This window comes from Onychomys torridus, chromosome 22 (assembly GCF_903995425.1).
Source record: "Onychomys torridus chromosome 22, mOncTor1.1, whole genome shotgun sequence".
NCBI classification, from domain to species: Eukaryota; Metazoa; Chordata; class Mammalia; order Rodentia; family Cricetidae; genus Onychomys; species Onychomys torridus.
The window spans coordinates 34,470,334-34,592,229 of record NC_050464.1 but is presented as its reverse complement, the minus strand read 5'-3'; the positions used below and the strand labels follow the sequence as shown (position 1 = coordinate 34,592,229).

The 121,896-nt window shown below is 50.2% G+C and overlaps 2 protein-coding genes across 3 annotated transcripts; one reads left to right on the top strand and one right to left on the bottom strand.

Annotated features, from left to right (window-relative positions):
• Positions 1–869: 869 nt before the first annotated feature.
• On the bottom strand, positions 870–58,669 carry Rnft2 (ring finger protein, transmembrane 2). 2 transcript variants are annotated; one of them, XM_036171708.1, is made up of 11 exons: positions 58,568–58,669; positions 56,235–56,406; positions 55,705–55,763; positions 50,612–51,081; positions 47,354–47,430; positions 44,011–44,111; positions 38,923–39,076; positions 11,374–11,523; positions 10,018–10,083; positions 9,789–9,890; positions 870–3,021 (listed from the first exon to the last, which is right to left on the bottom strand). In XM_036171708.1, the coding sequence occupies exons 2-11, from the start codon at positions 56,256–56,258 to the stop codon at positions 2,887–2,889; spliced, it is 1,338 nt and encodes a 445-aa protein (XP_036027601.1). In that variant the 5' UTR covers positions 56,259–56,406; positions 58,568–58,669; the 3' UTR covers positions 870–2,886. The 2 variants fall into 2 exon arrangements, with proteins under 2 accessions (XP_036027601.1, XP_036027602.1); XM_036171709.1 differs by lacking the exon at positions 58,568–58,669 and adding an exon at positions 58,436–58,561.
• Positions 58,670–58,857: 188 nt separating this feature from the next.
• Spring1 (SREBF pathway regulator in golgi 1) lies at positions 58,858–78,544 on the top strand. Its single transcript, XM_036171710.1, has 5 exons — positions 58,858–59,051; positions 70,557–70,713; positions 74,330–74,481; positions 74,709–74,822; positions 77,005–78,544. Exons 1-5 carry the CDS (start codon positions 58,941–58,943, stop codon positions 77,086–77,088), a joined length of 618 nt encoding a protein of 205 aa, XP_036027603.1. The 5' UTR covers positions 58,858–58,940; the 3' UTR covers positions 77,089–78,544.
• The last annotated feature ends 43,352 nt before the right edge of the window (positions 78,545–121,896 follow it).

Below are 121,896 nucleotides of genomic sequence, written 5' to 3'. Positions count from 1 at the left end.
TGGCAGAACGGTCTCAAAGACACCAAAGATAGCCACAGACCTCAGGACTGCTGCCCATTTTGTCCTTAGCATCAGGAAGTTCCCAAGGCTCCATACCTGTGTGTCATTCCCTTTGGAAATGCTGGCCCTGTTAACCTCTGTCCAAAGCAGGTTTTTCTTCTTCCCACACACTTGAAGATTTATTTTGTTTTAAATTACATGTGTGCATGTGCCTCCCCTCCCCAACATACACACACTTGTACACACCTTATGTGTGTCAGTGCCTGTGGAGGCCAGAAGAGAGCTTCCAATTCCCTGGAGCTGGAGTTAACAGTAGTGAGCCCCTTGATGTGAGTGCTGGGAGCTGTACTTGGGCCTGGGAAGAGCAGCAAGCACTCTTACCCACTTTGCCCTCTCTTGGGCCCTCCCTACTCCATTATTCTCAGGTTCTTCTGCACAAACAAGACGCTGGGGACTCAGGGCGATCTGAGCCTGTGACCCACAAAATACTGGGAGCCAGATACAGAACCCTCAATACAAAGGACTCACGTGCTAATGCAGAAGAATGCAGGGGACACTTGCCCATAGCTCGGTGTGTGGGAAACTCTGCCTTTGCTAGGGCAGGAGAGGCGTCAACTAACCTGGAAGAAAACCCCTGACGGGATATATGAGCAAATAAGATCCTAGACTATATCATCTCACTGTCTCTAGGGAATGCCCCGACCTGTGGCATTCTTTACATGGCAGGTGTATAGTTTATATTTACAGTGTTAGAAAAGTAATGCGGGTGGGTGGTAAAACGGCTGCAGCATTCACCAGTAACCCACACTGTTAGTTCACATTTTCTCTCCCTTTCAAAGTCTCATGTAGCCCAGCAAATCCTGGAACTTGCTTTGTAGCTAATGACCCTGAACTTCTGATCCTCCTGCCTCTACTTCCCATGGCTGGCATGACAGGTGTGCACAGCCATGCCTAGTTTATGTGGTGCCGGGCATGGAACTCGGGGCTTCCTGCATGCTAGGCAAGTGCTCTACTCACTGAACTACACCTGAAGACCTGTTAGTTTTCTCGGTCCCAGCATGTAACGTGCTAGGTTTTGTAGTCCCATTGATGGCTACAGGGTATAGGGACATGGCAGAGTCATGCGGAGCTGGGAGTCGCCTTTCCCAAGCCCGAATTCCAATGGCTGCCTCTGCTCTAGCCGACACTACATTTCAGTGAGTCTCCCCCAGCTCCAACCCCTCCACAATGCAGACAAAGCGATCTCTCTGATAAAAACAACCTGCAGGCAGCTCCACTGCTCTCCCTAGGTACCCCCTTGCCCTAGGTACCCCCTCGGGCCAGAGAGAACAGAGGAACCCTCCTCCCTTTCCTCTTAGAACATCCAGACAGCGGGATTGTTTAACAGCACGGCTATTGCCATAGTTACAGAGCTTAAAGAATGCCGTGGTCTCCTGGAAAGGGTGTCTTGCTGGTACCAGGAAAGAGCCAAGAAGACCAAGCAAAGGAAGAAGTCCAGAAGAGGGGGTGCCCAGGGCGGGCATGAGTCCTGAATCTACTGTGGGGGGAGTGAGATGGCAGTGAGGCCCCCATCTCCCCCAGGGCATGTATGCTAATCTGCCCACTAGCTGTGCACAGTTTTCTCAAATGTGGCTGGAGCCAGCCTGTCGTGAGGATGTCGACAATGAGAGAACAGAGTTGGGAGAGGGTGAAGGCAGGCAGGCTGGCTTCCAGAGGCTTCTGTGTGGTCACCTGTGCTATCTTAACCCATGTTTCCAAGCAGAGAGTTTCCCGACCGACCGGAGAGGCAGCTGCATCCTAGATACTTGAGTGAAGTGCACCTGGGTGCCTGCTCCCAGCGTTCCCTGGGGTCCCTCTCCGGCATTCGTTCGGTTAAAGATATAAAGCAGTCTTTTAGAGACTCTGGAAGGACTGTTGTTTCTCAGAGCTAATTAACTCACTAGAGAGAGGGAAGGGAAAATGGACTGAGCACTCCTGAGCCGTGTGCCATCTATGACATGGATTGAACTGTTAGCTCCCAAGGCTCCCAGGAGAGGTAGCCATGTCCACCAGAGCTTTGCACAAGGCCTGAGCTGTCGTCAGTGAGGGACAGTACAGAAGAGAATGAGCAGAGGAGAGATGACAGAGGCCCGGCAGCATGCAAGTCTGGACCCTTCTGAGATGGGCCCTCCCTGGCAGAGCCCAGGAAACAAGGACTCAGGAAGGTCAAGTCTTTCCACGGCTCCCACCATTTGATCTCAGGAGCCAGCATTCAGTGCCTGCGCGCTCAGCACAGTCTGCCTCTGCTGTGCTGTATGCCCAGGCCACTGATTCTCAACCAGTGAGGGGACAGGAGGACAGCCTCTGTGCTTTTGACAAGCTAGCTCTGCTGTTCCCTGTACTTGCAGCAACAGCACCAGGCAGAGCCGGAGACCCATCGGCCTGTGCTAGCTGGGTGACCACACCTCGCTTCTTATCTTGGTGACCTCCTGGAGGTGGGGGAAGCCTGGTGTTCACATGTTGAACTTTCTCCCCAGTGGCTCTCATGTGCAGACCTGGGTCACATGCCGAGAGGCTGCAATCTTTCAGCTCATACCAGTTTGTAGCAGCAGCTGGGAGCAGTTAAATAAGGGGAGATTGTGTAAGGGCAATTCCTTCATTTTGAGGGCATGGACCACCTACCTGCAGGGAAGCCAAGCCTGAGGGAGGAGGGCTTCCCTTTCTGGCGGAGCAGGATGCACACACTGTACCGGGGTGATGAGAAATTTGTAGGTGGGGAGACCCTGGTGCCATCAGGTAGAGGTGGTGGAAGGCAGGAGAAAGCGCTGGAGGTTGTTTCCCAGGAATCCTCAGGGCTGGGCTCAGCAGTGCCGGGCCCTCTGGCATCTCCAGACACTTGTGTTCAGCTTAGTACACCTGCAAGTGTGCAGACGTGGCCCCATCCTTCCAGCAGCGCAGGGTATCCACGGCAACGGAGCGGCAGAGCGGGCAGGTACGCTCCCGGTCCAGCCACAGGCAGAGGCACTCCTCACAGAACACGTGCTGTGGCGGGGACAGCGGTAGGAATGATCAGGAGCTTGGGGGCAGCAGCACACTAACCAGGCCATCCATGCCCGCCAGGAGGGGAGCCAATGGGCCCACCATGTCTAAAATAGAAATGTCAGTAGCTGGTGTTCTGGCTGGAAGGCAGAGGTGGAGCCTGGGGAAACATCCCTGAGAAAGTAACACCTTTGGTGGGAGGGTGGAGTTAGCTGGGGGTGGGGCACACCTTATCAGCGTGTGCAAAGGTCCTGAGGCCAGGATGTGTAGCTGAGTGGAGAGGCAGGGGGATGCTGAGGCAGACAGACACACGGAAAAAAACCGAGTATGAGGTCAGTGGGCTGATGAGGGGCACAGACTGTGTAGGCCCCTGTGAGCCATGTGAGGACTTGGTCAGTTCTCTTTTTGGTGGACATCATCTTTCTTAGAGACAGGGCCTCACTCTGTAGTCTAGACCTGGAACTCACTATAAAGCCAAAGTTGACTTTGAACTCTTGAGCTTCCTGCCTCAGCATCCAGATGTTTGTAGGCATGAGGCACAAGGCCAGGTTTGGCTTTTATTCTGGGAGATGCAAGGAGCCACAGCGGTAAGGCTCTGAGCAGGGGAGTGACCTGATAGGATTTCCTTTTTAAAAAAATGGGGGTTGGGGATTTAGCTCAGTAGCAGAGTGCTTGCTTAGCAAACGCAAGGCCCTGGGTTCGATCCTCAGCTTAAAAAAAAAAAAAAAAAAAAAAAGGCTAGGACCTCATCCAGGCTACCATCAAACTTGCCATGTAGCCGAGGATGACCTTGAACTGCTGACTCCCTACCTGTACCTCCCCAGTGCGTGTGTCTCTACTGGGGACTGACCTCAGCGCTTCATACATGTCAGGAGAGAACTCTGCCAAATGAGCTTACATTTCCAGCATATAGTTCATAATTTGATAAAAGACCCATTTGCTTGTTAGGTTGAGAACACGCTGGTCCACACATGTCCCCTGCACAGGCCACATTACTTAACTTCCTTGTGACTCACTTTCTTCATCTATAAAATGGGGGTAGTAACCCTGTCTTAGTACGCTTAGCAGACATGTGAAAATGGCTTACACAGCACAGCTAAACACACGTCCCGCCCCTCCCCCCCCCCCCCCCCCCACTGGCTTCTGAATGTCAGACATCTATGTCCATGATGGCATGGCCTCGATGAGCTCTGTCACTGGGTATGAGAAACGAAGGTGGATCAGGACAGAGACTCGTGGGTACTAGAGTGAGTTAGACTCTGTGTCTGCCTCCTCAGCAGAAAATTGACAGAGACTGGGGCCAAGTGAAGGCATTCAAGGAGCCAGGTCTGCCCAGAGCCCTAGCTGAGGAGTTCATGAGCATCAGCCTGCGTCTGTCTGTCCATCTCTGCAGGGGAGGAGGCATCGGGAGGACCAGATGGAGTGTTTTTCCCAGCTGGGGTCATCTGGGCAGGAGGACAGCCAGTGCTGGAGTGTTCTCTTCTCCAGGCTGTGACTCACTGATTGTGGAGTTGGGCAAGGAGCCCTAGAGACTATGTTCATACACTAGATACCTGGATCGCATCTACAATCTCTACACTGTGCTCCGCGACTCAGAGGAGACAGCACATGGCTGGATAAACCACAGACGCCAGCCCTGTGTGAGGAAAGAGGCAGGGAAGGCAGAAAGGCATCTCTTGTCCTAGGACTTATGCATGAGCTGAGGATGGAGGGGGAAATGAGCCTGGACAAAGTGGACAGACGCAGGTGGGTCCAGCAGGTGAGTCAGGGGCATTCCCACTGTCCCTTCGCTGCTAATGTGACCATTAGGAGATGGGTCAAGACTCAAGAGAGGGGAAGACACAGGCCCATGGACATACAGCAGCCAGACAGAGGACTGGAATTCATAGGCAGCTGTCTATCGTGATCTTTGCCTCCTAGAATTCACCTACCCGGGGTGCATTGCTTCTAACAAGGACAATACAGTAACGGGAGTCAGTCACTGCTGGGTTGGATTATAAAAACTACGACTTTCAGCCTGCTCATATTCTCTGAGATTCTCATAGGCTTGCTCCAACAATACCAGCTAGACAAGGAAGCCAGGGCAGTTTCTGGCCGCAACAGCCATGAATGAACTTCAGTCATCTAGGCCACAAGGAACTGAAGCTAGTTGACAACTGTACCCTAAAGCTTGGAAGCGGCTGCTCCCTCAGGTGAGCCCTAAGACCCTCAATGTTAACCTTATGAGTCACCTCCAAGCAGAGGGCACAGCTAATCTGTGCTAATTCGTGGTCCATGGGAACTATGAGGTCACAGAGGTTTGTTGCTAAGTTCTGGAACGATTTGTTATGTAGCAGTGGTAGCCAATACAGAGTGCCTGTATTATAAAACAAGAAACACACACACATATCAATCAATCAACCACTATCAATCAATCAATCAATTTCAGAACAGCCAGGGCCTCACAGAGAAACCCTATCTCGAAAAACAAAACAAAACAGCAACAAAACCAAAAAGGAAGTACTCAGCATGTAAGAGAAAGGATGCACCAGTCACAGGCAGGTGTGCAGAGCCTGGATCCCAGCTCAGCTCGTCCCTCCCCCCCCACCCAGGAGGCCATTACCACAGGCTTTGCTGCACAGATTGCAGTATGTTGGCATGAATTCCAGGAAAGGTCCCCTAATCCCCCAGCAAAGCCTTCAGGATGCCTCTAGGCAAGAAGCTGAGACTTAGTGAAAAGGGCAGAGTCAACAGCAATAGAGGCCCTGGGTTTGAATCCTGGTTCTGGACCCTGGGTGAGAACATGTCTGCCTTTCTAAGCCCGAGTCTGTTCTGTCAATAAACAGGGCTCCTCTCTCCCCATGGGAAGTCAAAGAATGGAAATGGATACAGATCTTTTTGTTTATTTGTTTGTTTGTTTTCCTGAGACAGGGTTTCTCTTGTGTAGTCCTGGCTGTCCCGAAATTCACTCTGTAGACACAGACCAGGCTGGCCTCGAACTCAGAGTTCTTCTTGGCTCTGCATCCCCAGTGCTGGGATTGAAGGCGTGTACCTCCAGCTGGATACATCAAGTCTTAAGTATCAAGTATGAACAATTTTTAAGCCCCAAATCAATGGGTGTCATGGTTCCCCTGACATTTTGTCAGCTGTTTACACACTCAGCCAGGCTCACAGCAGTCAAGAATGTTCACACTCAGCCGGGCTCACACTGGTCAAGAATGCTCACACTCAGCCAGGCTCACAGCAGTCAAGAATGTTCACACTCAGCCGGGCTCACACTGGTCAAGAATGCTCACACTCAGCCAGGCTCACAGTGATCAAGGTCGTTCACACTCAGCCAGGCTCACAGTGGTCAAGAATGCTCACACTCAGCCAGGCTCACAGTGATCAAGAATGCTCACACTCAGCCAGGCTCACAGCAGTCAAGAATGTTCACACTCAGCTGGGCTCACACTGGTCAAGAATGCTCACACTCAGCCAGGCTCACAGTGGTCAACAAACACAAATGGGGAACCTTTCTTAAGTGACATCTGAGCTCATTCATTCATTCATTCATTCATTCATTCATCCATCCATCCATTCAGTGACAGTAGACCCTTTTACCTGCACGGGTCTCCTCTGCCCTTGCAGGCCAGCACAGGGCAGCAGAGCAAGGCGGAGATATGAGCTCAGTCAGCCACCGTATATGGCTGTCACTCCTAGATCTAAGACAAGGGTATTCTTTTCACCCCCTCCCCAGAATTCCTCATCCACCTTTGGGAAGATGAGGTACCAGGAGACAGGAAGAGACAGACAGACTGAGGCATGGAGAGACTGCCAGGAAGATGACTTTCACCTCGCCATCATGTTCAGATAATCCCCGTCACGGAGAAGGAAATACAGATGGTTCCAAAGCACGAGCAGAGATGCCCGGCCACGCTCATAATTAGGGAAATGCAAATGACAGAGGAGCTGAGACTCACTGTCACCTGTCAGTCTGGCAGAGGAAGGGGGTTGGTAGCGCTGCTGCGTGCAGGCGAGGGTAGGAGCAAGGGGCTGGCCACACTCGGTATGAGGGACAGGCACGGGGTCTCTCCAAAGAGGGCAATTTAGCAAGAGCTGCCAACGTGGAGGACCCTCTGACCCGGTAATTCTACCATTAGGCACCAAGACCACGTCCACGTCAGAGACAGAATGCCTGCGGGGAACAGCTACCTTGCGCTGAATCCCGGTCACAGGCCATGGGGGCCTTCCGAGGCTCTACGTGAGTGAACTCATTTAATCAACACCACGGGCTCAGGCAGGCACGATCAATCTATTTCAGTCACCTTTGGGACAGCCATCTTCGCAGCGACAAAAGATGCTCGGAGGCTGTGCCTCAGTGAGGAAACAGCTAAACTAACGGTGGTTGATCCCCAGAATGTCAGGTCTGTGGCTCTAAGACAGAATGAGGGCTGATCTCTAAGCCCTGGCCACAGGTCCCAGGGGTGCAGGGCAACACACAGCTCAGGGAGACGAGGCTGCATGGTCAGCTTGTTTTAAAAGATGTTTATAGGTGTGTATGTTTGCACACATGTATACAGACAACACGTGCACGTGCTATGTTTGACATGACCGTGAATTCTGTAAAATATCTGTGGCAAGAAATAAAGGAAGCAGTCCACTGAGTTGCTTGTGAGGACTGGTACAGGAAGACACCTGAGGATGGGGGCAAACGGCTTCTCACTAGTCTTTGTATTTATTTGTTTGGTGTGTGCGCGGGCACCATGGTACATGTGTGGAGGTCAGAGGAGAATGTGTTGGATTCCAGGGACTGAATTCAGGTGAAGCGAGCACATTTACTGCCAAGACACCTTGCTGCCTTGCTGGCTCTATCTTGGAATGACTTGCAATTTTTTTTTTTTTCCTTAAAAAACCAAAAAACAAAAATAACCCTTCTGCTCTGGAAGAAATTTAAAGTTCAATGATGGAAACATAGTCCTCACCCAGGCTCAGTTTCCCTCGAATTCTTGCATGACCAGGAAGGGGATTTGTCAAAGCGCAAAGAACTGGGTTGCCATGTGGCTCCTGATGGTTTCAGGCTCAATTTAAATTTCATCAAAACACGGCAGTTTTATCATCCTCTGTCCCAGGATCCAATCCCGGTTACAAATTGTATTTAGTTGTTATGTTCCCTTTCTGAAGATGACTCAAGTCAACTAAATGTCTTTTTTTTTTTTTTTTTGTGGGGGAGGCAGATAGGGGCTTGCCATGGAGCCCAGGCTGTCCTTCAACTGGTGGAGGGAGATTCTTCTGTCTCTGCCTCTCAAGTGCTGGGATTAAAGATGTACTCTGCCACACCTGGCTACACTGTCCATTTAAACACAAATAACGTTAAGGCAATGGGCTGTAGCTCAGTTAGTAGACTGTCCAGCACACGTGAGGCTCTGGGCATGGCAGTGCACACTTACAATCTCAGGACTTGAGAGGCAGGGGCAGAAGGATCAGGTTCAGTCATCCTTGGCTACATAGTGAGTTTGAGACTAGTCCGGGCTACATGAGACCTGGTCTCACCAAGGGGAAAAAAAAAAAAAAAACCAGAACATTAAAATTTCAATTAAAAACAAACTCCTTTAAAAGTCTCTCTCAGACAGCAATAACAAATTTCTTCTTGCTAATGCTAAAAGAGGACCCTACCTCCTATCCCATCTTCCGAGGGTGTTAGAGAGGCCATCTGCCTTCCTTCTCATTCCTTCTGGAACCCAGGCTTATGCAAAAAGCCTCCTCAGCCTGGAGCACGTCACTCTCTGCCCTGGTCCCTGGGGACTCTGCATGAATCTCTCTTACACCGCTCTTATCACTGCCTGCCTTGTTTCATAGTTATTTATGAATATGTGTCTGCATCCCTAAGGAGACCGAGAGCTTCCAGAGGAGGGACAGGTTCTGGGCATCCTCCCACCTCGAGGGCCTCTGAACCCTGACCGGTTGCTCTGACCCAGCTCACATTGACTGGATTGACACCTGGCCCTGATGTCAGGGAGAGGGAGGGGGCACGTGAGGGAGTCAAAGCACTCACTACCGTGGCTTGGAGACCCGCCCCCGACAATAATGAAAACAAAGGATGGTGATAACTATGCAGAAAATCACAAGGACAATGCTGGCAGCGGCTGCGGTTCAGCCGCGCAGGTTTAGCTCGGCACAGATGATCTCATTTAAATGCAGCCAGAGCTGATGCCACAGGCGGTAGTAGGCTTCTTTTAACCACAGTCAGACCCACACGTAGTAGGCCGCAGTGTTGTGATCATTTTATACTTGTCATGGGGAGATGGAGTGGCACCCCCTGACCCCAGTGCACCAGGTATCAAAAACACATCTGTGATCTCAATGCTGGGAGGTGGAGGCGGGAGGAGCCTGTGTTCCAAGGTCCTGAGCTACACAGTGAGACCCTGTCTCAAAATAAAAAAAATTTTAAAAAAATGTGGAATGCTGCTGGGGGCTGGAGGTGTCCAGAGATACAATGCACACTCAGCATGAGCCGGCCCTGAGTTAGATCCACAGCACGGACACTTTTAAAGAATGGATGTGGCTGGGATTCGTACTCGGAATGGTCTGATCTTACATACCATGGTGAACAAATTCTACATTTAACCACACTGATGCTCAGAGAGAAAAGCAGCCTGCTGTTGGCTACCCAGCCAGTGAAGGGTGAGGCTGAGAGCCAAACCCTGGTCTAGCTGCCTCTGGTCTTGACAGGTGGTCCCCACAGGTCCCTGAGATGGGCTCCCAGGCCGGGATTTTGTGGAGCGGAGTCCCACTGGGTGTCGCCTGCTCACCTGGCACAGGAGAATCATAGGGTCTCGGAACTCAGCCTGGCAGATGGCGCAGATGGCGCCCGCCTCTGTGCACTGCTGTCCCGTGGCTCGGACCCCGTAATTCTGTTTGAGGAAGAGGGAGAGGGGGAGATAAGCAGCCATGAGCCCTCGTGGGAGGCAGTGGCTGTGGGGTGAGAAAGGGCTGCTGCAGGCTGCAGCGTCTGGCTCCCAGGGCTTGAGGCACACTCACCTGCGAGGTGCAAAGGAGCTTCAGTGCTTTCCTGACTCCACCCACGCGACCGCAGATGTCAAAAGACTGAAAGCAAAGCAGAGTGAAGGCTGAGAACCTCCTCCTGGCAGCCCCCACCTTCATCTTTGATGATTCTCAGGGACTGACTGACTGTCTTCCCATTTCTATCAGTTCTGCCTTACTTTTGTCCTGACACCCGATATCAACAGTCCCCTCTGTTACCCTGATCAGATAAACAGCGTACAGACTGTTTTCCCCCTTGCCAAGCCCAAGGCAGGCATTGCTAATCAATAACAGCACTCTTCCAGCACGAGAGCCAGCTACTGGTAGCTGATCAGAGTAAGCAAGATAAGGCCCCAAGGCTGGTCTTGCTGGAAAGAAGCAGACTGAATGCATTCACTGTCCCTAGACCCTTTAAAGCCAGAAACAGAGAAGGAAGAGGAAAGAGAGGCTAGAGAGAGAATGAGAGTTTACTTTTAGGGACCAATTCCCTAAATTAGGGACCAGTTTAGTGGGTAGGGGCACTTGCCATCAAGCCTGAACTCCTGAGTTCAATCTCTAGAACCCACATGGGTGAAGGAGAAACCTGACCCTTGCAAGTTATCCTCTGACCTCAACATGTGCACTGTAGCATGTGCATGCCCCACTTCCAGTGCTAAATAAATACATTTTAAAAAAGTATGGGTATATGCTATGATGCTACTACATGGGTGAATCTCAAAAATGTTACGGTAAATCAAACAAGCCACACCCAAAGGGTCGTGGCACAGTCCACTGTTACGTAACACCTAACACTGGCACATGTGTAGACACATGGCGTGGATTAGTGGCTGCTGGGTGCTGGGAAGCAGGAGGGATGGAGAATGGCCGCTACCCAGGAGAGCTGGGTACTGGGTCTCTTTGTGAGATGAGAACAGGTCTTGGAAACATATAAAGGAGGTGGTTGTAGCACACTGGGACAGCAAATGCCACTGACTAGCAGCAGCCAGGCCTGGTGATGCAGGCCTGTAATCCTCCTCAGCTTCTCCAGAGGCTGAGGCAGGAGGACTGGGAGTTCAAGGATGGCTTGGGAACTTGATGAGACCCTGTGTCAGAGTTTTAAAGAGAGACAGCATAATGGTTGAGTGCCTGACTATCATGAGCAAAGTCCTGGATTCTGTTCCCAGCACTAGAGAAAGAAAGATAAACAAACAAACAAATAAATAAGGAAGGAAGAAAGGAAGAAGGAAAGAAAGAAAGAAAAGAGATAGATTGGCTGATGGTTATTTCTATGCTCTATGAAATATATTTGGATTTAAAAGCAGAAGGTATTAGTGGCTGGCCCTGGATCCTCAGCAGCCCCTCAAGCCAGCTCACCTTGCACAGGCTGTAGAGAATAATCAGGACCCCTCCTAGGAAGTAGCTGTTGGAAGAGTCGTCCCCCATGATGTATTTGTACCACAGCTGGATGGGAACAAGCGACCGGAACAGCTGGCTCAGCTCCTCAATGACCAGATAAAACTTTCCCTGCAGCCACACAAAAAGCATCAATTAGTGCTAGCGGCAAAGACCCAGAGGACAGAGCTGGGGCCCAGGCATGGCCATAATGACAGTCCAGGTCACAGGCAGGCCATTAATCAGCTTTGGAAAGCACTCAAGCTGGCTCTAATGGGGACCGATGGATGTGGCCAGGGAGACATGGCTCCTGCCTGAAGTCCTTGTCCACCACCCACTGCCTACTGCCCACAAGATCAAAGTGCCAGGATCAGGTGTCAGGGATAGAGAAACAGAACACTTCGGGTAGGGGCAGGTGTGTGGTCACTGTCTGACTGGGGGCAGTGTGGAGGGCAGAAGACAGTCGCTGCCTCCTCCAAGTTACCCAAAAGGGCCAACTCGGGCACCACAGACAGGAGCAAGGACCGCCAGGCTGGGAGCCAAGCGAGGACACCTACTTCTGCACTTCCAACCCTTGTGACCTCCAAAGGGGCCAGGTGTTACCATGGGAAAGATCTCAACATGGGACTTCACTCTTTCCGGGTTTGCTGTCATACTGACAAGCCCCAGAATGAGATTCCTATTCTTTTTACCCCAAGAACGAGCAGGAAGAGGACCTGGTTCGTTACCAGGCCACAGGTTCAGGGGTCCTCCTTCCCTTTGGCCTTGAACAAGCCTCGTGAGGGCCTGTGCTAGGAAAGGGAGAGAAATGAACCCCCTCTTCACAGAATCTAACTTGATGGGGGACCCTGGACACTCCTCCAAGGAGGTCCTCTGAAAGAAATGGAAATGGGCCCACTTGTAGGAAGTGTTCTTGGCAACTACAGTCACAAGACCCACCAGCTGGAAACTTCCCAAATGCGCCACCCATAGCTGAACACATAACACAAATTCAGGCAATATTTATGAAACAGGAGACCATTCAGCTATTGCAACTAGCAGATGACTGATATGTCTATCAACGTGGATGGATTTTACAGGCATTATGGTTCTTCAAAGATGGTTATAAGAGACTCCATATTGGGCTGGGGGGTGGTTTAGTGGATAAAGCGTTTGCCAAACAAACATGGGGACCAGAGTTCAGATCCCTATCGCCCACATAAAAGCCAGGCAGGTGTGGCAGCCCACCTGTAAACCCAGAGTCTGTGAGTCAGGGACAAGCGACCCCAGGGACAGCTGGCCACCTAGAGTAGCTGGGTCAGTGAGAAACTCTGCCCCTCAGTCCATAAAGTAGGGAGTTACTGAGGAAGGCACTTAACATCAATCGGGGACTTCTACATGTATACATACACACAAAAGACCTATGTACACACATGGATCTCTCTCTCTCTCTCTCTCTCTCTCACTCACACACACACACACACACACACACACACACACACACACACATTAGCCAACAGCCCTTCCTCAGGCTCCACAGCTTGTATGTGGAGCTCATACACACACACACACACACACACACACACACACACACACACACACATTAGCCAACAGCCCTTCCTCAGGCTCCACAGCTTGTATGTGGAGCTCATACAAGCGAGCTCAGTACTTGTAACTCTTCGAATAAAATAACCAGAGCCCTGCATAAAGATGTGCCAAGAAGGGATGTCACCAGGATGATCTCTGTAACAGCAGAAAAGGTTGCAAAGGAAACACCCAAGCAGTGGGGTCTGCTTGTTGGAGATCGACGGTGGAAAGCAAAGCCACGCGGCTATGAAAGATTATCCCACGAAACAGCCACTCTGTGGTTAACCACACACCCTATTACCCAAGCAACCAAGGTCAGCACCCCCAGTAATAAGTCACCGTAACACCATGAACCTTAGGATACGACACACTGGGAAGGACAGTGTCACTTCTGTGGTCCTCAGTGGAACCATCAGAAAACAATAGTTTATAGTTGAGCCTGCAGAATAACTGCCCAGTGCTCTTCAAGACAAAGACCAAGGACTGAGTGACAGGAGAAGGCTAAGGGGAAATGATGGGCTAGTGGAGAATGTAAGCTTGACTTCTTTAGATTATTAGATATTATTTAGTTAGTGCAGGAGTGCGTGTGTGAGCCACAGCTGTGTGTGGAGGTCAGAGGTCAACTTGCAGGAGCTGGTTCTCTCCTTCCAACCATGCAGGCTCCAGAGGTCAAACCCAGGTTGTCAGGCTTGGCAGCAAGCCCCTTTACCAGTTAAGCCGTCTCATCACCCAAAGGGTGACTTTCTATCCAATTCTTCCCATCTATCATGTGTAGTATGAATCTTAACAGGTCTTATCAATAAGAACAAACCTGAGGCCAGTTATTGGGGTGAACGCTGGAAGATCAGAGAAGCAGAACAAGCCACAGCTTCCTCTCCTTGCCAGTTCCTCAGCTGGTCTTGTTTCTTCAGACTGCAAGCTTCTGAGTCTTCATCCAAATGAATCTCAGCTAAACTGTGCTGCTCCAAAGCCTAAAAGCTTAACCAGCCAAATGCTTCTAGTTTCTGGTCTTCACGCCTTATATATAATCTTTCTCTTTCTGCCATCACTCCCTGGGATTAAAGGCTCACTTCTTGGGATTAAAGGCTTGTGTCACTGTGCCTAGCTGTTTCTAATGTGGCCTTGAATTCAGAGATCCAGAGGGATTTCTGTCTCTGGAATGCTAGGATTAAAGGCGTGTGCTACCACTGCCTATCCTCTTGTTTAATATTGTGGCTGTCCTGTTCTCTGACCCCAGATAAGTTTATTTTGGGGAACACACAATATTTCAGGGAACACAATACCCACCACAATCATGGTGGCCAGACGCAAGGCATCTAGGTGACCCCTTGAAGCAGATACACAAAAGGACCGAGAATGGTCATCGGCCATCTGCTCCCCTTTATCCTCATGACTGTTTGGCTGACTCCTGGTTGGGGGGGGGGTCGCTGTTTTCTGAAGGGGCCTTCCTTTCCCTTCAAAACCCCTTCCATAGGACCCCTTGTCCCAGGAGTATCACCTGGAGGCAAATCTAGCTCCTAAATCCTGCCTCAGTACATAAAGTAGGGAGTTATTGAGGAAGACACTTGATGTCAACCTGTGGAAGGTGGAGGATTACTGCCGTGAGGTAATACTACAGGGCCATGGATGACAGAGACAACTCTCCTCTCTTCTCTCCCATGTACCCCACCATCCCTCAATCCTCCTTTCCCTTTTTAGAAAAATGTGTATGTGTGTGTGGTGTATGTATAGTTGCATGTGTGTTCTTGTGTATGCATGTGGAAGACAAAGGTTGACATTGTGTGTCTTTTGCAATCCTTCATCACCTCATTACCAAGGCAGGGTCTCTTGCTGAACCCAGAGCCTGTCTAGCCAGCCGGCAAGCCCTTGACATCTAAGTGGCTAGGTGGGGATCTGAACTCAGGTCTTCATGCTTGGGTGCCAAGTGTTTTATCCACTGAGCCATCTCTCCAGACCCCTAAGCCATTTATTTATTTTTCCTCTCCATACATCAATCCACCCTTCCTTTCCATCCACAAATCCATCCATCCGCCCATGTTCCTTTTCTTTATGTCCTTTCTCCCTCCTCTCTCTCTTTATAGCATTTCTCCCAACATCACCCCCCAACCCCCCCCCCCCCGTCTCTCCTGCTGGACTCTGAGGCCCTCAGAGGAGATCCTTGGGCGTCCACCCTGCATCTTCAACTCAGGTGTATCCTTGCACACAGCGGGACAGAGGGCTCTGAGGCTGAAGGTTCCACCTGGTGCCTTCTTCCAGTTGGCAGACAGCAAAGTGGAGTGGGAACGTGGGAAAGAGCTCCACTTCATCGGCAAGCCCTTGTGTCACAGAAAAGAACATCAAGGGAGTGAGTGCCTAGCGGCACCATCTTAAAAGTAGCAATTAGCTGCCGGGTTGGGTGGCCACCGGGAACTGTGCATATCCAGGGGGAACATCCTCCCTAATTAAGCAGCTTCCTAATTCCAGGCTTCTCATGCTTGTTACTTCTGACGACCACCAAACAGAAGGCGGGTTTCTATGGCACGTCCGACAATGAGAGGGGCGATGGAGCGCGGGCACCTCTCGGCCTGTCACCAGGAGAGAGGCGTGGGGAGACAGTTGTAGGACTTGTGGGGCGAGGGGGGGGGGAAGTAAGGGGGGCGGTTCTGGGCTTGGATTGTGATGGGGGCGGTGCCGGGCGGGCAGGCGAGCTACATTCTGCCTTCCTTGATGTCAGGATGAGTCGGGACACGGGCAGAGCAGGGAAACAAGGAAACAAGAAAAGCTTGGAGACAACTTGGGGCTGCTGAGGAGGCTGGGACACTGAGGACGGAGATAAACGGACCAGCTGACCTGAGAAGTGGGAGGGCGGAGGCTAGGAACTATCCAAGACATCAATGTGAACACAGAACAGAGAGGAAGGGTTGGCCATTCGTGTGTCCCTGAGAGCAACGAATATTCACAATGAGCATTCGTCCATGAGGCAGGACAGGACAGCTCAGAGATGAAGGTGGGAGACTTGCCGTGGTCAGGTCTGCCACCCACTAAACTGGGTGACTTTGGACAACAACATTACTTCTCTGAGCTTCAGTTCCTTCCTCTACATACAAAGATACACCTATTTACACACACACACACACACACACACACACACTCCACACCTATCTACATGCACTCACACACATACCCTCACACGCTAGTACCTACACCCCTGACACTCACACAGATACAACACGCATACATACATGTACACATTCCTACACACATATACACCATAACACATATACACTCACAACTGTATGCAGTGGAGTTCTGGTAAACCAGGTCCCTGGGGGTAAACAGTCCCTAATTTGTGTGTTTGCCGATTTCTGTGGTGTAAATATTCCCATAAGGTCCACTGCAAACTTTCTGAAAGTCCAAGCTTCCACTTTAAGAAGCCCAGGTGATCCACCACACCACAGATACCATGCAGATCCAAGGGACTAAAAGGTTCACAGCAAGAGTACAGGCCACGGTGACAGCCAGTACTCAGCCTCATGCTATTCCGGGCCTGGGAGTGTTAAGAAGGATTGGGGCCACATTGGAAAGAGGCACAGGCATTACAGCGTCAAGGGGAATAAAGGGTGGGAGGCTGAGTGTGGCCTCCACACATGAAACTCTGGGTCCCACTTCCAGCACCACAGAGGGGGAAGAAGGAGAGGGCCGGGAAGGAAAGGGGAGGGGGAGAAAGAAAGAAAGCAAGTAGGTTAGAAGTGAGGCAGAGAGATGTCTGGACTGTCCAAGCCCAGACCCGTGGAGATGAGGCGGGTTTTCCTTCCCTGCTCTTGCTGTCTGTGAGGCTGGCTAGGGGAGGGTGCAGCAGAACAGGCTGTGTGTGGAGGCTGAGGACCTGGACCCCGGGCCAGCCACTTCTGCTTCTTCAGCTGAGGTAGCAGATTCAAGAGACAAGGCCTGTGTGATCTGCCCAGTTCCAGAAGACATCCTATGACAGAGAGCTGAGCTGTTCCCAGTACACCCCAAATGAACTTGGGATCACAGAACAGAGAGAGTTAAACGATTGTAGTTTCAGGTCAAACACAAAAGAAAGAAGAAAAGGGGCAGGAAGAGGAATACCAGGAGGAGGATATGGAGGAGGAGGAGGAGGAGGAGGAGGAGGAGGAGGAGGAGGAGGAGGAGGAGGCGGCGGCAGCATTCAGGTAAGGGTGCATGGCTGTCTCTGGATTGTACTACATTCCTTCAAACTCATGCACCAAAGCCGTAACCTCATCCCTCAGTACCTACAGTGGAGGATTCCAGAATCCTCTGAACAAATCACGGTCAAATCTATGCTGCCCCAATCTCTCACATAAAACAGTAGATAGACACCACGCCCTGTAGCCTGCAGTGGCTTCTCATGTGGATACAATGTAAATACTATGTAAATAGACTCTGTTGCTTAGGAAACAGTAACAAAAAGTCCACCCACTTCAGGATAGGTGCAACCCCCCTGAGTAATGTGGAGCCACAGTGGGTTTCAATGGCCGATGTGCAACCTGGAGACACAGCCAGACGCATTGGGACACAAGGCCCCTGGGAGGTGATGTGGACATGAGGGTGGAAGCTTGTGACAGGATTAGTGTCCTTTTAAGAGACACCATGGGCTGGAGAGGTGGTTCAGCAGTTATGAGTGCTTGCAGAGAGGACCGAGGTTTGGTTCCCAGCACCCACATCAGGAGGCTCACAGCCACCTATAACTTCAGCTCCAGGGGACCTGACATGCTTTTCTGAGTACCCATATACACTCATGCAAATACATATATAAAAATAATAAACCTTTTGTCTTTTTAAAGTTGCCAGGTTCAGACCTGTAATTCCAACCTCATCCTCGTGAGGTTTGTGAGGCTGAGACAAAGGGATTTGCCATGAGTTCAAGGCCATCCTGCCCTACATAGAGAGAAGGGTGCTCGAAAGCCAGATGAGGGGCCTCATCATTCAGGGATTTGACTGTGGGTTCTGCAGCCTTTAGCACTGTGAGAAATCAACTTCCATTGAAGCCATCCAGTTTCAGGTTGGTTGCCACAGCAACCTAAACAGATGACTGGGGCTGGCCAGTAGTGGACCTGTGATTCCAGCTTAGGTCTCTGTATGTTGCTATTGGCTGGATTCAAATCCTAACCCTGCCCTTTCCCAGCTGGGCACCTTTGGTAAAGGATGTCCCCTCTCTGTGACTGAACCCCTTCCATGCCTTTGGTATCCTTGGCTCTCATGACCAATGTTCAATTCACTTAGAGATCCTGTTGCAAAGAGCTACTGGCCTGCTCTATGCTATAAATTCCTCACATGGCAGCCAAAACAAGCCTTCAGAACACAAGGTCAATCTTGGGTCCAAAACTGTGCCAGATGCTGCTCAGATCAGTGTCTTCTGCCACATCCCAAGAGGTGTCCAAGCACTTCCATGTCTTCCATTTGCTGCAAAATGTACCATCTGCCCGCATCCCTGTGAGCCAGGCACAGTCGAACCCCAGGGCCTTTGCACTAGCTCCCTCCATCCCCCGGGAGCACCTGCTCCTTGCCAGGCTGACTCTGACTTTCCTTGAGTCTTGGCGGACAGCCTGGGTGATGCTATGGTTCAAAGAGCTGGCTAGATTCCTATGGCCACAGCCTTCAGAACTCTGACGCTGATGATGCTACTGACGGGATCTCTGCACGTACGGAGTTTTAAAGAAATTGCTCTGAGAGCTTGTTTGGGCGTTCTAGCAGGAGAGACAGCTACTTGTAGACCCTTGATCGAAGACCAGCCCTCCTCAATTCAGAGAAGGTTATTCTCTTCCGCTAATTGGAGGCACATAAGGACTGGCGAGGGAAAGGGAACAGCCACCTAGCCAGCCAGCTCATTCCTACCACCTCTGGTGATCAATAGGGTGACAGATGTCACAGCCAGATCGTCCTTGCATCCAAAAATGACTTTGAAATGAAACTTCTGAAGCTGGGTGAGGAAGAAGGTTTGCTGGCGATTGATGAGTCTGACACATGATCATGAAAAGGATACAGTGAAGAAGAAAGGAAGCAAGGACTGGGGTGTAGGGGGGAGTCACCTGGGACTCCTCCAGGTATCTGAGTGGGTTCTTGGGTAAAGGGCATGGACTTATGGTCCTGTAGCTGGGTTAGAGTTCTAACGCTCTCTTGCTGAGATTTTCCTGGCAAATATCGACAATGCAAGCTGATGACATTGGTAACACGGGGCCAACGGGAATGATGGAGGCAGTGAGCTAAGGCTGGAGAGGTGTAGGGTCCACCCAGATACACGGAAGGACTCAACAAGGGGTCAGTTGTGGCTTTATGGGCAGTCTGCCAAGTACAACATGTCACCAAGCCTTCTCAATTGGGGGGACAGAGTGGGAAGGAAATGGCTTTCCTATCGACACCAGCAGCATGAGCTCAATGTGAAATATGTACACTTTTTAGCCCAAGAGTCGAGGGAATTCTCTCTGTCTCTCTCTCTTTCCACTTCAATGTTCTGCTCTGTATGCTGGGAGTAGCAACCAGCTCTGACCTTCTGGGCCTCTAATCATTGCTAATTTAAGTACTGGTGTCTCCTGGGATCATGAGGGTCAGAAAGCTAACAAAACATCCTGGAGAAAGAAGAGACTATCTCAAAACGCTGGAGGCAAGCTGGCTGGAGCTTCAGGTACAGGTGGATCCAGGAGCTCAAATGCCAAGTCACAAACCTGTCACCGCAATTCTACCTCGGTCACTTCCCCATTTACCAGCTGTGGTTGTCCCTTCTCCTGTTTGGTGTCTGACAAGGTTACGAGCTGGTCTGCACTTTGCACACCGCCCCAGAGGCTGGTGCTGTCGATACTCTCAGTGTACAGCATAGGTAATGGAGGCACAGAGTGAGCAGCAAGGGATCTTCTCTAAGTCACACATCTAGGAAAACGCCAGACCCAGCAGATCTGTTAAGAGAATGGAAGCCAGTAGACAACATTGTTTGACTGCCTGAATTCCCACAGAAAGGGCAGGTTTTGGGTTTCCTCCTGAGACCAGGCACCAAAGTAAATAGCGAGTGTTGGTAGGGTCCTGAACTTGTCCACCTGCTTCTCTGAATAGCCATTGTGGGAAGGGCCCCATGACAGACAGTTCTTTCAAAACTGCAGAGCCAAGTGGGTTCCCCTGGTGTGCCTAGGGTGCAGAAAAGGCAGGCAGATAGCTCCACTGCCTGAGCCAACAGCCTGGCCGCACCCCAAAGCCTCTTTTAGTATGTGTCGTGGGGTGTGTGTGTGTGTGTGTGTGTGTGTGTGTGTGTGTGTGTATAAACAGAAAATGTTGCAGCCTTGAGGGTAGAGGGTCCCTCAGCCAAAGTCTCTGTTTGCTTTTTCTTCCAAGCTGATAGAGAGGGCTCGTTTTTTTCTAGGAAAGTGACTTGCTAGGTTGCTGGGATGTTGAGGCCTCAGCTGCAGGTGACCTTGGGAGAAACAGCCCCAGTGGTCATCCAAGGGGCAGAGCCATGAGCAGAAGGGCCCACCCTGGCTTATCCAGGAGAGGAGGTGCCTAGCTAACCTCTGAGCTCTGGGAGAAGGCACCTGAAAAGCTCCTGGAGAGGAGTGCAGAAGAAAGAGAGGCACAGGGAGCTGCAACAGGGATAAAAGACCGCACGCAGGATGTAAGAGAGAAACGACCCAGTCAGAGACCTGGTGGAAAAGGACACTGGGAACGGCTGGACAGGCTGGCCTAGAGTTTAAGGTCTTCAAACTCATGATCACATTGCCTCAGTTTCCCAAGTGCTGGCATGAGGTACCCCACCAAGCCTGTTTTATAATCTCCTTCCCAACAGGAACTGTACAGCCAGAGCCCCTCTGAGAGAGAGAGAGAGGGTGGTTATGACCAATTCCAAGCCTGAGATGAGACAAGTCAAAACACTGGGCTAACTTAAGCCATTGAGAGGACCATCTGAGCCCAGAGGGAAGGGACAGAAAGGGAGACCTGTGGGGCCAGGAGAGGCTGTGGAGAACTTAGCACCCTCATGCTGTCCTCGGTGCTTTCCTTATTAGCACCGTTAGCAGGTGAGGAAACGGGCTCGGACAGGACAGGCAGAGCAGCCAGGATTTAAATCCTGCAGGGTGCTCCAGGACGTGGTGAGGAAGACAGGAAACAGGAAGCCTAGCAAAGAGAGTGAGATGTGGGGAAGACGGGAAGAATCGACATGAGGGAAGAGGAACGGGGGAGGAGAAAGGAGGCAGAGGAGGAGGAAGGGGGAGAAGATGAAAGGAAGACAGAGTAGGGTCAAGAGGAGGAGGGTTGTGAAGAAGGAGGAGGAAGAAGGGAAGGCGGGGAAGGAGAGAAGAACACAGGACCGATGCAAGCTGGGGTGGGGCCAGCGTTGCCTGGCAACAGGCGCCGCGATGACGTCACCTGCGGCCCAGTCTCTCCCGGGTGGATGAGATCATCGTGGCCTCCCGAGCTCCCCACTACGGGCTCCTCGCCGGCGTCTGGAGAGCCCAAGGTCCGCGGGGCGGCGCCGGCCGATGACGTCACCCCCGCGCCGTGAGGCCGCCGTGCCCAAGGAGTTCTGAGCTCTTAGCGTGACTGTCGGTCTCCACGCTGTTTCAGACCTGCTGTGTGGCGCTGGGCGGGCAGCAGGTCCCCCCGCCCCTGCACTTAACGCCCCCGGGTTGTACCAGTTCGCAGGCCAGGGCCAACCCCACTGCAGAGAACCCTGATCATTGTAGTCACAGCTCAAAGCCCTTCCCACTGAGTGTGTGTGTGTGTGTGTGTGCGCGTGTGTGCGTGTTGAGGGGTGTGTGTGTGTGTGTGTGTGTGTGTGTGTGTGTGTGTGTGTGTGTGTTTTGAGCTGGGGATCAAACCCAGGGCCTTTCGCTTGCTAGGCAAGCGTTCTACCACTGAGCTAAATCCCCAACCCTCAGTGTTTTATTTTCATCCCTGAGTAGAGCTGTTATCTGAAGTCTTATGTTTAATGATGGTTGCCAAAGAGGCAAGCCCTGCTCCTCAGCTGGGCCCCTTTCATTCAGTCCCTACACCCACACCAGTCTCTGTCATACATACTGTGCACGACAAATATTTTGGAGGTGAATGCAAAAAATTGTTGGCGCAGGCAGTGTTGACATCCAAACTCAACTCTGGCTGGGGGTAAAACTGGGTATATTCCATGCTTGCTCAATCCACGATCAATAGCTTGGCAAGAATGGAGACAGAAAGTGTACAAAAGGCAGACATGGGAATGATTTCCTGTGGACAACTGAAGGGAGACAGATGGCCCTAGAGTTTCCAAAGCATTATGTGATTTCTTTAAAATCTGCACACACTTTTGCATTCTCTCTCTCTCTCTCTCTCTCTCTCTGGCAGAGTTTTACTATGTAGCCCCAACTGACCTGGATCTCACTATCTAGACACTGATTTTGAACTCTTGAGATTCACCTGCCTCTGCTGAGATTAAAAGCATGAGCCACCAAGCCTAGCTTAGAGCCCAGCTCTTTCCTATACACTCAAGAGTCTTCATGAACAGACAAGAAAGTGGAGGCTCACACCAGCGGGCTCCTGGGCCAGCCTTAGCTCTGACTCCCTTTCTTGCGCCAGGGAAGGAGGGTTGCTAGGAGAAATGGGATCAGGGCCATGCCCTGGACACAAGCTGCTATCGTTTAGCTGGAGGGGCACACGGCTCCTTCCAGCAGGCCACTGGGAAATTGCCACCCTGTACCCACAGTGTGGGAGGCATGGTAGGATACAGTTGATTTTAGGAACCCAGCACTCAGCCCCCCTGTCTTGTCCTAAGTCCAGATTCATAAGCAGCCTTCCCTGGCCACTGGCCACTGTGAAAATCCCTGTGTGGAGTGAGAGCTTGGCAGGCATCACTGTTGGGACTGAGACTTTCTACCGTAATCTGGAAAACCACCTTAGTGCTATGGCTGTTTTCTCCTCTCTGTGGCAGGCCCTTCTAGCTTCACACCCCATCTCGGCATATGGTGGCATACACCTGTAATCCCAGCATTTGGGAGGCTGAGGCAGGAGGCCTGCCATGGGTCCAAGGCTAGCCTTGGCAGCAGGGTAAGACTAGGGAGGCCTTGAGGGTGGCAGTTTAGGGGCCACCTGCTTTCCTGTCTGCTCCCTGCTACTCTGGGAGTTCTGAGCTTGGAAGCCCTGATTCTGAGGGGTCCTTCTCCGTCACAGTGACCAGAGGGTAGAATCCAATCTTAACAGAAAGATCAGGCCTGGAGTTGAGTCACATGACCCACAACTAGCCTGATTTCCTTTCCAGGCTCTGAGTCTATGCATGTGAACAAGAGAGCAGGCACAGAGCCACCTCTGCAGCATGGGGAGGCCTGTGGGATGATCTCTTGGGGCATCTATCATTTTGGTTCAGTCTCACAAAGACCATGAACAGGCCAAAGCCCTCTGCCTCCTTGCCTAGGGGCTCGTTCAAGGTTCAGTTCTCACTTGTAAGAACAGCAGCTAGCTAAGGCCCATCTCAGCCAAAAAGGATCTTGAAGAATCAGGGTCACAGAAGGCCTCCAAAAGGCCCCAGACCCCGCCCCAGACCCAGAGAGTTGGCCTGGATGTAGGAAGAGGTTTTCCTTTCCCCCACTTTTGTTTCTGGGGAACCATGGACTTCCTTATGACGCAGCCTCAGGCTCTGGAGTTAAGGCATACACTTAGATTGTGCCCAGTTCCATGTGTCCTGTCCACTCCTTGGGACAGGGCACTGGGTGGGTCCTGCTTGCCAGTGATAAGCAAGAAGGACCACTAAGAACAGCCACAGCAGACAGGGCGGATACCTAGTGGTCTCTCCAGTGGGGCCACCCTAGGATGACGGGTGACGCAGTTGGGGCACAGCCAGGCCTCCCCTCTGGACAGCCGCCATCCAAGCTGGCGAAAGGTGTCAACTTTCAACCTGGAAACCTATCTCCAAAGAAGATGGGGTGGGGGTGCATGGTGGGGGGCTGGAGGACAGAAGGAGCCAGGATTTCAGCAGCAGCAGCTGTGTTCCTGACTCTCCCCTAGGATTCCGGCCGCCCCTCCTCCGTGCTGAGTGTTTGCCATTAAAAACAAACAGTATCATTTGGTTCCATATAAAATGAATTAAAGGAAATTAAACCGCGGGGGCCATGTGGTCTGTCTTGTCTGCCGTTGTCTGAGGTTGTTTTTCATCTTCCCCAGTGGGAAACAACAGCTTGGGGGGTGTGGAGCAGGGCAGGCTGGCGTAAATAGATAAATAATGTAATCCCCTCTTCCCCGTACACTGGTGTAGGTAGAGGTGTAGAACTCCCAGGTGTCCACTGTGCCCTGTCCCTGCTGTCTCCCTTGGTGGCTGACTGTAGCCTTTGAGAGTCTCCAGGGGGCAGAGGGAAGAGGCAGAGCGAGGGACAAAACAAAACAAAAACCAACAAAAGTGGGAGCCAAGCCCTGGGGACAGAAGAGGGGGTGCCCGGTAGCCGAGGGCTGAGGCTGGGAGTCTGAGAGGCCTGAAGGAGGGAGTGGGGCCTGGTTGACAGGGAGCTGTGGTGACTATGCCCCATTGTGCAGAGTCGTGGCAGTTGCCATTGCCCTGTGTCAGGTTGGCAGGAATGTGGGACTGGGACGTGTGCATGTGCACGGGTACACGCGTGCATGTACACTTGCACGCGTGTGTGTTTGACAGCATGTTGAAACCCTGAGCTCTGAGACTAAAGACACAGGGTTCAAGTGTCTGACCCATCACTCGCTAGCCCTCAGTAAGCCAGTTACCTTCTCTGCGTGTCAGTATCCCTGCCTGCCAGGTGGAGCATCTGAGACTATCTGCCTCACAGGGTGTTATGGGAATGCGCAGTGGTTTGATTGAGAATGGCCTCCATAGGCTCACATGTTTGAACGCTTGGTCCCCAGGTGGTGGAACTGCTTGGGAAGGATTAGGAGGTGTGGCCTTGTCGGAAGATGTCTGTCACCGGGGGTGGACTTTGAGGTTTCAAAAGTCCAGACCAAGCCCCCAGTATCTCTGTCTGTCTCCTGCCTGTGGATCAAGATGTAAAGCTCTCAGCTACTGCTCCAGCACTATGCCTGCCTGCCTCCCACCACGATGACATGGTCATGGACTGACCCTCTAAAACCATACGCAAGCTGCTAATTAAATGCTTCCTTTCGTAAGAGTTGCTTTCGTCATGGTGTCTCCTCACCCAACAGAACAGTGACCAAGAAAGTGTGGAATAAACTCACATAGATGGAGCCCCTAAGACGGGAGCAGACACACCAGCTACTTCTCATGTTTATACTGGACTAACATATGATATTTATTATTGTACTAATATCATGGATCCTCAAGGGCATGCCCCTCCCCATCTGAAAGGCCCAGTGTGTTACACTGTTTTTCTGTCACAGAATGCAGTGTGACCCTAGATAAGTCAATACACCTTGCTGGGATGGCTCCTCTGATATGAAATATAAGGGTCCCAGGGCAGAGCTTAGTGTCTCTTCATGTCCCTTGACCCCTTCTTTCAACAGAAGACTTCCCACATGGCTTTAGGTTCAACAGCACCTGACTACAGCATGACACTCCCAGGGCAGCCCATTGGTCCGTGAGTATGGCTGAACAGGAACCAATGTGATCTAAGCAAAAAGGACAGGAGCTAATTTGGGGGAAATGTACAGGGACACAAAGGCAAAACCCCTAAGGCAGGAGCATCAGCTGGTGAGACAGCCCAGTCAGCCAAGGTGCTTGCAGCTGAGCCCATGACCCGAGTTCTATCCCAGGGACCCACGAGAGAGAGGTGATGTCTGCAAGTTCTCCTCTGACTTCCACACACATGCCATGGCAAGTATATGTCCGCACACAAAATTAATGTCACGATGATAATAATAAAGACAAGAGTGTTAAGAATCCAGACGCCTGCTTGAAGGCCCTGACATCATAGTGGTGGCCCTCTCTCTTTGGGAATATGGGATCAAGAGGAAATCACATGATCCCACAATGCAGTACTTCCCAGCCACAGATCCCAGGAAAAAAATGAGGTGGTTTTCAAAAAATTAAGATGGGAATGGGCACTTCCTGCATTTTCTGTCTTTTTTCCTATGGTGCACGCGCGCACACACACACACACACATATACAAATGCACACAGAGAAGTAAAAATAATAATTAAAAGTATTTTTTGCATTTTTTCTTTCTTTTTTCTTTTTTTTCTTTTCTTTTTTTTTTTTTTTTGGTTTTTTCGAGACAGGGTTTCTCTGTGTAGCTTTGTTCCTTTTTTGGAACTCACTTGGTAGACCAGGCTGGCCTCGAATTCACAGAGATCCACCTGGCTCTGCCTCCCGAGTGGGAGTTAAAGGCCTGGGATTTAAAGGCCTGTGCCACCACCGCCCGGTGGATTTTTTGCATGTTTAAGCCCAGGGTGGCCTTGAACTGGAGACCCTCCTGCTGGGGTGAGTAGTGCCCACCCCATTTGTGCTTCTGGATGCTTTTCCTGCCTCAAGCAAGCGCGGCCTCAGCCCTCAGGCTGTCATCTCACATCCTCTTTGCTAAGGAGGCCACAGTGTCTACTTCTGCAGTCCTTTCCTCGGTGTCACTGTGAGATGCAGATGTGGTTGACACCTCAAGCCAGGCAGCAGCCGAAACTGCCTATCACGTGGGTGTGTCTCATTTAACCCAAAGGAAAAGCCACATGAGCAAGAAAGAGACGGCCTGTCCTGGTGGAAGGAGGGACTTTTGTCTAGGGCTACAGTGTCACCCCTGCCCAGGCTTCCAGCTATCCTGCAGATTTCAGACATGCTCACTGGGCCACCACTGAGCTCATTTCTTGAAATAAACCTCTCAAAGCACAAGTGCACTGCTGGCCCCCTTTCTCCGGAAAGAGACTCTGCCCGACAGAGGATCCTTGACAGATCCCCACCAAAGTCGCGGAGACCTAGCTGCCCACCGCTGCTCAGGCAAAAATGAAACACCAAGAAGAAGGGAGCAACTGGGCTGACCACGGCCGGGAGGGATGGGCAGTGCTGCAGTCATGCTCTCTGTCCACACTGAAACCCAGAGCCTTTCCAAAAGACAGTGACTTAGCCTTCATTAGGATTGGCTCCTGGCCCACCCTGAAGACGAGGCACATCACAGTCATGCTCAAGCAGCGAGAGAGGCATGGGAGAGTGCAGCTTGGATCCAGCCTTGGAGGCAATGCAAATGGTTATTGTAATCACCGGGGTGCAGGGGACGTACTGGGATTCTCCAAAAGTGGGAGATAGTCAATCCAACCAACATTTCCATCCTGGACGGCCATGTGAGAGAAACCTCGTGTGTGTGTGTGTGTGTGTGTGTGTGTGTGTGTGTGTGTGTGTGTGTGTTTGGCACTATATTTGTCATGCTGGTAAAAGATAAAAAGTTTAATCATCACAACTCTATTGGGTCAATTAGCCCTGGGAATATTACACAACACTGAAAAGGAATATGTCGGCCAATGGTGTGTGTTCAGATCAGCCAGAGTGCTTCTTATGGTCCTGACAGCAGGGCACACCTCTGAGGTTTATGACTCAGGGTTGGAGGCAGAGCCTAAGGGTATAGATTTCCTGCTGGTTTCCAGCAGAGCTCAGGTCATGCACACTTGCAGGAGAGTGTGTGTATGTTTGTGGTGTGGGTGTGTGGGTATGTGTGTAAGCAGACACCAGAGGTCTGTGTTGGGTGTCTTCCCAGCTGCTTTCCACCTTATGTTTGGAGACAGAGTCTCTCACTGAACACTCACCAATTGCCTCGACTGGACTGAATGAGCTCTAGGGGTCTGCCTGTGCGGTGCGCCCTTCCCCAAGGCTGTGTGGGGACATGAGTGTGCACCACCTTGTCCAGCTTTGACCTGGGTGCCAGGGATCACAACTCAGATCCTCATACTTGCAAAGCAGGCACTTTCCTGACTGAGCTGCCTCCCTCAGCCCTGATGGCTGTCTTTGAAGTTGCAACATGAGTGGCCATTTCCTGGGCAGCTACTGGAAGTGACTCACAGGGGGCTTCTATTATGACCCCATTTTACAGCTATGGCAATGGAGGCAGGAGAGGCCAAGCAGCTGGTAAACAGCACAAGGACACTCTGACAGGAAATGCACAGCCTCTGGGTCCCACCTTTCATCGGCCAGGTTGTTTCCTGTGTGTGTTTAGCTGGAACCATCTCCAGGGTCAATGGGATGGGGAGCTAAGAAAAGCAAGGTAGGGGCTGGGGAGATGGCGTAGGGGTTAGGAGCACTGATTGCTCTTCCAGAGGTCCCGAGTTCAATTTCCAGCACCCACATGGTAGCTCACAACCATCTATAATGGGAACTGACCCTCTTCTGGCATGTAGGCATACATTCAGACAGAGCACCCAGACCAAAGTAAAAATATATAAATAGATAAAATTAATTAAAAAAAAAGAAAAGCAGGGTGATCTGGAAGAACATACGCCCACCATTGCTTCTCCATGTACACAGAGGCTGTAAAAATACTCAAGGATGAGATTTAACTTCCAGGAGGAAGAACTGAGTGTCTAGAGCAGGAAGGGATTCGCACAAGTGTGTATGTGTAAGAGCGTGCAAGTGTGTCTGTGTAGGTTAGCATACATATGTGTGCATAAATACAGACACACTGTTTAGGTGCTTTAACCTTTGACCTCTGTGAGTCTATTATTTTTAACAAAGTAATTTTATGGTAGTAAAAGGCAGGCATCCAGACAGATACAAAAAATCTTCTCCAAGGAGCAAAGGGTCCTAGGAAGGCTGGTCTGCAGGGTATGATTCTGTCTGGGTTCCTGTGACAAAGAGTCACAGAGTGGCTGGCTTCAAGACCAGAACCTCTCTTTTTAGAGACAGGATCTCACTCTGTAGCCCTGGCTGGTGAAGAACTCGCTATTTAGACCAGGCTGGCCTCAAACTCAGAGCTCCTCTGCCTCTGCCTCCTGAGTGCCTAGATCAAAGGCGTGCACCACCAAGCCCAGCTCAACAGCAGAAATCGGTTCCTTACGGTGCTGGAAGCTGGAGGGCCAAGGCTAGTGTCTGGATCCTTTGGAAGCCTGCCTCCATGCCTGGGCTGGCTGCCTCCTACTGCTACCTCGGCAGCCATCTACATCCCAGTTCCTCTTGATATAAGATAGTAATAATGGTCACACTGGGTCAGGGCCTTCTCCGTGACCTCTTGCTATAGCTGAACTCCAAATATCCATCTTGCAGCCGGGCAGTGGTGGCGCACGCCTGTAATCCTAGTACTCGGGAGGCAGAGGCAGGTGGATCTCTGTGAGTTGGAGGCCAGCCTGGTCTACAGAGCGAGTTCCAGGACAGCCTCCAAAGCTACAGAGAAACCCTGTCTGGGAAAAAACCAAAACAAAAAACAAAAAAACAAAAACAAAAAAACAAAAAACAAAAACCCTATCTATCTATCTATCTATCTATCTATCTATCTATCTATCTATCTATCTCCACCTTGCTACTGTGCATTTAAACATTTAGTCCCCATCTGGAGGTGCTGTTCCCCACAAAGACTAGAACAGGGGTGGGGCTTGAGGTGGGGCATGGCTCCACTCTCTCTTTGCTTCCTTACTGCCTACATCACGTAACTAGTCACCTCAAGCTCCTCTGCCACAGGGAAGGGCAGCTCCTGCCACATGCCTTCTCCACCATGGACTCTATATCCTAACCTACAGGCAGAATCCAGCCTTCCTCTCTTAGGCTGTTCCAGTCAGGTGCTCCATCTCAGCAGTAAGAACAGTAACAAACACCTCTCCTTTAACCTCATCTCCTTTTCAAAGACTCTATCCCTGGGGTGGTGGGTGGGCTCGGTGGGTAAAGGCACCTGCGATCAGGTCTCAGGTGCTGAGTTCAATCTCCAGGACCACATATAGATGGAGAAAACAGACACCTGCAAGCTGTCCTCGGACCACTACCACATGTGCTGTGGTGTATACACACACACACACACACACACACACACACACACACACACACACACACAAAATAAATAAATAAATAAATAAATAAATAAATAAATAAATAAATAAAAAAATAAAAATCTTAAAACTTAAAAATGCAAATACATCCACATGCTGAGGTCGTACAGGTTAGGACTTCAATATATAAGTTCCGAGGGACACATTTCAGGCTGTGGCGGTAGGGGCTGACTTAGCGACATAAGCAAACACTTGACCCATTTTTTCATCATTTTAGCAGCATTGCTAAGTGGGGCTGGATAGCTGCTGGCAGTGCCTTTCTCCTCCCTGACCCTCAGGGGGACAGCGGGCAGTCAGATTGGCAGAGCCCTTGTTCGCCCTGCTCAAGCTCGCCCTGTTCTGATCTGCTGCCGCGTGGCGGCATCATAGACACCCGGCGCTCTGTCTTTAGTGTACACTGGGATAAATGTTCCCGCCGAGAGGAGGGAGTGAGCACTGGGTGAGTAGCCAAGGTCCCCAGCACTAAACAAGGGAGTCAGGACTGAAGTTCAGCTTTGATGATTCAAGGCCTAGGTGGCATCTGCCATGTGGTGTGGCTTCCCTTGACAAGTGGGCTGCAGAGTTCTGAAGACAACTGCCTGTTTTTATGTCTCCATCAGAGAAACTAGCAGAGTGACCCCTGCCAGCTACGCAGATGCAGGGATCACCTTCATAGGTGCTGTGACCAACACCTGCGAGGGATTACCTTATGGAAAGAAATGCTATTTGGGGTCACAGTTTGAAGATGTAGTCCACTGCGGCAGGGAGGTCACGGCCACAGGGATGTGAAGCAGCTGGCCACACTGCATCTGTGGTTAGGAAGGAGAGAGGTGAATGCAGGAACTCAGTGCTCTCGCTCTCTCTCCCCTCCCCACTCCGTCCAGGACCCCAGCCCACAGATGGAGCTCCCCACATTCAGAGTGGGTCTTCACACCTCAATGAACCTGGTCTAGAAACTCCTGCACAGACACTCCCACCTGTTGTGGAATATTAGTTTAACTATGTAAACATGTGTCACATTTGTTTACCCAGCCTGCCTGAAGCACCTAATTGGTCTAATAAAAAGCTAAATAGCCAACAGCTAGACAGGAGGTACAGGTGGGGCTTCTGGGCAGAGAAAGGTAGGAGGAGGAGGAGGAGGAGGAATTTAGGCTCAACAGAGACAGAAGAGGATGCCAGGGAGACCCCAGGGGCCAGCAAGCCAAACAGACACGGAAGAAGTAGGAAAACAGGATGCACAGAATGAAAGAAAGCCCTGAGGAAAATGCAGATGAATAGAAACAGGTTGAATTAAGTTATAGGAGCTAGTGGGACAAGCCTAAGCTAAGGGCCAAGCTTCCATAATTAATAAGAAGTCTCCGTGTCATTATTTGGGAGCTGGTTGGCAGGACAGAAAAAGAGCTTGGTTACACCCACAAGTTTGTCTCTTAGGTGATTTTAGATTCTGTCAAGACGAAAATCAGTATTAACCATCAAAATTCCACCCTGTCAACTAGACACTCCCGAACATATCACTTGTCCCCAGAGGCTCATGGCTGTCTCATAATGAAAAATTCATTTACCATACTAGTGGGATGTTGAATTAAACCCTATTCTAAGAGTGATCGGGAATGATATCATCCAGCAGAAATTTTGACAATGGTGGTAGGGGTAGAACTCTGAGTATCACACACACAGGACAAGCTCTCTGCCCCTGAGCTGCGGCCTCAGCCCTGGACACACTGTGTCTGTGTTGGCTGCACAGGGATAAGCTGGATGTGACCCCTGAGCTAAGGTGACTGGTACAGGAGAGGTACGTCTCGAATTTCAGCTACTTCACATGTACAGAGCAGAGGTGACCTGTATCTGCCACACAGGCCAGCACAGCTCTAGAATCCTGGGCCAAGAGGCATTCCTTTTGATAAAAAGAAAGGCAGTGTGGACTAGTGGGTGGGGCAGATGGTGTCAAGTGAATTTAGGTTACTTCAGCCTCTTAATTGGGGGCAGGAGGGGACCAACAGGCCTGAGGACTCATGTCCGTGGTCTCAGAACTCAGAAGGCTGAGACAGGAGAACTAGCCTAGACTACATAGTGGGACCCTGTCTCCAAGTGCCAGAGACAAGGGCTGTCAGATGGCTCAGTGGGTAACAGGTTTCCCACTAAGCCTGACAACCCGAGTCCAATCCCGGGGACCCACATAATAGGAGGGGACAGTGACTCCTGTAAGCTCTCTTCTGACCTTCGAGTGTCCACTGTAGGCGCGTGCGCCCTCCCAGTAAATAAGTGAATACAAGATTAGAACCAACCAAACAAGAGAGAGAAGAAACAACAGGTGTGTTGGCGAAGGCGTGAGTGAATGCACAGTGGTTAGGAAGGTGTCTGCTCAGTTTTACGGCTTCCGGGTGCAGCACAGCCTCACAAGCAGAGGCCCTCGAACCAACAGTCAACTGGAACAAGACAGGACCGTGGGGAGCGGGAGGCTGGCCCAGCTTCAACCCTGACAAGTAACTAGGGGAAGGGTGTTCTTCTCAACTCATAGCAACCACACCATGCTCAGGACAGAAAGTCCCAAGACATGAGGTTCCCGAGCACCCAAGCTCACACTCTGGCGGAGGTGACGCAGGGTGACACAGGGTGGCAGACAATAGATGTGGACAAAACTATCTGATACACATGAGGAGGAAGAGTCTGTGATGCCGACAGAGCTGGGCAGGGAGGCAGAGAATGGAACCAGGGGAAGGACAGAGCCATGGGAACCGCAGGGCGATGCTGCTGCTGCAGACGGAGAGGACAGGAAGTGTGAGGGACCTGAGAAGGAGAAGGCAAAGTCCCCAAGGAGCTTCTCTAGGTGGTGGGAGGGAGAAAGTATGGAGAGGAGAGAAACAGGGTAGGAGCCAGGTCTGGCAGGCCCAAGATACATGAGTTGTATATATTATATGTGGTTAATTAGTTGATTAATTGGATGTGGGCACGCACTCTACCAACTTCCACCCCAGCCTATTAAATGGGTTTATGATGACAAATGATGGTTCCGCTCAGCGCCAGGTGTGGTGGCTTACACCCAGAATCCCAGCACTCAAGAGGCTGAGGCAGGAGGATTAGGGATTCAAAGCCAGCCCAGGATACACAGTGAAACTCTTAAGCAAATGGCAGCTCAGGACACCAGGCCAGGGTGACCATTTGGAGCTGAGGCTGAGGATCAGTGGCTGCCATCTTTAACCCAAGGATCCTGACTTACCAAGGGGCCCCTCTGTGAGGGTTCCTGACAGACCCTCTCGTGGCTAGGAGGCATGAGGGAACTGGGGAATTGGTCACAGCAGAGGGATGACTGAGGAGAGGAAGAAAAAGAAGCCACTCCCCAAGTCCCCAGGCAAGGTGGCACACTCAGCCTCACGTCAGGCCATAAATGAGACCAAATACCGGAGGCCTCCAATATCATAATTGCAACATCCAACCGGCCCGCTCTCTCAGTGGATGGCGTGGAGGCCAGCACAGGAGCATCTGTGCTGAGGGCCATTAGGGGTCCCTGACAGATGTGTCTCCCCCACCACCCGCCCCACCCCAGCTGCAGAGGAACACCCGTGGCTTTCTTCCTCCCCGACAAGGATTGATGAGGATTCTCGAGAGCTCTCAGACAGGCAAGGAGAGGCTGCGGACCTTTTCCCAGCCTGCAATTTATCTTGGGAGGGCCATTCACATCACTTGTTACAGGCTGGATTATGCTCTGACCTGGCACATTAATCTCTCCGAATAAAATAATCATCATCAAGGAAGTGGCTGGACAGTTGCCAGGGAGGCATTAATAACTGTCACCACACCTCAGAGGTATGGGGAAGGATGTCAGGGCCCACATCCACCCTCTGTCCAAAGCAGTGCCGTGTGAAGGAGAGGTAAGACACTATATCCACGATGCGGGGCAGACAGGGGTTTTGTATCCACAGACCTGACTCTTAACTAGCCCAGCAGAGCTCACTAACCAAATCTAGGAAACTAAATATACTCAGAAAAACCGAATTTGCATCCTGACACACGAAAGGTTACAAGTGGCATTACTCACACTGGCCAGAAGTTGGGAAATACCCCCAAAGTCCCTCAAAGGGCAAAGGCTAAATGAACATTGGTCTATCCCAGGGAACCAGTCACAGAAAGAAATGAAGGCTAAGCCAAGCTACAGCATGGTGGTGTGTTTTCTTTCTTTCTTTTGTTTTTTGTTTTTTCGAGACAGGGTTTCTCTGTGTAGTTTTGGTGCGCTCTGTAGACCAGGCTGGCCTTGAACTCACAGAGATCCGCCTGCCTCTGTCTCCCGAGTGCTGGGATTAAAGACATGTGCTGCCGCCGCCCAGCCAGTGGTGTGTCTTCTTGTGTGTGTGCATGTGCATGCATGAGTGCTTGTGTGTGTGTGTGTGTGTGTGTGTGTGTGATGCATTAATATGACTGTGGGGTTCTCTGCCAGAGAAGGATCTTGGGAGTTATTCTCTGTTGCTTTCCTCCTTTACTGCCTGTGACAGGGTCTCTCACTGAACTGGAAACTTGCTGTTTGGGGACCTGCCTGCCTGTGCTCTGCAATGTTGGGGTTACAGGCACCTCAACTATGCCTGGCTCTTCCTGTGGTGCTGAAATTTGAACCCAGGACCTCCTGCCTGCAGAGCAAGTGCTCTTACCCACCGAGCCATCTCTTAATCCTGTTTTTCTTTCCTTTTGAGTCAGGTCTTACTGTTCTCAGGCTGGCCCTGAGCTTTCAATTCCCCTGCCTCTGGAGGGCTAGGATTCCAGGTGTGTGAGCTGTGCCAGCCTGTGCTAAATGCAGATGAACTTGAAGACATGGTTAACAGCTACAATGTGATTCTGTATGAAGGCTCTGTACAGAGTGGGCAAATCCACAGACAGAAGGCAGATTAGCGGTTGCCCAGGGCTGGTGAGAGGAACCTGAGGTGACTGCTTAGTGAAAGCAGGCTTCCTTCTGGGGTGAGGGCAATGTTCTGGAGCTACACAGGGGTGCTGGCTGCACTGTCACCGTACATAAGACACCCTTTTAAATGATTAAGTGGTTAACTTCATGTGAATTTTACCTCAAAATACTTTAAAAGCCTGAGACAACTAACTGCCCTTGCCTTGTGAGGCCTCTGTGAGCAAGGACGGCTGAGCAAAGGGCTTGCTCACGAAGGGCTGGGCCACACCTCCTCTTCTGTGGCTGGCCTGTGATCACCAAGAGGTCTGTAGTCTGCCATGGGACTTAGTTCAGTCTGTGTGATGAGAGGTCAGAGCGCCTCCTCCCTGAGGACCGATGAGACCAAAGATGACAATGTGTTGGGAGACTCTAACAGCCACAGGGAAGGGCTTTGCCCACTGTTTGCCTGAGACGCCCCTGTGCCTTCACCTCAGCCCACCCCAGCAGCCTCTCTGTCAAGTTCTTGAACAAACAGCTTGCTGGATCCAATGCCTGGCTCCTGGTGATTGCTTGGTAGTGCTCGGCCATCATGACTGCCAGCTGGGTCTCCAGAGTCATTCCAGAGTTCCCACAGCCTTTTATGGCACAGAGGGAATATTGCTTGTTTGTGCATTTCTGTTTTCATGACTGCCTTGCTTGGATATCTGCACACGTAAGAAAATCGAGCCGAGGATGGAATTCTGGCTTTGCTGTCATGAGTAGAGGAAGTGAGAAGATGGCTGCTAGATCCTCCATCCATCTATCCTCTTACCTGTCCATCTATATATCCACCTATCCATCTATCCTCTTACCTGTCCATCTATATATCCACCTATCCTTCCTTCCTTCCTTCCTTCCTTCCTTCCTTCCTTCCTTCCTTCCTTCCTTCCTTCCTTCCTTCTTTCTGTCCACCTTCTCATCCACCTGTCCATCCAACCAGCTCATTCACCCTTCTTTCCACCCACCCACCCATCCTTCCTTCTGCCCATCCGACTATCCAACTTCTCATCTACCCCTTCATCCATCTATCTATCCAGTAATCCATTATCCATTCATCCATCTTTCCCTCCCTCTCAATCATGTACTCGCCTACCATGAACAATCCACCCACCTACTACACTCCCATTCATTTAGTTCATTCACCTATGTATATCTACATATGCATCATTCTAACACACACACACACACACACACGCACGCACGCACGCACGCACGCACGCACGCGTACACCATGTTTCTGAATCCATAGAGATGCTGCGTGCACTCCCTTCTAGGGACAGAGAGTTTTAGATGTAGGGAAGCAAAGAGAAGTGATGAGATGAACCGCCATCACATGGGTTGTCTGAAAAGACGGCTCTGATCACAAGGAACAGAACAAGGAGGTCAGAGAGGAGAAACTGAGAGAGGCCACTTTGGCTTCATGACAGCAGAGTTTAGGGTACAGCGGTGAAACCATAGGAGGTGGGAGGCTCAACTTTAGAGTCAATTAAGATACAAAACAGACAGAAGTCCATGGCTGCCAGGAAGACGAAAGGTACAGTGTTCAAGGTCACTCCCAGGTTGTGAACAGAAGCCATGGTCTCATGGAGGGCCATGGTCAGAGATCCAGGGTAGCTAGAGGATGCCCAGGCTTGGAGGAGGTCCCCAGCCCATTCCAGAACCCTGCCCATTGTTTACCTCAGCCACACCTGTGCTGGGAAAGCCTTCCTCCAGTGGCCATTGGCAGCCGGATGGATGGCAGGGACGGGGAGGGGGGAAGTGTGTGTCCAGCATGAAACTCACTCACTGGCCATCCCCTAAGCTACATGGAAGCTGATCCAAAAGGGGAACTTGACAGACCAGACCCCTCTCCCAGGGACAAGAACAGGAGAATTCCAGGAGGACAAGGCACATGACAGTGGACACAAACTAATGTGTCACCACACATGACGGACCATGAGCCAGCTGCTGGGAGGCCCTCCTGCCTCTGGTGTCATGTGGGCACAGTGTCTTTGCCCACCCACAGTAGAGAGCCATAGCGCTCGGTCTTGGGGGTGACTTCCACACTCAGTTACCCAGAAGTCACAGGACCAGTCCTGACTGCTCTTCAGCTTCTGACTGTAGTTCTGGGCAAGTCACCAAGCTACCCAGTGTCACAGTCACCACAGGGGCGACTTACGAAGAGGTGACAGTCATGGTGAAATCAAGCCCACCACCAGCAAATGCTATGTGCCCTACAGGTGGCTGACGGTCGTCGCTCCTGATAGCAGCCAGAATGGGCAGGAAAAATGATCTCTACTGACAGTCTGTTCTCAGGAGTCATTCAGCATCAACCACAAGCTCTGGTAGGGACTCTGCCTCTCCCACCTTCTAGGCTGACCCTGCAGACTATGTAGAGCCAGGAGGCTCCAGCAGTGACAGGTGCTTGGGTGAGCAGAGGGAGAGGGCACAGCTGTGTCTGCTAGCCTCAGCCCCAGCCTGCACTGCTGGGCTCCATGTTTGGCTGTGGGACAAGAGGAGGGTCACAAAGGTGAAATGCCCTGTGCCTGCAGATGGCTGGCCGAGGCCTGTATTCCTGTACGAAGTGGCCTACTTTGTCCAAGCAGCTGATGGCTGCAAGCTATTCCTGGCCGAGGCATACAGCCTCCCCGAGGCAAACAATAAGACTCTTGAATCCTCACTCACTGGACCTGCTAGAGCTTGGAGGAGACAGGAAGTGGGAGCTTCCAAACCCTGGGTGAGTACAAAGCCATGACGTCTGAGAAATAGGCACCTGGCCAGGACTCCGCAACATCAGGAAAAGCCCCTGGATTAGGTGTCATGAAGATTAAGTCATATTGGTGTAGGTGGAGTACCCCAACTCAAAACTACCACATCCCAAAGGCCCGGAAATCTGCAACTGTTTGAGCTTAGACATGACACACACAAGTGGAAAATTCCACCCTGACCTCCCATGACACACTGCAATGGGAGGCAGGTATGCCAACAACATTGTCTGATGCCACCTTCTCGCCATGTGGGCGAGACAGTTGAGTTCCATGTTTGTGCCCAGATCACATTCCAAACATACCTCATTGTGAATATGCAGATAGTCTAAAAAGTGAAAAAAAACAAAACAAAACAAAACAACCTGTGATCCAAGCATTTTGGATGGAGGACTACGAACTTGTGCCATGAAGGACTCCATGTGCAGTTTCCTATGTACTGGGCTCAGGCAAAGCACTTTCTCGTTCCCACAAGGTCAGCCCTTTTCATATAAGGCATGATTTCCAGTGGTGGACAGGTGAGAAGCTCAGAGAGGTTCTGTTATCTGCCCAGCATCACACAGCCAGAGAGGAATCTGGCTGGGTCCAGACACAAATGTGCCTGAGGTTGAAGCCCTTGTGCCTATCCACTGGCCATGCTGGATTTTTGGGGTGAAGTTCATGGTGCCTATAGGAACATGGAATGCACTAGGCCATGGTTATTATGGTCTGGGCAAGTCTGGAGAGGTGGCTCTGGGCTCCTTTATGCCTAATGGCTCCTCTCCTGACTTCCCTGTCTCTATGTCTTGATGCTTCTTGACCTTGTTTTAGGGCACAGAGATATGGTCTCATCCAAGAAAACCTCAACATCTTAAAGTTGGGGTTTACCCAAGTCAGTGCATGGTGGACAGAGGAGGAAGGTCACTGCTCAAAGACTGACCCCTAGTGAGTTGTCATTCAAGACTGAGGGCCAGTTCAACCTGTTGTCCTCGGTGTGATGTACAGTGACAGTCCTCTGAGTTCTAAAGGCCATTCCTCAAGAACTCTCCACCCTGAAGCATTTCCCTTGCTGCACACTGCAAAGCATCACTGCTCCCACTTCCCACCTTTGCCCGTGGCAGGCATTACTAATCAATTGCAGAGCCCTTTCCCCTCTGAGAATCAGTCACATTTACAGAAAGAGTTTGTGGAATGTACAGAGTCAAACGCTCTATCACCCTTTTCTGAGAGATGCAGGACCCAGGCATATGGCCAGACTTTGCTTCCCTCCCTCAGGTAAAATCAGATGAAAACTATCAAGGAAAGCTTTGAAGGAAATGTACTGAGGGGTGCAGATGCAGGGATATCATGGTGGGCAGAAGGCGGGCATTACACTAGCTTTGCTCCAGTTTTCTCCTCCTCTGGGAGGTACCTGGAACCCCAGGCTGGCTCAGTGACTAGAACCTTGGGTGGCAGCAGCCAGCGCTTACCTTGGACTTGACAGCCAGGATGATTTTAGGTAGGGCCACGATGAGGCACTTGAGGGCGATGGTGATGTACTTCAGCACAAAGTCCGCGATCCCCACAATCCATAGCAGGTCAAAGAAATCCAGTGTCTCCAGGTTGGGCTTCAGGAATATGAGGCTGGGAGAGTATTCAGAGAATCAGTTCCTATCAGCTTTCCCTCACGAGGAGGCCTCACAAATATCACCACCAGGAAGCACACCGACCTTGGCATCCCACCTGCTTCTCCATCTACTACGGACCGGCCCTGTGACCTTAGATGGGACTCTCAGTCTCTCCGAGCCTTAGTTCCCTTGGGGATTAAATGACAGTATCAGCCTGCAGCATCATAAAGGTCCCCTCCATTTGCATTCTGTTGTATGCATTCATGTGTGTCCAGGTGCATATGTGTGTACAGATGAGCACCTGCATGTATGTGGAGGTCAGAGGTTAACTTCAGGTGTTCCTCAGATGCCTAGCCACCTTTGTTCTTTTCCTTTTTGTTGATACAGGATCACTTGCTGACCTGGAACTCAGCAACCAGGTTAGGCTGGCTGGCTAATGAGCTCCAGGGAGTGCCCCTGCCTCCACCTCCTCCATGCTAGAGTTCTGGAAATCAAACATGTTTTGCCTACTGAGTGCCCTCCTCCCCTTTAGTTTTATGTATCTAAAAGTCTTCATAGAAAGGAGAGAAGAGAGGAGGCATGGAGGAGAAAGCCCTGAGCCCTATGCTAAGGTCCTTCCTTCGTGAATCTCATTAATCCTCACCACCATAAGGGGCTCTGTAGTGAGCATGGCTTAGCTCCACTTCAGAGATGACGGCTGAAGCTTAATGTCACAAGATAACCATACAAGGACATTCAGAACCAGAGAGACTTGCATTCACATCTAAGCTGGTCAAGTTAACTCAGTGCCATCAGCAAATCAGGGCTCACTCCTTTCTCCCTAGCTTAGCTGCCAGGCCTGGATGATCACAGATGGTACTACAGACCCTGTCATGCTGTGATGTCAGTGGTAACAGAACCCTCGAGGCCTGTACTGTCATCTACCCCCATTTTTCAGATAAGGAAACTGAGGCACATAGTTGAGTCATGCAACTGGCAAGTGTCTAAATGCAGTTAAAAGAATGACCCATGGGGAACAATGCCTTGGGGAACTGCGAGAGAGGCTCCAGGAGAAAAGGCAGAGGGCCTTTTACCTCGGGTGTATTTTGTTCCCTGGATTGTTCTTGGACATGATTTTGTGCCTTCTGGGACAAACATTTACATTCAATTGATAAGACATGTTTATTCTTGTTGGATGTCAGAACGCAGCTATAGACCCAATCTGGTGAAAGGATGTGCTGAATGCTGTCCACAGTATGCCCTGAATCTGGATATGACCTCTGCTTGGCTTTTATGCTTCCCCAGATATAGCCTACAGTATGTGCCAGACAACTGTGTTTAAATTGTCTGTCCTGAGAAAGCTCTGGGAAAGGGCTGCTCTGTTGATATTTAGCAAGTGCTTACTGGTGTTTATTTACATGTTTTTCTGGACTCAGACAACCTTCCTTGGATCATTGCTTTCTTCGTTACACTGCTATATAAAAGTCCACCAAAACTGAGGTAAGGCTGCCTACAGCATTAGACTGTGGTCTGCCCCATTCTTTTAGTCCTCAGATCCCAGGTCCAGCAGAAGAGATCTGCATAGGTCAGCTGAAAAGTCGACAGCAAGGGACAGGGGTGGATGTGCAGCCAGATCACCTGGCTGCAGGGAATGCTGTCAACCAATCGGTGCTGCACACTGGAGCATGGCAGACACCATGTGCACCGTGGCACCTGTGCATGACCAGACACAATGTAGGCCATTGTATCTGTCTGTGCCAGGCAGGTTACAATTTCATTTGCCTGTATATGATCCTATAAGCTGCAAACCTATTGCACCCATGATTAGGAAGGATGCAAACCCATTTCACCTGCGCAGGAGTGGGCAAGTTGCAAACCCATTTCACCTGTTCATAGTCAAGCATATTGCAAACACAATGTGCTGTCTAGGACTCTGCATTTCGAATGTCTCACTCAGTTGCTATACTTGTCTCACTGTAGGCAGACAACAGATAGTTTCCAAACTGGTCCCGGTCCATGGCCCACACGTTGGCTCTGTGCTCCAACATCCCATTCATAATTTTAACAGCAGTAAAAACATCTTGACTCCTTCTGCCATTCCAACCCTGTTCTATTTACTTTGCTCAGCTCAACTCATCCCATCTTCCTGAAGGTTCCAGGGAGGATGAAGCAGGTATAAAGCTTATCTCATCCACACTGAGGACGTCTCGGCACAGACAGGTGGAGTCACCTGCTCATGCTGCCTCAGCTAGAGTGTGGCAGTAGGGATCAGAGCCAGGCTGGTGGGCACCGGCTTCTCTCTGCTCTTCTGGCTGGGCTAGAGGCTCGGGCAAGGGGCCAGCAAGGCTCCTACCTGCTTCCTCCATCACTGGGAAACTCATAGTAAACACAGAGAGAGATGTTTTCTAAATCCCTGGGAAACCTAAGGAAGGGCAGAAAGCGGTGTGGAGTAAGGCCCGTACTCTAGCCCCCTGAGAGTCCATGCCGGTAGCTCCTTATGCTGACTCCAGTGCCCCTCCATAATCACAGCCCTGTCCCTGTGGGACTTCTCAGTCCAGTTTCAGTGGCCGTTCCTGGCCTCCAGGGACAAGTCTGAGGCACTGATCTTACTGGCTGACCTCCACCTCAGGTAGGTCCTGCTGAGACATGGTCTTCCTTTGTGGCTCAGGCTGGCTTTGAACTTACCATCATCCTGCCCTTCGGCTTCAGCCACCCTAGTTCGGGGATGGCAGGTATGTGCCCCCTTCTGTCTGGATGGCTCTTCTTCTTTGCTTTTGGTAGTGGTGGTGGTGGCGGCGGTGGTTGGTTCGGGCAACAATACAAAAGTGTTTCCCCATGGCCAAACCCCAAGTTCACTCATCTCTAAAACTGTCTTTGCTCATTCATGCATTTACTGTTATTTTATTATAAGTTTGTCCTTTGGGCACCACCAAGAACAGCAGTGATTACATATAAAATGTTAGGAGGAGGAAGAGGGATATTGGTATTTTTCTACTATTATCTTGAAGATTTGTTTATGTGTATGTATGGGTGCCCCTGCAGGAGTTTATGTGCAGTACCTGCATGCAGGTGCTCACAGAGGCCACAGAGCATGGGATCTCCTGGAACTAGAGCTGCAATCTGCCTGGTGTGCATGCTGGGGACTGAGCCTGGGTCCTCTACAGCGGCAGGAAGCTCTAACCATTGAGCCATCTCACAAGCCCCTATTTTTATGTTTTGAGTGTCTTGCTATGTAGGCCAGGCTGAGAGTTCAAGGTCTCCCCAGCTATATCTTGAGATCTTGTCGCAGAAACGAAGTGCCTGGCCTCAGGGACTCCATTACAGTACCAGGAAACAACAGGCTTTGTGGCTGCGGGAACCACTCATATACAACTGGAGACTGATGGCACCAGAGCGGACAAGGTCTTGGCCCTGTGTCTTTTCCGCTGCCCTCCCTGCTGGCCTCCTGTGCTGACAGTTTGGCTCTGCCCTGGTCTGATGAGGGCACCGAGTCTGCATTCGAGAACATGATGGTGGCTAGAAAACAGCACGAGTGGGAAACTGGTCCCAGCTGCCTGGAAACCCCACCTCCTCTGTGCTTCAGCGGGACCTTAGCATTCAGGACCATGATGACGTCTAGAAAATGGCATGAGTGGGAAACTGGTCCTAGCTGCCGGGAAACCCCACCTCCTCTATGCTTCAGCGGGACCTTAGTATTCAGGACCAGGGACCACAGGACCAGTGCAGGGTGCGACAGTACTCATGCTTAGACAGACTCCCAAGACTGCTCTGACGCACCCCTCACCACTGTTGTCCCAGCTGCCGCAGGCATGTTTTCACAGCAAGGGGGCCATGGTCCCCAATCCGAGAGCCCCCCTTGAGTTTGCACCCTGTCCAGAGTCTAACCCTCCTGCCTCCCCCGACAGGAACCCTTCTGACCGTCATCCTGCAGGGAGAACGTTCCGGTGAGATTCTCCTAACCTAAGATTTCCACTTTTTCTAGATGAAGCCATAGTCACTCAGACCAGGGCACCACTCTTTATCCTTAACAAACTGTTGCTGTTAAAACATCCACTCCCCTCAGGACGCGATGCTGGGACACGTGTATTTTTTTCCCAATTGTGGTAAGACGGGAGTAATGGGAAATCTCCCCGATCACTTATGTGAGATTTCACACAAGCATGTTCACACTGTGGACAGCTCTCACTACCATCCGGGTGTCCTCTCACTAAAGCCCAGACCTATTAAACAATAAACCATCACTTTCTCTCCCCCAGGTCTGCCAACCACCTCCCCTCTCCTCTTCCCCTCCCCTCCCTTCTCTCCTCTCCCCAACCCCCTCTCTTCTTCTTTGAGACAAGGTTTCACTATGTGGCCCACACTTGTTTCCAACTTGAAATCCTCCTGCCTCAGCTTCCTTGTATATTGAAATAATATTTTGGATACACAGTCACCCATCCCTAGGTGCCTGTGAAGGATTTGTTCCAGGATGCCCTAGAGATGCCTGAATCTAAGGACTCTTGTCTAGGACTTGAAAACAATCTCATACATCCTCACCGGCCAGATTTGAGAGGGCTCTTAATACCCAATGATATGTAAATGTTATGTAAATGCCATGTAAACAGTAGTCCTGCTGAATGGTTCAGTGAGAAGCAGCCAGGACAGAGTCTGCATGCACTCAGTCCAGACTTAACCATTTCCTGAGTATTTGTAACTGCGATTACTGCTCCACAGGTGCAGAACTCACAGCTATGAAAGGCTGATAGTTCAATACAACTATTACTAAAATTAATTCCACAGGGTCTTATTCTTCTCCTTCATGTGACAATTGGAAAGTGTAAAGTATAATATCCACTGGTGTCCCGGGTGTGTGTGTGTGTGTGTGTGTGTGTGTGTGTGTGTGTGTGTGTGCAGGAGGAATTTGAGGCTGGTGTCTTTGTTCACTTACGGCATTCAACGGTGCACCCCAAGCCTGGTGATGCCCCCTCTCACCTGCTGTAGAGTTGCTGGGAGCTGAAGGTGTAAAGGACATACAGCGTGTTCCCCGCCAGGAAGGCCAGAATCCACAAGATGACCAGGACCGATCTCTTCTCCTGTGTACAGAGTGAAAGAACCGTGGGGAGGCTGTGAAGCCAATGGTGCATGGAGTGGAACTTTCTAGAATGTTCTGTGATGAACAGCAGAAACTTCACTGTGTCCAAGTTTTGAAGGAAGCAGAGCTGATGGTGAGGGAAGGCTGCTAGTGTCCTTCTATCTCACTGGGACTCACGGAAGGTGACAGGAAGAGGGACCTCTGCTGGGAGAACCATCTAGAAAGGTCAGAGCTTACATTCACAGCTGACTCTGGAGTGACATGGTCTGGCTGACTACCCTTAGCCTGCATTTGACACACACCCCATTGGCTCCATCCCACCTGGGAGCTGCTCAACCCTGGATAAGCTACTTAAATAGTTCCACAGCAGCAACTACCTCGCAGGTTCCTAAGAATGAGTGCACACATACACTACTTAGAGTGTGTGGCATGAGTGTCCATCATTGTTAAGAACTGGGCACAAACTGGGCATGGCGCCACACAACTGCAATCCCAGCACTCAGAGGTAGTAGAGACAGGGGGATCAGAAGTCTAAGGTCAGCCTCTACAACATATCCAGTCTGAGGCCACCTTGTGTGTGAGACGCTATCTCAGAACAAGCAAATCAGGGCCAGTGAGATGACTTGGCAGGTACAAGAGCTTGCGGTCAGGCCTGGGGTCTTGAGTTCAATCCTCAGGACAGACATAATGTAAGGAGAGAACCAACTCCTGAAAGGTGTCCTCTGACCTCCATGCATGTGCTGTGACATGTGCCCCAGCCCAATAAATACATTAGTAAAAATGAAAACAAACAACATAGCAGTTAAGTAACTTGTTCATGTCTTCAAGATGAAGGTGTGACTAAGAGTTAGGTCCTGAAAGGTGGGAATGGTAGCCACGCCTTTAATCCCAGCGCAGAGAGGCAGGCAGATCTCTGAGAGTTTGAGGCTAGACTGGTCTACATAGTGACACCCTGTCTCTCACATACACAAAGGCTCCTTCCTTTGCACCCAGTAGCTCCTGGGCCTGACAGCAATCCCAGGACACCTCCAGAGTCTGCAGAGAAGGGCATGTTCCCATCCCAGCACCCAGGGAGGCAGATCCCTGTGCTGTTGACCCTCCAAAACCTGTCCTTTCCTGGACCAGGGTGGCTGCTCTGCTGGAAGAGATGAGGTCATAGCTTTCCCGCTGACCCTTGGTTTCGGTAAATGCTCCATACATACTGTCTCAGACCTGACCCAGAATCCAGTGCTCTGCTGCAATGCACATTTCCAGAGAAAGAGCAGACGGACCCATCTCAACTCTCCTGTTATTCCAGGAGTCAAGGTTAATGACTGAGGGAGCACCTCTAGGGGCTGGGCTCAGGAAAGTGCATCCTGCGCCATATGAGTTTGGTTCCCCAGCACCTAGGGAAGAAGCCTGCTGTGGTGGTGCCTGCAGCTGCATGGGGAGGCTGAGACAGCAGCGTCCCTAGAGCTCACTGGCAGCCAGCCTCGTCCAATCAGTGAGAGACCCTGTCTCCAGAGAGAAGATGGACAGCAATGGAGGAAGACGGTGCACAGTGCACAGATGCTGATCTCTGGCCTCCACACCCATGCACATAGGTATGCACTTGCACGCACATTCCCAGAAACCACCTCCAACCAACAGACAACTCTTGCCAGTGAGGTTTACTCACTTGGCAGTCTCTTCTCCTCGCTAATAAATGGCAGGTCCCAGCTTAGTTTAGGAAGGCCCATAAAGGCAGAAAGTGAAGGACAAAGAGAGGCCAGGTGCCTAAGCTTAAGGCCAATCACCGTGGCCCTGCTCACAGAAAAGAAAACATGCATGGTACAGTGTGTAATCCTGGCACTCAGGCTGAGGAAGGAGGGTTGCAAGTTCAAAGCCTGCCTGAACTACGCAGAATTGGAGGCCAGTCTGGGCTGCATGGTGAGACTGTGTCTCCTCCACATCCCCCTCAAAACAAAATATGCATGTACAGACATAATGTCAACTGTGTATTCATGGAGCTTAAGCATCCCAGGAGGCTCTTCCATGGATCTAGGTATCCTCTTGGCCCTTAACACCTAAGCCCAGGCACCATGGTGATGACATTGCCTTGGCATAGGGCCAGTCCCCAGTGTCCCCCTCTATGGGGGTGAGTAACTCTGTAGTTTTCTTACTAGAAGGGTTTGAATGAAGATGAGACAGAGGGTCAAGCCATGGATCTCACATGCAAAGGGGACCTGGGATGCACCCATGCTTTGGGTAGCATACAGGGGCTGTCACAGGGCCACCTGCTCTGCAGAAAGCAGTTTTGTAAAACAGATCAATTTAGCGTTGTCTATAGGCCAGGCACAACCCCTTCTACACTCTATCTTATTTAATCACCTCAATGGTCTGAGGTGGGAGGGTGCCTTGTCTTAAGATGGGGTGATGTTCTGATGTACATTGAAACATCGAAAATCATCAATGATAATACTTGGGACCCACCCAGCCTGATGAACAGTCCAGTTTCATAGTCCAGCACACTGAAGCATGCTGGTTGTCAACACCCCTCTGGGCTGCCTGGGAGTGGGCCTAGAACTCCCAGCCTTCAGATCTGCCCAGTTCACCCTCCTGGGCCCTGGGACTAAAGGTGTAGCCACCAAGACCAGCTCAACTCAGAGGAGTGTGTTGCTTTGCCATTGTCATAGAGATGAGCTAGTAACTTGGGGTCTCCCAAGTCAGGGAGCAATGGCACCCCTTTTCTAGAGAGGAGCCTGTGGATTATAGCTCCAAGATACCTACTGTGAGCCTGGAGGCGAGTGGGGTTATTGACAGTTCCAAGGCACCTACTGTGGGCCTGAAGGTGAGTAGAATTATTGTTTTATTTATTTGTTTGTTTTTCGAGACAGGGTTTCTCTGTGTAGTTTTGGTGTCTGTCCTGGATCTTTCTCTATAGACCAGGTTGGCCTCAAACTCACAGAGATCAACCTGGCTCTGTCTCCCAAGTACTGGGATTAAAGGCCTGCGCCGCCACCGCCGCCACCACCACCCAGCTTGAATTATTGTTTTTTTTTTTTTTAATTGTGTGCATATGAGAAAAAGACATATAGATTTGTAACTGCAGGTGTGCATATGCCATGGCATGCATGCAGAGGTCAGAGGACAGCCCTGGGTGTAGGTCCTCACCTTCTACCTTGTTTGCTACTCTGACCTTGGCCTAGACAGCCCTGTGTCAGATCTCAAGTCTGCAGAGCTGTGAGACGGAAGTAGATCACTCTGGCAGCCACGGGGACTCACCTTCAATGACACCTGCTCCCGGAGGGTGGAGTTCGCATAGGCAAAGGTGCTGGCCATCCCGATGCACACAGCAATGCCTGTAGGAAGTGCAGGGTGACACGGGGGACATGCTGGCTTCCACCCCCTCAGACCTCTTCAGCCTAGCCTGAGACCCTGACCAATGCTAGAAAAACATCATCCAACATATCCCTGGAGTTAGCAAGCTAAGAACTGAGAGGAGAAAGACCAACTTCCAGGGATTAGGCTACGAACCACATCCTCAAGAAGGCTGAGCCACTCTCGTCTGGGAAGAGGGTTGAAAGCAGAGAGAGAGAGAGAGAGAGAGAGAGAGAGAGAGAGAGAGAGAGAGAGAGAGATCAGAGGTCAAATCCCAGCTCTGCCACTTCTGCTGTGTGAATGCAGGCAAGTCACTGTCCCTCTCTGAGCCCCAGTTCCCTCATCTGTGTGATGGACAGACAGACAGCTAACAGCACCCATCTCACAGAGGGGCCGTGCACACAGGTAACCTCCAGCAGTGACTGTCTACTCTAGAACAGACCTGGAGTTATCTGTAATACACACACAGGAGGCCACGGGGAAGCAGAACAATGCTAAGGGAGATGAAACTCTCCTTCGTCAGGCAGACGGGAGAATGGGACCGAGACTTCAACTCATGTAAACACCACTGTCCGCCAGTCTGCAGCCTGGGCTCGTTCCCGTGGAATGATCTGAACGACCTTCAAACCCTGCAGTAGTACTCTGGACAGGACTAAGACAGGACTGGCTTGGGGCTGTTTTTTTAGAGTTAGGTGTTCTCTAGGATTCTTGGATGGATCGAACAGAAATGTTTCTCTGCATTAGAAACAGGTAAGGGTGGTGACTCTGGTCCTTTCTCTCTCTCTCTCTCTCTCTCTCTCTCTCTCTCTCTCTCTCTCTCTCTCTCTCCTTTTTTAAATACCTTCCTTCTGGATTAGACAATAAGCAGGACTGGAGTCAGCTCAGTGGGTAAAGGGACTTGCTGCCAAGCCTGACAACTTGAGTTCAATCCCTCAGACCCAGAGTATAGAAAGACAGAACGGACTCCTGAAAAATGTCCTCTGGCCTCCAAACAGGTACCACTGTACATATTTATGGGCACACGTACACACACACATTAAATAAACAAAAGTAAATTAAAGACAATCACTGCTGGGCGGTGGTGGCACATGCCTGTAATCCCAGCACTCAGGAGGCAGAGGCAGGTGGACCTCTGTGAGTTCGAGGCCAGCCTGAACTACCAAGTGAGTTCCAGTAAAGGTGCAAAGCTACACAGAGAAACCCTGTCTCGAAAAACCAAAAACAAACAAACAAAACCCAAACAAAACAGTCCACTGAAGCTGGGCACGGTGGTGCACACCTGTCATACCTACAACCTTAGCACCCAGGACACTGAGGCAGGAGACACTAGGTTTGGTGTCTGCTGAGCTACAGAGGAACTTTGTCTCAAACAACTACATGCAGGAATCACAGCTGCAAGGTCAGGTATGGTGGCACATGTCTAGAATTCCAGCACTGGAGAGGCAGAGGCAGGAGGATTGCTGAAAGTTCAAGGTGAGCCTCAGCAACAAACTTACAGTTATACTGATGGCCAAGGCTACAAATGAGACCTGTCTCAAAAGACAAATAAAACAACAAACAACAACCAAAAATAAAAACAAAAAACAGGGTTGGGGATTTAGCTCAGTGGTAGAGCGCTTGCCTAGCAAGCGCAAGGCCCTGGGTTCGATCCTCAGCTCCACATTAAAAAAAAAAAAAAAAAAAAAAAAAAGATAAAACACAGAAGAGACCTGTCTAGCCATGTGTTTATTTCATGGCTGTAAAGATCTAGGCCCTTTAAAAAAAAAAAATCCTTAGACATAAGTTTGGCAGCACTTAGGGTGAGACATGAGGACATGCTGGCTTCACGTTGAGGAAGAGCAGGGAAGGATATCGACATTGGGGATCCAGAATGCACCAGAGTGTGGAAAATAAGAAACAAAAGATGGTCTCATCTTGAGATTTTCTTTTTTGTTGTTTTGGTTATTATGATTATTATTGTTATTGTTGTTGTTGTGTGTGAGTACCTGAATGCGGGCTCACACGTGCATGTGTGGGGGTCAGGACAACCTTCAAGAGCTCTCTTCTTCCACTGTAGGTTCTGGGGATCGAACTCAGAAAATCAGATGTGTAAGACAAGCACCTTCGCCCATTAGTCCGCCTTGCTGGCCCTTGACGTTGTCTTGTATGGGAAGAAGTAACCGAGTGACAGTCTGTAAGTACTGCAGGGCAGAGTGGCACGTGCGCTGGAGAGGGTTCCCTCCGTGGGTCTGGAGGACTGAACTCGGGTCGTCAGGTTTGGTGCCAAGTGCCTTTACCTGCTGGGCCGTCTTGCTGGCTCTGGTTATGTGAATGTGTGGCAGTAAGGGACAATTTACTTGCTGCAGCAACCCCAGGCCCTTCCCTGAATGCCCCACGTGTAATTGGTTGAATCTAGAGACAGAATTGGGGACTGAGAGGAACAGCTGGCTGTACTTAACCCCTATGAGAGAAACCGATGAAACCGATGTAGAGAGTTTGGTTTTTTGTTTTTGTTTTGTTTGTTTGTTTGTTTTGGTTTTGGTTTTTTGAGACAGGGTTTCCCTGTGGAGCTTTGCGGCTTTCCTGGAACTCACTTGGTAGCCCAGGCTGGCCTCGAACTCACAGAGATCTGCCTGGCTCTGCCTCCCAAGTGCTGGGATTAAAGGCGTGGGCTACCACCACCCGGCCTGTTTGTTTTTTTGAGATAGGGTTTCCCTATAGCTTTGGAGCTTGTCCTGGATCTTGCTCTGTAGACCAGGCTGGCCTCAAACTCACCTGCCACTGCCTCCTGCGTGCTGGGATTAAAGGCGTGTGCCACTACCACCTGGCCTGCAGAGAGTTAAATAACACGCCCAGTGTCGTGCAGCAAAGACAGGCTGGAGCTGTGGTTCTGACCCCTGAAGCCTGAGTTCTTAGGACATGCTGCTCTTTCCATCCAACTGAGATAATGGCTAAAGAGGTTTCTATCTCAACCCCACTGGATAGAGGAAAAAGCTGAGGGTCAGAGAGGCCAGGTCACCTGCTCAAGATCATACCATCGGGCTGGAATTTGAACCCAGGTCTGACCCAGAACTCCATGCATGCATTCAAGTAGAGTGCACCATGGTTCCTCTACTGTCTGCCTGGTCCTGGCCCTGGGCACGCCCAGCCCTTCCCGGGAATGCAGGGCCCACTGGGACTCACCGAGCTTGTGCTGGAAGCACAGTTTGGCCAACAGGATGAGGATAAAGGGTAGTCCTTTCTGCAGCCAGCAGATCACAGCCTTCAGCTCCGACAGTGCGGGCGCTGGAGTCCCGGGCTGCTCGTCCACCCCTTCCTCCGAGTGCCCACGGTGGTCCCCACCCACGTGCTGCAGCAGGGAGCCCCCGCGGTGGGCAGCATGGTGGAAGTGGTGGTGGGGTTGGCGATGGTGGTAGGTGCTCCCTTCGGTGCTACGGCCACCAGCCTCATCCCTGGTGGCTGGCATTGGGATGAACACGTCCCCGCCACCTGCTGTGGAGCCCAGTACCAGGCCTGCTGGGAAGGGGTTGGCAGGCAGGCCACCTGCCAGGCCTGAGAAGAGTGCAGGAGGGGAGGCTGCCTCTGCCTTCAGGCTCTCAAATACACCCCCTTCATCCACGCTGGCCTCGGGGCTGAGCGCCTGGCTGCGGCTTCTGCAGGATGGCAGACAAAGGCCATGTCAGACCTGTCCTCAAACTCACTGCAGTTTAATCCCTGTGCCAGGAAGGTGCAGACTTAACCCCGCTATGGTGTCTGGAGGAGAGTGAGGGTCTGCACAATTAGAACTGGATGAAGTCACCAAGTATAACCCCCAGGATTGAATCCTGGGAGCTTTATGGGGAGAGGGAGTGGACCAGAAAGAACCGGATGGCCAGATGTATCCCAAACAAGAGGTGAGACACACCTCTCTTTATAATGTCACCCAGCCTGGAGTGGTCTGTTTTTGCCACAGAAAAACAGATATGAGATATGGAACTAGCACCCTCGTGGGATGGTGAGCACAAAGTACCAATGATGTGACCAACCCAACTGTATCTCCCCTCAAAATATTGGTGTGGTCCTAAGCCCTTGAACCCCAGAATGTGACCTTATTTAGAGGCAGGGTCTTTAAATAGTGGACCCCAATCCAGTATGGCAGATGTCCCTGTGAGGAGAGATCAGGACAGACACACAGCGGGTTGGGAAGAGAGACTTCAGAAAGTGGACCTTGCACCTTCCAGCCTCTAGCACCACAAGAAAGCAAGTCCCTGTGGGTGAAGTCACCAGTGGCACTAGCTCTAAGAGGCTTGCGATCCCAGCACTTGGGAGGATGAGACAGAAGGATCCTTAACTTCAAGAGCAGGCTGGGCAACTTAGTGAGACCCTGTCTTGAGAAAGTGGGAAGGCTCAGGGTCCAGTGTGTTTCTTTAACTGACTCATGAACTCCTCCCACTAGCCTATGTTAGGTATACACAATATCCCCATTTCACAGATAAACCAACAGAGATACTTGGTCAGAGGTGAATAGCTGGTAAGGAACAAGATTTGGTCCCAACTCAAGAACTTACATTTATGTATTTATCTTTTAGGCAGGTTCTCTTCTATCTCAAGCTGGCCTCAAACTTGCTATGTAGCTGAGGCTGGCTTTGAACTCCCAGTTCTCCTGTTTTCTACCTCCCAAGGGCTGGGGTTACAGGTGTGCACCACCACATCAGGTTTTATGTAGTGCTGGGGATGGATAGGGCTTCCTGAGTGAGGCGAGCACTGTACCCACTGAGTCACATCCCAGCACTAGGCTCACTTTCTCAAGCACCTCATTTTTCAAAAAAGCTGCTTTTGGACTTGACCTTGTGCCATCCAGTCTCTACTGATCTTATATATATATATATACTTGATTATTTCACTATGACACTAAAAGCCCTCTAAGGAGCTCCTAGTCTATATTTCCAGAAGACTCTGCTAAGTTCTAGAGATAGGTACCAAGAGCATTCCCATTTTACAGACAGAAACTGAGGTTCCAGATGAGCACCCTAAACTCCAATGTCACACTGGACTTCTCACCTCTCAAAGGTCCCCAGCTTCAGGCTGCTGTGATCACTACACTGTCGCCTAGTCCTACCTCAGCCCATCTAGGTTACCTCATCCTGCCTCCATCAGACGCCAGCTGACACATCTCCTCCTTGATGGGAAGCAGTGGCCAACTCTCACTAAACCCAGGAACTGCCTACAGGGGACAGATCTCAGTGGTTAGTTTATTGCCCACCTTTCCCAACACCCTCAATCCTGGTTGTGTGCTGTGTCACTGTAGGGAGCCCAGGACAAATGCAGGTGTCCTGGACCCATCAAAGAATGCGTCAAAATCTTTGGGAGTGGGCCCTGTACCTCGACTTCTCAAATCCCTCGGAGATTGCAGCATGCAGGGACAGAGAAACGTGACTGCTTACTCCCTTTTGTATCGCTGCCAGAAAGCACAATGCATATTGCACAAAGCATGCTCAACCAAAGTTGTCCGAAGGAATGAGTGAGAGTCAGAGCTAGTTCCCAGACAGCCAAAGCCACATAAAGAAACCCCGTATTCAGAAGAGAAGGGGGGGGGGACCAAATGTTTAAAGTATTTGCCTGAGCCTGGTATTTACAAAACTCATTTGACCACAGAACTGTTTTTATCCCTGGAAAACCTATTAATGTGACACAGGACCCTGAGACACGAGGCCAGGGACAGGTTGGTCTGGAGAAGTCTCAGGACTGTTTCCTTCACAAGCTGGCCTTGATAGTACATCATCCTAAACCTGGGACAGCGTGAAGATGGCTACCGAATCACTGTCCCCACCGGGCCCCCTCCCTGGTGGTTCCAAAGCCTGGGAAGCGTGTGGTCCTCCTCCCCAGGGCTCTGGATAAAAATACTTAATGATATTAATGGCAACAACAACGGGCACCATGGCTGTGTGTCTCAAAGGACTTGAGCTTTCTCTGCATTTCAAGAGCTTGGCTCAGAAAGCACGCATTTTGTCAGGTGCCCAGGCCGGTGTAGATGACCCTACCATCCCAGGGGACTCTAGAAAGCCTCCCCCAATCCCTGAGCTCACTCGAGTTCCTGATGCTCCAGGGAACTTCAGAACAACTTGGGAAAGCTCAACCCACCAAGGGCTTTTTTTTTTTTTTAAGTCTGCCTCCCTCCCCTTGGCCCCTCTCCTGTATCCAGTTGGGATTGTAGCCAAAATGGGAAAGAATATTCCTTGGGGGCGGGGTTGGAACTGTACTTCCAATTTAACCACTTAAGAGCAATAGCTTAGAGAGCCAGGGATTGGGTCCACTTGAATTGAAGAAGGTGAAATATGGCGTCTGAAAGGGGCCAATAAGATGGCTCCACGGGTAAAGGTGACTACCGACAGCTCTTGACAACCTGAGTTTGATACCTGGGACTCACACATGATGGAAAGAGAGAAGTGACTCCCACAAGCTGACCTACACGCATGCCATGACACAGGCACCCCACCCAAAGAAATAAGTAGTGTAATTAAAAGTTCAAGTGCAAATTTTGATTGGAACAAATGGACCAAAGGTCAAAACTTTTAGCCCTGCCACTTCCTGGCTGTGTGACTTTCGCTAAAGGACTTGCCCTCTCTGAACTTTAGTCTCTCATCTTCAAGCTGCTCATACAGAGGCACCTTAATGCCCGGTGGGCAGTAGCTTTTCTGCCATGGCTTCTGCCCCCAAAGATGTCTGGGTTCCCTTGAGAGCAAAGCTGTCCTCAGCTCAGAAGATTCCACAAGCACGCTAACGGTAAGATAGATGCTACGTCTGTGTGTCCTCGTGCTCATGAAGACACAGTCCTTCATCCGTCAGTACCTGTGACATTTACCATCTTCCTATGGCTGGAGAAACTGAGACCTGGAGGTGCTACGTCCTGCTAAAGGCGCCACAGCTGGTATCTGCATCTGTGACAGCGTACCCAAGACTGGAGAAAGGTGTGGCTGCTCCTGTCCTGAAATCAGGACAGCTACACCCAATCCACACAAGATTGGGGCTCACAGAGGGAAAAGCAGGGAGGTCATCAGACCCCCATCCACTTGCCTGCCTTCTGTGCCCCCACAGCTGCATGTGGTCCTGGAAGGAGCTGGCATGTATATACACCGGTAGTGGAAGTCCTCCCGAAGGACTTCAGCATAGCAGCTTCTGTGATTCCCACCCTTGCTGGGCTGGGCTTTTTGAATCACTCAAGGTCCCAGGAAAGTGACCCCAATAAACTCACTGGTTCACACAACAAGCAGCCAGCCGTCTAGGAGGCCGGAGGCAGCTCTCAGCAGGTACAGATCCGCCAGCTCCCTGACCCTGGACTTGCCAGCCTTCACACTGGTGTAAGTTAGATGCTTGTGAGGCAAGAGGCAGGCCGGACCTTTGTAGCAGCTAACAGAGGCCAGGCGTCTCTATGTATGAAAACCCGGCAGGAACGCTCCACTCATCTGAGTCACAATGATCCATGTGGGGTTTGAGAACTGTCCTAAGACAATAGTAGCTACTCTGTGTCAGTCGCCACTGCAAGGTGTTGCTTTCTGCTGTGGTTTAGGTCGAAGGAGAAAGTCCCCTGAGAGACTGTAAAGGCAGGGGTCAGGGGGTGTGCTATTAGGGGGTTTGGTGGGCCTTTAAGAGGTGGAGCCTAGTGGGAGGTCTTTAGGTCCTTCGCATGAGAAGGAGCATAGTCTGAGTAGAGTACAGCTCTCCACTGTATTTCTTCAGGCAGGGTCTCTTGCTGAACCCAGAGCAAGCTGACTCCCACTAGTCTAGACAGGTAAGTTGCCCAGAGATTCCCTGTCTCTGCCTCCCAGGTACGGGGATTACAGGTGACTGCTAAGTCTACCCAGTCTTTACGCGGGGTCTAGGAATCTAAACTCTGGTCCTCAGGCATGCCGGACCAACACTTTACCTGGTTCTCTCTGCCATGCTTGAGAAGTCAATCACTCCCACCTACCCAGGCAGCCACCACTGCCATCCGTGATACTTGGTGATGAGGTCAAAGGTGGCCATGGAGCCAGCCTTGCCACTCGCTGTCTCAGCCTCCAAGACCGTGAGCTCCGGAAACCTTTTTTTCTCTTCCTCAAGTCATCTGCCTTGGGTGTGTTCTTAGAGCAATGCAAACCCGCCAAAGATGCTGCAAGGCAACTTTCTGTTGGGTCTGTTTTATATCCCCAGTAACAAATACTGAGAAGCAAGTATTGTTCAATTCATTATAATATCCAGAGCCTAGGGTCCCCACATGGGAGGAAGTTGGAGAGTGTGTGTGGGGGGGACACTCTTACCTTTCAGGTGGGATACTGTCCGTGTTGCTACTGTGGCGTCTCTGCATTTTCCTTAGCACCTGAAAGCCCGACGACACACGTGTGAGCCACGTCCCCTGACACATCCCTTACCTGTTGCCACGGTAACTGTAAATAAGTATCGCTCTGCTGTTACATGGCTAGGGCTCTCTGACAATTTCCAAACCATATTTCTATCATTTCTGCCATGCAATCCTGGGTGTTACATCCCACAGGAGAGCGTTATTACCCCATCTCACAGGGAGGCAACTGAGAGTCACAGGTGGAGCTGCTTCTTATGCAAAAGGGGAAAATGACTAATGGGGCTACAGACAGATGCTAGATGGGGTGCAGTGAGCAGCAGACACCATCCTTTAACTTGCTGTGTGACCTCAGACAAATCAGTAAACCTCTCTGTGGCCTCCCACTCCCCATCAGTCCCATGGGAGGGAATGGAACACTCAACCTGAAAGTCTCCTTCCCTCTCACACATTTAGTAGGTAAAGGTGTGACTTCCCATGGAGACACATCACCTGGTGCACTGCAAGGAGCCACATGGACTTCAGAACTCCATGTTGACGAAATGGGCCGTGGACATTCAGGGTTCCTGATGTGATGTGGTCACGGGATCCCAGAGAGAGCAGGCCGGCTCCTCTTCCTCTTCAGAGGGAAGTGCTTGGCAGGGGCTCCTCCAAGACATCAGACCTTGGATGGCACAAAGGACTTGGGTAAGCAGGCCATGAAATAACTTGTGTCGTCTAATAAATTGGGGGATGCAACTGGTAACTATACCAGGTGATCCCATCTGCCCGGTAGTTCTGGCAGTCTCTTAGTCTCTGAGGCACTTACAGAGGGTTATGGCTTTAATAGATTTGTCTGGATCCGGGGGGTTGGAGCCACAGCTCTGTTGATAAAGTGCTTGCCGCACATGCATGAGGACCTGAGTCTGATCCCCAGCACCTGTGTAAGTAGCTAGGCATGGTGGTGTACCATTGCAATCCCAGCACTGGGGAGGCAAAACTCAGAGGGTTCGTGGGACCCCCTAGGCCAGTCCTTCTAGCTGATGAGCCCTGGGTTCCAGTAAGAAATCCTACCTCAATAATAATAATAATAATAATAATAATAATGTAGCCAGTTCCTAAGGAATGATACCATATGCACATCCACACACCTCTGCAATCCTGCACACGAGCATCCATACACCCCTGCATATGTGTGTACACACACACACACACACACACACACACACACACACACAGAGGCAGGAAGAAAAAGGAAATAATGAATCCTGATTGGGGAATATAGAAAATGACTTTAGAACTTCCCCTGGCTTCCCAGTAAAACCAGAGCTGTCAGATGGCTCCAGGTTGTTCCTGAAGCACCATCACTGTTTACAACCTGGATGCTGTGAGTCACCTCCAGACACTCTAAAGTTAGCCTTTCCCTGGCTCCAGGCCTTCATACTTGCTCTTCCTCCCCTGGAATGCGTTTCCAGCTCAGGGTTACACAGCTAACTCCTTTGATGGGAACGGTACCTCCTTCCAGTGGCCTTCTCTTCCCTCCTGCTTCCTGTTGGGTCTGTGCTTTCCTTGCAGCACTTACCAGTCATTTACATGCATGCTCATTGGTTATGACCCACGAGGAGACCCTGTGTCCGGTCTGCCCTTCTGCCTCAGCATTGCGGAGATGGAAGGCGATCAAGTACTTGTGCAAAGACTAAATTGGGTTTCCCAGCTACAGTTTTCTTAGATTCCCTGTACCCTGTCCCACCTCCCACACCAATAAAAGATCAAGCAAGGCCTGCAAAGTGTGCATACTGCTCCTGCAGAGGACCTAAGTCCAGTTCCCTGTTCTCAAACGGGCAGCTCACAACTACCTGAAACTCCAGCTGCAGGTGATCCGACTCCCTCTACTGGCCTTCGAGGGACCTGCACTCACATGCACAAACCCACACTCACATGTACAAACCCACAACTCACATGCACAAACCCACACTCACATGTACAAACCCATACTCAAATGCACAAACCCACAACTCACATGTACAAACCCACACTCACATGTACAAATCCATACTCAAATGCACAAACCCACAACTCACATGTACAAACCCACACTCACATGCACAAACCCACACTTAATTAAAAAACAAAAACATCTTTAAAGAAATACAGGATATGCTTCCATGAACAGGCTCAGCTTCCTGGAGTATTTTCCCCATACAGACCATCTCTTAGCCCAGGCCAACACATCTGGCCACTGAAGGGCTTCTTAATTCTGCACAGCCTTCTCAGGATCACCAACCTAGGACCAGCTAAGTCGCTTATCGATTTCTTTGGGGGAGGCTAAATTAGCTGGAAAAAGATTCCTTGGCACCATCTTCAAATACAGGCAAGCGCTCTAACACCCAGGTACACCTTGGGCCCTGCTATTTTTACAAAGAAAGTAAATGTCATCATGTAACATGTCCCCAAGAACTTGCAATCTGGCTTAATACTCCCCCTGGCCCAACTACTCATCCTCGGGGAAAATAAAACACAGCATCCTCAAGTGTCCATCTACAAGCTTAACACAACTTCCTAAATTAACTGCCCAAGACTCTGTTGCAAACAGGCGGTACAACTATACTAATATCGAATCCTAGAGCATATCTTGCACGCAGGATGCAATAGAATGAATGAATGAGCCGTCTCGGTTCCACACACCCTGGCTCTCCCTAAGAGGCCACACAGACCTTACAGGACGCTTGGGCTCAAGCGGCGTCCCTAGGCCGGTCGAAGGCTGCACCCCACCCACAGGGGAAGCCTCTCTGGCCAGGCTTGCAGGGCGGCAGGGTAGCGACTGGGCGAGCATCCCCTTCGTTTACCTGTCAGACACTTCAGCAATCACGGCCTCAGCTAATCCACCCCAGCCAATCACTGGCGTGGCGCGGGCCGCACGTGACTTCCGGCCGGCTCAGACGAGTGGAGTCGGCGCTAGGACCCAGGCACAGCAACGTCTGCCTCTGGTCGGCGACGGCCCGCCCCCCTGCCTCCGGATTCAGCCAATGGAAGGCCGTGGCTCCGCAGGGACCAATGGCAAGGAAGCGTGGAGGGGGGCCTGGCGGTGGCGTCACTGGGCGGGGCGGAGCGTGCGGCGGGTCACGTGGCTGGCGCGCCTGCGGCGGGGAGGCCGGGCAGTGTTAGGAGCGAACTGGGGGTCATGCCGCGGGGTCGTCTCTGCGCCTGCGCCGCGCCGGGATGCTGAACCTTGCGGCGCTGCTGTGGCGCCGGCTGCTGCGCAAGCGCTGGGTGCTCGCCCTGGTTTTCGGGCTCTCGCTGGTTTACTTCCTCAGCAGCACCTTCAAGCAGGTGAGCGGCTGCGCTCGGGACCTCTGTCCCTTGGATCCTTCTTCCTTCTCCAGCCAGATCCCCTCTCCTATCCCCCAGCTCTCCTTCCTCCCACCCCGCATCTTCCATCGGCCCTCCTCCCTCTGATCTTTGGTCTTCCTCCAGCCCTCCTCCCTCCGATCCTCTGCCTTCCTCTGTCCTCCTTCAGCCCCCTCCCGCCTCCCCGACCTCCACCCCTCCTTCCCTATTCTTTGCCCTCCTCCCTGCCCTCCTCCGTCCTCCTCCGCCCTCCTCCCACCCTCTTCTCTCCCACGCTCCGTCCTTCTACAACCCTCCTTCCTTGATCCTCAGTCCGCATGCTTCCTCCCTCTGACCCTCGCCGAGGGCTCTGTGCTGTGTCCTCCACCTGGGTGACCCAGCAGGCTCCTGGAGGTGCCCCCTTTGGTGTATACCTTGGTTGGGTGGATTTTTTTCCCTCTCAACCTTCTCTTTCGACTTATCCCAGATGAGAATTCCTAGAGAGCTGGAATCTGGCTCTCCCCCCTCCCTCCATCTGTTTCCTCTGAAGCCAGGAGCATTGATACTCACTGCTGGCCTTTGCTGTTCTGGTGTCATGATGGGGCCTTTGGTTAGTAGATGACTAAAATCTCTGCAGAACCTATGTGGGACTCAAGTCCTGTGGGGATGGGATGAATCTGTGTTCTTGGTGTGGGCTACTGAAACACCATGTGAACTCTGGTGGCCTAAACAACACACATGCATCCTGATAGCTGGGAGGTCCCAGGCTAGGATGCTGACAGATTCTGCATGTGGTGGGAGACCCCTGGCCCACTTTATTCTTCCATAGTGCAGCATGCACACTCGTCCCTTCAGCCCCTTTCAAGTGTACCAGTCCATCCATCCCTGGGACGCCACCCCATGACCTCACAGAATTGTGGTTACCTAGGAGACACTCCACTTCTCAATCTGTGGATGTCACTATCTACTAATGTCATCTTTGGAATGAAGGGTTTAGTGTTGATTCTAGCACGGGGATAGGTACTCAGTTCACAGTGGGGTAGCTGCACACAGCTTGGTTGGCCCTGGGACTGTCACATGCGGTCACCTGTGAAATACAGGTCTTAAAAGTGGCTGGTAGGATGTGCTGTCAGGTTGTGAAGTGGAAAGCATACTTCTGCATACCGGGCCAGCCCTGTGCCGTCAGCCTCTGCTTTCAATTCTGGCTCTTGGAGCACTCTCCAGTGGGGCTCTTGGAGCACTCTCCTGTGGTTCTCTTGGAGCACTCTCCTGTGCGGTTCTTGGAGCACTCTCCTGTGGGGCTCTTGGAGCACTCTCCTGTGGTTCTCTTGGAGCACTCTCCTGTGGGGTTCTTGGAGCACTCTCCTGTGGGGTTCTTGGAGCACTCTCCTGTGGGGCTCTTGGAGCACTCTCCTGTGGGGCTCTTGGAGCACTCTCCTGTGCGTTTCTTGGAGCACTCTCCTGTGGTTCTCTTGGAGCACTCTCCTGTGGGGTTCTTGGAGCACTCTCCTGTGGGGCTCTTGGAGCACTCTCCTGTGGTTCTCTTGGAGCACTCTCCTGTGGTTCTCTTGGAGCACTCTCCTGTGGGGCTCTTGGAGCACTCTCCTGAGGGGCTCTTGGAGCACTCTCCTGTGGTTCTCTTGGAGCACTCTCCTTGGGGCTCTTGGAGCACTCTCCTGTGCGGTTCTTGGAGCACTCTCCTGTGGGGTTCTTGGAGCACTCTCCTGTGGGGCTCTTGGAGCACTCTCCTGTGGGGTTCTTGGAGCACTCTCCTGTGGGGTTCTTGGAGCACTCTCCTGTGCGGTTCTTGGAGCACTCTCCTGTGCGGTTCTTGGAGCACTCTCCTGTGCGGTTCTGGGAGCACTCTCCTGTGCGGTTCTGGGAGCACTCTCCTGTGCGGTTCTTGGAGCACTCTCCTGTGGTTCTCTTGGAGCACTCTCCTGTGGTGTTCTTGGAGCACTCTCCTGTGGGGTTCTTGGAGCACTCTCCTGTGGTTCTCTTGGAGCACTGTCCTGTGCGGTTCTTGGAGCACTCTCCTGTGGTTCTCTTGGAGCACTCTCCTGTGGGTTCTTGGAGCACTGTCCTGTGCGGTTCTTGGAGCACTCTCCTGTGGTTCTCTTGGACACTCTCCTGTGTTCTGGAGCACTGTCTCCTGTGCGGTTCTTGGGCACCTCTCCTGTGGTCTCTTGGAGCACTCTCCTGTGCTGTTCTTGGAGCACTCTCCTGTGCGGTTCTTGGATTCACTTCCTTGTGGTTCTCTTGGAGCACTTCGCTGTGTGGTTCTTGGACCTCTCTGTGGTCTCTTGGAGCACTCGTCCTGTGGGGTTCTTGGGAGCACTCTCCTGTGGGGTTCTTGGGAGGCACTCTCCTGTGGGTTCTTCTTGGAGCCACTCTCCTGAGGGGTTTCTTGGAGCACTCTCCGTGTGCGGTTCTCTGGAACACTCTCCTGTCGGGGTTCTCTGGAGCACTCTCCTTGTGGGGTTCTTGGAAGGCACTTTCGCTGTGGGGCTCTTGGAGCACTTCTTCCTAGTGCGGCTCTAGGAGCACTCTCCTTTGTATGCGGTTCTTGGAGCACCTCCTGTGCGGTTTCTTGGAGCACTCTCCTGTGGGGTTCTTGGAGCACTCTCCTGTGGGGTTCTTGGAGCACTCTCCTGTGCGGTTCTTGGAGCACTCTCCTGTGCGGTTCTTGGAGCACTCTCCTGTGGGGTTCTTGGAGCACTCTCCTGTGCGGTTCTTGGAGCACTCTCCTGTGTGGTTCTTGGAGCACTCTCCTGTGCGGTTCTTGGAGCACTCTTCTGCAGTCCATCCAGATTGCTTTGCTTAAGACTTGTTTGTAGCCACATCTCTTCCTTTTTTGGGTTTCAGGCTGTTTTCTTCTGGCGTGGCTTGGCCTCACAGCCCTTAAGTGGAGCTGACAGCTGGGTGTTGTTCATCATGTCATACTCAGATCTGGTGGCCATCTTACTCCTCTGCTGGGCGTCCTTTTGTAGAACTGGAATGTGACGAGGAACTGGACCTCTTTGAGGAGTTGTGGCTGTGACTGTGTTGTAGACCAGATTTTCAAATTGAGGTTCTCCATTTGTGATGAGGTGTCAGAAACAAACCAGCTAACGTTCTGTGCATACTGTTTTTAAAAACAGGCACATGCAGGGCACGGGTGGGGAGGGAGGTGGCGTTCATTTTTTTTTTTTTTTTTTTTTTTTTTTTATCCCAACACTTGGGAGGGCATGGCAGGCAGATCTCTGTGAGTTTGAGGCCAGCCTGGTCTACAGAGCAAGATCCAGAATAGGCACCAAAACTACACAGAAAAACCCTGTCTCAAAAAAACATGTACATATATAAAATATATATACATATAAATATTAAATATGCATACACTTTTCTTTTGGCTTCCCTAGAGAATCTAGATCTCCATGCTCGATTGGTGGCCATCCAGCAGGGGTCTGATGGCCTCCACCCTGTAATCTGCTATCTGCCCTCTCCTTCGGCCTGCTCACTCATTCTGGTCTTTCACTGACTGGCCTCAGGGTGCCAGGATGAGCATAGCCCCTGTGGAGATGGGTTCACCTCTGTCCCAACCTCTTCTTGGGTTCTGGCTTTGGCGCTTATGTAGTTCCCGCCCTGTAGTCTCTGCTCGCCGTGGTACTTGATACTGGCCACACAAGCATGAAATTTGTGTTGTGTTGAGCTCCCAAGCCTTTGCTTTTCAGGGTAACCTAGCCGGCCAGCTTCTAGAATATGGTAGGCATGCCCCCAGGAGAGCCCCCATCAAGAAGTCTGTGAGGTCTGAATTGGGTTCAAAAATCACCCTTAAGCCATGTTGGCCGTGTTGAGCTGTGGTGACACTTAACCTCAGTGGTAACCGAGCATGGGGGAGAGTGCTCCGAGAGCCGGAGTGGGAACGCAGGTCGTGGTACTCAGCACACGAGGACAAGCGCCACAGCATTTGCCCCAGACCAGTAGTTCTCAACCTGTGGGCCGCGACCCCTCAAGAGTTGCGTGACCCTTTCACAGAATTCATCTCAGACCTTCAGGAAACACAGACATTTACAATACCATCATAACAGTTGCAAAATTACAGTGTTGAGGAAGGTTGAGGACCACTGCCCTAGAGCACATTCTCTCCCACTGCTTGGGCAGGTCCAGAAGTTGGTCCGCTGGGAAGGATGTAGGGAAAATGACTCGTTTTAAGCTCCTGTCTGCCCTGTGCTGAGGGAGGAGCAGGGTAGCCTCCGCTGCCTTCTGCGGTCTGAAGTCTGCGTTACAAGCTAAACTAGCCCCTGCCTCCAAGTCTCCTGTAGAAGGAGTTGTAAATGGCTTGTTCATCTCAGACTTTGGCTTGAGTGGAGAGAGCCTGCTCCCTCACAGAGGTGTTGTGATGTTTTCCACTGCCAGAGATAAAACGCAAGCTTCCAAGTGAAAAATCAGAGTTTTGGAAACTGTTTCCTCCCCCAGAGCTTTTTGACTTCCGTTAGCTATGATGGGAACGAGTTGGAGTTTGGGGCTATAAGGTGACAGAGATGTGTCGACATTTGGCAGCTCTGTGAAGATCTGTTCACAGAGCAGGACGTGAGTGACAGTGCATGGGAACCCTGTAGGCTGTGTCCAGAGTCCCAGTGTGCCCGTTGAGACACAGCTCACCTTACCTTCTGAAGTGGCTGTTCGCCTGAGTGTGCAGCCCAGTGGTTTTAGTAAGGTCACAGTGTGGTAGCCGTTACCACAGTCACCATGTAGGGCACTATCATTGACTTTCCCCTCCTTCTCATCCCTAAACAATTTCTAACCTACTTCCTGTTAAGAAAAACATTGTTTATTTATTTATTTATTTTGCATTGTTATTGATTTTGTGTGAGTGTGTGTTCATGTGGTGTCAGGGGAAAGGCAGGAGTGTACATAAGCCACGTTGCTCATGAGGCACTCAGGACAGCTTTGGAGAGTCAGTTCTTCCTTCCCAACACGTGAGTCTCCAGGAATTGAACTCAGGTTGTCAGGCTTGAACTCCTTCACTTGCTAAGCCATTGCAGTGGCCCACTGGGTCTGGGAATCAAATGCTGGTCATCAGGCTGTGTGGCAAGCGCTTTTACCCCTGAGTCATCTCTCCTGTCCCCTCCCTGGGTATTTCATATAAATGGAATCATATAACATGTGATCTTTTATGAGTGCTATGATGTTTTTAGATAACCTGTGTTATCTCATGCCCAGTGTCCCCCTGTAAATACCCGTCACACCCGTCCACTCACCACTGATGGGCATTGGGGTTCCATCTTTTGGCAGAGAACACCCACTTTATGAGTTTTTTGTGGGGACATGTTTCCATAGCTCACGAGCACAGACCTAGGAGTGAACTGCTGGGCCCCGAAGCTGAGTGTTCTGTCCGGCTTTTTGAGGATCATTGTGGCTGCTTTCCCAGTGGTCACACTGTAATAAACTTATAAGAAGGACATTTATCAAGTTTTGGTAGAACTTGGTGTCAGGTATGGTACAGTATCAACCATGGTTGTATGCAGAATTATTTCAGCCTCTCCCCTCTCATCTGCACACACACTCATGAGACACAGACTCCATATTAATGGCCAGTAGCAGCTCTCTGGCCTGTCAGAGTGTGTGTGTGTGTGTGTGTGTGTGTGTGTGTGTGTTGGGGGGGCGCGGGTCATCTCACTATGTAGCCCTGGCTGTCCTGGAACTCACTAGGTAGACCAGGCTGGCCTCAAACTCACAGAGATCTGCCTGCCTCTGCCTCCCAAGTGCTGGATCAAAGGTGTGCACCACCACTGCACCCAGCTTATAATATTTTTTGGAAAACATCTTTAACCAAGAAGCAAAATGAAAAAGAAAAACCAATTGCTAACGTGAGTTCATTATACCACTTATTAATGAGTAAATACTTGATTTAAAAGAAGTATTTTTCAGAATTATGTTTTAGCTTTCCATCAGTAGACATGAACTCACTCTATGGGTCCTCAGTGGCTTGGACTGTTCTCACACAGTCCCCCCCTCCCCCGCCCACTGTGCCTTAGTGAGTCAGTCCTGCCCTGAACATGATTTCTGGCTTGGCTGACTGCCGCCCTGCAGCTGGGTGCCCAGCTTGACTAACCCGGCCCGGACTCCACCTCTCTTCTACAAGGTGGAGGTGGGAGAGAAACACACCCAGGTGACCCAGATGATGTTTATCACCAGTGGAGAGCAGGCTTGTGGCACACAGAAGTCCCCCGGGCTCTTCAGCTCTGTATCCGTGAGACATCCCAAGCATGTATAGCAGTCTTTGCCCAGACAGCTGCTAACCCAGTTGCCTTGGATCCTTGGATGCCTCTTTTCTTTGGTTTTCTTCCTAATTAATGCTTTAGGGGATAATTTAAATAGTTAGAGACTGGAGTGCAGGAGAGGATGCCATCGAGGGAGAGGGTTGGGAATGGTGAGCGGCGCCGGGTGACCAGGACACAGCACTGTGCGCAGGGGTGAAGTTAGAGCGGTCACTGAAGTCTACTCCCTGGGTGCCTGCCATCTGCTGTGGGAGTGGGAGGGAGGGTAGGCAGATGACTTCAAACAGAAATTTAGGATGTATGGAACACTAGCACAGGGTTGGGCAGCTCTGGGGTCATCTGGCCTGAGGTGAGAGCTAAGTTTCTCCTTGGACTTAGGTGGCACGGCCCTTTATAGGGCTAGGCTCTCTGCTGAACTCTTTGAAATCACATTAACCTCTCTGCTGGGGAGGAATTACCTATGTGGATTGGCGCCCACTTACATGTAGTTTGTGGCTCTATGTAGATTGATGTCCACTTATGTGGCCTGTGGTACTCTTTTATCGCTGTGATTAAATACCATGACCAAGGCAACATATTAAAGAGTTTGTTTAGGGCTTGCAGTTTCAGAGGGTTAGAGTCCATGACCATCACAGCAGGGAGCATGGCGGCAGGCAGGCAAGCAGGCATGGTGCTGGAGCAGTAGCTGAGAGCTCACATCTTGCTCTACCACCACAAGGCAGAGAGCTAACTTGGGCTTTTGAAACCTTGGAGCCCCACCCCCAGTGACACCCCTCCTCCCACAAGGCCACACCTCCTAATCCTTCCCAAACAGTTCCACCAACTGCAGCCCAAGCATTCAAATAAATGGGCCTATGGGGGCCGTTCTCATACAAACCACCACATGGGCATTATATTAAGCGTGGGTGAGTACAGAGAGCTGCCTTGCCTCTTTTAAACTAGGTTACCAGCAAAGACTTGTTCTCTGCAGACTTTGCAGAGCTCAGCACGGACATAGGAGGGGTGACTGGCAGAAGGGCCACTGCGACATACAGGCGTCGTTTCTTCCTGTCCTTTTATCCGAATGTTTTAGCTCCTCTCACTTGAGGTGTGCTGTCTCTCCTCACTTAACATGCAAGTGTTCCCCCACCTTTAAAAACTCTCTCGGGACTGGAAAGATGGCTCTGTGGCTGAGTGCTTGCTGCTCTTGCAGGGGACCTGGGTTCTGTTCCCGGCTAACACCTGTTCCGTGGGAATCGACACTCTCTTCTGGCTACCGTGTACACCCCCCCCCCAACACACACAAATAATAAAAACAAAATCCCCCCCCCTTTTTTAAAGTTCTTTTTTCTTTCTTTTTTTTTTTTTTTTTTTTTTTTTGGTTTTTCGAGACAGGGTTTCCCTGTGTAGCTTTGCACCTTTCCTGGAACTCACTTGGTAGCCCAGGCTGGCCTCGAACTCACAGAGATCTGCCTGGCTCTGCCTCCCAAGTGCTGGGATTAAAGGCGTGTGCCACCACCGCCCGGCTCTAAAAAAGTTCTTTGTGATTCTTTACAATCATAACTCTATACTGTCAAGCTGCAACTCTCAAACTTCAGATGTGGGCAGTGCCCTCTGGCCGTATCTCCTCCATTGTTGTGTGACTTCTATGCGGATCCCTTAAGATCAACCATGCCGTGTGGAGCGGTGCTGTACCACTGTCTGAGGAACATGTCTTTCATTTGACCGTGATAATTACCCCTAAAACCTACATGGCACGCTTCCTACTTAGACTTTTAAAAGTCTGAGAAGTCATGTGCGTTCACTGCAGGCTCCACCGCTTACAAAGAACCTTCTCTCGTGCGTCTGCCCACGTGCGGTCCCATCTTTCCTCCGCCATGCCAATGTGGATGTACATCTGACATCTCTAGGGGATCAGGGGCTCTGATTCACAAGCATAGCCTTTGTCAACAGCCCCTTGGAGCCCCTGACGGAAGTGTCTGTGGCACTTTGTAAAATCCCCTTTGAATGGATGTTTCTTATTGCCATTGCTTGAGACAGTGTCTCTCTGTGTAGCCCTGCTGTCCTGCATTGCCTCCTCATAGACCAGGTTGGCTTTGAACCGGCAGAGACTCTCCTGCCTCTGCCTCCTGAGCAATAGATTAAAGGTGTGCGCCACCAGGTGCAGCTTTGAATGAACAAAAAAAAATCCACATATTGGTGAGAGAGAGGCTTAAAGATGAGCCAGCCCGGAAGGGCAGTGGGAACTCTGTCCCTTCCACGTGCTCTGTCACCAGACCTCAAAAGTGAACTGACTCCCCACCCACATAGTCCTCTTGGCGGAGGTTTCGAGTGGCCGTGTTTGACAAGTTCAGGTGCTGGGGGAACCACGAGACATGGGGTCCTAGGGCAGAGATTCTTCTGGGGTGCGCTGTTCCGGTCGTCAGCTGAGGGTCTGCTCCTGCGACTGTGCACCTAAGGGCGTCCCTGTCTCCCAGGGTTCCTGCACTCAGCCTTACCCCACCCCTCTCTTTCTCTCTCTCTCTGTAACCGAGGGCTATAGCTACTGAGCTGTCACCTGTCCTGTGCCTGCTAGCCACATCTTTTCAAAGAACAAAAAGGAGGCAGGACATAGGAAAGCCATCTTGAGGGACTGTTTTACACCGAGCACACTGAAGGAGGGGGATCCAGTCCTGATTGTCGTAGGAGAGAGTTGTCTGTTTAAATGCCGGTGCTATTGCCGATGGTGGATCAAACTTTGGGGAGATTATACGGCACTGTCTGGCACACAACCCTGCAAGCGATCCACAGGGCTTTCTGAGAGCCCCCCACACACACACATTGAACTGCAGTGTCGTCCTGAGAGCAGAAACCAGGGGTTGCAGCTGGTCTGTGGGGGCTAGGTCTACTGAACGATGACCCATCAACATGATAGATTATTAGGCATCCATGAAGATTTGATTATCTAGATGATGTGGGTCCTTGGAAATGTTTTAACCATCCAATTAGCATCCAGAACAAATGACCGGTGCCAATGTAAACTCGGTCAGAGGTGAACATGAAAAACCAAATGTACCTGCCTGGCAGTGGTGGCACACGCCTTTAATCCCAGCACTCAGGAGGCAGAGGCAGGTGGATCTCTGTGAGTTCAAGGCCAGCCTGGTCTACAGAGTGAGTTCCAGGACAGGCAGGGCTACTCAGAGAAACACTGTCTTAAAAGACCAAAACAAACAAACAAAAACAAAAAACCAATCAAACAACAACAAAAAAGTAAATGTACTTTGATTTAAGTGTTGGGATTGTAGGTAATTTCTGAATTTCATGTTGATAAGCATTGTTTTTTAAGTGAACCTTTCCTTTTATAATAGTGACAGCTTAACAGGAAATGTACAAGGATGGTATTGTTTCTCATTTAGTTTCTACTACAGTTCACAGCATATTTTCATTTTAGATGAAAAATAATATTTTTTCAGCTGGGCGGTGGTGGCACATGCCTTTAATCCCAGCACTTGGGCAGCAGAGCCAGATGGATATCTGTGAGTTCGAGGCCAGCCTGGGCTACCAAGTGAGATCCAGGAAAGGTGCAAAGCTACACAGGGAAACTCTGTCTCGAAAAACCAAAAAAAAAAAAAAAAAAAAAAAAAAAAAAAATCCAAGGTTGATTAAAAATAATTTTAAAACAACATTTTAAATTGTGCATGTATGTCTGTGTGTCAGAGGGTCCTGGAGCCAGAGTTGTAGACAGTTGTGAGCCACTCAGTGCTGGTTCTGGGAACCAAACCTGGGTCCTCTGGAAGAACAGCCAGTGCTCTTAAATGATGAGCCCTCTCTCTAGCCCGTACATACCTATTTTATTTACCTGATACCCAGGGTCGAGTACACATTTCTAGAGCTCACAGGGGTCCCAAGTAGAGGAAGTGTAGGAAGGGCCACTCTGGAGGAACAGGTGTCCTGAGAACCAGAGAGAACCTAGGTTTGATAATATTATGTCCAGGCCAGTGTATAGTCAGACATTCCTGTGTTGCTGGGTTGCTGTTTCTGCTGGTTTATTTGTTTTGTTGTCCTGCGATTGAAGCAGGGTAGTGGGAAAGCTCTGCCTGTGGTTTCTGTAGGATGGCACTCACTAAGGAGTTCCCTAGAGCAAGGTGTGCATGGACGGCGCATCTCCAGCACCGCCGACTTCCCAGCTTGCTCTCCCACCGTTCTGGTTTTCTGAACTGTGATGCCACCAACAGCCCTGATGCTCCACAACACTCAAGATAGCATCAAGATAGCAGGCATGGTGGTGCACACCATAATCCTGTAATCCCAGCATCTGGAGGCTGAGGCAGGAGGATTGCTATGAGTTCCAGGCGAGCGTGAACTATAGGATGAGAAGCTCTGTCTTAAAACCCAAAACAGCCTGGGCCGTGGTGGCGCATGCCTTTAATCCCAGCACTCAGGAGGCAGAGCCAGGCGGATCTCCGTGAGTTCGAGGCCAGCCTGGGCTACAGAGTGAGATCCAGGAAAGGTGCACAGCTACACAGAGAAACCCTGTCTCGAAAAATGAAAAAAAAAAAAAAAAAATCAAAACAGGCCCATGGGAGGGGGTCTTTTTTAGAGGTATTTTGTTATACATTCATGGCTAGACAGTTCCAAAGGTGGCTGCCCTGTGCTTGGCTTATTCCCAGCGGCTGGGGTCTGTCTTCCTAGTTTAAGAGAAAGATCCAGGCTCTCACCCCAGGGCCGCTCCTCTCTTGGTTTGCTAGACAAAGGGCTGTGTAGCCAGAATGACAGACATCTAGAAGCAGTTGTAAGGATGACCTCTCTGTGTTCTCACACAAAGGGAGACCTTAAAGTCATTTCCCCTGATTCAGGTTTTCTACGTGAGTTCTTGTCCCGGCTGAGCCCTCGTGGTCTGGAGGTGTCAGGCGACAGTGTAAGATGAACGGACTACCATAGTTTCCTTCTGGTTCTGAAAGCATTCAGGCCGTGTGTTCTATCCGTGGTGTATGCATCCTACTATTTAAAAACTTAAATTGCCTGCAGAGTGAGAAGTTTCCTTCTAGAATTCCATAGACTCTTTTGTCCACTTCTGGGGCCTTGCACATCAGCAGCGCAGCCATTGGGAAGGATAACTTTAACTTGCCACATTTTCCTGCTGGCTTGTTTTGCGGCTTTGCTCAGACAGTGCCTGTGCTGGAGGTGTGTGTGTGGAGCGGATGGAGATGGAGGTGTAGACCCCTGCAGGGCAAGTGAGATCGCAGGAACAACGCCTTGAAAAACTTCCTCTCCCCCGGTCTCATTGCAGGAAGAGAGGGCGGTGAGAGATCGGAACCTGCTCCAGGTTCAAGACCGCGAACAGCCCATTCCGTGGAAGGTCCAGTTTAACCTGGGCAACAGCAGCCGGCCCAGCAACCAGTGCCGGAACTCTGTTCAAGGGAAACACCTCATCACAGACGAGCTGGGTACGGTCTCCCTCCCCTACACTCAAGGCCCTGGGACTCTGGATGGCCTTCCCTCACAATGAATGCTTTTTCCTTCCTTGCTCCTCTCCAGGGGTGCCCATGTCTTTCTTCCATACCTTTCTCTTCCATACCTATCCCAGGCTTCCCTGCAGCATCTGGGAAGCTTGGCTGAGGACCCAGACTTCTAGCAGTTTCTTCTGCCTACAGCTCCAGAATTGGCCTCCGTCCCAGGCCATTTCCTACCAGGCACAGGCACAGGGGTTCTTCATCTTGTTTCTCTAGTGTTTGTGTGTGTGTGTGTGTGTGTGTGTGTGTGTGTGTGTGTGTGTACACACACCACATGGTGTATGTAGTAGTCATAGGCTAATTTGTAGGATTGTTTTTCCCCCTTCATAATGTGGATCCCAGGGATTAACACAAGCCCCTTTACTGGAAGAGCATCTTGCTGACCTGTAAGTATCCTTATGAGAAAAAAGAAATTGAGTACCAGCTGTTACTTCACCAAGAAGATGCAGGTAGCTGTCAGGTAACGGGTGGGGCTGGCTTGGAGGCCAGGGCTTGTTTCTATAGACTCAGAAAACAGGAAATTTTAGTATCAGGTGGCAGATTGTCATTTTCTTTTACTGTAGTCACAAAAACAGTAATTTTCTTCTGGTTAATTTAGATCAGACAAAGACTCACAGATTCCTTTAGTTAAGAAAAAAAAAAAATCCAGCACTTAGATTTTCAACCCGTAAAAAATCCCACAGGGGCCGCAGGTTTTATTTTGCCTTTGCAAATATGAGAAACGTGGTTTAATAAAGAAAACTCACAGCCGTTGATGCTGGTTAGCAACGAGATGCCACCATGTCGCTAGGGTAACGCTGCTGTTAAACAAGAGAGCCAATTAGAATCACCAACTTTTCAGAAGCTGGATGCTAATTTCCCAGTCAAGACCAACACATTTGCTGGCCCTGGCCTCACAGGACTTGATGGAAATAATATCTGCAGATCTGATCAGCACCACACAGCACGTACACGTATTGAAACATCACAATGCCCCAAATGGTTCTTGTAGGTTTTTGTTTTTGTTTTTGTTTTTCCCAACTAAAAATAAAGATGGGGCTGGAGAAGTGGGTCAGTGGTCAAGAGCACTGACTGGGGCTTGGATTTGATTCTGAGCATCTATGGAAGACAGCTCATTGCCTGTAACTCGGGCTCCCAGGGATCCAACGCTCTCTGCTGGCCACTGTGGGAGTCTGTGCTCACATGTGCACACACACATAATTAAAAATCAAAATAACTCTTCGAAAAGAGAAAGGTAACTTTTTCATGATTTCTGATACATGGTGAGAGGCCTGGGTGAGCCTGCTCTCCTCAGAAGTTAGATCTGGTCATCGGGAGCACCGGAGTTCAAGGCTGAGTGCTGGGAGTTAGCAGTGGGAAGAAAAGGCCTCGGATGTGAACGTACAGCTTGGCAAAGGAAAGGGCAGGTGGTCTCAGCAGGTGGCATTTGGGGTGCACAGTATTGTCCCTCTCCCTGGTGCAGAGAGTTGCTTTATTGCTATCATTGGGGATGGAATCCTGGGGAACGTGCTGACTCCTGGGAATTCCATTTAGAATCCTTGTCAACAGCGCGAGTGGGGACAGCTGGGAAGGAAGCGTTTACTAGGACATCAGAGTGCCTGTCTCTTCACTCAGGAGACACAGTCGCAGAAGCAAAACAGGAGCCGCCAGCTCCCAGGTGGTGGGAATGGTCCTCTCCGGGTCCCCAAGTGTTGAGTGAGAGCCCTCTGGTGTCCCCTCTGGTGTCAATGTTCTGCCAGTGCCAGCCGCTCCTACACAGCCCTTGTTTTCCAGAGCAGTTCCGAAAACAAATTATCCTCCACCAGCCTCATTCACTGAGGACAGAGCTGGGGCGCTCAGAGCTGGTGCTAGGAACAGCTGCTGCACACCTGCGGGCCCTGCACACCCCTGAGGGCCCACACGCATGCCTGAGGACCCACATGAATACCTGAGGGCCCCACACACACCAGAGGGCCGCTGCACACACCTGAAGGCCCCACACACACACCAGAGGGCCCCTGCACACACCTGAGGGCCCCACACACACACCAGAGGGCCGCTGCACACACCTGAGGGCCCCTGCACACACCTGAGGGCCCACATGAATACCTGAGGGCCCCACACACACACCAAAGGGCCGCTGCACACACCTGAGGGCCCCACACACACACCAGAGGGCCCCTGCACACACCTGAGGGCCCCACACACACACCAGAGGGCCCCTGCACACACCTGAGGGCCCACACGCATGCCTGAGGACCCACATGAATACCTGAGGGCCCCTGCACACACCAGAGGGCCCCAGCACACACCTGAGGGCCCCACACACATGCCTGAGGGCCCGCACACATGCCTGAGGACCCACATGAATACCTGAGGGCCCCACACACACACCAAAGGGCCCCTGCACACACCTGAGGGCCCACACGCATGCCTGAGGACCCACATGAATACCTGAGGGCCCCACACACACACCAAAGGGCCCCTGCACACACCTGAGGGCCCACACACATGCCTGAGGACCCACATGAATACCTGAGGGACACACACACACACACACCAGGAGCCCCCCACACACACACATCAGAGGGCCCATGCACACACCTGAGGCACTCTGCACATACCTGAAGCCCCCATACACACACATCAGAGGGCCCCTGCCCAAACCAGAGAACCCTTGCCCACACATGTACCTGAGGGTCCCTGCATACACCTGTATGCATATGTATGTATATACCTTCAGGCCCGAATGGCCATTGGGAGCATGTCAGGGGTTGGGTGATGGCTCTCATGACTTACACTTAGATTTTTCTGTCCTGTTCCCAAAGGATGCTGGGAACTGTGCCTAGAAGCTCTGGGTAGTAAAGCAGTTTCAGGAAGGAGGCCTGGCTGACACTGGACGTTTATATCTGTGTGATGGGGTTTCTCAGTTGTGGAGTGAATTAAATTTTTCTCTCCCTCAAGGATTTAAAAACTTCATCCCTAATTCTAGTAGGTAGCCGTGTGCCCCCATGTGTGTGTACAAACACTCGAGGCAGAGTTCTGAAGGTGGACTGTCCCTTCAAACGACCACAAAAGCAGTGAGCATACATAAGCCATCAAAAGCTGTGTGCTTTCTTTTTAAAATCTGCAAAGCGCATGCTTTTTTATGAATAGGTGCCTTGCTGTTTCTGTCTTAAACTTTTAAAAAAATATTCATTTATTTTATGTATGAGTGCTCTATATGCATGTACACCTTTATGCCAGAAGAGGGCATCAGATCCCACTAGAGGTGGTTGCTGGGAACTGAACTCAGGACCTCTGAAAGAGCAGCCAGTGCTCTTCACCTCGGAGCCATCTTCTTCAGCCCTGTCTTAGACTTTTTCAAAGAGGCCCAGGTGAAAGATTACTTACTTAGGTTAGCACCCAACCACATGGGTGTGGCGATGAGCTCACACTCACGCAGGAGCCTGGAAAGTGGTTGAGTGTGGTGACAATCTGGGTCCAGTGATAACGGAGGAGCCGGACTTCCCATAATGGTCTGCCTGGATGAAGCCAGCCCTGGTGCTCAGGATGCGTCTCTGACTTTCAGGCTATGTCTGCAAGAGGAAGGACCTGCTGGCCAATGGCTGCTGTGACATCAGTGTCCCCAGCACCAAGCTGTACTGCTGTGATGGGTGCCTGGCCAATGGCTGCTGTGAAGCCTATGAGCACTGTGTCTCCTGCTGTCTGCAGCCCAGCAAGGTAAGGGGGAGAGCTAGACATCTCCTGGGGTGCTTGAGAAGAGCTTTGTGGGTACACTGGCCTCTCCTGAGAGACGAGCTGGTCCCTGACTCATGGTTCCTTTGCAGAGAGGACCATGCTATTGCTAACCAGGTATCTGGTGAATGAGAGGCTGGTGCTCTCTCCCCCTCCCGGTGGGCTGGCTTGGCCTGCAGTGACTACCAGGACTGAATGCCTTGTTTCCATAGCAACTTCTACTGGAGCGCTTCCTCAACCGGGCAGCTGTGGCCTTCCAGAACCTCTTCATGGCAGTTGAAGATCACTTCGAGCTGTGCTTGGCGAAGTGCAGGACCTCATCCCAGGTCAGACATGGGACTGGCCCTCGCTAGGGGAGGTGGGAGGGAGGCAGAGCTGGAGAACGCTAGCTGATCACTCTGGACAGACCCAGGGTGGAAAGGCGCTTTGAGACACCATGTTCTGCTGCTTGGGGGTGGGGAGGATGAGATATTTAGATCCAGTAGCTGGTCATGGAGAGGGCAGTCCCTTGTCCCTTGGCAGGGCTATGGCTTGATTCTGAAACCCAGGGATAGGCGGTGAGTATTTAAAGGCACATGGGTCAGTCTGAGGTTTGTAAGGCTCTCGGTGAGCACACACTACCTAACCTTGAGTGTTCTGCTCTCTTGACATGCACCCACCACCCATGAAGTGCCCCGGAAGGCCTCTGCCCCCACCTTTGTGTATTCCCCCCCCCCTTTTTTTAAAGATTTATTTATTTATTATGTAGACAATGTTCTGCCTGTATGTATGTCCTGCACGCCAGAAGAAGGCACCGGATCTCATTCTAGATGGTTGTGAGCCACCATGTGGTTGCCGGGAATTGAACTCAGGACCTCTGGAAGAACAGCCAGTGCTCTTAACCTCTGAGCCATCTCACCAACCCCATATTTCCCCTTCTACGTTCATTTTGGGCTTGGGGAGGCACATGCATACAAATCAGGGCACAACTCATGAGAGTCAGTTCTCTCCGTACACCATGTGGGTCCTGAGGCTCAAACTCAGCTCACCAGCCTTGGCAGTGAGCACCTTTCCATGCTGAGCCATCTCGCCTGCCCCGGTTCCCTGCCTCTGTGGCTGGGCACCTATCGCTGCTCTTTGTAAGATGTCTCTTACACAAGCACACTCCTCTGGGATAACTGACTAGCGTCCATCTCTGGCCCTCTGTAAGCTTTGGGTTTGTGCCTGGTAATTCCCTTTTCCATCTCTAGTCCACTGTGAGAACATTCAGGTCATGATAGAGGGAGCGCCGAGAATGTGAACTTCCACTGGTCTCGGTGGGGGAGCTTCCCAGGTAAATGCGTGGAAAGGGGAGTGTGAGGGGACTCAGCAGATTCACTTGCTAACGCTGGAAAGGGGAACTGACACTCTAGTAGCTTCCTGTAGCCCACAGAGCCGGAAGGTACCGACTATTGTGCAAGCGAAGACGGTTCTCAATGGCGCTTGGCGCTTGGTTCGCGTGCCCAGAGCCGGGGCTTCAAGTCTGTTGAGTGGGATTAACAAGGTGCATTAGCTTTGGTAGAGGCTAATTAATGAGCTCTAGAGCAGCCAAAACCTCAAATCGCTCACAGGACAAGAAATTGCTGGAAATCTACCACCGATGGTGTGGGGGGATTGTCTGGGCTCAGCTTCACTGGCTGTGCCCAGCCAGAGAGGCTCTTGGGGGAGGGTGCTTGGCTCACGCACAGACTCTTAGTGCATGTCTGCCATTTGAAGTGGTGTCACCTCCTGAGTCCCTTGCAGGACTTCTTACCAGGGACTGGATCTCTCCAACCACGGGGTCAGGTGTCGATCCCACCACGTGCCCATCCGTTTCAGATTGCTTTGTGCGTTCTTTTCATGCTTACTATTGTGCATGTGTGTGGGTGTATCACCAGGTGTGCATGGGGGGGGTGGTCAGAGGACAGCTTGTAGAGTCTGCTTCTCGTTCTCCCATGTGGGTCCCAGAGATCAAACTGAGGTCCTCAGGCTCAGAGGCAAGCGCTGTCTGTGTTAGCCCCTGAGCCATCTCACCTTGTCCTTGTTTTGGTGTTTGAGATAGATGTGTGGCTAGGCTGGTCTCAAGTTCACTGTACTGCTAAGAATGACCCTGAGTTTCTATTCCTCCAATGCTGGCATCACCGATGGGCACCGCTCCACCCATTTTTATAAGGTACTGGGGATCAAACCCAGTGCCTCATGCGTACTAGGCAAGGACTCTTCCAGCTACACCAGATCCCTAGGCCCCATTCCAGACGGATTGAGAAGTCGTCTCAAAATACCCAGCTTGCAGCCGGGTTGCTCAAACACTCCCCTGTGGACAACAGAAGAAGAAATGACACACAGTAGCTCCCTGTCTGTCTGTGTGGGACTCAGCACTAAGAATCCAACTTTATTCTAGAAAGTTCCTCGAAACCCCAAGGCGTGCCCGAGGCAGAATGGGCGGGGAGTGTGTGGCTGTCCCTTGAGCTGACCCTCTCTGTCATTCTCCCCGTCTTCCTTCTCCAACAGAGCGTGCAACACGAGAACACATACCGCGACCCCATAGCCAAGTACTGCTATGGAGAGAGCCCGCCGGAACTCTTCCCCGCGTGAGGCCTGATGGAGAGACACACCCAGAGCCAGTCTGGTCCATGCAAGGTGATGAAGGAGAAAACCACACCAAGGGTCCTTGGCCTTGACCGTGCCTTGTGGCATCGAGGGTCTCTGGCTCCCTCACCGCCAGCTGGAGCAGATGGACGGAGCTGTCCTGTAGAGCAGGCCGGACCAGGCCCTGGCACCTTACAGGGCCCTGAGCCTGCTGGTCAGGGTCTGGGCGCTTGATGCTAGGTTGTAGTTACTTAATGACTTCTCAGAGCAGTAGAGGGTGCCGTGTTTTGTGCAGGGCACCTTTGCCTGTCCAGTTGGGTGCACTCGAGGAGCTGACTGCTGTACTTGATTCCTGACTGTCAACAGGTGACGTCGCTCCTGCACCCAGAGGCAAGGTTGTCTCCAGGAGTGTGGGTGTACGGACTTATTTTTGGTTGTTTTCACATCGGACCGGCAGGCCTTGTATCCATATCCTAACATCTAGGGGTATGTAGAGCCTCGGGGGTGCTGGTCCCCACTGAGCCATTGTGGTGTGCTCATATATCTGAAATGGTAGTCGGGAGGCCTGAATCCCCGATGACTGTCTCAGTGGGGTTTCCTGTCACTGTGCCCCTGTTGAAACCCCTCAGCCTTGGGGCAGGGGAACCTTTCCCTTGTCTGTCATGTAAGCCGGTGGGGACCTGGTGAATGTACTTTACACCACTCGCTCATTCTTTACTGCTCTCCGCTCCTGGCTGTGTGCCAGAGGCACACACTTGGTAAGCTCTCCCTCCAGCCTAAAGTTTCCCCCACCACTCTAGCCATGCCGAAGAGCGTCCCGAAGGCAGCTCAGTGTCCGATGCGTGCCGGGGTGGGCGGTTGTCAGCAGTAACCGAAACTTGCGTTTCAAGCCTGTCTTGTTTTAGGCCACCTGTTACTGCACACTTCTCTCACTGACCCTCGCAGTAGGCCACGGCGTTCTGTGGTTTGGGTTCAGGTTGCCCTAGCATCAGACGTGAGTCTCAAGATTTTATCTCTGCAGCTTCGAGGAGCCCTGTCTCCCAGCCGCGTTTGCCCTCAGGATGGGATTTCCTTCGGCTCCCGCCTGCTTCCTCTTCGTGCTCACCTCTGAATTGTATGCTGCACCTCCCTGGAAGGGAGGACAGGCTGGTGGCAGTTGTTCTCTTGGTTTGTGTTGCCATACTGGGATCAAACCCAGGACTTTGTGTGTGACTGGAAAACCTTCTGCTCCTGAGCCGTGGCCCTGGCCAGGGAATTGATTTTCAGTGTTAGAGCCCAGTGATTCTCTTCCGTTTGCTCTGGACTTTTCAGTGCGTGGATTCAAAGTTCAGTGAAGATCTCGGTGCACCTGCACATTCTGGCACGTCCTGGAATGTTCTGGCAATGTTCTGGCTTGCTCATTCTTTCTGGTAACTGGGGTGTGTGTGTGTGTATATATATATATATATATAATTTTTTTTTTTTTTTTTTAGACAGGGTCTCTCATTTGCCCAGGCTGGCATCCAACTCCCTATGTGTTTGACACCAGCCTTGAACTCCTGACTGCCCTCTCTGCCCCTGCCAGGTGCTGGGGTTATGGTTCCCCCAGCTGCCGGGCTCACCTGGCTTTTAACGCTCGTCTACCCTTGGTCAGCATTGGTGTTGGTCTCTCCCTGGAGTTAGTTTGCACTCTCTAGAGTGGTGGCACGGGTTGAACGTGAACAGTTGAATGTAAACATCATGCCCGTTGCCAGTTCTCTCTGACTTGGCACTGGAAAGGCGGGTTGTGTACAATCCACGAGTTTATAGTCCCTGAGCAATTATGATCAAGAATCCAGTTTGCTTGTGTTTCACTCGGTAGATGAGGAAATAGTGAGAGGTGGCTTGCCCTCTCAAGTCCCCTCCGAGATAGAACGATCAAAACCCACACAAGAACTTCACCTTGAACCCTGCCTGCATGTCCTCCACTGTACCTCCACACCAACTCAGTAATGCAAAAGTCATTTTGTTGTTGTTGTTGTTTTTTGAGACAGGGTTTCTCTGTGTAACTTTGGAGCCTGTCCTAGAACTCACTCTGTAGCCCAGGCTGGCCTCGAACTCACAGAGATCCATCTGCCTCTGCCTCCCAAGTGCTGGCATTAAAGTCACGTGCCACCACTTCCCAGCTGCAAAAGTCACTTTTAATTGACTGTAGAATGTGGGTTTGTGTCTTAATCAATCGGGAATACACACACGCACATGCACACGCACACGCTACTTTGTAAATTCCTAGTACCTCCTTCAGACAAGAGTGGCACTGGGCAGGGAAGGGACCCAGCTTGCCTCCCCTGCAGGGTTGGTTTTGATTTTTCTTGATGGGGCTCCTAGAATCAGAGTCTGTAGTTTTGTGTGCACGAGTCGAGTGAAGCACATTGGAAGGCTTGGGGGAAGAGAGGAGGTACGAACATCGTCAAGCTCGGGTGTGTAATGTTATTAAACGTGAGGGGATGCCGGGCAGGGAGGTCTCTTGCTGAGGATGCTGGGATTCCACACGTGAAACCACAGAGGGAAGAAACACAATAGCAGGAGGGTTCTGAGGCGGGGTGCAGGAGAATGTTCCCCCCATCCCCACGCAGTGCCGCACTACACCACAGCCAGGAAGGAAGGGTGAGCTCCTGGGTTCCTGTAGGAGTAGAGGAGGCCTTCTAGGGCCATGATGGAGCCCTTCACACACCCCGAAGGCCAACTGCAGGGCTTCCCGGAGTGGAGTGGGGAACGGGTACTCTGGGATTCCGGGCCCAGATGTTCCCAGCGTAGGGTTTTTGCAGGTAAATCATGAACTAGCCTCTTCCTCACAGAAAGGACAGGAATGTGACTGGAGCCTGGAACCACTGTTTCTCAACAGTGTGGCCTTCTTAGAGTCTTGGGCCTTTTATTTGGAAAACAGGGGTCACACCTTTACCTGTCCGAGTTTGCCCTGAGGTATCCTCTTGAGTGAGAGATGCTGCCTCCTAAGAGGCCAATGTCAATAGCAGCATGAGGTGGGTGGGCAAGGACGAGGAGAGGCTCCTGGGAAGGGAAGGCATCCGTTATAGTCATTAGGAACTTATTTTTTAATTAGCTAATTCCGGACAATCTAACTGTAAAGCTCGGACTTGACTGCTCCAGGGTATGGCTGAGGGGAAGGTTTTTAATGAGGGAGAGTATAGTCCGAGGCATCTGGAAGCGTCCAGAGCAGGGAGAGAAAGTAGTCGAGAGGGGGAAGAGAGGGGCCGGGAGCGCATGGCCCAAATGGCAGGCTAGTACAGGAATGGGGAGCTGAGGAAGGGAGCTGGAGAAGTTGAGGGGGGCTGACTGAGAAGAGCGGCAGGTAGGATACTGAGGAAGCCTGGAGAGCAATATTCACGTTGCTATGCTAACAGGCACCAAAGTTAGTCATTTGTCCCGAGGTTGGGGTTTTTTTTTGTTGTTGTTGTTGTTGTTTTTTGTTTGTTTTTTGACCCGATACAAATGATAAAATTATTACCTAAACATCATACAGCCTGCAGATAACCACCAGCTATTTTCGGCTTCCTCTGTGACTTTTCAGGCAAAACAAAACAAGCCAATGAACAAAAAACAAAACCCAGAGCTGCTTCCCCCCACCCCCTTTGGAAACAGTGCCTGTGGGTTTATTGTCTGCAGGCCTGTGTGCACACAGTGTGAGGCTGCTAGTGACCTGTTGAGGGCATCTGGTTCTTTCCGTGGGGGTGGTTTGCTATTACAGAGCATCATTGTTCAGATCAAGTCCTGCGGCCACTTCTCCACAGGTACAGGAGGTGTCTGTCTGTCCATTTCCCAGTCAGCCACGTACCGGTCATCTCTTAAACTGTTTGCTAACAAGAGTTCAGTGTTCCCATTTGTATTTATTTTATTTGTAAAATCCTGAGCCCATGTGTATCAATTCATGCTGAATAAGGAGTTCTGTCTGGGTTGCCAAGAGGATTTTTTTTTTTTTTTAAACTTAAGATTTTTAAGGGGCAGGGGAAATTGGCTCAATGGTTGAATGCTTACTGCTCTTCCAATGGACGTGGTTCAGTTCTCAGCGTCCATGTTGGGGGACTCAAAACCGATGGGATGTGATGACCTCTTCTGGCCTTCACAGGGACCCAATATGTGGCATCCATTCACACAGACACACACAAAAATAATAAAAATAAATCTTTAAAAAGCCCAATCGCATTTTATTATTGGGGGGGGGGAGGCACATGTGTACCATGGTTTAGGTCGGAGGAAAACCTTAGGAAGTTGGTGTTCTCTTCCACCATGTGGGTTCTGGCATGGGACTCAGGTCATCGGTCTTGGTGGCCGTGCCTTGGCCCATGAGCCATCTTGCTGGTCCTGCCTAAGTCTGTGTCCGTAAGTTAAATGATAAAATACACAAATGCTATTGATTTGTGTTTACTAAGTGACAGTGAGTGGAACCAACCCCACGTTTTGATTGGCCATTTACTTTTGTCTCTTCCCATTGGTTATTACAGAACATGAGGAAGCCTTAAATAATTCTCTCTCCTTTTCCTCCCCCTCCCCTCTTCTTCCTTTGAGACCTGGTCTGTCTGTCCTAGGCTAGCCTCCGACTCTCCATCCTCCACCCTCAGCCTCCAGGGATTTAAACCTCAGCTGAGCCTCTTTTCACTTAACTTTCCCTTCTGTGACACACTCAAGCAATTAGCTCACATTCACAAACCCATCTTTCTAATAGATTTAGGGCGGTGGGTTTGTCACATGGGCAGCCCCTCCCCCACCCCTGACCCTCAGGGGACATTTGGCAGTGTCTGGAGATAGTGTTCTTATAGCTGGAACTGGGAAGCTACCACTTGTCCCTAATGGGGACAGTGCCAGGGACAGTCACACCATGTAGGCTGGCCTGGCCAAGCTGACTGAGCCCGGCTCTAGGTCACAGCTGCGCCCAAGGCTGAACAGAATACTCCCAGCACTGAGCACCAACTTCATTATTTCCCCACCCCCTGAGTTCAACCACGCTGAAGTGCTGATTAAATTACACCGTGATCCCCACAGGACTTGCTGGGCTAACAGCGCATCCCTGCCTCAAGGCCCAGTGCGGTTACCCTGCACTGTGTCCTTAGTGCGCTCGCTATGCACCCAGCAGACACTTGGCTGCAGGATGAGCTGGAAGTTGGTGACCTGTTGGTGGAGTGGGGGGTGGGGTGAGGTGGGGGTGGGAGGGGGGCATAGTCTGAGCGCAAGAGAAGGATTGAAACATGCCAGAGGAGAGCTAACTAGGACAGTGTTCTCCCCTGTTGTAAGTTTGCCTCTGTCACCAATGTGCCACCGTCCAGGCAAGGTTCTTTCTTCCTGGGCAGTTTTGACACGGTTCATCCTGGTGTGACTGCAGCTCTGGGTACCAACATCACTCCATCTGCAGCATCCCTCTCCAGTCCCTTATCAAAGATTTGAAGACAATGGTTTGGCCTGCCGCCGTGCTGTGAGCAGGGTGGTCACATCTGTGCCACCAACCCTTGACTCTGAGCTGAGCCTCAGCAGTCCTCTAAAGAGGTACAACCTAGGGTCGTTCATTCCCTTTGAGAAACAAAGACACAGCCTTTAATACTGCAAAGAAACAGATCCAGCAGGCTGTGGTGGTAGCATGGGGGCTGTAATCCCAACACTGAGGAGGCTGAGGCAGGAGGTTCATGCATTCAAGCTCAGCCTGGGCTTCACAAAATGAGACCCTGACATGGAATATAGAAGCAACCCCAGAATCAAGTGCCCAGTAAAAATAGGAGAAGCAGTTGTTCCGATGTTCCTATGTGCATGTCAGTTGTATTTCTCAGGACTTTACATCCCGTGGAGGAAGGGGATCAAACAGCAGAACTAGAAATAGGTGGTTTTGTGTGGTGCGGAGTGTAAGCCCATGGTCAGAAACCACCCAGATAACCTCAAGTGCAGCCACGTGTGGTGCGTGTTAAATGAGAGAGAAGTCTGTGTCACAGACAACCAGTTCTAGACCACGGGCCATGCCTGTTCTAAGAAGATAAGAGTGTGTGTGATCATTGTGTGTATATATGTGTGCATGTGTGATTGTGTATGCATGTGTGATCATTGTGTGTGTGTATGTGTGTGTGTGTGTGCATGAGCACCACTCGAATACATTTGTCCCATCCTGTGTGACAGATCTATTAAGCTTCATTTGTATATATTAAAATAGATGTTGAGCTGGGTACAGTGGCACATGGTTTAATTGCTGGCACGCAGAAGACAGGGCAGGAGAAATCCAAGTTCAAGGATAGTTTGGGCTTCGTATTGACACTTGTCTGAAACACACACAAAATTGCTTTCAGAGTTTAATAAAACATTCCCTTAACTAGATGTTGGTGATTTGGATGATAAATGTGATGATCTCCGTGTTTCTCTAGGCATGTCCCATGCCTTGTCCATGTGTGTCTTGTTTGTGCATGTTTGTGTGAGAGTGTATATGTGTGTGTGCACACATACAGTTGTGCACAGCGTGTGAGTAGAAGGGGTCTGACATCTCTGAGCAGCATCCTGACTCACCTCACAGGAGCCCAGGCATCTGTGAACTTGCGTAAACTCATTGTCGTCAGCTGGGGTGATTGCTAACACTTATCCTGATCCTAGATCCTGACTCTGACCACCCAGAAGTCTCACCACTGAGCCAAACATGACCAGAGCCGTGTCTCTTCCATTGACCTCTATAGACTGTGATTTCCAGGGTAGGTGGACACCAGCCATTTGGATCCCAGTTGTCCTCGAAACAAGCCCTCCCTGAGGCATCCCAAAGACAGATCAAACCTGGCCAAACGTTTTCTTCAGCTTCCTTCTCTGGTTTCCCTGGCCACCATGGGCTTGTCTGTGCTGTCCCTGCAACTTTGGAGACAGCCGTCATGCTCCTGTGCTAAGCGAAGCTGCCTTTTGGCCGAGATGCCCAGAGCTGTGCAGGTGCAGAGATACTCAGTGGCCTTGATCCAAGATGCCCAGAGCATGTCATATTTCCTGAGCAGGGGCTTCCCTGGGCCTCTCTCAGCATAACGGTTGTCTCTTAGAAGAAACCCTAAAAACAAGCCTTCAAAATCAAGTTGAGCCCGATTAGGTTCCTAGATCCCCAAGGAGAGCTGCAGTGCAACGGCCAGTTTTGCTGAATGACGTGTCTAAATGTATATTTTATATATGTATGTAGATAGAAAGGGAATCCCACTACATGCTGTTTTATGGTGCGTGTTTCCGGCAGGTTGACTTTTTCCAGTTACAGCCAACTCCTCCCAGTCAGACGGTCCAGCCTGGAGAAGTGAAGCCCATGGGAGCTTACAGCCCTTTATAATGATCTCCTATTGAGTCTGAGTTCTTCACCCTTTCTCCTTGTCTGATTTTACCCCAGAGGGAGAGAAGTCCTTTTTTTGTTTTTCACAGATAAATCCCAGGCATTTTCCAAGGCCAGAGCTGAGCTCTGCAACATCTTTGAGGACTGACTAAGCAAGAAGTGAAGAACACTCTCCAGGTCTCTTGGGCATGTTGTTGGTTCTGGAAAATCACTAGAAGGCATTAAAAAAAAAAAAAAATATGAGGCTAGTGTGATGGCTCAGCCGTTCAAAGGACTTGTTGCTCTTCCAGAGGACATGGGTTCAATTCACGGCACCCACATGGTGGCTCATAAACATCTGTAACTACACTGGGATCCAATGCACTCTTCTGGCCTTTGTGCACCATGCATGATTGTGGTGCATCTACATACATGTAGGCAAAACACCATACAAATAAAAGTAATTCTTTAAAAAATTAAAAAAGGAAAAGGCCAAGGGAAGGTTCCATGGACCATCATCTTCCTTAATAGGCTGCATGGGGAAGGATGAGCTGTGCTTGGGACAACCCATACCCTACCCCTCTGCCCCCCCCTCCCCTGCAGCAAGAGTGTCATCCTCATCCACATGGTGTTTTTTGTTGTTGTTTTTTGTTTTTGTTTTTTAAGGTTCAGGGACTTCAGTATATGAAGGTTTCCCTGTGTTGTTAGGCAGCATCTGTTTAGAGCTGTGCTGTCTCCCATAGGCATATGCTGCTCCCCTCCCCCAAGCAGAACACAAATTTTCCTGTGGGTGTGGATCTGGACAGCCCTTCAGGGCAAGCTCCTTGGGCTCTCTCCATGACGTCCAAACCTGCCTGGATTTTTGCCTGCAGCCTGTGTTTAGCGCTAACCCAAGACAAATAGTCTCGGGGCGGCTCACCAGTTGGCACTGCTGATTTATTTGACATAAATAAGCTCGCTGACCTGATTTAGCATTGTGGGGGACCACAGAGTGAGTCAGGCGTGATCTTCAGGACCCGGCTTTTGGCTGCAGCCAGCTCTGAGCTGCGTCGGCTGGTGGGAAGCATGCTGGCAGTTGCTGACTATGCCACTTGGTGGCGCCAGCTGCATGGGTTTTCCCGTTCCCAGTGTGAGCCTGGTGTTGATTGTGGCTCGGGCTTGCCCAAGATGCCCTCAAAACAATGACTGTGGGCAGAGAGCCAGCACATCGGGACTCCTTCCTGGGTCTGTCATTTTTGGGGACCAGGACCCTCAGGTAGAAAGAAACAGGTCACTACTGACACAGAGCTACTGTCCCTTGCCACCCCATTCTCAGCCTCTGCCCCACCCCAGGACAAAACATAGGTGAATCTTCTTAGCTATACTTGGGTGACAATGAACAGGGATATGAAGGGACCACTCACACAACTCCTCCTTTGAATCACTCGATCCTTTTGGTCCTCAGGTAGAGGAGACTCCAGTTCCCTGGTTCTTCTTGGTTCAAGGTCACACACACTGTCTGTCTTGTGGAAATTCCCAACCAGGCATCTCTGAAAGGCACATTGTGAGCATTCCCCATGTGACATGGTGCTAAAAAGGCTGCTTAGGCACTCCCCTGACACCCACCCTCCCGAGCTAGGCAGGACTTCTCATCTCTGTTTTATGGACTCAAATACAGAGGGGTTTTGCGCTGTCTACCTGGCTTCAGCCAAGATGGTACCCTGGGGTTGGGGATTTAGCTCAGTGGTAGAGTGCTTGCCTAGCAAGCACAAGGCCCTGGGTTTGATCCTCAGCTCTGAAAATAAAAACAAACAAAAAACAAAAACAAAACAAAGCAAAAAACCAAGATGGTACCCTCTGCAGTGAGGAGAGCTTCCTGCCCTTGCTGTAGGGGCAGTGGGGGTCCTCAGTGGAGCCCCTGGAGCTGGAGTTCCAGGCAGTCACCTGAAGTAGTGCTAGAAATCCAACCCACGTCCTTGGAAGAGCAGGACATGCTCTTAACCACTGACCCAACTCTCCAGCCTCCTCTTCTGTCTTCTAGCCACTGTTCGCTGCCAGGAAGGGATTTGGGAGAATGTGTTAGTAGGGGAAGTCAGCATTTTAGGGTAGCCCTAGCAAGTGGGCTGCAGCTTAGGGTTCTGTGGTCCTTGCTATGTGCTGAATTGTGAGTCCCCAAAGCAATAGGTTGTAGCCTTAACCCGGTACTGCAGAATGTGGCCATTTGGAGGGTGGGACTTTAAAGAGATGATTGATGGGCCAATGAGATGGCTCAGTAAGTCAAGATGCTTGCTGCCAAGTCTGACCACCTGGTTTTCGATCCCTGAGACCCACATGGTGGAAGGAGAGAAACCATGTGGAGGTCTTTTGGCCTCCACATGACCCCCACATGTTTACAGTTTCTCTCCTTCTGACCTCCACATGTTTACAGTGGCATACTTATACATACACACAGGCTAAGTAAATAATTGTGATCTTAAAATAGTTTTTTTTTTTTTTTTTTTAAATGGGAGTCAGGCTGGAGAGATGTCTCAGAGGTTAAGAGCACTGCTTGCTCTTTGAAAGGTCCTGAGTTCAATTCCCAGCAACCACATGGTGGCTCACAACCATCTGTAATGAGACCTGGCGCCCTCTTCTGGCCCGCAGGAATATGTGCAGGTAGAACACTGTATACATAGTAAATAAATAAAATAAAATAAAAACGGAAGCCACTGAGTTCAAAGGAAGCATTATGATAAGCCCCGACCCGGTGTGACTGGTCCTTCTAGGAAGAATGGGAGACACATGAGCCACCATACACAGAGGGACGACCTGTGAGAAGGTAAGCTAGTGACAAGTCATGGAGCAAGACCTCAGGAGAACCAGCCTACCACCATCTCCATCTAAGACCTCTGCTGTGGGATGTCTTTCTGTATGCTGTGAATATGTGTTGCTCTGAAAAACAAAACAAAACAACAGCACCAAAAAAAACGTGTAAACAGGTTCCAGTGTGTTTTAAAATGTGCCTAGGCTTAAGAAAGAAAGAATGTAGGTATAGATAGTCATAGAAAGAAAGAAATAGTTTAAAAATAATACTCTTTAAGAAGTAAAATAATGAAAAAAGAAAAGTAAGCCACATAGAGATGGGAAATACTCAGGGAGGCTGGATCCTGTGTGTTGCTGTATTGACCTTGAATTTTTTTTTTTCCCCGAGACAGGGTTTCTCTGTGTAGCTTTGCGCCTTTCCTGGATCTCGCTCTGTAGACCAGGCTGGCCTCGAACTCACAAAGATCTGCCTGGCTCTGCCTCCCGAGTGCTGGGATTAAAGGTGTGTGCCACCACTGCCTGGCTTGAATTTTTTTTTTTTTTTTTTTTTTTTTTTGCTGATAAGCAAAGGACAGCTGCTAAGAGACCTGGGATTTGAAAGAGGGACTGTTGAAATAAACCAGCCTATATACTTTAGGAATGCCTTAACTTTAAAATGGAAGTGAAAAAAATGTGTTTGTAAAATGGAACTTAAGAGATGCATTGCTTTGGAGAAGAGGTTTTGCTTTTGTTCCCACAGGAGATGAGAGGCTGTGGATTCCTTCAGGATTGAGATGGATGAGGTTTGATCAAAGGAGAACTCCTGAATCTTGACAGGTGATATCTATCAACAAAGGTTACAGCTGATTTTCCCAGGACTTGCCCATTATCTCAATTTTTCTCAGGGACCCCTAAAGATGCCTTCACCCACAGACAAGAGAAAGCAGTCTGGAGAACATGATGCCCATATTCCCAAGAGATGGGGGTGGGTGGTCTTTGGTTATTTGGTGGGTTATGGATGTTTGTTATCATTTAGGGTAATATAGGATAAAAAGACAACTATCAATCTCAGATATTTTGCATTGGCATGGATTTTGGTATATTGATACAAATTTAAAGTTATTTTTGTTACACTGTATATATGTTTCTACTCTTGGGTATTGTGCTTATGCAGTTCATTTAAAAATTCAATGCATAATTAAGAAATGAGGTTAGTAGTTTATCTGTAATAATTAAACTTGTAGTCACATTGGGTATGTTTTCAAGGTTAAACAGGTATATTTTAGACAGACAGATGATTTTCAAACACTTCAAAGACCTACAGAATATGGCATTTAAGAAGCTTACCATAACCTGAGGTTTTTCAGGACAATGAGACACATCTGCTCCTGGCAGCCAATTTACTTCATAAAAAGATGATGGGCATCAAAGAAGCTCCATAGGAGTTTGCTTTCAAAGTGGCAAGGCTAGCCATTTGGGCAAGAAACTTCTTTACTTTGACTTCTGACAGTATGCTGTATAAACTGGACATGCAGGACACACAGGAAAGTGACTATCAAACTTTGTCAAGATAAAGTGGGACAGTCCTTCAAAATTCCTGCTTCATAGAAAAGTCTGCCTGATATTCTAGACCTGTAGGCCAAAGATGGATGCCCCAACATTACAGAGGAACTTTGGGTGACTTTTCAGGCAGCCATGTTGCTAGGTAATATTACATCCTTCTGAGGGTCTTTGATGGAGTTAAGACTAAATGGTTGAGTTAATTTTCCTTAGTTATGATAGAAAATAAGTTAAGTATAAAACTTTGGACTCACTAAGATAGGATAGATAATGGAGTATTTTCTCTAAATTTGTCAGACACAAATGGACTGGACATTGTGAATGTAATTCTTAATTGATAATTGTTCTACTATGTTAAAATGGAAACCTTTCATTTTTATTTAGACAAAAAAGGGGACATGTTGTGGAATATTCTTTTAAGATGTGTTTCATTTTTTTATGTTGTGGAACATTTGTTTAATGATGCAAAGATGTGTTGCATTCTTTGATGTTGCATTTGTTTAACTCTGTGAAGCTGTGTTACTTTGCCTGTCTACAACTCCTGATTGGTCTAATAAAGAGTTGAACATCCAATAGCAAGGCAGGAGAAAGGATAGGTGGGGCTGGCAGGCAGAAAGAATAAATAGAAGGAGAAATCTGGGGACAGAAGATAGAGGAGCAAGAGAGGAAAACCACGTGCCAGTCCCCCTGCCCCCCGCCAGCTACGGAGTAAGAAGTAAAGAAAAAAGACAGAAATAGAAAAAAGTAAGAGCCCAGAGCAAAAGGTAGATGGGCTAATTAGTTAAGAAAAGCTGCCTAGAAACAAGTCAAATTAAGGCTGGACATTCATAAGAAAATTTAAGCCTCTGTGTGTATTTATTTGGGAGCTGGGTGGCAGAACCCCCAAAGAGCAAAAGTTAAAAATCAACAACTACGATCTTTTCTTAAATGCTCTTGGGCACATTGCTCAAAGCAACAAGGAGCAGCCTTCAGAGAACCTTGACCAAGCAGTAGGAACAGCAGGAATTCGGATTTTTAACCCTAGAACAGATGCTTAGGAATGAGGATACCACTCTCTTCTCATTACCCCTCTGTGGAAGGCCGGGTGTTTTAATTAGCTAATGTTGGCAAATTGCTTTTCAGAAAATTGTAAAATGTTTCATGTTCTATGTGCCAAGAGCCCTAATTAGCTCTCCTTAAAGATACCACCTGGAAGTGTGGTATTTTTGTTGCTTGAAGGTCTAAGCCTGCAAGAATAACCTGCAGAGGGAAAAAAAAGAAAAAGAAAGAAAGAAACCTGGTTTTTAAGCCAACCGACCCCAATAAATGCATCTCTGTAATGACGTTACTTTTGTTTCCTCGCGTGGAATGCAATTCTCAGCACCTGCCGTGTTAGAGCCATACTCTCTGCAGTGGTGGCTGGTTCTGTGCATGTATCTGATGTGGCCGGGGCAGGACACAAATTAACCTGCCCATTTGTTGTCCCAGACACTCCCCCTTTGGATCTGCAGCCTGTTAACCAGGAGGCTGGACTCTGGCTTGTCAAGGTTAGGGAGAGGAGAGGGCTTGCAGCCTCCTTATCACCCTGCAGGGTCAGCTCCCACCAGCGCCGGCCTGATGGGGGTGGGGCGGGCGGGGCAGGGAGGGGTGAGGTATGAGGGGGAGCTGTGTGCCTGCTTTTGTGGCTCTTAACAGCTGGGTAATGAATTGTCCGCAACTCTCGTGTTTCTCATGTGGTTGTTGCGATGACAGAAGCAGCTGATCTGTGTCACTGTCGGGAGCCAGTGAGATGCAGTTAATGTGTCTCTAAACCGCGAGGTGTGTCAGGGAGGATGCCTCCACCATCTGATGAAGTACCTGCTGAATTAACTGAAGTGGCTGGACCAGGCCAGGTGGGAGAGGAACTGGCAGCAGGCGGGAGCCCAGTTTAGGGGCAGGATGCTGGTCCTTAATGGCTGGGATTCTCCTGACCAGCCTGGGATAAGGAGGCACCTCCCAATCCTAGATGCCATCAGCACCTCTCATTCCCATCTGGACAACAAACAAGGTCACCCGGGTGATGGTTGCCATCAGTGGGATGCAATTGCCCCTGCTTGAGAATCATGGAGTTAGGGTGAGGAGTGGGCTAGGGGTCCCCTTTTCAGGGACACACTTGACACACCTCCTAGAAAGAACTGCAGAGCCTGTGGACTCTTCTGCCCCTTGTAATCTCTCCCAGAGGGGAGGTGGGAGCTCACCAAGACACTTCTTCCCTGACTCCTGCTCTCCCAGGCGCCCCCACACTTTGCCTAAGTCACACCAGCAGGCTCAGCCTGCTCTCGGGCTCTCCCACGGCTCCCCACAGACTATTCCCCTCACCAGGGCCAGAGGGAGTCTTGAACGGTTTGCTGAGAGCCATTCACTGCTCTTGTGCCCTCCCAGGCTATGCTGTACACTGCCCCCCCTTCCCCTCCCTCCCTCCCTCCCTCTCTCCCTTCCTCTCCCCTCCTTCCCTCCCTCCCCTCTCTCTCCCTCCCTCTTTCCCCCTCTCTCCCTCCCTCCCCCCCATTCCTCTCTTTCTTCCTTTCTTTGAACACAGGGTCTCACCAAGTTGTCTGGCCTTGATGTCCTGAACAGTGGGCTGACAGGTGTGTTCCAGTATGCCTAGTGTCTTTCTTCACTGGAACATAAGCGCCACCATGGCAGTGATCCACATTTGTGCCTAGCCCTATCTCCTGGGCACAGAGTGGAGCTCTGTGGGTGGAGATAGCCTAGTCGCTGTTGGATGTAGGAATCTGGTCATTCTCCTGAACAGCCAGTGGAGCTCAGTCACTGGGTTAGGAACAGGATGGGTCTGCGGAATATGTTGACTAGTCACACACATCTCTATATCCTGTGCCCCAGACTCCTGTAAGAATTTACTTACAGACAGCCTAGTCCAGGGGCACTAAGAAACCTGGGGTTCTGGCTGTAGTGTAGCTCCTGGACAGTTATAGGCTTTGCCTGGACGCGCTTTATGGGAAAGGTGAGCAGAGCCTAGGAAGCTGTGCGTGTGTGCGTGTGTGCATGCGTGCGTGCATGCGTGTGTGTGTGTGTGTGTGTGTGTGTGTGTGTGTGTGTGTGTGTGTGTTGTGCTGTGAATTGAACCCATGTCTTCCTTCATACTAGCCAAGCACTCTACCACTGAGCTGCACCCCACCCTAGAAACCGTTTATATTTAACACCAGCACTTGGGGGACCCCTGCAGACCATTCTTGGAGACACACCAGATTTCTGCCAGGAGTTAATGATGGCTGGCGGTGATGTCAGAAAACATAATGGAGGAAATTGTAGAAATGGGAAAGACTGCAGTGGCCAGGCGGAACACTTCCCACCCTTAATCCAGCTGAAATTCCTTCAGTTAAGAGAGCATGCTTGCAAAAGCCTGCATTTATGAACTTGGGACAGGTAGGGACTGTATTAATGACCCATAAAGGGGAACTGGGGACCTCACCCCAGCCTTTCTTGCCCACCTAGAGTCAGGACACAGGGGAGGCATGGCACACCGCAGGTCCCTCTGTATTTCCCTTTTAATGAACTATGTCCTTCCCTATAATTAATTACTGTTAATGAATTAGTATGGTTTATTGCAAAGAGGCACACGAACTTGGAAACTGGGGTTGGAGAGGTAGTTTAGTGGTTAAAAGCACTGGCTGCGATTCCAGAGGACCCAAGTTCAATTTCCAACAATCTTATTGGGTGGCTCCCAACCATCTGCAACTCCAGTGCCCAGGAACCTGGTGCCTCAAACCTCTGTGGTGCCTGAACATACCCACGTATGCCGCATACACATAGGCGTAATTAAAAATAACCAAAACCAAATCTTAAAAACAAAGAACTTGGAAACTTCATTCTTCCCACTAGACTCACATCAACGCCTGATGTGATGTGGGGGTTTGGGTCACCAGGAGTTTGGAGAACACGGAGCTTTCTGGGCACATTGCTGGTTCCCTGTGGCTATACATGACCCCTAGAACCTGGCTTGTGGGCGTAACTTCCTCTCTTCCCTTCACACTCCTCTCTCAGGCTAGCCAAGTCAGCTTAATGCATAGTTGTACCTGTGGTTTAGGTGATCTGGGCTTCTAAGCCTTGGGTGGAGTCTGTGACAGTGACTGCTGGCTCCCTCCACTGCTACCTTTGGGTACCAGTGCCTTCTGCAGCATCCTGTTTACCTGCACATTGATACCATTGCCAGAGCACACTCTCTGGTGACTAGGGACCCTGTGACCTTCCATTGCGGGTTTTCCTCTGGCCATCTCTGTGAATGGGTCTCAGCTTAGTGTCCAGGATCTGTGGAGCTGGGATGGCCCTTATCACTTGGGTTCAGCCCTCCTGGCCTGGCCACTCTCTACAGACCTTTGTCCTACTAAGGCTTGTCCCCAGAGTCTCCCTGTCATGATCCCGTCGCTTCTTCCATGTCAGGTGGCCCCCTGCTCTGAGACACACACCCCCAGCACCTCACCCTCCCCTCCCAGCATGCAGGCTTCATCACTGTGATTACAGTGTATTAGCCACAGTGATTGTTCCAGGCCTGGCATCTCATTACTGAAATAAAGTTAACATTAATGGGGGTCCCGCAGCTCTGCTCCGCTCACCTCTCCGAAAATGCATTCCGGTGATTAACGCGAAGACACGCATGCATATATTCATTTTGTAACTTGGCCCTCTTCCCATCAGCCTTCACCTCTGGAGACCAAGGCCAGGGGCCCTTTAGCTGCCAATGGGTGGAGGGCGAGTGCTGGAATTGTTCTGAACCCATGCACTGCGGGGCATCAGACTATTGCTAATAACCCTGAACCCATTTCCTTTTGGGGTGTCGATGAAAACTGACCCAGAGAACCAAAGAAATGGACCTCTGAGGGGGATGAGCCTTGAGACATGTCCTACCCTGCCACACAGGAGCCAGGGCGTATTGGCACAGTACACATAACCTCCTTCTTAATCCTCAGTCCCCAGCCCTGCCTGCCACTATGGCTTAATGCTGATCAGCAGCTTAACTTTCTGTACCAGAAAAGGACCCAAGAAGGGGAGGGGGGGGGGGGAGGGTGGGGAATGGAGGGTAGGACTGAGGGCAGGGGAGTATCAGATGGGTCTGCAGGGTCCCTATTGTCCCTTTACCCCCAGAACCACTTTTTCCACTCCAGCCCCTACTGAGAATATGAAATTCTCCTGCTTGGTGGTCGTTTCTTACCATTTATAGTAGCTACTGGCCTCTAACCCAGACAGGGTGGCCCACACCTGTAAGTCGTTCATGAGGTAAAGGCAGGAGGATGGGAAATTCAAGGTCATCCTTGGCTACATAGTGAGTTCAAGGCTGTCCAGAGCTATAGGAGACCCCGTCTCAAAACAACAACAAAAACCAATCCAGAACTGCTGACCCCCAGGGCATCACCACCATACCCACTTTAGATCTGCAGACCCACAAATGATCCCTCCAGTGGGACCCAGGAGCTGGCCTCCAGGGCCTGCCTAGGTAACCCACACCATGTCTGCAGAGCAATTTCTCTAGGCTGATTGAAGCGGGGAGCAATTTGTGCCCCAGCTTTACTGGCAGCAGGCGGGGGAACGTGGCAGAGGGAGACAGGGGGCCCTAATGAGATTCCCAGGCACCGTCTCCACCCTCGTGTCAAGGAGGCATTTCAAAAGGGTTTGACACTGAATCCTTACCAAGCTGTCTGCTAAAATGCAAGGTGCAGGCCCCCAGAGAACCCAGAGCCTCCCGTGTGCCTGCGATAATCAGGCCGTTGCCAGTGTCGCTAAGCAGCTGTTCCCACCAAGAGGGACAATGGCCTGGCCCCACCCCTCGCAGAGCTGATTTCAGCCCCGTCTTCACTGCTGCCAATCCTTTGATCACTTTTCACTAAGGATCTGGAGGGCATGTTACAAAGTGCTTTGGGCTCTCTGCCAACAGGCACCTCACTAGAACATGACAACAGCCAGAAGTGTCGGAGTGGAGAGAGACAGAGCTCACTGGATGCCTTTTAAAAAATAATTATATTTGAATTTTAAAAGCAATCTTCATATATGTAAGTAGTGTCATTTATATGGAAAACTATGCCAGTCGCTCTACCCTTTTAATAATTGATGGCACTCTGGCTCGCTTCCTAAGTTGAGATAAGGGTCCGGTGGCTTCTCGGAGCTTCCAAGATTCCTAGGCTAGGGAATAAGCCACAGGAGACCCAGAGTCGGCTGCTTATTCATTCCTGCTGTATCCCTCTGCGTCCTCTCTGCAACAACCAGACACTTCATTTAAACTGATTGCAGAGCGGTGGGGGTCAAGGTGGGAATGAGTATCATAAAGTAAATCGGGGAGGAGGAACATGGAGGACTGGGGTCCTGAGGGGCTGGATCAGAGCAATATACAATGACATGCATTTCTGAAAAACGTCAAAATGAAACGTATTACTTTATTTGCTAATTAAGAACTTAATTGGAAGAAAAAGAAATGTTTCTTGCTGTCGTCATCAGCGATACAATCTACCTAGGTTTTAAAGATCATAGTAGCATATATACATTGCCATTTTACCCATTTTAGGTGTACTATGTAGCTTCCTTGCGATACAGCCAACACTAACCTCTCCAGTACCTTCATACCTCACACCGAACAGGTCACCTATCACACGCTAACTCCATTCCCCTCTCTCTTGTGGGGCCACTAACCTTCCCCTTGTCTCTCTGCGATTTGAAGACAGTAGGTTCTGAGGTACTGGAATCACACAGTATTTTGTGTGTGATCTCTTTCGGTTAGTACCATGTCCCCAGGGTCCACCAATCTTGTATCAGGGTCAGAATGCCATTCCTTAAATTTTAAAACAATTTTATTTTTGAAGCAGAGCCTAGTATGTCCAGGGCTAGCCTTGAACTCGCTATGGAGGTGAATATGTCCTCAAACCTCTGATCCCCCATCTCTAGCTCCACCAGCCCTGTCTTTCTGTGGTTCCGGGGATTGAACTTGGGGCTTTTGGGCACGATAGGCAAAGCACCCTGCGGACTCATGACCGAATTACTTCATCAGTGTCCATCTGTGTACCCTCCCCCAACCCCCATTTTCTTCCTTAAAAAAAAAAAAAAAAAAAAAAAAAAAGGTCGTATAACATTCCACTGTATGGATTCTGCTGTACTTTGCTTCTCTGTCCATGAACAGTGGGGGAGTCAAGCTTCTTCGCATATGACCAGCTGCCAGCCCGCTGTAGACTCAAGTATAAGATATCTAATTTAGTTCTGACCAGGGCCATTAGATGGTTGAGTAAAGAAAGCCCAGAGAGAGGAAGAACTCACTATCAATTGGGGAAACTGAAGCCAGGTTTCAGATTCCTTAGGAAAATCTGTCCGAGGAGGGGAAGACAGTTCAGTGGACAAAGTAACCACTATACCCACATAAAAAGCTGGGGGGGCATGAGGGGGCATGGCATTGTTAATCCTAATGATGGAGGGTTTGTGTGTGTGTGTGTGTGTGTGTGTGTGTAGCACAGGGACACACCACACACACACACACACACACACACACACACACACACACACACACACACACACACACGAGTTCTGGAATGGTATGGAAATGAGCTAGCTCCTCATTCCCACACAGGATATCACCGAACCGGCTCCTGCTAACTGTGTTAGAATATCTACCGCTGCCACGCTACCCTGTGTGACCTAGTTCCTCAGGGAAGTGGAGGCAGCCGCCCACAGAACATCTAAGAGAAACAGTGGGACATCTTGCTGAGGAGACAATAAATGTCCTGGAAAAAAATGGGGACAAAGGCCCGGAGTCACCAGGCTGGGACTGGCAGGGGGCTGTTTCTTCAGGGTGAGCCACAGCTGAACGGTTTTTTGTTTTTTTTTGTTTTTTTTTTGAGCCTCCTCTTCAGCAGAGATACATCAGACTCCTGCACGTGGCCTGCCTATCACGCCTCCCAGCTCCCTCTCTCCTGTGGGTCTCCTAGCCCAGAGATGCAAGCCCAGCAGCAAGGGGCCCACTGCCTTCCGGGTGAAAATGCTTGCCCTCAAAGTTCGTAGGGCCTGAGGTCTGTAACCACCGGCCAGCTTGGACCTCCTTCCTTGGGCATGCGAGAAAAACCGGCTGTCTGGTTGAGTGAGCGGCGCTATAAATCACAGTATCACCACTTAGCCAGCCAGAGTGATTTAATTAATCTGTTGTGCTGTCCCCCGAGCATGCTCCACCTGACTGCTAATCAACCTCCATCAGCAGGAAGAAAATGCAGACCCCCCTTTCTTTGAACCACGTGAGATGAAGAAAGAGAGGGCAGGCGGGGGGGGGGGTGAATGGCAAGGGGGTAGGGGTGGGGGTGCTCCAACTCTCACAGGACCAAAGTCTCTGGTATCTATAGGTCAACTCTTCATACACTGGCCTTCCTGTATCTCTCCGGTGCACTTTTTTTAAAAAGTAATATTAATATAGAAATCATCTATTGTCCGTCTCTATTTATCAGAAATAATATCTTGCCTTGAGACCTCTGACAGCTCGCATATTGCAAAAAACCTGGGGGAAGCCTGTTCTCTGATCAAGCGTGTACCTGTGTGCGCGCGTGCACGCACACACGCACCCCCTTTGTTGATAACTAGTTACAGGGGAGGGTATAGGCACCACTCAGGCAGAGGATTTTGACAGATGACCACCCCAATTTCTGTCACCCATGAGCCCAATATGTGCAAGTCACATTCTGTAATCTGAAGAGGCTGGGCTTGTTTAACAATGTGATGCTTTGAAGGTGACATGAGCTATTGGCAGAAGTGTTCCAAATTCAGGGTCCTGGAAGCCTTGAAGAACCTCTAAGTACCTTTGAATCCTGACTGAATGGATCCGTTTTACAGATAGGAGAAACTGAGGCTGACCAGGAGAAGGGAAATTCCCAGGAAGCTGCAGGTGGCTGAGTCTCTGGAAATGACTCATCCCTCGGGGGAAGCCTGTTAAGGGAAATGTGTAGAAAGTCTCACTGACAAGACGAAAGACCAGAAAAAGCTTTCATCTGATTCAACAATACCACGCCTTTCATCAATTACACAAAGACTTTGGTTTATCCCCATCACTGTCCACCCCCACCACGCCCCTACAGACAGACGTGGAGTTCCCACCCTGCCTGCTCATATGGGAGGGTCTTATGTCTATCAAAACAGGGTGAAGACAGCATTTGCTTGCCTGGGAACACGCTCGGCACAGACGTGTCGGGAATCACAGAGGTTCACTGTATTGCCACTGATAGACATGTCTTTTAAAAGACAGCAAGCCTCAGAATGAAAGGCAAGTGTGGAGCATGGGTGTCTTGCCCAGCATCTTGGGAGACAAATCCACATACAGCCCCATCTTCTGCATTGTGGTCTCTGGGCCAGCACCACTCCTAGAACTCAGGATGGGTGCAGAGTGAATGACATATGCGTCTTTGTTGGTGAGAAATACCTAGGTTGCAGCCTAGGGTACTTTTGGCAGGAAGAGAGATGTGGTCCCAGTAGGCCTGCAGAGTTGCAGGTGCCTGCTGGTCCTCCCGACACAAGGGGGCAGGATAACCCTTTTCCCTCTGTGTGCATTCCTGGCTTCTCTAAAACAGGCGTCTTCCTGCCTGGGGAGGGAAGAGAGGTCAGCTCTGGTTTTACCCATCTCGAAGCTCCTGGGCATCCAAGGGAACATGGCTCTCTTGAAGAGAAGCTATTTCCAGTCTACCAGCATTTTGGGGCCTAGTGTGGAAAGGCAGACTATGGAGTTTGGAGGGGGGTTGAATTCAAGCTATACCTATGCATGTGTACACACACACACACACACACACACACACACACACACACACACACACACAGCTTCCTTCTCTGCCCATCTCACAGAATGAAATAGTGCCGGCCAGGTGGCTCAGCAGGTAAAGGCGTGCTTGCTACCAATCCTGACGACTCAATTTCGGGCTCTGGAGCCCACATGGTGGAAGGAGAGGATGAGATTCCCACAACCTACACATGGTCCTGCTCCCTACCCCATAAGTAAGGGGTAAATATAATAATAGTAAAATAATTTAATATAATAATTTAAAATAATGTAAAAATAAAGCGAAATGAAACAAGAGACACAAAAGAGCCCAGCAGAGCACCAGGTACCCAAGAGCTGCCAAGCAGATGCAGTTTCTTCTGCATCCCATTTCAAGGTTCCCAACGGGAACCAGCCAGGCAGCCATTCACCTGTTTGTTTATTTTTCCTCACAATTTGGAAGCATCTTTTCCGACATTTTTCTGGTGTGTGGACCAGGAGAGTGTAAGGATGCTGTTTTCAGAGGCCCGAGCATCTGTATTTGGAGGCAGAATGCATCCCCTTGCCTCTCGGTCTGCAAACATTCCATTTGAAAAGAGAAGGTGCTGTTATTGTACCCAAGGGTTACATTGCATGTAAACAGGTGTGCACTGAGCTGAAGGCTTGGGTGTAAGGAATGGCAGAACATTTCAGAAAACCGTGAGCAAAGATCTGTGTAACTTTCATTTAGATAAAAAACCCAGTGGGTGGGCCCTGGGGCAGCCCCCATCTGCATCCACGCTCTGCGATCATGTTTAATTTTTCTCAATCTTCTTCTTCTTGCAATGCGGATAGTAAAGCAGGTGCCCAGGGGTTTATAGAGAATAAGTGAGTAAATATGTTCATTCAAAAAATGTATACTAGTTGGGCACGCCTGTGATCTCAGCATGTGAGAGGTGAGGGCAGCGAGGTTAAGAGTTCAAAGCCACATAGAGAGTTTGTGACTACATAGAGTTTGAAGCCAGCCTGGGCAACGGAAAACCATGCATTAGCAAAAGTAAAAGTCCTGAAGTCTGGACATGGTGCTCCATATCTGTAAATCATCCAGCACTAGGAAACAGAGGCAGGGGATCACAGGTTTGAGACCACCCTGAGCTACCTAGTGAGACTCTGTCTCAAGAAACCAAGCCACTCAAAACAAAACAGACAAGCAGCACACACATAAACACACAGAACAAATAGCAGCTGAACATCTGCTCTGCTCAGGTCTGTACTCAGCCTGAGTTTATACCAAGTGGTCCAGAAGCTATGACTCCTCCACTGGGGACCACCAGAAGCAGATCAACACAGGACATAATCATCATCAGTGTTGGCCGTCACCATGAGCAAATGAATTTACACTATGGGAACCACAAAGTGGGTGGTCAGGGAAGGGTTTACAAGGAATTTGCTGGCCAGAAAATGAGGAAGGAGATTGGGAGACACAAGGAAGGGCGTTCACAAAGACCAGAAGAAGCCAGAAAACCAAAACAAAGAGCCATTGAGAGCATCCTCTGGGCACCACATTCTGTGATGTGCAGTGTGCAGATTGTGAGCATACACCACCTCACCGCCTCCTCCAACATCCCGGTAGCATTAGCCCGATTTTACAGATGAAGATCTCAGATGTTGCTGAGAGAGGCTGAATTGCTCAGCCAAGGTCACGGGCTAACAGGTGGAGAAAGGCTGTTCCCGGGCCTGCTGGTCTCAGCTCTCCCAACCACCCTCCTTGGTATGGTTTGAATGTAGGCAGGTGGGGGTGGGGTGGACAGGGCCTGGAGGGAGCAGGCTTGTAAAGGACTTTTAATGCTGTGGTACAGAGTTGGGACAGTTTCCTGTAGGCAGTGGGAGGCCAGCAGAGGTTTTTAAGTGGATATTGATTCTACCAGTGGGAGATGGATGGGAAAAATACCCTATGTGGGACTGAGGCTGGGAGCCACCCCACTCATCAGCTTCCCATGCTGTCTGCCAGGCACGCGGCTGACAGAGCCAGACTCTGGGAGCACTGGCCTTGTACGTCCCACGGATAGGGAGCCAGTCTCTGTATCATTTTGGCTTGGGTGTGTAGTTTTCTATCATGTTTCAAAGTTCACATAACACAAATGCACAAGTTAAAGCACACACACACACACACACACACACACACACACACACACACACACACACACACACACACACACACACACACACACACACACACACACACATACACACACACACATACACACACACATACACACACACATACACACACACACACATGCACACACACACAGACACACACACACACACACACACACACACACACACACACACACACACACACACACGGTAGAAGAGAAAAGACAGCAAAACTCACCAGGCATGGTGGTGTGTGTGTGTGTGTGTGTGTGTGTGTGTGTGTGTGTAAGCAGGAGAATCTCTGTGAGTTTGAGGCCAGCCTGGTCTACAAAGTGAGTTCCAGGACAGCCAAGGCTACATTAGTGAGTCACTGTCTCAAACAAAACAAAGCAAAACAAAACACAATGCAACACAACACAACACAACACAACACAACACAACAAAACAACAAAACAACAAAATCCATATGTGGTGGTGCACACACCTTTAATCTCAGCACTCGGGAGGCAGAGGCAGGTGGATCTCTGTGAGTTCGAGGCCAGCCTGGTCTACAAACAGCCAGGGCTGTTATACAGAGAAATTCTGTCTCCAAAAACCAAAAAACAAACCAACAAAAAAAAAAATAAACCAACAAACAAAAACAACCCCCCAAAAAAGACAAAAAACCCAAAACAACAAATAGCAACACCCCCCCCCCCCAAAAAAAAACAACCAAAAACCAAAACTGTTGAGGAATATTATTTTAACTGGGCAAAGATGTGTTACATTTGTTTATGCTTTGGAATATTACTTTAACTGTGTAAAAGTGTGTTACACTTGTTTCTGCTGCCTTTGTTAACAATGTAAAGGTGTGTTACATTTGCTTATGCTGTATTTGTTTAATTGAGTAAAGATGTGTTGCTGTTTCACCTTGCCTACCTGAAGCACCTGATTGGTCTAATAAAAAAATAAAATAAAATAAAATAAAAACCAAAACACTGAATGGCCAATAGCTGGACAGGAGAGGGATAGGTGGGGCTGGCAGGCAGAGAGAGTAAACAGGACAAGGAATCTAGGAGAGAGGGGGAGAGAGGGGGAAGGGGGAAAGGAGGGAGGGGGAAGAAGGGAGGGAGGGGGGGAGACGCCTGGGTCCAGAAGCCAGGCAGCTGCCAGCCAGCCAGCCAGCCAGCCACTGGAGGAAGCAGGAAACTAACATATACAGATAGAAAGAAAAAGGTAAACAGCCCCGAGGCAAAAGGTCAATAAAGAGACACAGGTTAAGTTATAAGAACTAGCCAGGAAGGAGCCTAAGCCAGGCCAATAAGACTCCATGTCATGACTTGGGAGCTGGTTGGTGGCCTCAAAGAAAAAGCCTAGTAAATATAACAAGCTCTCCACCTAAAGTTTGCCTCATGTTTTCCTAAGAGGTGACCATTTCTGGAATTTTCTACTCCTATGTGAGGATACACACACACACACACACACACACACACACACACACACACACACACACACACACATGTATATATATATACTTTATGTAGACTTTTTTTCTGTTTTAACTTCTTAAGATTTATTTTATGTGTTTGGGTGTTTTATCCACATGTGTGTCTGTGCACCACATATATGCAGTGCTCTTGGAGGCCAGAAGAGGGCAGCAGATCCTTTGAAACTGAAGTTACAGATGGTTATGAGCCACCATGAATGTGGGTGCTGGGAACTGAACCCAGGTCCTCTGGAAGAACACCCAGTGTTTTTAATCACTGAGCCTGTTTTAATTATTAAATTATGCTGAGTTTATGGCAACTAATACATTCGATTTAACTGTCAAAAGGGCTTATGGTGAAAACTCGAGTCCCAAGGGATCCACAGACAGTCTTCCCCAGGGTGGCATTTTCCTGTGATGGCTGGTACTGATGAAAATCCCCTGCATTAGGGATGGAAGCCATTGACATGCTTCCTCCATGGTCCTAATTTTTCCTTCTCTTCTCTGTGATGATAACATCTGGATTTCCTCTGTTTCAGCAATGTTTAGGCTCCACTGAGGCATGGACGGTCAGACATCTGTATGTCCACGGCTGTGTCTGAACATCCCTTCTTTTGAGTGTTTGCCACACGTTTAATACTGAGCTGTGGGCAGCATTTACTTCCCCATTTCCTGGAGCAGAAAGCCGAGGCCCAGAGAAGTTGGGTGCCTTTCCTAAAGACACCCAGTCAGTCAGGTGGTCCTGACTTTGTGCTGGCTGTTGGAGCCCACTAGGTTTCCTAGTGGCTGTACCCAGCAGGACTGCATGAGAGGTTGATTGGACCATGGGCTTGAGTACCAGGTGTTTGTAAGGGTCTAACTAGCAAGGGGGAGGTCTTTTGTGCCACCCCTTGGCATTGTTATAAATAGACCTTTGGAATAAAGTTCTGGGCTGGTGGATAAGGATCCAGGCTCATCCGAGTCTATCTTGTGTTTTCTCTCTGCTTCTTAACTCTCTAACTAGCTCTCTTATCCCTCATTCCTCAAGAATACCTGGGGTAAATAAGTGTGGGGCTGGTCCCCCACAGCTGGTACTGATGCAAGGCAGAAGAAGAGAACCTTCGTTCCTCCTGAGGATGCTCAGATCTCTGCAGTGCTGGCGAGAGAACCCAGCCCCAGGCATGCTAGTGTTCTGCCAATGAGCTACATCCCCAGCCCTTGGTTTTCTGAGACAAGTCTGGGCTAGCCTCAGACTCTTTGTGTTCCAGGCTGGCCCCAAACTCTTTCTAGTCCTCCACCCTGGCCTCCAGAATGCTGGGATTATGTGTCTACCACAGCGCCTGAAGGCTGCCAACTCTCTCCCTTCTTCACCTTTTGAGACAGGGTCTTTATGTAGCCCAGGCTGCCCGTGAATTCTCTTTGTCGTCAATGACGTGTTGGATGTCATCTGGCCCTGCTCTCTCCACCTCTCAAGCACTAAGATCCTAGACATATACCACCATGCCTGACTAATGTTTTTAGAGACAGGGTCTTTATTTCAATAGTCTAAACTGGCCAAGAGTCTGTGGTCAGCCTGCTGCCTCAGCCTCCCGAGTTGAGATGAGAAGCCTGTGCCACGATACCTAACCTTCAGATCTTCCTGTTTCTGCAGACCTGCACACCTTGACGTTCTTTCTAAGCTGCTTCCTAATTCTTTGTTTGGTTTTTTTGTTTTGTTTTGTTTTTTTGGCTTTTGGTTTTTTGAGATAGGGTTTCTCTGTGTAGTCCTGGCTGTCCTAGAACTCACTCTGTAGACCAGGCTGTCCTCGAACTCAGAGAGAGCCACCTGGCTCTGCCTCCGAGTGCTGGGATTAAAGGCGTGCACCATCATCGCCCGGCTGCTTCCTAATTCTTCTGCAAACTGGATATTAATCCTAACTCCATCATCACCTCCCCTAATAGCTTCCTACAAATACCTTGACCGTGTTGACGAGCCCTCGAGGGTACATCTCAGAGCACAAGGCAGAAGTGTATGAAGAACAGCTGCTGTGAGTTGGACCCCCTGGCGGAGCGTGGAGGTGTCATACATTGAGTTCTTACAGGAATCCCCGAGTCCCACTCCAAGCAGCTGTGCAGATCTGGGCTTCCCTAAGCATGAATGAGCATCAACATTCCCTGCTCCCTGTCTCCGGGCATCACCAACCCGATTCATCTCTGCCCACTTGACTCGTTACTTTACATCAGTTACAAGCACATTTTTTCCTGTGTGCTTATGGGCCAGGAATGTTTGTTTTAGGAATGTTTCTATCTTTTGTTTCTTTGTGTGTGTGTGTGTGTGTATGTGTGTGTGTATGCAGATACACTTGTATATATGTATATGTTTTGTTTGTTTGTCTTTTGAGACAGAGTTTCTCAGTGTAGTTTTGGTGCCTGTCCTGGATCTTGCTCTGTAGACCAGGCTGGCCTGGAACTCACAGAGATCCACCTGTCTCTGCCTCCCAAGTGCTGGGATTAAAGGCATGTGCCACCACTGCCCACCTGCTGTATATGTGTTTTTATGTATGTGTGCATATGTATGTGTGTATTTGCTTATGTGTGTGTTTGTATATATGTGTGTATGTTTATATAAGTGTGTATATGTGTGTGTATGTATATGTGCATGCAAATACACTTGTATATATGTATGTATGTGTGTATGTGTATGTATATGTATGTATATGTAAGTGTATGTATAGTATTATTTTATGCAGTTTGTGTTTATAATCTTTTTCATGAAGATGCATATGAGTTTTCTAAACACCAAGGAGGCTGGCTCCAGACATTTTTTTTCCAGTTTATAATTTGTGTTTGTAATTTTTTTTTACTATATAGAGACTTTAATTTTTATACAGTTGGATCTGCCCATCTTTTTTTTATGGCTGTGGATGGGTTTTGTGTGTCTTTTTCCTCTCCAGGATTCTATACATGTTTAACGATCTTCCACCCCTTCCTCAGGCTTTTTATGACTTTAATATTTGAATTTAATCCATCTGGAATATATCTGGGAGTGAGAAGTGATATAGGGACCAGCTTATATTTGGGGGCTTTAGGGAAGCTTATTTCTATAATTTTATTTGTTTGTTTATTTAATGTGTGTTAGTATGTGTACATGTGTGTGCCATGAAGCATCTGTGATAAGAAAAATTTGTGGGAGTTGAATCTCTCTTTCTAACATGTGGCCTCTGAGGATCGAACTTAGGTGCCTTTGCTTGCTGAGGTGTCACCAGCCAAGGGAAGATTCTTCGACCTTCTGGTACCCAGGCTGCCCACCGCTGCGGTGGTCACAGAGGCTCATGAAGGCCAAGGCTGCTGCAGGCAAACATTGGCTGTCACACTCTGAGTGGCCAGACCCTTCTTACTGGGCCTAAGGAATGTGGATTTTTCGGAGTGTACATCTGGGCCAGTGTTTCCTCACCCAAGCTCAGAGATCCTGCTTCGAGCACCCCATTTTGCCTGTCCTCACAGGCCCAGCGCTTCTTGCTTGCACAGACCCTTGGCAGGTGCACTGTGTGGAATGAGCTCACCTTGGCCCCGGCTCTGCCCCTTGACTCAGGTGACTTTGGGACTTCAGTCTGTTCTTTCATCTATTTTAGCCACACCCACACCCACACGGTCCCCAAACCTACCTCATGAAGCTCCTGGAATAAAGGGCATGAGGGTCAGAGTGGCATGTGGTGACCACTGTAAGGGCCACCGATGGGAAGTTGAGCTCTGGGCTACCTCTTCTCTGCTGCTGCAACCTCTGCATCTACTGCATCCAGCCTCCAACACGTCAGCAGCTGTGACATGGGAACTCCTTCTCAGGGATGTCTCCTTTTCAGTGAAGTAATTAATTGAAGCTGGAAGAATTACACTTTATCTCCTTGTGGGACATAACATTTTTCCTTTGTCATATTTTGGTGAAGGGATGGAGATCCTGAACAGTTTCCCTCTGCTGGCCACCGGATCATTCCTCAGCACTGTTTCTAAGTCCTTGGTGTCTGAGGGTGTTCAGAAGGGTCAGAGAAGCTGGGTGCAGAATCAGTTCTTTGAAGAGCATGGAGCAGGGAACCCAGCAACTGTCTATGCAGAAGAAAGTTCAGGCCCTGGGGGTCCAGTTCATCCTGATGAGAACCAGTCCTCTTCAATGCCTCAGTATCTCCTGCTATGTCTGCAAAGAGACCTCACACCACAGGAACAGCAATCTGGAATAGCCATGGAGACTAATGGAGAGTGGGTGCTGGAATCTCACCAGCTCAGTTGAGTCCAGCATCACCCCTTTCTATGGACTTTGGCCAGCTCCCTTCCCTTGTCTGTGTCCCCACAGGGATGACTGTGCATTCACTATGGAAATAGTGAGATTGCATAGCTGAGGTTCTCAGTGTGGAGCTGGGTATGCAGCGAGTGAGCATGCACACATGCACGCACGCGTGCGCACACACAACAAACCAACAACAGATAAATGCAACACAAATTTAAACAGAAAAGATTAGATGGAACAGGCAGAGTGGTGATGCCAGCTCTCAGGAGGCTGAACCAGCTTTGGTTACCAAGTGAGACCCTATTTCACAAAAACAAACAGACGAATAACAATGAAAAGATAAAAATAAAATGAAAAGGATACAGCATTTTTTTGTGTGTGTTGTTAGGGCTGGAAGAGAGCATTTCAGGATCTCTAAACATTCTAGATTAGATTCTTAAGCCCATGTCCATGGATTTACTTTTTTTTTAAGAGCTGCTATATTGAAGTATGATTGACATATGAGAAACTGTCTATATTTAATGTCTGCGTCCAGGCAAGTTGGCACAGACTCATAGTTCTCACTTCAGTCAGTATCAGAAGCATGACTGTAGCTGCAGATGCCTCCTGCAGTGGTTCCCCATCCTCTCCTTCCCTCCCCCACTTCTCCTGGTCATCTTGCATTACTCAACATGTGATCTGCTCTGTGAGTTGGCTGTTGCCGAAACAAATATATCGAGGTGAGTCAACATATAGGGAATGTATTTTTTTCGGCTCATGGTTTTGGAGGTCTCTGCCCATAGTGTGTGTGTGTGATGTTGTTGGGTAAGGAGCCCAGGGCCTCATGTATGCTTGGCAAGTGCTGTCACTGAGCCACACTCAAAGCCCAAGTTCATGAGTGACAGCCTTTGATTTGGGAGAGGGGTGGCACATCTTGGTGGAGGCCTGTGGCAGAGCAGAGTTGCCAACTCTACATCAGGGAAGTGAAAGGGAGAAGAAGGTGTTGGGGTTACACATCCTCTGTGATAGTCAGTATTTTTAGCTTGACCTCTAGCAGGCAAGCCTCCAAGTACACCTATGAGGCATTCTTAGCTTACGATTAGCCTCTGAGAATTGTCCATGATCACCTCGATGGCTTTAACTGAGGTGGGAAGTCCTGACCACCATGGGTGGCACCATTCCCTAGGCAGGTGTGTGAGTGGCATGTGGCCACCTGCCTCCAGGAACAATGGGCTGTCCCCTGGAATTGTGAGTCAGAGCAGCCTTTCTCCTTGAAGTCATTTCTGTCAGGGTGCGTTCACAGCGGCAGGAAGGCATCCTCTAAGACCAGAAAGCATTTGATTGGCTCCATCACTTAAAAGTCCACCACTGCCCATGTTTAGTGCTCGGGACTAAATATCTAACACAAGGGCCGTTGTATTATATTTAACTAGATCATCTGCCTTCTTAGCGAGTAAAAAAACCTAACAACTGAGACAGGGTCTTGCTGTGTAGCCCAGGCTGGTTTTGACTTCACCATCCCTAGGGCTGGAATTAAAATGTGTGCCACCATGCCCAGTCCCCTGCCATGTTTTAAGTATGCAGTACAGAATTGTATCGATGACTGTAGCGGCTGCCCACAGGTCTCCAGGATTTAGCATCTTGCACTGTGGAAGCTGCATGTTTCTTCGCAGGATTGCCCCCTCCCCCACCTCAGCCTCTGGCCTCCATTTCGCCACTCCTTGCATTGTGAGTGTGGCATTTGTTTGTTTGTTTGTTTTTCCAGACAGGGTTCCTCTGTGTAGCTTTGGTGCCTGTCCTGGATCTCACTCTGTAGATCAGGCTGGCCTCAAACTCACAGAGATCCGCCTGGCTCTGCCTCCGGAGTGCTGGGATTAAAGGCAGGTGTCACCACCTCCTGGCTTGGCATTTTATTTTAAAGACTCCTCATATGAGGGTCCCTGTCCCATTGGTGCCTTTTGTGTGTAGTTTGTTGTAGTGAATACCATATCCTCTGGTTTGCCCGTGTTGTGTTTCCACAAAGTACTGTTTGTGCTGGATTTGCTTCTGCTCCAACATCCCCTTGTGCGGAACACCACGTTGTCTAGGGTACACAGGGGTTGCTTCTGTTTGGGCTGTTGTGATGTATGCAGCAGCCCTAGATGCAGAGTGAGCTTCAAGGCCCCAACTCCAGTTCCTCGGGATGCACATCTGGAACTGGAGCACTGTTAAAATGTTTTAAAAAGGTAACAAGACTTGGAGGGGAGGCAGAGAAAAGGGAATCCTTGTAGGTCGTGGCTGTAATTTAAATTGGGGTAGCCACTGTAGGAAACAGTATGAAGGGCCCTTGTAAAGCTAAAACAGAAACAAGTGTGGTGGTGCACACCTGCCATCTTCAGCACTTGGGAGGAAGAGGCAGGCGGATCTCTGTGAGTTCGAGGCCAGCCTGGTCTACGAAGCGAGCTCCAGAACACAGAGAAACCCTGTCTCAAAAAAAAAAAAAAGAAAGAAAAGAAAAGAAAAGAAAGAGAAAAAGTGAGAAAATGAGAAAAAGCCGTCTGAGAGTAGCGAACCTTCATTTAGAAAATACCCATAAGATCAGGTTGTAGTTAAGCCGATTGGGGCATTTTCTTAATTAAGTGATTGATGGGGCGGCCCCGCCCATGGTGGGTGGAGCCAGCCGACATGTCCTCTCAAGAGCCTGCCTCAGACAAAACTAACTAGACAAACACAAGCAAACAAGAGGTGGTCTCTGCGGCTGCTTCTTCCCTATAGCATTGTGTTCTCCAGGCTGTCACATCCCCGTAGAAGTTTGTAATACTGCAGACTTCATGTCCACAGCCAAACACGACTCCACTGTGGGCCCGTGCCCGCACCCCACCCCTGTTGTCTATGGACAGATGACTTCACTTTTTCTCGTTTATTTATTTACTGCGCATGTTGGCCTGGAACTCTGTCTAGTGTCCCAGGCTGGCCTTGAATCTGTCAGATACTATTGCCCCAGCTCCCAGTCATGCCCCACCACACACTGCTGGTCTGATTCTGTTTACAAGAAATGCTCAGCACGAGCAGGGGCGTAGAGATGGAGGGTTCTGTGGGGTGGAGGGGAGGGAAACCCGGGCTCTATGCTATGGGGATGGGGTTTCTTTAGGGGACCCGCAGACTTCCCAGAATTAGATGGCGGAGACGGCCGTGCGACCCCGTGGGTTCACCAGAACCCTTACAGTACTGACTGTCTTGGTGTGTGGATCGTGTGGGATAAGGCTGTTCAAAAGATAACAAAGGTTCGCGCTTTGCGCTTTGGGAAACTTTGCCGCGTAGACAATACCAGTGTCACCCTTTGTCACAGAGGACAAGGCAGTAAGTGCTGACACTCGACCGCCTGCTGAAGCATTAGCAATTGGTAGCCATCAGCAAAAAATAAAATAAGATTTTTTTTTCAGGATTGGATCAGAGTGTCCCTCCTGTATCGTTTACTAATACGGCATTTCACGCCGGCAGCCAGCACCGTGAAAAGGCACATTGATTTTTAGCTTGTGGTGGCAGGGGGATTTTTAAAACATTCTACTTATGTATTGTATGTGTGGGTGTGCACACGACACAGCGTGTGTGAGGTCAGAGGACAGCTCCTGGGAGTCGGTGGCCCTCTCCTTCCACCAGATGGATCCCGGAGATGGAACCCAGGTCAAGTTTGGTGGCAAGGGCCTTCCCCCACTGAGCCATCCACTGCAAGGGAACTTTAACATATCAATGTTGCATCTCATAGAGGGAAGTCCTGGCTACTGTCTCAATGAACCAAAGTCAAATGTGAACCAAGGGGCACTGGCGTTTGGCCACCTGTTTGTCGTGTGTGTGGGGGTGGGGTGTGTGTGTGTGTGTGTGTGTGTGTGTGTGTGTGTGATTTAATTCCCTTTGAGCTGACAGACGGCTCTTGACAAGCCAGCTCCCTACCTTCTGACCTCCCAAGGTGCTGGGATCCAGTGATGGAGTGGATTAAAAATGGCCACTGTCTACCAGAGGCAGGTTGGGTTGTGATGTCTGTACCCTCTCATGGGCTTGGTATATCTGCTCTTGGAGCGAGTAAGTGGCAGCCACACCCACCAGAGTCCCTCTTGGAAGAGCAGAAAGTCCCCTCTAGCCTCCAGGGTACCCAGCTCAGGGCTTTCTGCCTGGATCTCCCAGGTTCATAGACTCTGTCTGCCCCACCTCTCCTCTGTGCCCTAGGTCAGCCACCTCTTGATGGCTTCCTGTCTCTTATCACAGCGACATGCCGCAGCCTGGGGCTTGGATAGAAGTCGCCTTTCCTGGCTTCTACAGGCAGACACCCTCCAGCTCCTTAGCTAGAAAGCCCTTGACCTGTGTGTCATTCCAAACTATCTACTGGATAAGGCAATGTCTGTTTCTGTGAAACCTCTGCCTGTCCCACACGACTCCCCGAGGGAGACCTTGGCATCGGTAATTCCCCCCACGCACGTTGTGAGCCCTCCTCTAGGTTTTCATCCTGTCTCCTCTGGTTGCCTGCAGGCCAGGCAGGCAGCTACACACAGCTGGAAGGTGTGTTCTTGTTGGATAAAGTGTGACTCTGCTTGGACACGGCTGCACGTGTTTGTTGAGCACCTACCGTGAGGCAGGCTTTGTGTGAGATGTGGTAGCTTACGAAGAAGTCTAACATGCATTTGCTTGGGCAGAGCTGGCGGTTCAAGGCACGAACGTGAAAGGGTGAGATGGTTAGAGCTCAGATACCACGCTTCGGGACACAAGGAAAACATTTAACAGGAAGACCTGACCTGGGTGGTGCTGGTACCTGTTCAGAAGGCCCTCCAGGACTTTTCGCCTTGGCAGAACCCTTTCTCATTAAGAAAAAACAATTTTTTTCACAAGTTCATGAATAGAAAACCAGGTGGCTGGATTCATCGTTACATATAGTCAGCTTTTCATTCTTTTATTTTTAAATGAAATCAAGCTTTCTAAATTCAACGGCCCCAGATATTATAACTGCTGTGCCCAGAGCTTCTGGGAAAGCATGGCATGTGGAAAAGACAACCAAGTTGATGGGTCAAGATAGCCTCCCCTCGAGCTTCCTGGGGATTCTTGTCTCCAGCCTTCCATCTTACTGTAGGAGTGCTGGGATCTCAGGCATGTGACACTGCTGGCTTTCAAGTGTGTGTGTGTGTGTGTGTGTGTGTGTGTGTGTGTGTGTGTGTGTATGTGTGTGTGTGTGTGTGTGTCTGTCTGTCTGTCTTGTCTGTGCACACAGGTGTGCAGTGCCTGTGGAGGCCAGAAGAGGGCATTGGGTTCCCTGGAGCAGGCATTAAAGGGGGTCATGAGTCCCATGTTTCCCGTGTCAGCTCAACTCTGCCACCTGTAGGTAATTACTGACTTCTTGTTTGTTTTGAGATAGGGTCTCATTCTGTAGCCCAGGCTAGCCTCCAACTCTTGATCCTCCTGCCTCTGACTCCTGAGAATTGAGATTATGGGTGTGAATTCTGTCTGACCTCGGCTTACTGATTGTTTTTTGTTTGTTTGATTGATTTGGTTTTTTGAGACAAGGTTTCTCTAGGTAACTGCCTTGGCTGTCTCTTAACTCAAAGTGGAAGTGGAGGTGGAGGTCAAGGTGAGCAGGGGATCTGCTACAGTTCCCCAGGCCTCAGAGGCCCCTTTCAACCGAGTCTTTTCTCCAAATCTGTTGGTCTAGGTGTGGAAGCAGAGGGGTGGTCAGGTGATGGTTGAAAAGTCCCAGGTAGAGCTGGCAAAAAGACTCAATGGCTAAAGGCCTGATGACTCACACCCAGTCCCTGGATGAATGGTGGACCTCCCCTGCACACTGTGAGATGCGTATACTCATGCCCACACACCAACACGTAGCCTATGTCGGCATCCAGAAAGGAAGGAAGGAAGGAATAAGGAACGGTCATAAATTTAGCACATAGCTTCTCTTCTAGTTGGAAACATGGCACAGAGCCTATTGCCGTGTTACCCAGTTGTGATCTTAGTTACTTAGGAGTCTGAGGCAGGGAGATTGTGAGTTCCAGGCTACGTAGCAAGATTCTGCCTCCAAACAAACAAACAAACAAACAAAAATAAATAAATGGGATTGATGGCACAGGGCTGTAACCCCAGAATGCGGTAGGTGTAGGCAGGAGAATCAGGAGTTCAAGGTCATTCTTATCTCACTTGAGGAGTTTGAGGTCATACCGGAAAGAGCCTACTGAAGAAACACGCTGTTCACAGGTGTCTGGTTTGCAAATAGGACTTTGTTCTCATGGCTTTTTTTTTTTTCTCTTTTCTTTTCCTTTCTCAATGGAATCTCATTTAGCCCAGGCTGGCCTCAAGCTCTCTAGGTAGCCAAGGGTGGCCTAGAACTTCTGATTCTCCTGTGCTCCAACTCCTCGGTGCTGGGATTACAGGCCTGTGTCGCCACACTCTGTTTATGCAGTACTGGGCGTTGAACTCAGGTCTTCCTTCATCCCAGGCCAGCGCTCTACCCACCGAGCCACATCCCCAGCCCCTGGTTGGGTTTTCCTGAAGCAAGGCACACCTGTTACTGATTCGGTGGTTTAAAGAGGTGAGTGGCTGGAACCTGGCTAGATCAAGGAGCATCCCAAAGCTTTGTCCACATGTCCACATCCACCTGACCAGCTTTGTTGAGGTCGGGTGGAGGGAAGAGAGATGTTCTTTGCATAGAAGGCGGCAGGCACCGGTGTGTATAGCGGCTTACATAGACTTTGTGGGGAAAGACGGGGCTAAGCCTGCCACACTCCCTTCAAGCTGCAGCCTCGATTGGCTCGCCTCTACCTGCCTGCCCTCCTATCTACTCTTTGCCTCATGGTGTTGACCCATGGTACAGATGCCTTTCAAAAGGCTTGTCTTGCTGTGGCACATCTCAGTGTTTCTGGAGAGTTGTTTCTCAGCCACCCATCCTAAAGATGCCTCCACACAGGAAGTGACTGGGGGTGGGGTCAGCCTGGAAAGTACCTCCAACTTGCTGAGATGGGCTTTCTAGAGGGTGGTGGCCTGAGTCAGCATGTGTCGCTTCTCCCAGTGACACTGAGATCTGAGTTCAGTTCTGTGATTTCCCAGCCTGGGCATAGACGCTCTCAGCAGAACAGTCATCCAGGCCAGAGCAGCGAGCAGAAAGCCCAGATCTGTTCACATGCCTGGCCCCCCACACAGCCCTGAACAACAGGTCATTGTGGTCATTGTAGTCATACAGCAGAGGGCCGATGTTCAGCCGAGCCCACCCACCTACAGCGATGTTTACCACAACTGCCTGCTGCCAAAATGAGACTCCAGACAACCTGGATCCAGGGTCCTCCCTTCTAACCACGGCACCCCAAGATAAAACCAAACTCTGTTTTTGCCTACCCAAAGGCCACAAGTAATCAAACCAACATTTTGAGGCTATCAAGCATTGGTGAGGTCACTAGGAGATGTCTGTACTGGGTTACCAAGAGCCTGTGGAGTTTGGGGACACTTCCATCTTACCTGTGTTTATTTTTGTAATATGAGAAAGTGTCACCTGTGGTTTGAGTTCCTAACTCATTTAAAAAGAAAGAGTGGGGTTGGGGATTTGGCTCAGCGGTAGAGTGCTTGCCTAGCAAGTGCAGGGCCCTGGGTTTGGTCCTCAGCTCAAAAAAAGAGAGAGAAAGAAAGAGTGGTGAAGGCCTGTCATCCCAGCTACTCCCCCTGGAAGCCTAGGTAGGAGGATTATAAGTTCAAACTCAGCCTGGGTTACGGAGCATGATCCTGTTTCAAAATAAAAACTGCAAGAAGGGGGCTGGGATGTATCTCTGTGGTAGAGTGCCTGCCCTGCATTCAGTTTCCAGTACTGGAAAAACAAAACAAGAATTAAAAAAAAGAAAAGAAAAGAGAAAGAGAGAGGGCTGGAGAGATGACACGCTGGTAAAGTTTCGCAGGCACAAGGGCTTGGATATGATTCCCCAGAACCCATGTGAAAGAAGCCAGAGATGGTAGTGCAGGCTCGTAACCCTGGGGCCAGCAAGGCAGAGACAGGGGTTCAGGGGGGCTCTCTGGCCATCCACATTAGCCTACTTAGCAAGTTCCGGCCAAGGAGAGACCCTGTCTCAAAAACCAAGGTGAATATGAGCTCATCACCTGATCCCAGGATGCCAGCATCTGTCCTGTGGCTTCCACACGCATGCACACACAGGGACACATGTGCCAGTGCAGGAATAGACACACCAGACACACACACACACACCTACACATGCATATCTTTTTTTTTTTTTTTTTGAAAGTGGGAGGTAAGAATCAAAGCTAACAGGAAGAAAGTGATCTCTGGATCTAGGACTCCAGTGCCGGCTTTGAACATGGGCTCCTGGCTGTAGTGTCAGCCCCCGCCCCGCCCCCTTCCAACTTGGGAAAACCTTTTTTTTTTCCCTCAAGGCACATAGATTGCCTGACGGCTCCTGTGTCCTGGGCTCCATGCCAGGCTCCTTGGCTATTTCCAAAAGAACCCCGGGGCGCATCCCAACACTGCCCTTCTTTCCACTTCTGCCCTGTGCCCCTCCCCCAGTGCCATAGGGGCTGTAAAGTGGGTAGAGACCCCAGCTGCGAAGCCAGGGTGGGGCACCCATTCTCCCCTCAGCTCTGAAGTGCGATGGGAGCTGGCGGGGGGGGGGGGGTGGGGGGTGGGGGGGGGGGGGTGTCCCTGCTGGGACAACATTTACTTTGTACAGAGGCCAGGAGAGAGGGCGAGAGGAGGGGGGAGTGGGGCTCTGAGCGTACCCCATTCCAAAATATTTCCGACAAAACCTGGCACTTCTGGTTCTCATTAAAAGCCTGAACTTTGGAACAAATTCCATCCCGCAGCCCTCGCCTGGAAGGGGGGTTCAGCAGAGACTTCGCCCTGTAACCACAACAAAAATAGCTTCTCCCCGGGAAAGTGCACCATACTAACAAGGCCACTCTTGTTTTTTCCTCCCCTGCCATCTGGCTGGGGATGCCAGGGGCTGGCTCTGGTCCTGACTCCTTTGGCAGAGAGGGGACTGGAGCTGGTGGCACTGTGGACAACTTCTCAGCCTTCTGGCAGAGAGGGCCATGTAAGGCCACCTTCAGATAGCCAGCCTGGAATCCAGGGCAGATGGAGCCCTTGCCCAGCACAACTTTGCTTCTGCTCCCAGCGCACAGGAAGTGTGGCTCCAGCAAGACAGCCACCAGCAAGTGGAGAACAGTCTCCGGCTTGCAGAATGTTCTAGAGCAGGGGTTCTCAACCTTCCTAACACTGTGACCCTTTAATACAGTTCCTCATGTCGTGGTGACCCCACCACCACCACCACTATAAGATTATTTTCCTTGCTATTTCCTAGCTGCAATTTTGCTACTGTTATGAATCATGATATACATATTTTGGGAGATAGAGGTTTGCTAAGCAGGTCAAGACCCACAGGTTGAGAACCACTGGCTTACTCTGTCATGGAGGGGGAACAGTTCTCTAGAATATCTTTAGGATTTTATCAGCCCCCATACCCCATGCCAAACACAGGCAAGGTTTGGACTTTAAGCTTAGTGGAATCTGGCCTCTGAGGTTTGCATCTGGAAGTTGAGGCACCATGATGCTCTGCAGCTGTGAGAATTAGGGGGTCTTTGGGCTGACACTTGTCCATCATCCCTGGATCAGAGCAGAGCTAAGGCTTCAGGCACAAGGCAGGGCAGAAGAGACCTGAGGTCAAGGGTTTATTGCTTGTAGGAACCCTCCCTGCTATACCAAGGTGCATAGGTTGGCTGGAGAATCCTTGGGATTGTCCCTTGGCAGGGTGTATCTGAGCAAGGCTCTGCTCACCCCGGGTCCACAGCCCATCCAGCTATTCAAATGTGTTGTAGAATATTATTTTAAGATGTGTTGTATTTGTTTATGCTGTGGAGCATTTGTTTAATGATGCAAAGATGTGTTTCATTCTTTTATGTTGCATTTGTTTAACTCTGTGAAGCAGTGTTACTATGCCTGTCTAAAACACCTAATTGGTCTAATAAAGAGCTGAGCAGCCAATAGCAAGGCAGGAGAAAGGATAGTTGGGGCTGGTAGGCAGAGAGAATAAATAGAAGGAGAAATCTGGGAGAAGAAGTAGCCAGAGGAGGAGGAGGACACTAGGGGCCAGCCACAGAGTAAGAGTGAACAGAAGTAAGAAAGGGAAAAAGCCCAGAGGCAAAAGGTAGACAGGATAATTTAAAGTTAAGAAAAGCTGGCAAGAAACAAGCCAAACTAGGGCCAGGCATTTATAATTAAGAATAAGCTTCCATGTATGATCTATTTGGGAGCTGGGTGGTGGACCCCCCAAAAGAGCAAAAACAACCAACTACACACATTTCTTTTAAAAAAGTTTTCTTTTATTCATATGTGTGTATATGCATGTGTGTGGGTATGCTCACCTGGGCACGTGAGGAGGCCAGAGGTTGACAAGTCTTCTTCTATCTCTCTCCATCTAATTTTCCAAGGCAGGGTGTCTCATTGAACTTGGAGCTCACTGTTTTGGCCAGACTGGCCAGCACACCTCAAGGACTCTCCTGTCCCTATCTCTTCCCCAATACTGGGATTGCAGGTAGATGCTACCACCTGCCTGGGGATTGAGCTCAGGCCCTCATGTGTGCCCAGCAAACGCTTTACCCACTGAACCACCTCCACAGTATTCCCACCTATTTCTTATCACTGCTGTGGAGGTCTCTCCTATCTCAGGCTAACACTGTTTACTTAGGCGTTGCCATAGTTTCAGTGTGTCCTCTGAAGCAGGGGTCAGGTGGAAGTTTGTCTGGCATAACAGGACACATCTGAGCGAGTTACTGCTCACTCCTGGCCCACAGTCCATTCAGCTATTCATTTTCCTTACTTCATCCCCCCTCCTTTTTTTTTTTTCTAAATTCTTATTTATATCTGTGATTCCTGAGGCCCTCTGCCTCAGTGTTTTATCTTGTTCTACCAGAACACTACAGGCTGTGTAGGTTATAAAAAAAAAAAAATCTGTTTTATGTGGCACCTGTCAAGTTCAAGGCCGAGAGTCCTACCTCTGGGGAGAGACTCTGCCACAGAGTAGACAGATGGGCCCAGAGGAGGTAAAACAAAAAACAAGAAGGAACATAACCCTATTCCAATTCATCAACCCACTCATGGAGGTGGAGTCCCCGAATTTAAACTCCTCCCACTAGGCCCCAACACTACCTCCTGGGGGTGGGAGGAGCTGCTTGCTCACCTTCCAACACAAAATGGAAAGCAACAGAGGAAGACGTGTAAGCCTCGAACTCACAGAGATCCATCTGCCTCTGGGATTAAAGGCGTGCACCACCACCGCCTGGCCAACATCCTAGGTTCGATCTCCAGTGTGGGAGAGGGGTGGGGGAGGGGAAGTAAGACTCTGGCCCTCCATAGATTTTTGGTACAGCAAGGATCTCGACATTTAACATACATAGTCACTCAAAGAATGGCATGAAGTGGATTTAGCATATTTCAGGCAGTAAAAATCCGGGCCATGAGAACATCTTGAAACAAGAAAAGAATCTTGGTGGTTCTGGAATGTTCTGTGTCAAAGAACCCTATTGATGTGTTGCAGTTCGGCTTAAAATAGCATGAGACGATGCTAAGGGGACAGTGATGGTGTTCGTGAAGAGAGCGACCGCTGATACAGAGCAGAGCTGGTGGCTGAAGTCTGTGCCTGGCCCGCTCCGGTCCCTGGAGCTGGAAAAGGGCTAGGGTTGCCTAGAAGAGAGGCGATTCCTGTGGAAGGTGATGGCAGGGGACTCAGGGTAGCAAGTCCCAGCAGGCAGGAGGACAGAATTCCCAAAGCAGGATTTATGGGCCACGGAGTGAGGTTTATTGTGGGACATGGCACTGTGCAGGCACTTGGGGCCATCTGAGTCCTGCAAAGCCAGCATCTAAGGGTGGGGAGCAGTGTGGAGCCTGCCACGTGGTCAGGAGCCTGCAGGGCTGTTTCAGACCAAGGGAGGACTTTCTGAACTCTATCTTCAACACCAGCAGAGGGCACCTATGACGCCACCAGAATGCCCTATCCTCTGGATAGGAACTGAGTAGCATGATGGAGGGGAACGAGGTGCCTCCCATCACCCTTTGCTCCCCCGGGGACACTTCCTTCCTACTTTCTCTATTCCTTACCCAAGAGGATCTCGCCGTCTGATGTCCATGCAGTGGTCATTGGTTCCTCATCATCTTGAATTCAGTTGCTCACTGGTAGCACAGGGAATCGGCTACCCTAGGGCTCGCCCTCCTCTACGGTGCCATTTCTCGAGAACAGGAGCAGGGATGCATCTTTCTGTGGTTTTCCAGGCTCCTTCTGCCCAGGGATTTGAGCTCTCCTTGCATAGCAAGGAATCCTATTGACAGAGCTGCTCTGATTTCCTAAGCGTCTGCATTCTTCAGGGCTCCCAGGCTGACACGGAAAAGAGGAACCTCCTGCCCAGCTCTGCGCAGCCAGGAGCCGCACACAAGCTGGCTTCCCTCTTCCAGTGGGGCACATGTTTTCAGCCTCTCTCCATTTTGCAAAAGAGCAGTGGAGACAGCACAGGGGAGAAGAATTGATCTGAAATCTCTCGCTGCAGTTGACAGAGCGCTGGCAAGGCACGCAGGGAACTCATCCGAGGCAAACCCATACTCCCAGGTGCCAGCTGCGTGTCAGTGGAGCACTGAGCCAGCCATGAAGATGGCTAATCAGGAAAACAAGTCATGGCCCAGCCCAGCTCTCACCTGCAAACATGAAGCAAAAAGAGAAAACTGGCCCGCCCCCAGTGACACACTTCCTCCGGCAAGGCTGTACCATTCCTGCACCAGAAGCAGCGAGCATAGTGTTCAAATGCCTGAGCCTACGAGGGACAGTTTCCACTCAAACTACCAATCTCTCTCTCTCTCTCTCTCTCTCTCTCTCTCTCTCTCTCTCTCTTCTCTCTCTCTCTCTCTCTTCAACTGATACTATACTTTTAGGTAAATTCTCCAACTTTAGCAAGTGGGCTGGCAAGATGGCTGGGTGGATAAAGACCAGAGTTTGATTCCAGGAAGGTGGAAGGAGAGAAATGACCCCACAAAGCTACCTTCTGATCTCCACATGCTGACCTTGGCATATGAGACATCCCCCCACATCATGCACACAGGTAACATAATAATGGATGTATAAAGTTACTCTGTTTAATCTAGCTATTGGTATTTCTACATATATTTTATAATCAGTTTGTCAATTTCAAAAAAAAAAAGAAAGAAAGAAAGAAAGAAAGAAAGAAAGAAAGAAAGAAAGAAAAGAACCCCCCAAACATTGGAATTCTGGTTGGGGCCAAGTTGATTCTGTTAATCTGTTTGGGAGAATCAGCAGCATGGCCGTTTAGTCTTCCCATCCATGAAGATGGTATGCCATGTCCTTCTCTTCACCATTTAACCGCTTATGTGAGCATCTTCAAGATTTCATCATGCAGGTTTCAAACACTTCCTCCATTTGCACTGACGTTTTCGGGCATTACAGATGATCTGTTTGTTCCCATTTCCCATGGCTCATCGTCTTTCCCCCCTCCTTCTCTTTCTCCTTTGATGACGTGACCTCCGCCTTCTTGGTCCTTCATGCCACTCACATTCAGACTCTGAGCAGACCCTACATGTTGATGGCGTCGAGGTCTGACACAGAGGTCATCCGACGACGTCACATATGATTATCAAATGGCAGACCATCTCTCCTGCCATCCCCCTTCTTCTCTTTCACGGTCTGAAGACTGTGTGAAGCCAGGAGGTGACGTGACAGGCTCTGACATCTCTTCAGCATTGCCTCTCCCTGTCCTGTCTGCAGGTCACTAGTTCCCGAATGGAGATGTCTTGTGTAATCCCTCCATGGCTGCTATGGTCTCCTGGGCTGTACTACAAGCTACCATGAAGTGAGCAGCTGCAAACATCATACACATTACCACAACTCTGGAAGTCAAATGTCAACAGGGTCCTGCTGTCAGGGTAGGGAGAAATCCTTCCTCACTTCCTCCCTCATCCTGGAGTGTTTAAGCATTTCAATTATTTTCTTTCTTCTCTTTTTCTGTGATAATGTGGATTGAATCTACAACCCAAGACATGTTAAGCACACACTTTCCCACTGAATTATAAACCCAGCCCCTTTCTTTTTTTATTTCCAGATGGGGTTTCCAGAGTCTCACTCAAGCTAGCCTTGAACTCACTCTGTAGCTGACTTTGAACTTGTGACCTTCCTGCCTTAATCTCCCCTGTGGCTGGAATGACAGGCTTGTACTGTTCTGCTCAGCTCCTCTTACGATAGATTACAATCTGTCCAACATACAAAATAGCACTTCAAGGAAATACAGTTGTATTTATTTTATGTGTGTGTTTGCCTGCATGTATGTGTGTGCTCTATATGGGTGCAGTTCCTGCAGCGGCCAGAAGGGGGGCATTGGATGATTTCCCCTGCAACTGTAGTTATAAGTGGTTGTGAGCTACCTACCATGTGAGTACTAGAAACTGAGCATAGTTCCTTCACAAGAACAACCAGTGCTCTTAACCACTGAGCCATCTCCACAGCCATACGTTCTGCCTCAGGACCCTTGGGACTTCAGACTATGCTATGCTTTGTGTTGAAAGGATGTTCTGTGAACTCCAATCTCTGCCTAGAAGGTGTGCTGGCACCCACTTCTCTCTAGTTGGGACAAGCGAAAATGTCTCCACACACACTGTCAAACGTTTCTTGCTCCCATGCATCCCTGTGCACCCCCAAGTGGAGATGACTAGAAGAGTCATAAAGGGTAGGAGATCTTAATTTAAAAGTTATAAAACAGGGTCTCATATAGCCCAGGCTAGCTTCAAAAGTGTAGCCCAGGATGACCATGAACTCTGGATCCTCTGGTCTCCCCCAGAGCTGGGATAGCAGGAATGTGCCAGAGGCCCAGCTTTGTGATACTTCCCTCATGGTGTGGTGGGGTTGTTCTCATGGAAATTGCCTTGATGAGAAGCCAGGCTTGGCTTTCCCCAGGTCCTGCCTCTGTGCACCTGGGACCCATGGGTGGCCTCCTTTACCTGGAGGGGAAAGTCAGCTCTCCACTTTAGATCAAGACAAGACACTCGGGGAATAAAGCCAGTGCTCTGGCATGCCCTGCCTGGAGCACTACACCCTTCACATCCTGGAAGTCTCTAATGGCCTGGCTGGTTCCACCCAGTTCCTTGAACTGGAAAAGGTGTGTGGTTTCAGAAGAAAGACTAAAATGCTGGGGCCAGCGTCATCTAGAAGAAATTCAACAACCAGCGTGTGGGCTTTAGAAGGGAAGGGGAGGCTGTGGAGGGACCTTCCAAAGCTCCCTGAGTGCCCAGCATGAAGTGTGCTTACTCCTGGTGGAGGAGGGGGGGCTTCCTAGGGAAGAACCCGCAGCCAGTTGGAAGTGGAAGTGGAGCGCTCTCTGAGTGACAGACAGATGGGACGATGACCCTCCTGAGTGAGGGTCCGTAGAGCTTTCTGTCCAGGACCAACCTTGTCCCTGCCTACCTTCAGCTTGACTTTAAAGCTCTAGTGTAGCTGCAGCAAGGAGCCCCTGTGTTCCTGGACCCTGCTTTGGGGTCTAGGGGTTTACCCTACGACACAAAGCATTCAGGTTGTAGGACAGATATTTGCCGGACCAGGAAGCTGTACTTCTAGTGTGTCTTTAAAGCTTCAGGTCTGTAATCCATGTGCTGGGAAGAGGAG

Excerpts from the sequence above, each read along its gene's own strand:
- Rnft2 (XM_036171708.1), bottom strand. The coding sequence starts at position 56,258 with ATGTGGCTCCTTGCAGTGCACCAG. Across the intron at positions 44,112-47,353 it reads GGGAGCAGGTGTCATTGAAG|GAGAAGAGATCGGTCCTGGT; the intron begins GTGAGTCCCCGT and ends CTCTGTACACAG. Across the intron at positions 3,022-9,788 it reads CTATGATTCTCCTGTGCCAG|CACGTGTTCTGTGAGGAGTG; the intron begins GTGAGCAGGCGA and ends TCCCCGCCACAG.
- Spring1 (XM_036171710.1), top strand. The coding sequence starts at position 58,941 with ATGCTGAACCTTGCGGCGCTGCTGTGGCGCCGGCTGCTGCGCAAGCGC. Across the intron at positions 70,714-74,329 it reads CCTCATCACAGACGAGCTGG|GCTATGTCTGCAAGAGGAAG; the intron begins GTACGGTCTCCC and ends TCTGACTTTCAG. Across the intron at positions 74,823-77,004 it reads AGTGCAGGACCTCATCCCAG|AGCGTGCAACACGAGAACAC; the intron begins GTCAGACATGGG and ends CTTCTCCAACAG.